Below are 144,179 nucleotides of genomic sequence, written 5' to 3'. Positions count from 1 at the left end.
CAAAGAACACTCATTATTAAAAATATTTGTTTCGATTTTCGTAGTGCCCTTTTCTGGTCATTGTATAATGGTGTGACACTTTGGTCCCGCCCATATCAACTGAGCATTGTTTGAATGTCACAGCTTATCTAAATATTGTGGCTGACCACACACACTCCTGTATGGCCACAAATGAACAATTTAAAATGGTTAGTTCCAGCATGATGTGCCATGATTTTAAAGGACAGGACATCTCAAACTTATTCTATGATTATGACAGAGTTCATTGTTATGGAAGATTGCTGTGTAAATGTACAGCTGACAGGTCTTACAAAGATTGATTGGTATTACAAAGAATTCTGAGAGCAAAGGGCTAAAAATCTCGACTCTCCTAACTAGAGATGCATGAGTACGGATACTAGTATCGGGTATTTGCCCGATACCGCGCTCATTAACTCGTACTCATACTCGCAAACGAGGCTCCGATACTAAACATCCGATACCTTGTACCTAGTGCACATTTTCAACCTGTGGGGCGCGAGTGCCTGACCGGGGGCGTGACATTACGAGATTTTTTTACTTCTAAAACTAAAGCAATTCATTTTTCACCCACAGGAGACAGATTGAATTATTCTCACTGACCACGCTCACACGCACGTTTAATGTTATTTAGTTCCGTTTGACAAAAAAAAAAAAAAACTTACAATAGAGCTAACAGTGAAGATAATCGGTTACAAAAGCAGCGACCGCTGTTATAGGACGTGTTTGTGTTCAATACTCTGTTCACATTGTCGATACAAGTGATTCAGGAGTCGACTCATTTTAAGCGCAGCGTAAGTTTCTTTTCTCAGTCATCTGTCCGTGTTTACTGTTATAATGAATGATGCGGTTGTAAATAAACACCAAATACTACAGAACATTTTGTGTGACTCGCTTACATTATAAAGCTCAGGCTTAATTATACTGGTTATTACCACAGAGCGGGGGCCGACTCAGAGTCGTTTACGATTTACCGAGGTGAACCACGAATGTATGTGCTGATAGAATCGGCTCAGATGGGATCGGACTGTATTATCCTTTTTAAAGTAAATATTTCAATCAGCAGAATCGCATCGCATGTATGATGTGCACAATGTTAATTACGTGCGTTTATTAATGAACGTTAACGTTAGCTTGTCAGAAGCTTTCTCAATGATGGCTGTGTTTTTTTTTTTTTTTTTTTTTTTTTTTTTTTTTTTTTTTTTTTTTTTTTTTTTTTTTTTTTTTTTTTACACAATTAGTGATGGCAACCCAAGCAACTGTTCCACTGCACTATTTTACACTAAAAACTACACTATTCCATAATGCTCCAGATTGCATCATTCTAAATAGGTATCGGTATCGGCGAGTACAAAAATACATGTACTCGTACTCTGTTGGGAAAAAATGGTATCGATGCATCCCTACTCCTAACAAAATGCCAAAAATGCATGTGTATATACAATGAAATGTATTTTGCTTAAATGAACGTATTTTGGATTCCATTGTTTTGGCATCTCAATATTCAGTTAAAGCTTTTTTATGACTAGTACTTTTTAAGCCTTGTACTTTAAAACTGTCGAACTCTCAGTAGCATCGTCTGGCTTTTGAAATTAAATGTCAAATGTTCCTGTGTGTGTTTGGTCACTTGCTATTTGCACCAACAGTAATAGTTGTGTGAGATTGCCCCAGGCCCACAATGTCACTATGACTTTCAAGGAAATTTTTTTTTTTCTTGTTTCCTTTTCCCCCCTTAAAGCAATAAATCAATCCAAACATGCTGGTATTTTGCTGCGCTGTAATGTCATTGATTCAAACACTACCGTTTTGAATGAACTCTGAAAATGTAATTAAACTTTAGGGATGTCGATCATTGAAACCGTGGAGAGCACTGATGGTAATGGATTCATGGCCAGGTTGAATAGTATGCACAGGTCGAACAGTATTCACAGAAAGGCTGCAGTCTTATGGATACCAACATAATGTATAGTTATCATATTCCTACATATTGTCGGCTGGGAAAACATGAAGCTGGAGCATTTTTCTTTTCATGAGATGCATCTAATAAATAGTATCTTAGGAACATTATTAGCAAATTTAACACAAATCAGAATATGTAATGGCTTGTATAAGTGCTATTTTATTGGGATGTAATATTTTCTGTAGATTAACTGTTGGTCCGTCCGTATGTTGCAAGATATTTTGACAATATGAATTAAGGATGGGTACTGTTGGTATGGTAGTGGACTGGATCAAAGGTCCATGTCTATTTTTAAATCAACTCAAGTGCTGCTACATCACCCAATTGCTGCACCCCACTATTTACGGAGGAAGCACTTCTGTAAGTAATTTCAGTGTGGAATGGTAGCTCAGTGTTTAAGGTACTGGAATAGTAATTAAATGGTTGCTGGTTCAATCTCCAAATTGTCAGTGTTGGGCACTTGAGCAAGGCCCTTAACTCTAGCTTGTAATGCTGTAAATGTAAGTAGAGTAGAACCTCTAAACTCTAGGCAAGGCTGAATCCTTCAGCAAGGATATACAGAAATATGTTACCACTAAAACAACATATGCTGCTTGTTTTAGCATTTAACATGTTATTCAGGAATGTCTATGCTAATTTCAACGTTAGAAAGTGTGGATGCTAGACTGGCAGTCCAGACGTGTCTCTAGTTAAAGACCCTTGTCTCTTATTGCAGACTTGAATACCTCAAAAGTTTTAAAAGTTCATCAGTCTGTGTTTTCAGTCCCCAAACAACTTTTAAGTTATAAGCAAAGCTCCTGATTTAATGGTGGTAAATGTGCCTGTCCTAACTTTTCTGATATTTGTTGAACACATCAAATTTGAAAGTTTACAGTGTACAGCAACAACTATTGTCTATGGTAATACAGGTCATAGACAATTTACAAATGACTGCTTTTTTATTTTAATTATATTTAACGTGATGTTCAAACTTTTTCGAAATCGATGTTTGTACATTATGAAAATTCAGAAGTGGAAGCCTTACCACAGAACATTACTTCTAATTTTCCTGTTTTACACATGGCTGGCCAAATCTCCACAATCTGCTAACTGAACCAAGAGAATGCAGAAAATGAAGTCCTCATAATTTAGCTAATTAACTTTTTACCAGTCTATCCCCCTCATAACTCACGTTCAATTATTCTCCTCTTTGCTTTTTCTTTTTGTGGCTGTCGATTTGCTTAGTCAGAATTGATCTAAATCCACAGCAGTGTGAAATTCCTCCTATAATCCTTTTTTGGATCGTTCGGCTGTGACGTATTTTTCACGCTATTTGAGCATTGCATGCTCCCATTTTTATCACTGTATTATTTTGGGGTTTGGCTGTCCTATTCATGGAGGATTAGTTCAGTGTACTTGAAAACTATTGTGTGTGTTTGATGTTTTATTATTTATTGATTTATTATTTTTTGCTTAATGTTAAACCTTGTCTCTGAGCTTTATTGTCTCTGTTCTTGCAGAATGTCCTGAAGTGGAGGCAGCGATGGATGTAAGTTCAGCCGAGCCCCTGGACTCTGAGATCCTCTATGATTGTGTCATATGTGGCCAGAGTGGCCCGTCCACTGAGGACAGGCCTTGTGGATTGGTGGTGCTACTACAGGCTTCATCAGGTAAACAAACACATATGCACACCATTTTTGTTCCCACTTGATTTAGTTTTTTACTGTTTAAAGAGGCTATAATTGTTAAAACTGGAAAGTTTAATGAAAAATGTAATGAGATTAAACTAGATTATGTATATTAAACTAGGTTTTATATATATATATATATATATATATATAACCTAGTTTAATATACATAATCTAGTTTAATCTCATTACATTTTTCATTAAACTTTCCAGTTTTAACTATATATATATATATATATATATATACACCCGATCAGCCATAACATTAAAACCACCTCCTTGTTTCACATTCACTGTCCATTTTATCAGCTCCACTTACCATATAGAAGCACTTTGTAGATCTACAATTACTGACTGTAGTCCGTCTGTTTCTCTACATACTTTTTTAGCCTGCTTTCACCATGTTCTTCAATGGTCAGGGCCACCACAGAGTAGGTATTATTTAGGTGGTGGATCATTCTCAGCACTGCAGTGACACTGACGTGGTGGTGGTGTGTTAGTGTGTGTTGTGCTGGTATGAGTGGATCAGACACAGCAGCGCTGCTGGACTTTTTAAATACCGTGTCCACTCACTGTCCACTCTATTAGACACTCCTACCTAGTTGGTCCACCTTGTAGATGTAATGTCAGAGACGATCGCTCATCTATTGCTGCTGTTTGAGTTGGTCATCTTCTAGACCTTCATCAGTGGACACAGGACGCTGCCCACAGGGCGCTGTTTGCTGGATATATTTTTGGTTGGTGGACTATTCTTAGTCCAGCAGGGACAGTGAGGTGTTTAAAAACTCCAGCAGCGCTGCTGTCTTATCCACTCATATCACAACACACACTAACACACCACCACCATGTCATTGTCTCACTGCATTGCTGAGAATGATCCACCACCCAAATAATACCTGCTCTGTAGTGGTCCTGGGAGTCCTGACCATTGAAGAACAGATTGAAATGGGGCTAACAAAGCATGCAGAGAAACAGATGGACTACAGTCAGTAATTGTAGAACTACAAAGTGCTCCTATTAAGTGGAGCTGAAAAATTGACTGTAAAAACAAGGAGGGGGTTTTAATGTTATGGCTGGTTGGTGTATATAATAACAATAATATAACTAATAATAATAATATAAGCATGATTGCTGTTGTAAGTTCATTATGCAACATGTCGCAAACTTTATTAAAAAGCTTACATTAAAAAAGTTTAAAAAAGTTCTATATATTAAATGCACTCATAATGTAATGAATAAAATATTCCTCTTAAGTTAAGCATTTCATTAACAAATTGTGTTTGCTTATAAATGTGCTTTTTATATAATTAACAATTGTGTGTATGTGTGCATATCAATGTGTATGTATATGTGTGTGTATTCATGCGTTCATTTTGCTGAATATTTGCCCCCCTACTAAATTTAGCCTGTGGCCTGACGGGTTTCCATCCACAGGTTGAGCGTTTTATAGTCGGCCTGTAATCTTTAGCTGTTCACAGCTCAGTGTTATTACACTATTAAATAGCCCTATTTATTCTCAGCACCTGAGCCTCAGTTTGCTGCACCACTTCTTTTAACAATGCTGCTTAGCTGCCGTTTTAATTGCTTCATTCATCATTTGTGTTGATCCTTAAACAGACGCCAGCTTCTGTAGAGTCGTTTCTACCATACTGCTGTGGACATATGATCTCATTCAGTGTCATGAAAACAAATAGCATGTTTAACTGCTCATTACCAGGCACTGATATGTATGACACGGTGTATGTGAAATGCAAAGCTTCAAGGTCAGACATTGTCCTCTCATACACTGTCAATGCATAAAACTGTCCATGAAGTGAGAATGGCTGCTCTCATTCTAGATATCATTGTAAATAATATTTTTATGATTGTACCTGTAAATAAGTACATCTTTTATTAACATTATGTAGAAGGACGTGCCTGTATGAATATGCCGTTGCTCTTCAGACTTCAGGCTGACGGGTGTTACGGTTTTGACAGTGACATGTTACTTTATTACAGTATGCAAATGATACTAGATGTTTCATAAATAAAAAGATGACAGTTCATTAGCATACCCTTGTCATTGATGAAGGCGCTGTGTTTGTGTTTCAGTGTTGGGGCACCGGTGCTGTAATGACGAAGCAAAGTGGCTCCCGACGAGTGATGAGGAAAAGATCTTTCCAGAAGACACGTGCGGAGCGACAAACGATGTCAGGCTATCACTTATGCAGCGGTACTTTAAAGAGGTATGTGATAAGAGTTCTTTCCTTAGGACAAAACACTCACATGTTAGAAGCACGTACACACACTTTTTCACACTGGGCATGAAAATGTTTTGTCTCCTGCTCCAGCAACAGCAGTATATTGTTGTTTTCAATACCACCATTTTATTCAGGTCCAATTTTTAAGATAAAAATCTTTTTTTATTTTGCACATCACCAAGTTTTATAACAATTCTTTATGCTTTATTGAATAAAAAGCAACAAAACTTAGCAGTAATGAACAACAGTAAGATGAACATAATCGATTCATCATTGTTTGATTCATGCTTTTGGTTTAAAAGGTTATTTAACCTCCAACAGCTGACAGTTGGTCAGTTCAGACCACTGATTTAAGACTCATCTTCATGCACCCTCAGTGCGAATGGACCAGCTCTGTGTACGAATTAATTCACCCACTGCTGTTCTAATCCAAACAGAATTTTTTTCATGTATTTGTATTATTAAAATAATGAACAAAAGAAGTAGTTATTATTAAAATCACTAACAGATGTTGTTTAGTGTCAGTGTGGCGTCTGCATAGTAAACTCTGTACATGTGGATCTGTTTGTAACTTTACAAAACTGATGGGCATCACGGTAGTCCAAAAGTGAATATTAGTCATCACTTTCTTAATGGGAGTTATGGCATTCTTGACTCCCCTGTTAATCACAGTGGCACTTACCAGTCTCAGGTGTTTGTGAACTCATGCTCTCATAATGGGCAAGACAATATGAAATAAACCTTTCTTTCCTAACAATTAAAAATGTGTATATTTCAGTACATCACTACCATTTATGAATGGCATAGCCAGTACACATTTATTTTTCTCCTTTCAACATTTTACTAAATGCATGAGGTTGTAGTGGATATGTCTTGTATCCTTGTTGTTCTTTGCTTGTCAGGGCTCTAGACTAACTTTTTGCACTGGTGCGCCTAACTTTTTTTCTTAGGTGCACCAGCACAAAAGTTAGGTGCACCCAAATTTTCGACCGCATCGCATTTAACACCGCAGTTTTACAGGTTCACTTTTTTTTTTTTAAATCACTGTCCACACAGGCAATATTGACTTGTAAATAACTAACAATCTGGTCAACATGGCCTTGTCTGATGATCTGTTTGCTACTGCCTGCCACTGAAAGGCAGTGGGGAGAGGGGGACACTCGGGCAGTGCATTTATCGCGGCATGTAATGTGTTTTATAGATGCATTGGGCTTTTTCAGCCTTTCAATTCGAAATGTATTAGAACCAGTCACAAATATACTATTGCCGGCCATGGTCTTCCCATGCTCTTTACAGTTAATATACTGTAGTAATTATACAGTTAATACAGTTAATTATAGTATTATAGACTAATTATAGCACACTTATAAAAATTATAAAAATAATAAGAGTAAATGTGTATGTATGTGTGTGTGTATATTTAAAATGATATGTATATGTTTGTGTGTGTGTGTGTGTGTGTGTGTGTGTGTGTGTGTATGGGGCTCTAGAGTGTTAGTGTAATCTTAAATGCAGTGCATTATATTATCTGCTTTACTGTATCTTTTACACAGATTCCCAAAATCGCTTGCGGTGCACTCACTGTGTATTTTGACTACATGTATTGTAATATATTTTGGTCTTTTAGTTATTTTTATATTTTACTTAACGAAAATATTGTCGTGTTTTTACTTTCACTATCGCCACACTTTACCGCTAGCATTAGCCCCTTGCTACTGTAGAGGGTCGGCTCACCTAGCCGCTGTCCGGTGGGGATGCTGCGGGTCTTTTGCTGTGCGGTGGTGGAGGTGTGGGAATAAAGGCACACGACAGGGTCGAGTCACTTTAACTGTTTAGTCAAGACCAGAGCCGTAGATAGAGAGAGTTGCGACACTCCTTGATCTCGCCGCTACGCGGTCACGTGGTTCATGTAACCCTCAATAGTTCCAAACAAACCCGGCGCTGTCATGTTCTCAAATGGGACCGGCAGCAGTAAATGAAATATTAAACGGCAAATAATAAACATTTGTACAATTTCTGGGTATTTTCAACTGCGTTTACATTTACTGCATCTGCTTTAATGTCAATTTGGTATATAAAGTGGAAGATTGATGTTTATAATGACTTGTTAATAGGTCGTTCTTGTTAACACACAGTACATTATAATAGCATACATTACATAATGCGATATCATTAAGTAGTAGAGACAATATACAGTATAGACATTAAAGTTTTTTGTTTTGTTTTTTGCATAAACTAATCTCCCTTCACTTTCCTGAGGATTCATAATAATAATCATTTTGGCTAAACACTAAGTCATGTGCTGGATTCATAAGGTTTACCTGCACTGAATGAACAGATTGATAAACACATTACCGTACCAAAAACATTATAGTGCAGGTACATGAAAAAGCATTCATTCATCTCTTATTTCATGAGTGATTAATAATTGATTCCTACATGTAATACATTAATGAATTCATTATGAATATGCACTAGTTCATTTTGTCTAATGTAAGTGGTGGACAAGGTACACAAACCATTTAGTTGAGTTAAAGTAGAGATATCCAAGGTAACATATTACTCCAGTAAAAGTAGTAGTAAAAGTAAAAATACTCTTTACCTCCACTAAAGTACTAAACTAAATTTACCTTCAAATGTACTTAAGTATGAAAGTAAAAGTATAATGATTTATTGTGGTTCTAATGTTTTATGATCATTTCTGTAACAAGACTCTTGATTAATCAACTCATTTTAGGTGAAAAGACTCGTGTGTCATTAATTAAGCTTAACTGACTAAGCTAAATTGGGTTATACCTATTAATTAAGATAAACATGTAACATTTAGTGCTGAGCAAATGCTAAACAATAACAGTATTAAGTATATTAATGACATTAAATTCATAATTTTTTTAAAACAAAGCAACATACAGCTAAAAATGTTTGATAAGTAGTGGAAATGAATGGGGCTCTATGGGTTGTTTGGAACTATACAGAGCTCCACAACCCGGAAGCTGCGCAGAAAAAATGTCCCGCCCCCTTTCCAACGGTTCCCTATGGGAGTGTCGCCACTCTGTTCTCTCTACCGCTCTGGTCAAGACTTAAGTGAGCGTTACAACACTTTACACCGCCGAGCTCCAGAACCCGAACTTCCATTCTGGAACATCCGGCGAGTCTCATATACAAAACTAAACTAACTGCAGAACATCCGCACGTGTATAAACCTGGTGCTGCATTCTGATTGGCTGAGCTGAATGTCGCTCACATATCACCGCTACAATAATGTCCCGCCCTTCGCTATCTCTGATTGGTTTAGACCATGTTATTGGCCTAATGTGTGTCTGGTTTTTTTTCCCCTCGGACGCCTGGTCGCACCGGTGCGACCTGAGATTTTTTTTAGTCGCACCATTGAGAAATTAGGTCGCATGTGCGACCAAATTGGTCGCACTCTAGAGCCCTGCTTGTTTTTCCTCAGCGTTAAGCATTCTATGCTCTTTCTTCCCAGAGTTCCTGTCTGCAGTCAGTGTCCATTGGCTGGGATGGTGGTGTATATGTGCAGACCTGTGGTCACACTTTGCACATAGACTGCCACAAGTCCTATATGGAGTCTTTACGGGTAAGTTAAAATAAGAAATATTAGCATTGTGTAGAGTACCAATGCCACTATCCGTTTTGTAGAATTTAATAAACATACTATTGTATATACTCTGCCTGCAATAACTAATTGAGACACTCTAATAAGCTAGCCCACCACCACTTAGATCCAGGTTCAGATCTGAATGCTGCTATCAGCTGGCTGGCGTCTACACAAACAGGATTAGCTGTTTCTGAGGTGGGGATGGTTTCCCTAACGTTTTAAAGTTTCCCTGCCTTGTATTCCGCCCATTGTTTTTCTGTGGAACCAGACCTGCTGTGATCCTGAACAGAATAAAATGGTTGATGAAAATGAAAGGGGGAAAAAGGCCTCACTAATCGGCACAATCGACTGTTTAAACAGTTGGCACTGAATTTCATTATCGATTAGTCTGTCTTTTTTGTTTATTCTGACTAAGTGATTGCTAATAAATCGTCTTGGCCATGCTAGTGTAAATCCTTTCCAAGGTTCAGTCCTATTTTTATGTGCGCTACATTTTGTACAACAGTTATTGCTTTCCACACTATGTTTATATTGAATTTGTCTTGGTGGCTGATGGCAATAGAACAAACAAGTTTTACTGAGTCATTTAGATCGAAAACCTGAGGGTAAAGCATGTCACATGATTGGAATAAGAAGTTAAAGGAGCAGAGTCAGATTGTTACAAAACAACACATCAGCTAAACCAATATACTTGTAATAGTGCTGCTTTGTGATATAGCTTGTGGTATAGTAATCATTTGTGTTTATATTCTGTATTTATCCTTTATTCTCCATCAGAAAATACTTTTGGCTGGTATTTTGGCCAGAAATCTGTGAGAACTCGATGGGTGAACATGGTCTGATATGAATATTTAATCTATCTGATGAGCATTCGCCCACTTCCAAACAGCACTCGTGCCGTGAAGCCAAATATTTTTGGCTTTATTTTATTTAAGTTTTGTATACTTTATGATGGTGTGTGTTAAATGTGAAATGCATTTAGAAGCATTAGAATCCAGTCTTTAATTGAAGTAAATTTCTTCCCAAGAAAAAAATTTCACAGTTATCAGCATTCCTACATTTAATACTCTGTACAGCCTCTGTTTGCCTGTAAAACAGCACTTAGTTCATTTCATTTTATTCAGAGGGGAAAAATCATCCTGCAGTATACATATATATTATTGCTGGTTGAGTATTTCCTCAGAATAAGTTTACTTCAGTTAAAAGTTGAGTTTAACTTCGGCCGCTCAGGTGGCGCAGCGGTAAAAACACACGCTGGAACCAGAGCTGGGATCTCGAATACATCGTGTCGAATCTCAGCTCTGCCTGCCGGCTAAGGCCGAGCGGTCACATGAACAACGATGGGGCCTGTTGTTCAGAAATGGGCGGGACTAAGCCGAATTGGGTCTCTCTCCCATGACTGGTGCAATTACGACTTCTGCTAACTGATTGATGGCGCCTGCACAGAGATGAGAAAAGAGTGCTCTCAGGGTGTGTCTCTCCGTACACAACGCTGAGCTGCACTGCACTCGTCAAAGTGTAGGTGATGAGATGCATACGGCATGCTGCCCATGTGCTGGAGGGGGCGTGGGTTAGTTTCGTTCTCCTCAATCAGAGCAGGGATCGGCATTGGTGGAGAGGAAGCATGATGCAATCGGGCAATTGGACGCGCTAAAAAAAGGGGGAGGGGGGAGAATTTTTTCATTCGCATACATTACATTCATGTGTATGTACATACATACAGAGCTGGATAGTATAAATAAGGACACTTTTTATGTATGTAGTTATTTTTATATATACATAAATTCCAAAAACGTCAATATAATATAATGCAATATAATATATATTAAATATATTAAATAATAAAACGAATAATTTAAAAAATAAACAACAAATTATCTGAATAATTGTTTGTTTCAGTGTGCAGCGGTACCTTGTAACTCAACGTACCCTAAACTAAAAATATTTGAAACTTGACTCCCTTTGTTGAGAAATTTGTACCCTTAAACTCAACATTTCCCTTAAACTGAATGTGTTCAGTTTGTTTTTTAAAAGTTTATTTATTTAATTTAAAATTAACAATGAACAGTCGTTTTGTTTAGCGCTCGGCTTGAGTGGTGTGGCAAAACGTCATCAAAGTGCGAATATGAGACCAAACTGAATTTGTGTGGAATAACCGTCAAATCCACTCTGAAAGCTTCACAGGTATCTGTGTTTATCTGGATTTTCCTCCCGTTTCACTTTTAAACCTGTGTTACAGCTCGAGGTTGTGAGAGATTGTAAGAATCAGCTTTTTATTTTAGTGTTTTTATATTATATTTGTGTTATTTTCAGTGTGTAAGTGTCAAATCCAACCCCATTATTTTACATTAGCCTACAATATATGCAGTTCCACGGGACCATGGAACACATTAACGGGTTTCCTCATACATCCTTAGAGGAAAAAATACCTTGAAACTCGATACCTTTTTAAACTCCACGCCACTCCAAGAACCAATTGACGTTGAGTTTCAAGGTACCACTGTATATGGATTGAAGCTTTTTGTGTGTATTAGATGTCTATTTTAACTATTTCTGTGCTATTCCCAATGCAGCATGTATGTGTATCCCACAGAGTCAACAGCTCCTTGTAACAACTATACCTGTATGTTATATACAGGTCAGCTCGAAAAAGTGATCTTCTGAAACTTGACGTACTTTATCACTCTGCCATTCGGTTTGCGATAAATGCTCCATATAAAACACATCACTGTACCCTTTATTCTACTGTGAACTGGCCATCTTTACACACTCGTCGTGCTATTCATTGGTTTATGCTCATATACAAAACCCTGCTTGGTTTGTCTCCTCCCTATTTGTGTCATTTATTGGAAACCTCATCTTCAGTTTATTATACTCGCGCTGCTCATCGTATTTCACTGAAGGTTCCTAAAACGAACACCATTTTTGGTCAGTCATCATTTCAAGTGGCTGCAGCCATAGACTGGAACAAACTGCAAGAAACTCTAAGGCTGGATACATTTAATTCTAATTCTAATTTAAAAAACAAATTACAGATATCTTAAGAGATACATGCAGCTGTATGACAAATTGATTCTTCTTTTGTACTGTTGCTGGGTGATTCGACTGTGTTATTGTATTGTGATCATTGTTGTTTGTTTCAATGTCTTATGTACATTTGTTTGTATGATTGTTCCTCAAGAGGCTTTGCCTTTTGCCAGGCCGCCATTGTAAATAAGAAGCAGTTCTTAATGACTTGCCTGGTTAAATAAAGGTTAAATAAATAAATACAAAAAACACTTAATTGACTAAATAGGATTTACCTAACCAGTTCTGCTATTCCAGGCTCTTGGTGTGCTCTTATATACTCAGGCTTTAGTGTGTTTGTCATGGCTGACATGGTTACACTCAGCATTCATCATCACACACTGTCCCTGTCACCAACTCTTGAGGCACTGATCCATCATTCTCCAAAACAGCCTAAAGAATATTTGACTTTTAAATGAACTCTAGTGGCTTTCTGGGCATTAATTAAAGTGTTTTTTAAAGAATTAGGACTAGAAGTGGGGTTATGCTCTCAGTAGTGGATTTTGTTTCATTGTAAAAATAAAGCAGACTGTGTTTTGTAAGTGAACAGGGCTAGAGGTTGTGTGAGAGATTTGTAGTCGGTACACATTTATTCCAGAGTGAGAAAGTGTACATGTGTGAATGCTTTTCAGTGATCTGACACATCATTAGTACTTCATCCATCAAACTGACACATCTCAAATTGATATTTTAGAGGTGCTCTCTCCATCACTCACTCCTGTGACACGTACATTATTGTGGACAATACGGCAGCACTTTCTGCTTTAATATGGTTTAATATAAGCAGACAGAGGAAGATGGACACCAGGAGACAAGAAGTGGTTTATAAATGCATTCTGTAATGAACCCGAGGATGAGAAGCTGGGCAGTAAATACATTTAGTATTAATGCATTCATTTATTTACATTCATTAAAAAATAGATCTACGAAAAGTGTGCAGGCCACATCTTTTCCCCTGCCAAAGAAGCCATATCGCATTTGTAGACGGACACTGCTCTCTGTAGATCATCCATTAGTGCAGGTGTCTCAATCAGACAGCAGAGGTCGCAGTTATACAGCAGGAATAAAACCTCATTGATCCCTTCTCCCTCAGGCACAGCCAATTGCGAACAAATGTGGTTTATTGTGGTTTACTGTGCTGTTATTTTTGGTCCCCAGGTTGGGCCCTTCTGTGAGTTTGCATGTTCTCCCCATGTCTGCGTGGGTTTCCTCTGGGTGCTTCGGTTTCCTCCCACAGTCCAAAAACTTGCAGCCAGGCTAATTGGAGACACTGAATTGTCCTATAGGTACCTAGCCGCTAGGATGCATAAACCAGTGCATTGTAGTGCTGGTCCCAAGCCCAGATAAATAGGGGGGGTTGTGTCAGGAAGGGCATCCGACGTAAAAACTGTGCCAAATCAGTAATGCGGATCACGATCCGCCGGGGACCCCTAACGGGAGCAGCCGAGGAAATAGAGGCTGTGCTGTTATTTTTGGTGATCTGGAGCAGGTTAGCAGTGGAGAGTAGGTTGCCATGCTGAGTGAGGTGGTAAGATGAGGTGACACTCTACAGCCAGAGTTGGTGAAGTAGTTTGTAGTAGTAGTATGAAGTAGTATGATGTATATTTATTGACTGAATGTTTGTCTCTGTCAGAATGACCAGGTGTTGCAGGGTTTCTCGGTGGATAAGGGCGAGTTTACATGCCCACTGTGTCGCCAGTTCGCCAACAGTGTTCTTCCTTGCAAGCCCGGGCGGGGTACCGAGGCGGGTGCCTGCCACATTCCCAGCAACAAGAAACTCGCCACACTGGTGAAGGAGGTGGAGGAGCTACAGGATCAGCTAGGCATCTTCCCAGTAAGCACCAGTGTAAGACAGACATTTCTTTCAGTAGTACTCATTAGATCTTCCATCCTCACCATTCTGTGGAATAACATGGATTTGTGAGTGTGTACACTGACTCTCATTTAACTCCTATGATTGTCTCAGTGGTTTAACATCTAACTGTCATCATTTATTCATTCACCACATTTTATGTTTCATTTTTTCCCAGTGTGTTAAATTTAGTAACATTTTAACTAGTTAGTTCACATTTAAAAGAAGCAGAAGTTTGTTCATTTAATGTAAAATTAACAACAATACATTAATTTTACTGGGATGTCTAAACTTTTTGGTATTTGCAGTTATATTTTGTAATATTTGATTTTGGCTGGCGCAGACGTTTATGTGCTAGCCAACAACTGCAGACACCCAGGTTTGAGTCTCTGACTTAGTTAAAGCTTAAGAGACACAACTAGCTGTGTTTAAGGACGTGAATGGGTGGCTCGGTGGGTAGCACTGTCACCTCACAGCAAGAAGGTCCTGGGTTCGATTCCCAGGTGGAGCGGTCCAGGTCCTTTCTGTGTGTAGTTTGCATGTGCTCCCCGTGTCTCTGGGTTTCTTCTGGGAGCTCTGGTTTCCTCCCACATTCCAGAAACATGCAAGTGAGGTGAACTGGAGACACAAAATTGTCCATGACTGTGTTTGACTTGTGTAATTAGTACCTACCTGTCATGAATGTAACATGACATTCAAATTGTAATATAATAAAGTTAATTAAATGAGGACATGAAGGCTCAATATGCTGTCACCTCCTTGCTGCTGCAAATAGCAGTGCCAATGTATGGTTGAGGCATCAGAATGAGAATCCAAGGAATTCTAAAAATGACTCAAATGGGAGAAAAACAATTAAACTTTCATGCACTAATTCCAGCTTCTCATACACGTCTTTTAGGTCAGTGCTAATTTGAAAATCACTCTCTTTCAGACTGAGTCTAACCTTACTAAAGAGATGGAGTCTGTGATTAAGGACATAAAGAATGCCACACAGAAGAAGTACATGGACTACGGGAAGAACCCTGGCTCACCTGATAATGACTTTCTCTTCATGTACTCAGTGGCCCGGTGAGCATGAACATCAGTACATTTACATTACATTTTGGGAATTTAGCAGATGCATTTATCCAAAGCGACTTACATTACAGTTACAATATACAGTCTGAGCAATTGAGGGTTAAGGGCCTTGCCCAAGGGCCCAACAGCAGCAACCTGGCAGTGGTGGGGCTTGAACCAGCGACCTTCTAACCTCTAGGCTACAGTGTGGTACATGCACATTTATACAGTTGCACAGATGTGCATATTCATTTATTCTCTAAAACAGGGTTTTTACAAACTCACTCTGCTCTACTTTGTACAATCTGGTCCCACTGTGGTTTACAAGATGTAACATAAAGTCTCCACAAGGAGGCATTCATGTAAAGGTTTATTTTGTATTTATGTGCCCACCTAAGGGTCACGAATAGGGAAGTAACAAAGCACCACAAGACAGTTAAAAATCGGTTATTCATTTAAGATGAATCAATATTCACTTTATACAGCATGTATTTATGTAAGGATACTTTCTTTATTTGAATTATTCATTTATTTATTTAATGTGGGATTTGTTTTAAGATTTCATTTCAGTTTTTTTACACAATAAGCATTATTTGGCATAGTTTGTACCTACCTAAGAAATAAAAGGGCATTCATTATTAAGATAAATAAAAGATAAGCACAAATGCAGTATTTTATTTTTTTTTTTAAAGAGAAATAATAAAAAGAAACTTTGTCATAATTTGTCTTCAACTTTATTTTGTTTTAAAAAATCGGGAAAATTTTGAGCTACATTGCCATGACAACTTGTGGAAATCGGTATATGCCTAGAAATTCTATCACCACAATTAAAAGAGGAAGAATTTATATACCCTATATACCCTGACATGCAACATCAGCATAAGGCTGATTTTTTTATTCAACTACTTCTGTATAAAGGAGTTGGCCCAGCGGATCTGGTCCACATACCAGAATTGGCACAATTTTTATGCCAGATACACTCAATGATGCAACCAGCCAGTAGGGATGTAACGATACACTCTACCCACGATGCGGTGCGATTCATGATACTGGGTTCACGATACGATTTTTTTCCCAATTTTTTTTTTTCTTTTTAACAAAATAAAATTGAAGACAAATTATGACGTTTTCTTTCATTATTGCTTTTTAAAAAATTAAATACTGTATTTGTGCTTATCTTTTATTTATCTAAATAATGAATGTCCTTTTATTTCTGAGGTAGGTACAAACTATGCAAAACAATGCTGCACATTTTCCTGTTTGTGTAAAGTAAAAAAAAAAATACAAATGGCTGGGAAATTCCGAACTTGGCAACCCTGTAGTGACGTCAACCAGGCGAGGTTAATAGCACCAGTGCTCTCTGCTGTTTAAAGTGAACATCAATTCATTATACATGTAAATGGATTTGAATCGTTACACATGTGAATAGATTTTTAACTGTCTTGTGGTGCATCGTTACATTCCTACTAGCCAGGCTTGGGACTGGCATTGGTTTACATTTTAGATTGCAATTTCTGGAATCGCTCATCCTGACTTAAATCCAGCTCTTTATGATGCATTTATCAATAAAAATGTCAGCATTTTTATTTTCTATTCCTTGTATAATCTGATCTGTCGTAAGCAGAATTATCTATTTTTCACACGTCCTTTTTCTCCCTAAGTAATACAAAGCCTATTAGTTAGTGTGCTTCCCTACCTTCCTCCATCTGTTCTCGTCTTCAGTTTGTGTCGCCTTTTTCTGATTGGCTGAACACGATGGAAAATTCCTTCATTGCATGCTCACCCTTTTATCTGTGGCAGGCAGGAGAACTTGCCTGTCTGCATTGTCTGTAGGAAATTGCTTCTTCAATTTTCTTTTTTTTTCTTTGTTTTCATGTTTTTAGCAGCCATGGTGTATTTGTCTTTGTATGGCTGTCCTGTTCAGTTAGACATGGGTAATTCATGAAGTGAGAAATAATCATGTGTGATATGAAATGTACAGAATGGGGAGCAGCTATTGAGCCACTTTTGCTTTTGTTATTTAATATATTTGTAGTGGATATTTCCATAATATCTTTAGACTTTTTGTATACACATAAATCCTTTTTTTGCATTTTAAAGTACAAACATGTTAAGAAAAATAATAGTATGGAAAATGTTTCTAGATGTCAGGTGATGGGCGGCATGGTGGGTAGCACTGTCGCCTCACAGCAAGAAGGTTTGATTCCCAGTTGGAGCGGTCCAGGTCTTTTCTGTGTGGAGTTTGCATGTTCTCCCAGTGTCTGCGTTGGTTTCCTCCCATTGTCCAAAAACAAGTGAGGTGAATTGGAGATACAAAATTGTCCATGACTGTGTTTGACATTAAAGACGCGAACTGATGAATCTTGTGTAAGCAGTAACTAACTGTTCTGTCATGAATGTAACCAGTGTGGAAAACATGACATTAAAATCCTAATAAATAAATGGTGTCAGGTGATAGTATTTTATATTTATTGTAAAAGCTGTACACATCTCCATAATTACTGTATGACATATGACTTGATTCATATTGATGTCCCAGTTGAATCACACTTTCACTGAGCTTCCCATTTCCCCTAGATTACTGTCCACTACATAATGACTAAAACATCATTTACTGTTAATCTGTCTTGTTCCTTCTCTGTCAGAACAAATCTGGAGTTGGAGTTGGTTCATCGTAGTGGAAATCTATGCAGTGGTGGGGCAAGTGCTGCAGCCAAACGCTCCTGTCTTAGTGAGTGACCTCACATACACCCTTTCAGAACACTAGTCCTATTACAACTGTTTTTTTTTTTTATAAGTGATATTTAATCTTCTACAATAATTTGTATCTATATAAATATACATTATATGACCAAATGTATGTGGTCACTCCAAGTTATTGAATTTAGGTGTTTCAGATATGTGCATTGCTAACAGATTTAATTAACCACTTGTATACAAACCCTATTTTCAGACAAGTTGGAACATTTTGTACATTTTGAACCTGTGACTTGTTAATTCTCTTGAACCTTAACTGATGGAATTCCAAAGAAAAGATTTGCTACATATTTACTGCCAACATGAATATTTTGAATATTTTATCAATAATTTTTACAATACGCAGGTGAATTGTTAACAGGTGAGTATTAGGATCGCGTTTAAAATGAGGATTCAGGGAATCTGGAGAAATTTCAGTCTGTGCGCGGCAAGGCTCGTAAACCAGTGTTGAATGTGTGTGACCTTCAGCCCTCAGACAGCATTGTGATTAAATATAGCCACATGGTCTCAGAAGTACTTTGGAAAACTGTTATTAGCAAGAAGTCATAATCTGTTATACTTATAGTATATCTGTTATACTAAACAGGTGCATAAATGCCCATGCCATAGGTGACCAAAGGCACCATTGACGCTGGGGCGTACATTGGGATTTTAAGAGGCATATCCGTACATCGAGGTGGCATCTTTTCCCAGGAATTAGTGCAACAGGACAGTGCCAGGCCACATTCTGCACACGTTACAACAGTGTTGCTTTGTAGACACAGTATGTGTGCTTGACTGGCCTACCTGCAGTCTGGATCTCTCCTGTTGAAAAGATATGACACATCATGAAGAAATGAATTAGACAACGGCAACAAAGTCAAGTCAAATTTATTTGTATAGCGCTTTTTACAATGAACATTCTCTTAAAGCAACTTTATAGAATCCAGGACCGACAGACCAAAAACACTTTTTAAGCAAGCCGAGGGCGACGGTGGCAAGGAAAAACTCCCTTAAAAATTGCAGTAAGAAACCTTGAGAGAAACCAGACTCAGCAAGGACCTCCATCCTCCTTGGGGTTGCCTGGAGGATAATTTAAATGAATTGTTGAGCAAAATTTGTATCAGGCAAGAATGGGCAAAAAATCCCTTCCAACTCTTTCAGAAATGGGGTTTGTTCAATAAAGTATCTGCTTCCAACTTTTAATGCCCACATTTTCCAACATACTAATGCGCATAGTTTTGAAATAGAAGGTGCCACAAGCTTAAATTTAGGTGTCCATTTACTTTTGGTCATATAGTGTGTAATGTTTTTTGAGCAGGATATTTTATCATAGTTTTTGACTATTAATTGTATTTGTGCATTATTATGCCACATTTGTTTAAAGTTGGCATTTAATCATGAAAGTAAAAACAGACAAATGACTGTGTCCATGACTGTGTATTGACAGCTAATATTTCAGAACTGCGTAATGTGGGCAGAACATATTTTATAAGGGGACTTTATTTAGGCATTTACTACATCAATTCATCATCTAAAACACCAAGGTATCAGCACCCTTTACTCCCTTTCAGAATGTGCAGTGTTTTGTGGTCACACTAAACACCTGAAAGCTTCTGTTAAACTAGCTAACATAACATGCTATGTAACTGTACCAGTAAAGACTGATTACTGTTTATTGACACCCATACAGACAAGCTGATTGTCTCCTACTGGAGCTTTGTTCAGAATAACTGGTGTATGTGTCCTTGAGCTCTCATAAAAAGTTCTGTCACTCTCGAATGGAGCTGAAAAGATTTTACACTCCAGCTCCTCCATTCACTGAGCAACATTAACAGTAGATTCACAAGTGCACTGAGGCAAAGCATTATTCTTCTCATTTCTCGATCAGCGTACTAGCAGACAAGCAAAATTTCTGTTCAAATGATCATGGGAAGCAGGAAAAGTTTAGCTTTCCTCAACTTTATGCAAATGAAGATTGAATTTCGTGAGCCGGTAGATTCACTGTATCTGAAGGGAGGTTAAATCATGTGACGTGCCTGGCTGAGCTGCTTACTGAAACCTGAAGTCGGAGCAGTACAGGATTTGTCTCTTTGCACTCAGTGGATTAGACAAGAAAAAATTACCTTCTTGAAAGTATGCTCCTGCCCCACCCCCATCTTCCAATCTAGTCATTTCCAGTTCCAGATTGTGAATCAGCTGCTGCTTGCACAACCCTGATCTGATCAAGGAGAGTCAATCACCACACACTATTTCTGAACTGTTCGTTCTGTGGTCGCTTCTTGCCAGCTGCCAGCGTTGGCTTCTTAGACAGAGCCATATTGTGTATGGAGAGCCACGCTAGGCTCGATGTAACCTGTAGTGGAAAGGTTAGATTTTATGCTTAATATAATCTGAATTAGTATTATTATTGTTTAGGAAGTATGGCTGGAGTGGAAAGTACAGAGATAAGCAACATGTCTGTCTTAAGCCATTGCAAGATGTTGTATGCAGATGAGGAACAACAGTTACCACAAAATGTTTTACACCAAGCTTTAGAGGAAGTGCTGAAATTGTAATGTGACTAGAGCAGTATAAAGGGAGACCCACAGTTCTGTTCTTTGTTCTTCCAAGAACCCACAATCGTGCCAATAAATAGTTCAATCCATTCAACTTAACCATTTGCAACCCTAGTCTTACCCTAGGCCAATATGTTCTTCTAAACAAATCAGGCATAAATATCTAACTCGTGCACACACACACTCATGCACAAACACTGTATTTGATGTATGGCTCGACGACTGGGTGCTAGTAAACCCATAAGCACAGGTGGCTGAATGAGCCTGATCAATATCAGGGAAAAAGATTAATGGAGTCACTGTTTCAGTTGTCAGTGTCCAGATCCTAGATGACAGTGATTTTTAGAGAAGAAAAATCAAATAAATAAATGAATTTATATCACATAGGGTTGTAGAAGCTTGTGACTGAGGTGACGTGCATATTTTAGGCTTTTGTTTCTGAATTTTACATTGCTGATGAGTAGAATTACTTTCTAGGTGTATTTAAGTGTTTTGCTGCTCCATATTTCTTTTCTATTATAACTAAATTAATACATAGGTATATTAAGTAAATAAGGAAAATGTGGAACCGAGTCAGTTCCTTAATGTATTTAAAATATGTACAGGCAGCAAAGCAGAGCTTGTGCAAGTTCAATACACTCCGCACAAGCTCTGCTTAGCTGCCTGTAGATGGCACTGTTGCTCCACTCGAGACCCTTTATCCACAGAAAACTGGTTGTTTGTTGCCCTCAGAGTGGGTAATGAACTATTTGCCAGCTACAGCAAGTAGATAAATGATCCCCCAGTGTGATTTTAATATTTTTAAAAGCAAGTGAAAGTAGGAACACGAGGGAAATGATGTTATGGGATGAATTTAATATTTCTTTTGTTAATAAACATAGTGATAATGGTGGTAATTGATACACTTTGGTTTTTGTTTGGTTATGCCCTGCTTGAATGGCTCTTAATTAATAAATTGTATTTCTCCATATTGAAACAGTAAGGGGAAATAGAGAAACAGAGTTATGAGTTATACTTCTGTTACATAAATTCACCTTCACATTTATACAAACTGTGTTTATAAGCATAAAGAATGTATGATTGTCTTCATGTTTGGGGCATCACTGTGGGGAAAAAAAAGTATTTAGACCCTTTAATTAATACTTTGTTGGAGCCCCAGCTTCTTCCAGCCTTCTTAGATATTTCTCTTCAATCTTTGCCCACCTGCATTTGGGCAGTTTATCCCATCATTCATAGCAGATCCTCTCAAGCTTCAGTGTGGACTGCAGTTGTCTTTGAACTGCTGTCTTTAGATCTTGTCACAGATATTTGATGGCATTTGTTGTTAAAATGTGATCTGTTCATTTCGAACCTTAGCTCTGCTATCTGGCAGGCTGGGCGCCTACATGAACAACAATTGGCTGTTGTTTATACAGGGTGGGAGCCGGATAGGGACTCTTCATAACTGATGCTATTATGACCTCTGCTGGCCGATTGATGGCGCCTGCACAGAGACTGGGGATAATGTGTTGATCAGGTTGAGACTCTTCGTCCACAACACTGATCCACATATGAACCCGTCTCGTGCAGGTGAAAAGATGCAGTCACCTACTGCACACGTGTCGGAGGGTGTGTGTGACGGTCTCGGCTCTCCTCAACCAGGGTGGAGATCAACAGCAGTAGAGAGGAAGCAAGGTGCAATTGGGTAATCGAATATGCTAAAGTCAGGAGAAAAAGAGGTGAAAATCCATAAACAAAATTACTCAATTCCTGTCTTTGCCATTGTGAAGCAGCCGCATAGCATGATGCTTCCACCACTTAATTAGGGATGGTGCTAACCAGTTAACACACCTGACATGGTGCTTGCTGTTTTCCCCAAAGAGTTCAGTTTTTCTCATCAGAGCAGAAAATCTCTTTCCTGCAGAGATGGTTGTCCATCCAAAATGTTCTCCCATCCCTCCACTTGACATTAATGGTTCCTTTATGAGTCACACTTGGGTTCCTTTTTTTACCTTCTTGCCCAAATGCTCAGTTTGGCTGTACATCCAACTTTAGGAAGGTTAAGGTAGACACCCTCCCTGCCAATAGGTGGTGGAGTAGCGTGATTTACCGCCACCCGAGCGTTCCTTTCTGGCACATTAGTTAAGATTTATAGTGGTCTCAAAGTAGCCACTTCTTGTAGCAGATTTTATTAGGTACATGAGGTTGAAATGGCTTTCCGTATATCTTTGCACTCTTTTGCTCCATGTCTGAATCCTTCCACAGACTAGACAGCTGCTGTGTGAATTTCTGTACTGCTTTGTGTCCTCACTATTTAATGCATATTTTTTTGTTGTGTGTTTCAGATCAGCTGTTCCATGTATTGGCCATGCACATGCGCCTGTACAGCATTGATTCAGCTTACAATCCCTGGACTCGACTGACACAGATCGCCCAGAACAGAGAGTCAGAGTAAGAACACACACACACACACACACACACACACACGCACACGCACTCATATTGCATTTAGCCTGCCCTTGCCATCAAACTTAATGGTGCCATCTCCTCTGGGCTCCTGGAAATAGAGCTCCAGAAAAGAGAGCCCCATAATGGTTGCCATGGATACCAATAATTGCTGCATCTGGCAAATTATGGGGTGCTTTGTTGCATATAGAAGCAAGACTGTGTAAGACTTATTTAGACTTTTCTTTCAGCTTTTCTGCACTTGCCATCACTTTATTTTATCAGATCCAAGTCAGTCAGGAGCTGCTTTGTTTGCATAGCGCATATCCTGCGTTTAATGTTGCCTGACTTAATAGCTTCTTATAAAAGTGCCATGGTCATTTGTAGGAGAATTTTTAATTGTGCAGAAGTTACAGTTTAGTGACTTTCCTCTCCCACTTACGGCACTTAAACACCTATTAGATTAAAGAAGTGCTCAATTCTCGCCTCTTGTAGCTCTCCCCGGCTCTATATTAACTGCTCTTCCTCAGCAGGGCATTATGGCTTGCTCTGTCTCTCTCTCTCTTTCCTTTTTTGCTCTTTCTGATTACCAGAGAAAGACAGTTTGCACTTGTAAGAGAGCTCTTAGGCAGGCAGTGTTCACAGGGGAGTCATTCAGTGTTAAAAATACCTTGTTAGAGGTATTAAAGGAAAGCAGAGTCATTATCTTTTTTAGAACACATCAGCGTGTTATTTAAATGGCTTTAAATAGGTTTTTTGGTACAGTGGTACCTTGAAACGCAACGACAATTGGTTCTGGCGTTGAATTTTAAAGGCATTGAGTTTCAAGGTGTTTTTTTTCCTCTATGGGGAAACCTGTTAATACGTTCCATGGTCCCGTAGACTTGCATACATTTTAGGCATCTGTAAAGTAATGGGGTTGTTTTTGACACCTATACACTGAATAACACAAATATAATAAAAAAAACACTGAAATAAAAAGCTGCTTCTTACAATTTCTCAGGACCCCGAGCTGTAACACAAGTTTAAAAGTGAAACAGTGAGGAACATCCAGATAAACACAGATACATGTGGAGCTTTCAGAGTGAATCTGACGGTTATTCCACACAAATGCAGTTTCGTCTCATATTCACACTTTGATGACGTACACCGATCAGCCATAACATTAAAACCACCTCCTTGTTTCTACACTCACTGTCCATTTGATCAGCTCCGCTTACCATATAGAAGCACTTTGTAGTTCTACAATTACTGACTGTAGTCCATCTGCTTCTCTGCATGTTTTGTTAGCCCCCTTTCATTCTGTTCTACAATGGTCAGGACCCCGACAGGGCCACCACAGAGCAGGTATTATTTAGGTGGTGGGTCATTCTCAGCACTGCAGTGACACTGACATGGTGGTGGTGTGTTAGTGTGTGTTGTGCTGGTATGAGTGGATCAGACACAGCAGCGCTACTGGAGTTTTTAAATACCGTGTCCATTCACTGTCCACTCTATTAGACACTCCTACCTAGTTGATCCACCTTGTAGATGTAAAGTCAGAGACAAACGCTCATCTATTGCTGCTGTTTGAGTTGGGCATCTTTGAGATCTTCATCAGTGGTCACAGGGTGCTGTTGGCTGGATAAATTTTGGGTGGTGGACTACTCAATCCAGCAGTGACAGTGAGGTGTTTAAAAACTCCAGCAGCGCTGCTGCATCTTATCTACTCATACCAGCACAACACACACTAACACACCACCACCATGTCAGGTTTACTGCAGTTCTGAGAATGATCCACCACCTAAATAATATCTACTCTGTAGTGGTCCTGGGAAAGTCCTGACCATTGAAGAACAGCATGAAAGGGGGCTAACAAAACATGCAGAGAAAGAGATGGACTACAGTTAGTAATTGTAGCGCTACAAAGTGCTCCTATATGGTAAGTGGAGCTGATAAAATGGACAGTGAGTGTAGAAACAAGGAGGTGGTTTTAATGTTATGGCTTATCGGTGTATTATCGCACTCCTCAAGCCGAGTGCTGAACAAAGCAACTGTTCATTGTTAATTTGAAATTAAATAAATATTTTTTTTTTTAAACAAACTGAACACATTAAGTTTAAGGGAAATGAGTTTAGAGGTACACATTTCTCTATGAAGAGCGTTAAGTTTCAAAGATTTTGAGTTTAGGGGACGTTGAGTTACAAGATACCACTACTGTCAAAGATGGGCATCCTGCGCCTCCCTCACTTCAGAAGAATTAGACAGTGGGATGCTGTGGTTTAACCTTTTTGTATCTATCCTCAAACACAGCTGGACAATACAGTATCACACTAAATAAAAAAAAAAAGCATTATTTCTGTCACTGAATTAATGGATGTTCTCCACCATAACGCTTATCTGAAAGTAGCTAAATGATTGCCTGCATTATGTGAGAGATTCAGCTTTCTAGCTGAATCTGTCTGTACCATTAATCTGCAGCTGCGAGAACGCGTTTAACAGCCCACACCAGAGCTGCTGTAGTCTTTTAAAATTTACTTTCACCTCACAAGATGCACTGTAAAGAGGGGTTTCCCAGTAAAGGATCTTCATCTGTAGTCTGCTGTGTCATCTGAAAAACAGTGGAGTACAGAAATGGTGATTGGTTGGTTTTAGTCCATTTACAATCAATGCTGTACTTTTCTTTATGGCCGAAAGTATGTGGGCACCCCTCTTAATTATTTAGGGCAGGTGTTTTACCCAAATACATGGTAACAGGTTTATAAACTCAATTATATAACATAAATTATGTGCTTCCAACTTGTTGGTAATAGCTTTGGGTAGAATCCGTTTCTGTTTAAGCATGACTGTGCTCTCATGCATAAAGCCATTTCCATAGAGGCATGGTTTGATATCTCGGTCTGGAAGAACTCCGGTGGCTTACACAGAGCCTTGACATCAGCCTTTTTCAACACCTTTAGGGCGGCACAGTGGCTCGGTGGGTAGCACTGTCACCTCACAGCAAGAAGGTCCTGGGTTTGATCCCCAGGCGGGGTGGTCTGGGTCCTTTCTGTGTGGAGTTTGCATGTTCTTCCTGTGTCTGTGTGGGTTTCCTCCAGGAGCTCTGGTTTCCTCCCACAGTCCAAAGACATGCAAGTGAGGTGAAGTGAATATACTAAAATTGTCCCTGATGGTGTTTGACATTAAACATGTGAACTGATGAATCTTGAGTAATGAGTAACTACCGTTTCTGTCAGAATATAACCAAAGTGTGTAAAACATGACGTTAAAATCCTAATAAATAAGTCAATTTAGCCAAAATTCTTAGTAACAGGTTTATAAACCCCATTATATAACATAAATGATGTGCTTCCAACTTGTTGGTAATAGCTTTGGGTAGAATCTGTTTTTGTTTTAGCATGACTATGCCCTCATGCCTAAAGCCATTACCATAAAGGCTTGGTTTGATACCTTGGTCTGGAAGAACTCTGGTGGCTTACACAGAGCCTTGACATCAGCCTTTTTTGAACACCTTTGAGGTGAATTGGAACACCGATTGTGAGCCGCCGAACTTCTTCAGCATCAATCAATCTCAAAGACACACTTGGAAAGCCTTTTAAGAAGCACAAAGACCCCTTAAAGCTGTTCCAAAGAGACCGCTTTATAGTTTATAATGCTTATGGTTTTGGACCAAGATCTGTAGCAATCTCATCTCATGTTCAGTTGTCCACATACTTTTGGCCATATAAAGTCAATGGCAATATGCAGCCTTAGTAAAAATCAGTAAAAGTGAATGTGTCAGCACTAACATTAGCACTACTCATTAGACACGACAATGTAGTACTTAGGATAGTTTTTTTTATTTGTATATTTTTTAATTACATAGTAGTCACTTGCATTTTGCCACTTTAACAGTCTCTACTCATCTAAAAAGACTTTTCACTATGCATTCATTTAGGATTTGCTTTAATTTAGGGACAATATTGTTATTGATGATGTCAGTCACATGTTGATGGACAATCTGGCTCATCTTAAGGTGTTGTATGGTGTCGGAGCCAGGGCTTCTTGGCGGCCAGTCAATTTTATATTGAAACTGGAAAGTTCTTTCACAAACTGTTGCCTCAAAGAAGGAAAAAAGGAACATCCTTGTATGCTTATTTATTGGTGAATAGGGCAGCACAGTGGGTAGCACTGTTACCTCACAGCAAGAAGCTCATGGGTTTGATTCCCAGGTGGAGCTGTCTGGGTCCATTCTGTGTGGAGTTTGCATGTTCTCCCCATGTTTGTGTGGGTTTCCTTCCACAGTCCAAAGATATGCAAGTGAGGTGAGGTGATACAAAATTGTGTGTGACTGTGTTTTACATTAAAGACTTGAACTGATGAATCATGTAATGAGTAATTACCTGTCCTGTTATAAATGTAACCAAAGTGTGTAAAACATGATGCTCAATTCTTAACAAATAAATACATTTATTGGCCAATAAATAAAGATTCTGATTCTGCTGTAGCACTTCATTCATAAAATAAAAACCTAACAAGTAGCTTTTCACCTGGCGCATTTTGTTAATGCAGTCTAGGATAGTGGTGTAGTATGCAAGACACTTTAGAGGAACTGTCAATAAGCACCATCTTTACATACTTGAATAGAGGTCCAAACATGCATAAAATTACCTAATTAGCATAATTACATACCAGCTTGTCTTCATTTGCAGATATGAGGATGAGGAGCGCCAGGAAGTACCCATGCTGTTCAGAGATGTCCCTTCTCTACTCATCATCTTTGTGCTTACAATGCCTCAGCCACTACGCAAAGGTACCAGATATGCTTTACTCACAGTGTCAGTATCAGCTTTAACCTTGTTCTAAAAGCTATCTTATCTGCTTCTGTCCACCCTCTTTATTTAAACGTTTCTGTGTGTTCTGATCACAAATGCTTCCTCAGTTCAGGCAGTTTACATTTACATTTTCGGCATTTAGCAGACGCTTTTATCCAAAGCTACGTGCAATATACACTGATTAGCCATAACATTAAAACCACCTCCTTGTTTCTACACTCACTGTCCGTTTTATCAGCTCCATATAGAAACACTTTGTAGTTCTACAATTACTGACTGTAGTCCATCTATTTCTCTACATACTTTATTAGCCTGCTTTTACTCTGTTCTTCAATGGTCAGGACCCCAACAGGACCACCACAGAGCAGGTATTATTTAGGTGGCGGATGATTCTCAGCACTGCAGTGACAATGACATGGTGGAGGTGTGTTAGTGTGTGTTGTGCTGGTATGAGTGGATCAGACACAGCCGCGCTGCTGGAGTTTTTAAATACCGTGTCCACTCACTGTCCGCTCTATTAGACACTCCTACCTAGTTGGTTCACCTTGTAGATGTAAAGTCAGAGACGATCGCTCATCTATTGCTGCTGTTTGAGTTCTAGATCTTCATCAGTGATCACAAGACAGGAGTGTAGAAACAACGAGGTGGTTTTAATGTTCTGGCTGATCAGTGTACAGTCTGAGCAATTGAGGTTTAGGAGCCTTGCTCAAGGGCCCCAAAGTGGCAAACTGGCCGTGGTGGGGTTTGAACCAGCAACCTTATGGCTTACTTCTCCAGTACTTTAACGGCTTGGCTACAATTGCAGTTTACAAACATGTTATCTTTTCTTGCTATTAGATTGTCATCATATGCCAATATCACTGGTTTTTGAGGCATGGTGAAATTGTGTAGTGATATTTAAATTGTTATATATCGCAAATCCTTTTGAATATCCCATAATTAACATATTTATGTAATGCTTTTTATAATGGACGTGATGTTAATGTTACACTGAGTCAAGAAAAATGTTACATTAAAATACAAGCCCCCCTTTTATGCTCACAAGCATGTTTTCAATGTTTCTTTATTATTCGTGTCCATTTAAATGGTCAATGTTTTTTTTTTTAAAGATTTCTCTTTGGAAAAAAAAAAGCTCCTAAGTGCCTTCTTGCTTATCTAAGTGTGAAGTTGCATCAATTCTAAAAGCACTCTGGCACTCATGCCACAGAGCTTCAATTATTGCTCAAATGAAAATGACCATGCAGACAATGGCAGAGGCGTTCATGAGCAGAAGTAAGTGCTCTGACTTGTATTTTGTACAGTACAGTAAAAAAAGGTATTTTAACTCCTTCTAATGTCCAAAAATGTTGCATATTTGGTACACTGTATAATCTTAGATCCTTATACAAGTATAAGACTGCAAAAGCATTTTCTATGTGGGTATTTAATTGATTCAAAAACAAACACTATGTAACACCTATATCACTTATAAAAAAAATAATTAAAAACTCAATAACTGGTGGTGACTTTTAGCAGCTACTACTATAACTAAATGCTTTCGATAAATGGAGATCAGTATTTTACATTGCTGTGAAACAATTTTGACCTTCGTTTCTTTTCAAAAAATGCAACGGCTGTTTAGCGTAAAACTGCCTGTTTAACGCCCTGCCTAGGCATCTCAATGATGTTCAAGTGAAGACTTAGTCCACTCCAAACTGTAGAGATGTTCATTTTAAAGGTGCTACAACCCAGTGCTTGTGCTTTATATTACAGTTTATCCTGGGTGTGTGTTGTGGTGGAAAACTTTTAATAAAATACCTCAAAGACTGGATTCTGAGTATTCTTGTCTGCACTGACTAGTGCAATAAGAAGGAAAGAAAATAATCACCCTCTATACTCCTATCAGTTACCTCCCATCGTTAACAGATTTCTCAGCTAGAACATAGGAACTGGTCTAAACCTGCTAGTACTGGGTTTGGCAGTAATACAGTGTAATTGACGCACTTCTTGTCAGTTACGCCACTTTCCAGTAGCATTTCATTGTAGCAGTATTCTTGAAATACTGGAATAAGCATAAGCATATCTACACAGTAGTAATTGATTATGTATTAATACTTCTAGTGTAAATTAACTTGATTTCTCCCACAGTGTAGTCTAATAAACCTAATAATTAATTGAAATTGGTTAACTGTTTAAGTAACTAAGGGGGAATTAACTTTTTCCACTCAAGGTCTGAAGGGTTTAATTCGAATACAATTAAGTGTGACATTTGCAAAAAATTGAAAAAATCAGGAGTGGGAGCAAACCCTTTCATGTTACTGGATGTGTGGGGCGTGTAACCCCTTCCTGCACTGACTGTCCAGCACTAAAGTTTGGTAAAGGTGTTGGTTCCTTATTGATCAGTGCCAAAGTAATCATCATGACTTCACTCGATGAGAAATGGAAAATTGATTTTAACACATCACAATAGGACATGCGTGTGAAGAAAGTCTTTTAGTAAAGCTATAGGGAGAAATGGTTTGAGCTGTTACTAGGTGTGTAGACTCACATCTGTGTGTGAGCTGTCAGTACGATCCTCAGGAGAGTGGCACAATAATGAAGCTTCATTGTGCTCCTGTCTGATTTCTAGAGAAATCGTCAATGCATAGGCACAACCTTTATTACCCTGTTTCATACATACATTCGTAATGTCACTCAGTATTACCTTACACATTGTTTAGTGACATGACATTTTGACATGTTATTGATTTGTGTTATTGTTTTAGAATCGTAACAATAGATCTCATGGTTTTGCCTGGGCTCTTTAGAATCTTCTGGATGTTTATCAGATTATTACTTTATCTTAACAAAACAATTTTACCAACAAGATTTTCATACACGTTTAATATACAGTGTATTGCATCATTTTATTGCAAAGACTCCTAGTACAAGTTTGGAGCCCCTGTGGTTTTATTTAACCAGATAAGATTTCATGTTCATGATACACAGCAAAACCTCTTTCCTAGAGACTAAGGCTGTACTGCTTACCTTGCCATTGCGCTTTCATGAGTGGCATGCACTGTGCAGCATTACCACATTGACACACGGTTGTTACTTCTTGCCGCTGCGCCCCAGAGTTCAAGCTGATTGAACTTTCACCCAGTTTAAGAACAATTGTTTATATGACATGGTGAGAATAAGTTTCTCTTCACCATGTCTGTGCTTTGCGTTTTACTTTCACAAAACCCTGAACTGTTGTAACATTCTAAGTAAAAATGAAGCATGCCGACTAGTCATTCGCTCCATGACTTGCCGGTGCACTCTCAGTGCCAGTCCAAGGAGGGATAAGTCAGGAAAAGCATCCAGCAGACAAACTGTGCTAATTTAGAATAATGTGCTGTGACGAGACCTCAATTTTGCTATTAAGAAATCTTTGCTGTAACGTTTTTGTCAGGGCTGTGTAGAGTGATACTTTGCAATGTGCTAATTCAGGCAACTGATTTACTACTGAACTCCAATCCTGATTCTTTTATATCATTTTCATTACCCGATTTATTGGGTCACGGTGGGTTTGGTTCACCCAGAAATGATGGCGCCAATCCATTGCAGGGCTTCTGCAAGACACCATGAAATAGCCAGTGATCCAGTTGTGGTGCCAATCACCTGGCCAGTCGATAGCACCGCTTCGATTCGGGGTCGAAGTGTATTAGACTCTGATGCCACCTGAGTGCCCAATAATGACACTTCACATGCTACATGATATCATTAACAACTTTTATGGTACACAATATATTATGTAGTTTTGTTGAGGTTTTGCTAACTATGAAGAAGTACATGTTTATTAATTTTTTTCCCATACAAAAAAAGTCAAGGTAAAATAAAATATATATTATTTATTTGTTAAGATGTTATTTAAGTAGGTACCCGTTACAGCACTGACACCTGACAATATGCTGAAAAGTATATCATGATATTGACAGGATATAGCAATATCATCTTATCAAACAGCCTACTTACACTTTTTTGAATAATTCAAGATGATGAATAATATATAGTGGTTGGTCTTTTCTCTTTTGATAAGTTAGAACTATGTGTCTTTGCAGAACACTTCACAACTCTAGTGAAGGTACTGTACACTCTACAGTACACTCAAGCCCTGGCAGCTCTGTCTGTCAAATTCAGCCCTGAAGAGCGACTCGCCTGGATCAACACCGGGGCAGCCAAGAAGGTATGATCAGTCAGAACAGTAACATACTCCTTTTAACCACAATCAGTAAACAAGTGCACTTCAGTTTTTTTTTTAATGATTAAAGGAAAGCTTATAGGAATCCACTTTAAATCTACTCTCCAAGTCTTCGACTTCTGTCCAATATTAAGAGTTAAAGTGATAGTGTTAAGGTCACCTGACTGAATAAATAACAAAGAATTATTTGAAGCAAGCAAAACAAGGGCAATAGTTAAATAAAAGCATTTTTGACGAACAGTACGACATTAATAGACACTCAGATTGTGTGCTGTAACTGAGAGCTTACTGCATCTGTCTCTAAGCCGTTTAAGGCAATTTAATGCACAGTGTTCATCATCATTAAAGTCTCATCATTATCTGTAGGGATTGGTGCGTTAGTTCTCCACTCTATTAAATTCTGATTGAAGAAAGGGTGAGCATGAAAAATAAATAGACAAACATAAATGAGGAGATGGTGATTGTCCTTATTGCTCTTGTAATTCTGTTATTCAGATACAGTTCTTTTCTAAAATTGGCTTAAATACTTCTAAATTTATTGATTATGTAGGTAATGATATTCCCAATAATTTATAGGAACATTTTTATAAAAGGAAATAAGATAGGAATCAAGTTAGCTAGCAAGCAAGATGTGAGTGGATTATCATACAGCCCAATTCCAAATAAATTGAGACAGTAGAAAAAAGTTAAAAATATTACAAACAGCAATGATTTGTAAAGTCATCTGATCTGTATGCAATAAAAAGAAATATACTCTATATAAAATATACATTGCTTCAACTAAATTTGATATTGTTTTGGGGTTTTTGTCTTGTCGTGTTTTGGGTTTTTCTATGGCTTTTAATAATGTTATGAACTGTGGATGCACAAAACATTTCCTGTTGATAATTAAAATTGACTTCTTTTTTTATCATTGACATTATTTAAGTGTTTAATAGTTTTCTGCTCAACATGGGAGTCCAGACTTTTATAACCATGGCTCAAATAAAATGTGATGCCATCGGCATGCACATGCATAACAGTATGTGTGCTGCCCGCATCTGTTCCCAGTTCAGTGCTGCTTATGGGTTAATCATTTTAATGTCTCTGTTGAATAATACTTCATTTTAACACTCCCTTTATGCACAGGCTGTGCCAACCGCTGATAAATCGTGGGAAGTGCTCCTCAGTCATGTCATTAATGAACTCACCAAGGCAAGAGGAGCCTATGATAACAGCCATAATGAGACAATGGTAAGACCATTTTTTTTACTTACGGTTGTGACTATCATATTTTAAATGATGTAGGAAATTATGTCCTGTCCTGTAAAAAGAAAATAACAGATGAAGCAAAGAGATTCCCAATGTCCATAATTTTTTTTTATACCGGGACAGTTTGTAGGAGTTATTTGGCTTGTACAGTGAACACTTGGTGTTTTGCTTTGTCATTACTAAACAGTTTGATTTCTCTGTTGTTTCTTTTACTGTTGTTTTGCTGTTCTGTATGCTGTATTTTGTTCATGTCAGATCAAATCAAGCAGTCACTGTTATGATCACTGTACATACTTCCCCAGCATGATCACATTTCATCAGGCACACTGATTTAGACTAAACTTTACACTAGATCTACTGCTTTAAATTTAAACAGATATTCTGAGGCCATGATGTTTGCTAATTTATATAATGCTAATAAGTGTGTAGAACATTTTTAAATTATTAATAGTGTTATTAATACTGTTACACTAAGTTATATATTAAGTATATAAATTGGTGACTATTGCCTAGAACCTAGATGTCTATTGACTAGAACCTCAGAAATGCTCAGATCCTGGTGGTTATAAGGTTACAGAGAATGGTGCCTTTAAAAATTCATCTAGTGAGCGGCAGTTCTGCAGAGTCACCTAAATGATAAAATAGGTCAGAGGAGAATGGGCAGACTAATATGGGCAGGACGGTAACGGTAACTTAAATAATCACTTTTTACGACTGTGGTGGGTAGAAAAGCTAGAGGCGGATAGGTCTCAACAGCAGTTCACATTAGGTTTTACGTTACACATTAGGTCTGCCAAGAACAAAAATCATGTGACTCAAAATCACAAAGGAACACCTTGTGAAATGCATGCTGCTATTTGAAATGCAAATAGGGTTTTACCCAGGATGAGTATGCAGTTCCTAGTCCAGTAATGATAGTGTATTGACTACATCACAGTGTGTGCCAGTACGGAGCACTCTTATTTGGTTGTATGTTTCTGAATTAAAAGGTACGAGTAAAAAGCCATGCTTTGTATTTGTAGTGGTGACTGTGTCAGGTGGTTTTAAGTCTATTTTTGGTCAATACCCCACCTCATTCTTTCATTCACCTCACTCTCAGTGATGAATGTCACCATGGCTGATGTAGCAACATTTTGGCTTTTGTTCTCTCCCAACTTTCTCTTTCACTATCCATCAGATCTTTATCAGCAGGTCATTAATCAGACGGTATTATTTCTTTCTCACCTTATCTCTGTGCAGTTGAGTTCTAGTGTGTGGTCTCCTCAGTCAATAGAGTTTACTCTGCAGCAATTCTGTCTGCCCTTCATGCGCCTCTCCTGCCTTCTTCAACACCATCTCTATGGGGACAACCTGCCTGGCTGCCTGGTATTTACACACACTCTTACACACACACACACACACACACACACACACACACACACACACACACACACACACACACACACCACACACCTTGTTACTTTGAATTACGACTTTTTATAATAATAATAAGCAAAGCACTGTCGCCTCACAGCAAGAAGGTCCTGGGTTTAATCTCTAGGTGGGGCAGTCTGGGTCCTTTCTGTGTGGAGTTTGCATGTTCTCCCCGTGTCTGCATGGGTTTACTCCGGGTGCTCCGGTTTCCTCCCACAGTCCAAAGACATGCAAGTGAGGTGAATTGGAGATACAAAATTGTCCATGACCGTGTTTGATATAAACTTGTGAACTGATGAATCTTGTGTAATGAGTAACTACCGTTCCTGTCATGAATGTAACCAAAAGTGTAAAACATAACGTTACAATCCTAATAAACAAACCAACAAACAATAATGAGCAAAAATATTGGTATCCTAAACTTTTGCTGCAATGACTGTGATCAAACATTTTTTGTCATTCTAAATCAGATGTCCTTACTTCTTTACTGGTGATTTGACCCACTCTTTTATAGCAAACTGTTTAACAGAATTTAGAACAGGTCTCCTAGCAGGCTGCTTTAGAAATTTCCAATATCCATATGCGAGTGCTTTTTAATTTGTGTTTTCTGATGCTGGGCTGTACAAAATAGTTATTGCGCCTGTAATAGAAAAAACTGTGGTGAGACTGTAAAATAAATTAAACAATACGCGTGGACTGGATTGAAGAAGATTTATTAAATAAGACACGGCCGTGGGTTCTTTACAGCTGGTATGCAAGCTAAAATAAAGAACCCCAGACAGACTTGTGAATTAGCTTTTATACCCCTCCTCTCACTTTTCAGTTTCACTACCCCTTACTTTATTGTTTTATTACCCCTCACTTCACTATTCAGACAAAAGGGGTTTGGGCTTTTGAAGTCCCCATATTGTCTTAAAAGTCTCCACCCAGATACCGATTAACCCCATTTGCTTCCCCTGATACTGCTTAACAATAGCTGCTTATCTCTGTAGTCTAAACTCAAGTTTCTACCCCAGCACAATATAACAAAAGATCAAACAACCAGCTTTTACGACACAAATTTATCAAAACCATTGTTTCTTGAGTATGTGATTTACTAAAAGATGTTCCTGTGACCATATTATAATATTATTGCACAGACAATGACTGGCAAAAATACAAAACAGAAAACTTAGTGTAGTTATCTACACTAGATGTAGAATAGGCCATTCCAGATTGACACACCAACACTTATTCCTAGAAAAGACCCCAGAATTTGTGAAGAATGTCAGACACCTATTACCATAAAACGTGTCCTAAATGAATGCCGTAAGTACAGCTGGAAAAGACAAAGACTATATGTGCCCAATACATCAAAAGAAACTCTCACACAAATATATACGGAAATAATCATCAAATCCCTTAATAATAAAATGTTAAAAACATATAGAATACAAGACCAATAAAGCTACCATAAAACACTGATTCCTTCCATTAATATCATTAATGTGACCTGCTCACAATTAAAATATACTTTTTCACATTGCCGTGTAAACCAGGCTCACTAAAGCTACATATCTTTTGTGTTTTTCAGCTGGAGGAGGAGTTCTCATTGTTGGCAGGCTGTTTGGGTTTGTGTTCCGCTTCGTTCCAGCCCAGTGGCTCCACAGACAGTGCAATGTGCTTGGACTGGAACATCAGTGCGTTTGAGCTCATTTCCCAGTGGTGCTCAGAGCTCATCAGTCTGGCAGACACACCCTCACAGCAAGCTATGGTCAGCTTCATGTACTCTGCTAGCATTTTATGCTAAACATGGACTTGATGCTTATGTCTGCTTTACTGAATATAAGGGTTTTAATCAATGTGGGTTTTATTTGCAGTCGTTGTTGGTGCAGGACCCTAAATGGTCTGCTCCTCGTCTGCTGCAGCTGCCCGACAACTACAACACCATCTTCCAGTACTACCACAGGAAGCCCTGCTCTGTGTGCAATAAGACACCCAAGGACCCTGCACTGTGCCTTGTGTGTGGAGCCTTCGTCTGCCTCAAGGGTCTATGCTGCAAACAGCAGGGTGTCTGCGAGTGTGTGCTGGTGAGTCTGTTACTCCCTAGTCTAACACAGCATTCAAAACTGGGGTTGTATGAGCAGTGTTTAATCAGTGTGCAACTGTCAGACCTGCTGCATGTCTGTATCACACTTAGAAACTGAACAGCATTGTAAACCGTCTGAATACAGCTTGAACAGAAAAATAATTCTAATAGGCTTGCTAAAGAGAGCTGAAAAAAAGCAAGATAAAAAGTAATAATATAGGTTTTAGACGCAACCAGCGTAGTCCACACTACACAACGCAATATCCGACGTTGCATCTCTCTTAGCGCGCATTCAGGTGAGAAGCGGCAAAACTGTGAGCAAATCGCAAATGTTTTAATTCAATAAGTCAGATTTGTTTGTACTGCCCGAGTCGCTTTTACTGCATCATATCAAACAGTTCGTCTTATTGGTGGCGCTTTGAAAAGGTCAGCAGCAAACTGGGTTCAATCAGGTGAACTCGGTTGAGCCCAACACGGAAAAAATGTGCAGTGCATGCCGCTTAGTGAAGTGCAGCGGCAAGCTAAGCAGCAGTGCCTCACTTCATAGGAAACAACAGCACTGCAAGCGCAGAAACGGTTTTGACGCTTCTCATGTAAATGTGCCCTTAGTCACAAACACATAGCATCCACTTACTAATATACTGTAGACTGTTGTTTAATAAAACAAAATAGGCTTATTACAGTAAAATTGTGGACTCATACAGATATTTATTGTACAATTTGAGTAGGAGTTTACGATATATATCATAACCAATGCTAACAGTATAAAGAGGGTGTATGCAGTGATTCAGTATTAAATATGGTTTGTGCTGTAATCTTGGAGTGGGGGAAAACATTCACTAACAGTACTAATGACCCATGAAGAATAAGGCTAGGGACGTACCTGATGTGAAAATGCAAATGCTTCCAGCGTTACTGGGTTTATAAATACACTGCTCAGGGTTGACTGGCTCCTGGTATTGTACTTGTATGGTGGAGCGCTTACACAGTTTCAAGTGCCCCAGACATGCTCAGTCATTTAGAGTGTAAAACCTGTTGATGTCTGGAGTTAGCAACTGAATACATGATAAGTAAGAAGCTAAGTGAAGTTGCATAATGCCAACATCTATGAATATGCCATATGGTTCATGCATTCAGTCCAGTCTAGGATAATGCTGTATTTGCTCTGTATCAAATGATGTATACAAAATAATTAGCATTGTTATGTCTGTTGTAACAGCATTCTCAGCACTGTGGCGCTGCAACAGGAATCTTTTTGCTTATAAACGCCTCTGTCATAATCATTATCCGTGGACATCGATTCTGTCTGTGGGGGTCTGTTTACCTAGATGCACATGGAGAGGAGGACAGAGACCTACGGTATGATTTCTATTTTACTGCCTTTTAAAAACACATTGACAAGTAAGAGTTTCAAAATGAATTAATAAACTACGTAGTTTCATGCACGCTGATTGGTTGAGGGCGAGTTCGATCTCAGCACTTGCGTGTATTCAGACTGGTGACCTTTTGCCAGATAGTTCATTGCTTATAAAACTGGCAGCATCACCACCTCAAGTGGTTGGTTACCATGATTTAACTGATGGCAAAAAATACCATGGCAGTACAGCATACTTTACTGGCTAGTTTTTACAGAGTGTTAGAAGAAAACAATTTAATCACCGCTTAGTTTTTACCAGAAATCAGACGCCCACTTTGCGTCATCAACATTGATACCAGCTCTAATTGAAAATTAATGACAGCTGGTTGCTTTGCTGTCTTTGTGGTCTGTACTAGGCGTTTTAACTGACAGCATTAACAAAACCTTTATTTTCGTCATTTACACTGACTAGGCATAACATTATGACCACTGACCGGTGAAGTGAATAACACTGATTATCTCTTCATCACGCCACCTGTTAGTGGGTGGGATATATTATGCAGCAAGTGAACATTTTATCCTCAAAGTTGATGTGTTAGAAGCAGGAAAAATGGGCAAGCGGAAGGATTTGAGCAAGTTTGACAAGGGCCAAATTGTGATGGCTAGACGACTGGGTCAGAGCATCTCCAAAACTGCAGCTCTTATGGGGTGTTCCTGGTCTGCAGTGGTCAGTATCTTTCAAAAGGGGTCCAAGGAAGAAACAGTGGTAAACTGGTGACGGGGTCATGGGCGGCCAAGGCACACTGATGCATGTGGGGAGCGAAGGCTGGACTGTGTGGTCTGATCCAACAGACGAGCTACTGTAGCTCAAATTGCTGAAGAAGTTAATGCTGGTTCTGATAGAAAGGTGTCAGAATACACAGTGCATCACAGTTTGTTGCAAAAGGGGAACCAACACAATATTAGGAAGGTGGTCATAAAGTTATGCTTGATCGGTGTATTTGTTAATTGATTAATCATGATTTTGATACACTGGCAGGAAACAATGAAAAAAGGATTAGTGAATAATGTGTTATGTATTAATTTTGTAATGAAAGTTGAAATACACAATGTTATTCAGTTTATTTTTCACGGTGAAAATCACTGTGAAATGTTGGTTATGTTTTTGTGTAGTCGGGGCAAACCTCTGTTCCTGTGCGAGGAGAGGTACCAGGTGCTGGAGCAGCAGTGGGTGTCACACACCTTCGACCACATTAACAAACGCTGGGGTCCCCACTACAACGGACTATAATGCAAAAACCCAAAAGGCGGAGGAGCCTGATGACACTGGGGTAGTGGTGCCAGCCTCTGTATCTCTTTTTGATATATGCTATAATGTAAGATAAAAAAAGGTGTGAGTGAATTGCTGCTACAGCCTTGGTTATGTGAAGTTTAATTGTACAATCATGCCTAATGACTAACAGTGTGTGTGTTTTAAAGTGATTTTAGGGGGTCATGAAAGCACAAATCAGCGCAAATCATGAGTGCATTTAGCTGATTGCTGTTGAAAGAATGGGGTAACTTGGTCGCACTTCTCAGAAACATGTTGCTACAGATGCACTGAACTGGAGAAACTCTCCAGACAGCTTTTGTTTTTGGAGTGCTCAGTATAGGAAATCCTGACTAGTACTTGGTGGATAACGCGGTATATATCCGCATGAGTAGATGTCTTTGGCTTTGACAAAACTAGATTTGGTTTTTGATCCATTGCAATATCTTGATGGAGAAACCAAACAGGCTGAGGAGAGCATATCCGAAATGATTAACAACCGTGATCAAAACCCCACTCGTGCAATGAGTTATGTTTATCATCCTATATCATCATATCTCAGTTCAGCTCAGACCTTTGAATTCTGGCGTTGGATAAATGTAGTGTGTAAATGAAACTGGGTAGAAAGGTGTTCTACCATGGAAATCATTACTGATGGTAAACCAGTAATACCCATCAAGGTCTGGTTGCATTCATCCTCAGGAATTTTTTTCTGTAGTTAATAAGCATTTTTTGTTTTTTAAAGTATTTAATTAAATGTTACCATTGTTGCTATGTAAATTATAACATTGTAAAGGTTATTTTATTTTTTCCCCGAATAGCCCAAGGCTCTGTGGTGATGCTTTTCATTACCTTGCTGGCATCAGTGCCGCAGATATTTTACAGCAGTTGCAAGTGTCATTTTTACACAACTTCTAGCCTAACTTTAATGAACTGTACAAAACTGCCAGTGAAATATATTTCACCTAGTGTAATGAAGTTTTGGGAGCCATCCTAAGTTGCTGTATCCGCCCCAAATGATCAAGGGTATTCTTTCTAAAAAAAAAAAAAAAAAAAAGCCCTCATGTCAGAATTGCATTTATTACATAACCATGTCCTTTTTTGTGCTAAAACAAGTGTTTTACATTCAAGTTGAATGTGAAATCTTTAAATCTCTTTTTCAAACCTGTCTGATATAGTTTTATGCAAAAATCTGGACACCGCTTGTCAAATTCCATGTTTTAAACCTCAGCTCTGCCATCCGGCTGGGCTGGGCGGCTACATGAACAACGATTGGCTGTTGTTCACAGGGTGGGATGAGCCGGACCAGGATTCCTCATAACTGGTGCAGTTACAACATCTGCTGGCTGATTGATGGCGCCTGCGTGGAGTTGATGAATAATGCTGATCAGGGTGTGGTGCTCTGTACACAAAGCTGATCTGCATATAAACTCGCTTCGTGCGGGTGAAAGATGAAGTCGGTACTGCACACGTGTCGGAGGGGGCGTGTGTCAGTTGCGAAGCACCTCAGTCAGCAGTGGAGGGTTGTATCGGTAGAGGTAAAGCATAATGCAATCAGGGTAATTGGATACGACTAGATTAGGGGAGAAAATGGGGGGGGGGGGGGGGGGGGGGTAGAGAAAAAGAAAAAGAAAATCCATGTTTTGTTGATTTTGATAAGTAAATACATGTTCCATTAAATTTATCATTGAAAAATGCCCCTCCCCTCACCCCCCACACCCACCCCAATATGGTTAATTTAGCAAATAAAGTGAAGTAGTGCACCAATATATTAGGTGCCCTATTTAGGTTACCTATGCATGGTGTTGAATTATTTTCACTATGAATTGGACCAAGAGTGTCCAAACATTTGCATAAGACTGTATATATTTAGGTAAATATGGTGCATTTTGTGCCTGATTAGATTTAATACTAGAGTAATTGGATTGCCTCAGTAGATGTGGAGTTCTTTGTAAGGCCTTGGTCAATGACCAAAACATTTTTCACTAATTGTTTTTTTCAGTTTTAAGTAAGGTCAGCTCAAAGGCATATATGTTCTACTTTCAGATTGTTCTCATTTGTCTTTAATAAATATGTAAAATAATAATAATAATACCTATATTTATTATAACATGAATTTGTAATATGTGCATAAAGAAAAGATTTACATTAATCAAGCATTTTAAAATCCTATTAGTGGTTTTACATGCTTCTGTTATCTAAGTCTAAGAACCAGAGTCAAATCCCAAACTGCTTACTGTTGCACATGATACGAAGTGTAATCTGTTCCAGACTTTAAAATAGATATATGAGTTTCTCACACCGTATTTGGATTTTTTTCCTCTCACTTTATTGTATCCCTTTATACAAAGTCTTTATTCTAAGCCCGTGTCTGGAACCAGCAGTTAGCATCCAAAAGCATGATTTGTTTGCGTTATGAGCTTAATATGTATTGATCATTAATGCTGCACTCACACAGTTGCTGAATGGAAATTTTTCAGACCCTTAAATGAGTTCTTTTTGCATGCTGCTGTTTTCTCCTCTCTGCATTTTTTTTCTCTTTATCAGCCCAAACTTCGTATAGTCAGACAGTTTTGCCAAGAGTAATGGGTTTATATTGTACTGGAAAGCTGCATTTTGTTCTTTGTGTGGTGTGTGTGAGTGACACAGGCAGAGACATACAGTACATTACTGTAGGTGCTGATTCAAATCTTCAGATTACTAATCAGAAAGGGTGACCGACATTTAACACAAAATGTAACATGTGAATAAAATATACAGATACTCTGATTTTCCTGTGTTGATTTATTGTAAAGGCATGATTTTAGGTTTTTCAACTCCTTAATGAGTTTTCATTACTAATAACAAATTTTTTGAATAAATAATAAATGTTTGTATGTGTCTTATGAGAGTAAAGGGCCATTTTTGAGTGTGGAATTTATTTTATTAACGGACTGATTAATGGTCTGATAATATTTATTTATTTGGATCTTAATGTTGTGTTTTACCTACTTTGGTTACATTCATGACAGGACAGGTAGTTACTGGTTACACAAGATTCATCAGTTCAAGTCTTTTAATGTCAAACAAACACAGTTGTGGACAATTTTGTATCTACAATTCACCCTACTTGCATGTCTTTGGTGAATTGTAGATACAAAGTGGGAGGAAACTGGAGCACCCAAAGGAAGTCCACGCAGACACGGAGAACATGCAAGCTCCACACAGAAAGGACCTGGGCTGCTGCACCTGGGAATCGAACCTAGTGGTCTGATCATAATAAGTGTTTATGTACACACTCTCTTAACTACATTTTTTTATTAGTTTACTCACTCTCACACACTTTCTTAATCGCTTGTCCAAATTAGGGTCACCGAGGGGTGCTGGAGCCTATCCCAGCTTTTCAATGGGCGCAAGGCACATAGTAACACCCTGGATGGGGCGCCCATCCATCACAGGGCAGACACACATACACCCATTCACATATAGGGCCCTTTATTAGTTTAGTGATTTATTATATTATCTGATATTCTTGGAAATGCAGCATTAAACAGCATACAGTGCCCATCATAATGTCTGGGATAGACACACTTTTCTCTTGATAATGCCCCTCTTCTCCACCCTTTTTTGGAGAAAAGTAACAGTTTTATGTTTCGTTGGTTAATGCTGAAATAACAATATGAATTCTGATAACCTTGTTCTTTATTAAGTACACTAGAAATTAAAATATTGTCTTTTAGCTGTTTGGTGTGGGTGGCATGGTGGCTCAGTGGGTAGTACTGTTGCCTCACAGGTCCTGGGTTCGATCTCCAAGCGGGGTGGTCCGGGTCCTTTCTGTATGGAGTTAATTGGAGAAACTGAATTACCCTATAGGTGAATGGATGTGGGTGTGTATGTGTGTCTGCCCTGCGATGGACTGGTGCCCTGTCTAGGGTGTTACTGTGTGCCTTGCGCCCATTGAAAAGCTGGGATAGGCTCCAGCATCCCCCCCCCCCTTTCACTTGGAAGAAAGTGCAATACTAAACATGTTGTGGCATACTGTGTGTTATTTGAGGGTGATTGTGTGTCTGAGAGGTGGAGTTTTTTTTTTGGTCTGTGAGCTGGGTTTCATTAGTAATGTAATGCTTGTGTGTTATTTATTTTTGTTCAGTTGTTGTCTTGTTTGTGTGTGGTATGACTTGCTTTGGGCAGGGTTGAATAGTTTCTTTGACCTGACATGACCTGACCTCAACCACATGGTGTGCCTGGCTTATGAAGGTTTTCTCTTGGCAGTGATGGATAGCCCAGCATTAGACACTTACCCTGTGAGCTATATGCCCACCACAATTGCAGCATCAACAGCAGCTGTTGCTACAGTCAGCGAGGAAGAAGAAGCCCACATGGCAGCCTGAAACTGGATTGCGCTTCTACAGCAGAGGCAGGCAGTAAGGGCAGTAACGAAAGCTGTCTGTCATAGCTGTAAACAACCTGGCTATTTTATGGTACAATGCCCATCGGACGGAGTGCTCCACTGGCACTCAGATGGCAGGAAAAACTAATCACTGGGCATAGGGGAGGATATGGCCATCGCGATGCCCTGGTTGACACCTAGTAAACACCAGCTCATTAATCAGCCTGGTGCAGCCAGGAGTACTTTGACACATTAAAGCAGCGTCTGTGTATTGCGCCGATCTTTGCACTTCCCTGGATGTATAAGCCGTTCATCTTGGATACAGACGCCAGTGATCAAGTAAATGGGGTGGTACTAAGCCAGACTGATTGAGAGCAAGTGCTTACGGATGAGCTAATACTGTAATCGGACTAGTGATTAGCAGCCAAAAAGGCCTGTCTGGTGACTCGGTGATGCGGAGGATACTGGCACTGCATAACTAAGTGCTCCACAGAAAGTGGAGTTCACCGATAGGGGTATAACACACTGGGCTATTCATAATCCTGGTAGCAGCAGGTTTTGGTGGCTTTATATGGAGCAGTGTGTATTGGGCACTTTGGTATCACCAAAACATAGCAGAAACTTGTTGAAAGTTCTTTTAGGGGTGGGGGGAGAACCTAATAGGACTAAATCATCATGGACATCATCCTGGTTCTTCTGGTTTTGGCTTCTTGGGAAATTCCACAGTGATCAGGAATTACACATAAAGCTTGTGTGCACACATGAACCTAGTAATGTGTTGCAGCGTTACCAAATGATCTGATAATAAATCCTACATAAAGCTCTGATTTCTAAACCTCATGTTTCATTTCACAAGTCCAACTACACCGATCAGCCATAACATTAAAACCACCTCCTTGTTTCTACACTTGCTGTCCATTTCATCAGCTCCACTTACCATATAGAAGCACTTTGTAGTTCTACAATTACTGACTGTAGTCCATCTGTTTCTTGGCATGCTTTGTTAGCCCCCTTTCATGCTGTTCTTCAATGGTCGGGACTCTCCCAGGACCACCACAGAGCAGGTATTATTTGGGTGTTGAATCATTCTCAGCACTGCAGTGACACTGACATGGTGGTGGTGTGTTAGTGTGTGTTGTGCTGGTATGAGTGGATTATAGTGGAGAATAGTCCACCAACCAAAAATATATCCAGCTAACAGCACCCCGTAGGCAGCATCCTGTGACCACTGATGAAGGTCTAGAAGAGACCAACTCAAACAGCAGCAATAGATGAGCGATCGCCTCTGACTTTACGTCTACAAGGTGAATCATCTAGGTAGGAGTGTCTAATAGAGTGGACAGTGAGTGGACATGGTATTCAAAAACTCCAGCAGCACTGCTGTGTCTGATCCACTCATACCAGCACAACAGACACTAACACACCACCACCATGTCATTGTCACTGCAGTGCTGAGAATGACCCACCACCTAAATAATACCTGCTCTGTGGGGGTCCTGACCATTGAAGAACAGGTGAAAGCAGGCTAAAAAGATATGTAGAGAAATAGATGGCCTACAGTCAGTAATTGTAGAACTTCAAAGTGCTTTTATATGGTAAGTGGAGCTGATAAAATGGACAGTGAGTGTAGAAACAAGGAGGTGGTTTTAATGTTATGGCTGATCAGTGTATATTAAACGTGTGATTATTAAATCATCGAAAGTAGTGTATGTGTGTGTCGGTGTGTATGTGTGTGCGCTGCTGTTGCTAATGCTGCTGTGGGACGATACTGTAGTAACGGCTGTTCGCTTCCTCTCAGCACTGCAGCATCTTCTCACATTGCACTTAATTATTAAGCTGATGACTGAAAAGCCTAAGAAATCACTTCTACTTATGTTAGGATCTGACTATGGCAGGTGAGTTTGCTCTACAAAAATGAAGCTTGGCCTTATAAACTTCCGAGTGATCAAATTGAAGATGTTGTGAGAGGGTAAGTGTTGTGTTTGTGTAGCCTGTACTGAACCAACCTGGAAAGCAATACTGGTTCCGAAAATAAATACGTACCCCAGGTGTTTGGCTACAGTTAAGTCTCAGGTGAGCTTCTTAAAGTTTACATTGTTTAATGTGTTTAAATCACTTCTGCTTCTTACAGGAAATGTGAATAAAAGACCTGAAGAGGTTAAGAATGGGTAAGGAGTTCATTACACTTTTAAACATCAGCAAAACTTGCACATTTAACTTCACTAAAGGAGAAACTAAATTTTTATATGCTTAAAGTGAATGCATTTGATTAATATTTCATTCATAGTTATGTGGGATTTTCTTAACACATGATGGCGGAAATTTACTGACCCAGTTTTAAAGTTGGAATAGTGGGAAAAATGTGGAAAAAACAGAAAGCAATGCTTTTCAAATTCTTTTCGATCTGTATCTAATTAAAACATGGTACGACTAATCAATGTACTATTTTTTAAGCTCTATTTAATAGCTTGAAGACTTATTTTTAAAAAATAGGCAGAAAATTGAAACACCAATTGTGTTTGGTGAAGTGAATTTTTTGTCCCTTTTTGCTTCTTTTAACAAATCAGCTGCTCCATTTTTTATTTATTTTTTTTCTCCCGATTTAGCACACTCAATTTTGTCTTCCGCTGCTGAAAGATACCAGATTGCATCTGAGGAGAGCACGTGTACAGCCCTCCTCTTCTCGCCCCTGCATTCTGCACGGGCGTCTCTTTTGCCAATCAGGGTCCTTACACAGCGTATGAAGACCCACCCATCCACACATAGTCCCGCCCCCACCCTGCAGATACGGTGGCCAATTAGTATCTGCTGCAGGCACTGCCAATTATGCCCGCTAGATGGCGCCCAGCTGACCGGTGGCAACACAGAGTTTCAAACCGAGGAGTTCAGAAACTTGGTGCTGGTGTGCTAGCGGAATATCCCGCTGCGCCACCTGGGTGTCTGCTCCTATTTTCTTGTTTTGCACTTTATAGTGTTCACAATAGGCAACCCATCTGGTCTGCAGTCAGGCCAGTCTAGCATGTTAACTCTTACTTCAAAGACACAATGTTATAACACATGCAAAATGTGGCTTGTCATAGTTTCACTGAAACAAGCAGAGATGTCCCTAAAATGTTGAATTGCAGTATATGTTGCTCCACAATGTTTATGAACCTTTTAGCATTATTAATGCCATATCTCCACAGAAGTGTAAGTTACCCATGCCTTCTGCACTAACACATCCACATACCGTGATAGACAGGCTACTGGTCTACTGCATTGGTAACAAGTGAGATGGTCATTTAACTCTTTGACTTGATGAATACAACATCCATTATTTCCAGCAACACTTAAAAAAGGTGGACTTTGTAACTTAGTCATTACACTACATAGCTGTTCTTTGTTTTGTTTTCAAATACCTTAAAGACAGGTATCTTTACGAGTATTATCTTTATGAGTTATTAATTGTGGTATTTCACTCTGGTGAGACTATATATGTTTTAGTTTTACGTGCTTGGGGTTTGGTTGCTGAAGGGTTAGACCTATGTGAATGTGTGTATGTATTTTTATTCCATGTCTAGGGGGCTGAATAACTCTGAGGGACCAGAGAGTTCAGAGTTTTACCATCTTCACGGCAGGATATGGTAAGAAATTAATTCAGTGTAATTAATACAGTATTATTACATTCTTGACAGTACAGAAGTCCAGCAGTAGCATGTCTTTTTAGTTAAGTTTTTTAAGGTGCAACTTTCAAATGAGAATTGCCAAAAATAAAGATTAAACAGTTGACTAATAGTCAATTGATAACACATTTTATTATGATACAAATTTTACATTCTCCTACTTAATATGTCAAAATTGCTGTAAAGTCTGAAAACCCAAAAAGCCATGTGGTTTATTATTATTATTATTATTTTTTTTTAAGCTGCTTTTCTGCCCATCATGTGCTACCAGCCTTGTGGTGAACCGAGTGCTGTAAGTCAATGTGAAATAAAAACTTCCAACAAGACATGCAAGTGAGGTGAATTGGAGAAACAAAATTGTCCATGACTGTGTTCGATATAACCTTGTGTGAACTGATGAATCTTGTGTAACGAGTAACTACCATTCCTGTCATGAATGTAATCAAAAGTGTAAAACGACGTTAAAATCCAAATAAACAAACAATGATCTGTCAACGATGCATGTGAAACTGTGTTTTAAATCAGCTTTAGAATTATAGTTCAGTGTTAAGTGTTCAGTGAGGGCTTCAGGAATTGTGTTTCCATGACCAACCAGCTGCTCATAAGTCTAGGATTGTTATGCAGATTGTCAGTTGTCTGTTCCAGTGATTTAGAGGTTGATTCTGAAGCAGGAGGAACACTGATGAACTGTTCTGACACTTTCTGACAGATATCTGAGGCTGCTTTTTACATTTTCGAAAGAATAGTGGTTGCTACAGAAGCAAAAGAGGACCAATATTAAAACAATACCCATGGTTTTGGATATGTTGTGTTTTAACCTCAACTGTGAGTAAATCAGGCTTGGCAGACAGATTCTTATGTTGTACTTACTCAGAGAAGCAAGTTGACCTGGCAGATTAATGTGAACCCAGATATCGCTCCCTAGATACGTATGTGTCTCAGTTTCTTCCCCTCTCTCTGTACCTCCTGCTTTCTAGTATCAGCTTTCCTATTCATTCATTTCCAGACTGTTCTTTTTGGCTTGACTGTGCATGTTTTCAAGTTGCTCCTTGCATCTGCCCTACCATACAGCTTCTCTTTATGTTTTTTTCTATATTATTATTTATATACCTTTTTCCACTTTATTTATGCTATGTTTATATGTACCTTTTGTTAATGCTTGGTCTGTAGTTGTGTAGCGTGACACTTGTAGCAGCCGAAGTAAATCAATCGTGTTTATTACCTTTAAAAATGATTTAATTGCAGTGGGCAGTCTACATTTCTTTAAATCAAGTTTTTTGTAGTAGTGTAGTGTAGTCATTAGAATGATGTGAATGTTTCTGTTATTGGGTTTATACCAAGATGTTAAAAACTAATGTTGATGCCTGACCAAAAGACAACAATGGCAAACATTTGACAAAAGACAAAAAGGCTTACATTTTTAAGGAACCTTCCAAAAATGAGATAGTAGCTCTAATGACCTTTGTATAAGGTTGTAAATTATTAAATATGAAACAATCACCATCAATATCAATAAGAATTTATTTTAACATTTAGCATTTAGCAGATGCAGTTATTCAAAGTGATGTACATATACACTGATCAGCCATAACATTAAAACCACCTCCTTGTTTTTACACTTACTGTCCATTTTATCAGCTCCACTTACCATATAGAAGCACTTTGTAGTACTACAATTACTGACTGTAGTCCATCTGTTACTCTGCATGCTTAGTTGCTTTGTTCCCTTTTATGCTGTTCTTCAATGGTCAGGACCCCCACAGGACCACCACAGAGCAGGTATTATTTAGGTGGTGGATCATTCTCAGCACTGCAGTAACAATGTCATGATGGTGGTGTGTTAGTGTGTGTTGTGCTGGTATGAGTGGACAAGACACAGCAGCGCTGCTGGAGTGTTTAAATACCGTGTCCACTCACTGTCCACTCTATTAAACACTCCTACCTAGTTGGTCTACTTTGTAGATGTAAAGTCAGAGACGATCGCTCATCTATTGCTGTTTGAGTTGGTCATCTTCTAGACCTTCATCAGTGGTCACATGACGCTGCCCATGGGGTGCTGTTGGCTGGATATTTTTGGTTGGTTGGCTATTCTTAGTCCAGCAGTGACAGTGAGGTGTTTAAAAATCCATCAGCACTGAAGTGTCCTATCCACTCATACCAGCACAACACACCCTAACACACCACCACCATGTCAGTGTCACTGCAGTGCTGAGAATCATCCATCACCTAAATAATACCTGCTTTGTAGTGGTCCTGTGGGGGACCTGACCATTGGAGAACAACTTGAAAGGGGGCTAACAAAGCATGCAGAGAAACAGATGGACTACAGTCAGTAATTGTAGCACTACAAAGTGATTCTATATGGTAAGTGGAGCTGATAAAATGGACAGTGAATGTGGAAACAAAGAGGTGGACACATTTAGAGCAATTAAGCCTTAAGGGCCTTGCTCATGGGCCCAACTTAATGGTGGTGGTGGAGCTTGAACCGGCAACCTTTTAAATACTTGACCAAGTACTTAATCACTGAGCTACCGGCAAATAGTGCCCACTAAAGCAAACAAACTGTGAACAGGCATGTAAAATATGTATATAAATGACATTAAAAATAACCTATTATTCTTTTAATTCACACCATTTGGCCATTTTGTTCATTATAATAATTAGTGAAGTCATTTTTAAACTATGCTGTACTAATGAATGATTTATATTTAATGAAAATAAGGTTTAATTCTGAGTGAGGGCTTATTGTGAATGAAGAGAAAAAGAGTTTACCTAGGATGCACATAGGTACTTTCTACCTGTTCTTCATTCACCATGCTTATTCCCACTGGGATGAGCCCATAGCAACGTGGCTTTTGTTTATCAGCGGAGCGGAGCTGGGCTGGGTTCAGTTGCTAAGCTTTCCCCAGCATGTATAAAAGTTACACCTTTATAAAGTTTTTACTGCTGATTTTTAAAGAAAGAGCACAGATGTACCAGCAGTTTAGGACATATAAGGTACATGCCTAAAACATTTTAACAGAATTAACACACTTTGATTGACTTAGCTTAACATAAATTATCCAATTTTGGGTAAACAAATGGATGGACTTTTAGCACTTTTAGCATAATTTTAATGTCTAACTAGATCAGGTGTTTTTCCCCCCAGGAATATCATGCGTACATCATATTAATATGATGATATCAATTAGTTGTGTTTATTTATTCAGATTTTTAAATAGTGTTTTACACACTTTGGTTACATTCATGACAGAACAGGTAGTTACTTATTACACAAGATTCATCATTTTACACATTTTTAATGTCAAACACAGTCATGAACAATTTAGTGTCTCCAGTTAACCTGACTGCATGTCTTTGGGCTGTGGGAGGAAACCGGAACTCCCAGAGGAAGCCCACACAGACACGGGCAGAACTTGCAAACTCCATCCAGAAAGGACCCGAACCCCACTACCCCACCAGGACCTTCTTGCTGTGAGGCGACAGTGCTACCCACTGAGCAAGCATGCTGCCCAGATGTGTTTAACTTTTTGTTGTCATGACCAGTGGCGTAACTAGGAGCTCATGGGCCCCAGTGCAAAAAAAAAAAGTTTTGGCCCCCCTCAACAAATTTCATGTATATATAATAATTAAAGGTACTCACTCACTTTTAATATTTTACTTAACGAAAATATTGTAATATAATAATAACGATCTGGTGAGTGCAGCCAGTAGGGGGGGGAGTGCGGTGGGGGGTTTAGTTCTTGTCGTGGAGTGCCAATTTTATATTTCATACACTTGGTTTTGTCTGTACAGTGTATGTCTAGATAAAATATTGTTGAAATGTGTTCATATATATATCACAATCTTAAAACAATTTTGTTATATCTTTTAACCTTGTTCAAAATATTAAAAATATTTGAATAAAGTAAAAAAAAGATCGAGGGTAACCTGAATGTATCATAGTAAGCCTCTCTATGACTGGTTACTTCTCGCTTCTGAATATTTAAAACAAGATCACATTTCACATTACAACTTAATGAACTATTCATGAAAGCTGATTAGCATGATTTAGGCAAATTTGTACCTTAGATATACAACCACACACAAACACACAGACACGTTACAACGTGCTAGAACAGCATCTAATAGAATTAAGGTATGTTCTTTATCTTTCTCTATCTTTCTCTATCTTTCTGTTTTAATTGTATATTAAGTAAATGTAATCCTTAAGGTGATTGATGGAACAGTTTATGTTTTCTTGTATGATAAGAGTATAATTACACAAGACCTTGTATGCTTTTTTTAAGTATCAGCATTATTGTTTAACTATTTGTGTATAGAAGGGTTTAGGAAGTTGAAGATTAGTACATTCTGAATACAATAAATAAGCTGTAGACACATTATCATTTATTAACAATGTATTGGTATTGTGATGTGTAAGAATTCTTATTATTTAGACTACAGCTAAAGCAGGCTGTGCAGTGATAAATATGATGTACTATAGTGCTGCATAATAAATAATCAGCATTGTAATTGGAGGCATTTATCAGAATGATTCAGCTGATTTAGATACAATATAGTAAATTAATATAAAAATAATATTAATAATAATGTTCATGTTTTCACTGCAGAATTGACTGACCAAACCTTAATTATTTATTTATGTATCACATGTATACTATTTTTTAAATGTATTTAATATTATTTAAGTTTTAAGCTTTTTAAATTCATATATTTATTGTCAATAAACTGCTTTAACCTGGTCAGGGCTGCAGTGGCTCCGGCAAACCCTTAAAACCTGGAAACAAGCGTGAGGCAGTTATACACTCTGGACAGGATGGCACAGTGGCTAAGTGGGTAGCACTGTCACCTCACATCAAGAAGGTTCTGGGTTCGATCCCCAGATGGGGCGGTCCGGGTCCTTTCTGTGTGAAGTTTGCATGTTCTTCCCCCACAGTCCAAAGACATACAAAATTGTCCATAACTGTGTTTGATATAACCTTCTGTAATGAGTAACTACCGTTTCCTGTCATGAATGTAACCAAAGTGTAAAACATGATGTTAAAATCCTAATAAACAAACAAACACAGAAGGACAAAGTACTTACTAATACCTATGGCCAATTTATAATAGCCAGTCTACCTATTGGCACTTTTTTTGTAGGTGAGGATTAAACCCAGGTCTTGAGAACTTGTAACGCTGTGCCACCACATGCCACCTGCTTTCCAAACTTTTAAAAAGGCAACATAAAAAGTACGACATAGCTGTTTAACTGTGACCAATCATGTTACAGCAAATATTTCTAAACAGCTCTTATGCACTAACATTAATTTTGCACTGTTGGGATTTTTAATACTGTTTTTACTGTCATAGGAACACATTCTTTCATGTATATGTTAATCTTCCTTAGTCTTTTATCAGTAAATATGTGTGATCACAGGACACTTCGGTTATGTATTTTTATTACATAGCACTATTAGCACTATTATCTTTCCAGCATTATTAGTGAGGTGTTTAAAATCCCAAAAACACTGCTGCACCGGTTACTCATACCATAACAACACACTACCATTTTATTACCATGTTCATCACTGCAGTGCTAAGAATGGTCCACCACCTAAACAGCATGTGGCTAGTGGGGGGCATATGGGTGTATTCTTTGATTGATAAATAAGGTACAGCTTTGGGCTAAATTTCATCTGTGTGGTGGGTATAGCTTATAAGATAAGTGATGAATGGAAGTACCAGATGGATATACTTCATGAAGTGCTTAATGGGTGCACTTTTAAGCCCTAATATCACATACTATAAGACAAGGCCATGTTGTAGAACTATGTCAATACGTTTTACTGTTGTCATAATGTCTTGTTTCCTTAAGAAACACATATTAGTGTTTAAAGGTAAAATGTTTTGTTGTTAGGATTCAGAGACCATGAGCAGTGTTATGCGGACTGGTGAAAGTTAATATGGGCATATCGGATGATGCATGACACTGCGCTCACACAGCTAGTGCAGGCAACATGACCCTACTGTAACAACAATAGTGTGGGAGAAATGTTGAATAAATGAGCGTATAAACCCTGTAATAAAATCATATAGTGCCAAAAATGTCACTAAAATGCAGTAAATCCAACAATTATACAGTATTAACCAGTGTTGTGCCAGTTCACAGCTTTTCTGAACTAGTTCAAGTTCAGTTCATACATGCTCAAAGTGAACAGTTCACGTTCAAAGTTCACAATTTTAATTCTGAACTAGTTCAAAGTTCAGTTCATTTTACTTTTTTCGTGAGATATTCAAATAAATACTTTTTTTCACACTACAAGCTAGAAATCACTATACGTTCTTTGAAACTGCTCATTGTAGACATTTGCTCATGACACTGCAATTGTGGGTTTCTTACCAGGTGATGAAACTTGCAGCAGTACAGACAAGGTAGACCAGTTCTATACTTAGTGCAATGAAATCTACCAGCATTTAATTAAAAAAAGAATATATAATATGAAATATGTATATATTATTTGATATATATGATATTATATATACATATGTGTGTGTATGAAATGAAACTCTTGAATGAAGGTAATGAAGGCAAAACTCAAAGGCACAAAAAACTTTATTTTTAAGGAAACTGCGATGCATTGCGCACACAATGTCAAAACCATTTCTGTCTGGTGATACATGATTTAAGCGGCACCAGCGAGAATACAGGAGGGAGGAACTTTCTCTCGTTGCGTTTCAAAAGAGAAAACAGATGTCACTCAGTTTTCAATGGAAAACAAATTCCAACGTTCATTTACAGTGATGTCTGCCGTTCATGACACATAATGTGAACTAATTCACATTCAAGTTCTTTATTAAAAATGTGTTGCGTTCAGTTCAACGTTCACGAAAAAATGAGCGTGTTCAATGAACGCGTTCTTTTGAACTCGTTCACGCACAACACTGGTATTAACACTATTAAAAAGTAAACTTCAGCTATTAAAAATACATTAAAAATAAATGGCAACTTGAATGGAACACACAAACAAATACTAAACTACACAAGATTCACCCCAACATCCGAAATAAACCAAAAATACATTATGGAAATTGTACAGACCAAGTTATCTACACATTTACATTTTCAGCATTTAGCAGACGCTTTTCTCCAAAGCGACTTACACAATGAGCTGAACACGATGAGCAATTGAGGGTTAAGGGCCTTGCTCAGGGACCCAACAGTGGCAACTTGGTGGTGGCGGGGCTTGAACCGGCAACCTTCTGTTTACTGTTTACCTTCTGTTTACTAGTCCAGTACCTTAACCACTGAGCTATCACTGCCCTACACTAGATGTAGAATAGGCCCTTCCAGATTGACACATAAACACTTAATACTAGGAGAAGACCCCAGACTTTGGGCATTCATTCAGGATATTCTTTTAGTGATGGGTGTCTGACATTCTTCACAAAGTATAACAGAGGAAGACTTTCTATGCCCAATACATTAAGAGAAACTCTCACCCCGGATAATACAGAAATAATTCTCAAACTCCATCCTGGCCAGCTCAAGCGGTATTCTTGATTTGTGTGTGTACACATACACAGATTAAATCACGGAGTTAGTTTCTTGTCAGGTTTGCAATTTCTTTACCAAGTGACATCACCAGTCTAACATAAAACATCACTTACAGAGGCCACTTTGTAGGGTTAGCCAGTGGTGCACTCTGGTGCAGACCAAGTTATTTACACTAGATGTAGAATAGACCATTCCAGATTGACACACCAACACTTAATACTAGGAGAAGACCCCAGATTTTGGGCATTCAGTCAGGATATGCTTTTAGTGATGGGTGTCTGACAGTCTTCACAAAGTATAACAGAGAAAGACAAATACTCTATATGCCCAATACATCTCTCATCCAAGATAATACAGAAATAATTCTTTAAAAGCTCCTTAAGAATATAAAAGACACAGATTCCTGCCATGAATATCATAAATGTGACATGATTTTATTAAAACAAACAAATGTAAGTGCTGAAAGGCTACTTACTGATCTATGTATGCACTAAAACACATGTTTTGTATTTAGCAAGTTTAATTGTGGTGGTTTTTTTCCACCTCAGTTTTAAACCTTTTACAATACTGTATTTAATGGCTTGTGGGCTGAGGACAGACTGTGTTTTCAGCATTGTCTGTGGTGAGCTAATAAATGTTTGTTTCCAGCTAAAAATGGATCCATTAGAGACATCATTCAGGTTGGACTGCACTTACAGAGTCCCTCCCAGCAAATAAATGAGAGCTATGAAATATCCATCTACCAGTGCAAAACACCAGCCATCACTCAGTCTACCCTCAAGTGTGATTCATAACTCTTTCTGCCTGACTCGCTGAGCGTGCACCATTTACCTTCTCCACTTCAGCCTGCATCCTAAATGAATGTGCCTGGATTGCAGGATCACGTACCAACACACATACATCATGCAACTCTGACCATGTAGCTTTGAAATGCGCAGTAAACAGCTCCTCCAACTCTATACATTCTTAAATGTGGAAGTGGTTTATCTGACATCACATTTTATATTGAGCTTCTCACTTAAAATGCAATGTCGTGTCAGCATGGCTTAAACTTTGTAGATCAACCACTTTCTTTAGCCGCTTGTCTAGCTATAGTATCCACCTAGCACTTTAACTAGCCACACAAGTATTATTGCTTATCATTGCTTAATCATTGCTTATGAAACACAGTGACTAATTACTTCAAGAACCACACACGGGTCCGTAGACTGCTGCAAATTAAGAATTATTCCAGTCCTTGAGTGTAGATATAGCATTGCCTCCTCAATGGATCCTGGCCAGCTCAAGCAGTATTCTTGTGTGTACACATACACAGATGAAATCACAGAGTTAGTTTCTTGTTGGGTTTGCAATTACTTTACCAAGTGATGTTACCAGTCTAACACAAATCATCACTTCCAGAGGCCACTATGTAGGGTTAGCCAGTAGTGCACTCTGTGGCTAACCCTAACCACCTCTTTAACATTTTTAGTCTTGCTAACCTGGATGTTGGCTTTTCTTTCATAAGCTTGCATGAGCCACTTGCTAAATGTTTGCTACCTATTATTAAAGCATCTGTTTTTTGTAAGTATCATTACAGTATTTTTGTTGTTTCAGCACTGTTTTAGATTCTTTATTGCTGCTCTTTCACTCTTTTTGGTTTTAAACATCTTCCGACAGCACAGCAGGTAGTGTAGGTGCCTTAAACCACTAGATTCTCAAGGACTTGGGTGTAAACCAAACCTTTATTCTCTGTCTGTGAGATGTTTGGCAGGTTTTTTACCCATGTCTACAACAGGTACTCCAGTTTTCTCCTGCTATAGAAGGATGATCCAGCAAAGTCTTCCTCTATGCAAGCAAATCTGAGTCATGGCTCACCGCTTTGACTGAGAGTTTCACCATCTATTGTTCATAATATTGTGAAAAGATTCAGGCAGTCCATAGGAATCTCAGTCTGTGTAGACCAAGGCTGAAAACTACTGTTATGTGCATGATTAAACATTTATTTTTACACAGAAAAACTGCCAGGTGCTCTGGTCCCAAGCTCATCTCAGATGGACTGAAAGACAGCGTAAGAATGTGCTGAGTTCAGCCTGTTGTCAGGAAAAGCGAATGTCAAAATACCTGTGAGAAAGACGAAAAGTCCAATCATGACTGTAAAAAAACCAAATCTGTCATTGTATAGGGGTGCATCAAAGCATAAGCGTGAAGGTACCATTGACGAACAGGTGTATATTCTGATTTTAGAGAAACATATGCTGCCACCAAGGTGAAATGTTTTCACAGGAAGTCCTTGGTTACTGCTGCAGGACAATGTCCTCATTTTTCATGCACTACAACAGTGTATAGACACAGAGTGTGCATGCTTTACTGACCCATTCTTCCTGCAAACACGTCTTAAGATGTGCAACAGTACGGGGTCGTCACTGTCGAATTTTCTGTTCCAAAATTCTCCACACATTCTCTATTGGGGACAGGTCAGGACTGCAGGCGGGCCAGTCCAGTACCCGTACCCTCTTTTTCCGCAGTCATGCCTTTGTCATGTGTGCAGCGTGTGGTTTTGCATTGTCTTGTTGAAAAATGCATGGACATCCCTGGAAAAGACGACGTCTTGAAGGCAACATATGTTGCTCTAAGATCTCAATGTACTTTTCTGCATTAATGCTGCATCACAGAAGTGTAAATGACCTTTACCAAGGTCCTTTTCGTCTTTGGCCTGAAATTGCCCCTGTCCCAACTTTTTTTGGAATGTGTTCCAGGCCTAAAATGCAGGAATGGATGTATTTGGGGATTTGGGGTTGTAAAATGTGATGTTATGCAGTGGTAAATGCTTTTGTCCCAACTTTCTGCAGAATGTTGCAGACATTCAATTATAAATTAGATTACAATAACGAAATTCAGATAATTGGTATCCAGGGGTTGGGGGTGGCCAAGCCCAGGTGATGGATTGGTGCCATGTCCAGGGTGTTTCTGCCTTGTACCTAGTGTTTTCTGGTGGGTTCAGTGAAAACATTCTGGGGTTTTTTCAGTTAATTTTACATAAAACCCAAACTTTTTAGGAAACCAGGTTTGTAAAATGACCTGCCAATTCAAAGTGTTTGTTAAATGAACAGAGAATCCACCAGTGCATGATTGACATGATTTTACTCGGTTGACTAATGGCCTGTCAGTGAGTGACATATTTGACTGTCTCAAGTCATGTGGAGCTAATTCCTGCACCCACTCTGATCCCTTTCTTGGCAAAGCTCTGTCTCATTTGGCACTTGCTTTGACAATTGGTCTGTTAATCATTACCTCTGGACCAGGACATGCTCTGGTTCCTACAGGCACTATGTTCATTCAGTGATGTGGTTCTGAATGGCCCCTCTGGGACATCATTATGGGAAAAAGTTTCATCTTTAGTCTGCATGCTGGGAAGAATGAGAGTGTAGATTGTAAGTAAATCCTGTTCTTAGGTATAGGTAAACTGTCTTTAATCCAATCGTGTTGAGTGGATTACTGTGCAGAAATGGTCAAGTCCTCTGTGTCCAATCTGGACGTTCCCTGTGTTTCTGTATGTCCCTGTCCATTCTCTCTTGGGTGATGTGCTTGGTTTTGCTTCAGTAGTCTGCTATGATTACCCTATATATTTCAGTAGTGTTTTTGAACTGAAGTAATGAGTGGATGCAAGATTTTATTTTCCTTGTGAGTATGTGTTGCTTTCATACTATCTGCATTTTTCTGTAGATTTAGGTATATAGATCGTGTCAGCTGGCAACTCCAATTAAACTGAATTACAAAGTAGTTGTGTTGCTTCATGCAATGTTGTATACCTTGTATTTAGTGAGAGCAAAAAAGAGAGTGTGTGTAGCTGTTTGAATTTGGTGCTTGTTATTTGCAAGTAGTTTCTTAACAGCAGGGCTGCACAAAATCCTTCATTATGAAATCTTAATGTTATGTTTGTCATTGTACATCATATATTTTCTAAAGAGATCATATAGAAAAGATCACTCATGCTTAAACATTTAAATGGAATCTTACATGTCTACTCTATGCTTCCTCGTCTCTCTCACATAAATGATATTAAATCGGTTTTGGTCTGTTTATTTGAGATAAATGTAATGATCCAGCTAAACAACGGTATAAAAACTAAAGCACTTTCTACTGTTAGAAGTGTTTTTACACTCAGACTGAATATATTGTTCTATTTCTCTCTGCTAGCTTAATTATTTCAAATAATTAATTATTTCACAATTATAATTATTGTTATAAATCATAACAGTTGTTTAAATTTAGGGACATCCTTTTAAATAAAAGTTTTAATGTCTTAATAATGGTTGGACTGATAGTTTAAGCTGTGCTGTGATTCTAAATGTTTGCTTTGTTCAGGAGGTCATTGTATGGGTTGTATCCCTATAAGGTTAGCATGATTAGGCTAGAGGGGCTTGCTGACCCCTCTCAGGACTGGGACATTAAGGAGACCATTGGGGAGGGAACCTATGGCAAGGTCTACAAAGTCACCAACAAAAAGGATGGAAGTCAAGCAGCTGTGAAAGTGCTTGATCCTGTTAATGTAAGTGTTTGTTATTTTCTCACTATGTGTACACCATGTCTGTAAGGAAGTAAAGTTTCTCCACTGCACCTGTTAATCAATACTGACATCATACTGACATGCACTAATTATTTTAGCTTAGCAGCATGTGTAAATTGTCAGGGTGAATGTTGAAAATTTCACCTGACTTTATCCAAAATCGATGACTATATCTTCAACACTTTCACAATCACTGACCAAATCATTGGGCATAATTGGGCAAAAGAAAATAGGTATACTTCACTGTCCAGCTAAGAGTCCAGTCCAGAGAAAGCAGTGGCTTCTTATCCTGTTGTCTTATGCCTGTCAAACTCTGTCTCTGGCTCCCTCGATCCTTACTGAGGTGCTGTCTAGATTTAGTGAGTGTCAATAATGTTTTTCAGCACTGTGTTAGCAGTGTCTGAACCTCTGTAACCCAGTGAGGAACTGGAAATAACCATCACATTACACACTGCTCACAGAGACACGCTAAGCCATTTTTACATCTTGGCTTGCTGTTTATTAACCACATATACTGGAGAAATGTCAATTTTCTAAAACCTCTTCAATTATAATATGCTAGTCTGAAATTTGGATTGATAAGTCTAGTGTTTCAGGCCATAAGTGGAGACTTTCTGTTACATTGGTTCTTCAAGGTTGGTAAGTTTAAACCCTCTGGTTTGGATCTTTGTGGAGAGGGATTAAGACTACAACAAGATAATGACCCAAAAACATTAACAACTAATAAAAATGAAGTAAAATAATAATAATAATAATATTCTGGTGTCACATTACATTTTTATTTCTATATCAATTTATGCAACACCATGTTACTGTGTCAGTTCAGTGGTGCTTTATCAATATAATGACTAATACAACAAACCAAAATGTCATTTTAAAAATCATAGCAAAAATTTATTTGTGTTCTTACTGTAGGATGTTGATGAAGAGATTGAGGCTGAGTATAACATCCTGCGCTCACTTTCCAACCACCCTAATGTGGTGAAGTTCTTTGGCATGTTCTACAAGGCTGACAAGGTCAATGGAGGGCAGTTGTGGTTGGTTCTGGAGGTCATCATCTTTTTTGCTTGGCTTGTATATGAAATGTTCCACTTAGATGTTTTTTGTTTTTGGATAATAGCCCAGGACAGTTGTATAAATTAAATTTAAATAAATAATATGCTTTCAACTTTGTAGAAACAATTTAAGGAAGGTTTTTTTTCAGTTTCATCTTGACTGTGTGCAAAACACATTTCACAAAGACATGGTTTGAACAGCTGGTTGTGAAATAAATCTAGTGACCTGCACAGAGACCTAACGTCAAACACCACCCCTTTGGCGCCCAGGTGGCACAGCAGGATATTCCACTAGCACACCAGCACCGAGTTTCTGAAGTCCTCGGTTCGAAACTCGGTGTTGCCACCAGTCGGCTGGGCGCCATCTAGTGGGCATAATTGTCAGTGCCTGCAGCAGATACTAATTGGCCACCGTATCAGCAGGGTGAGGGCCGGACTATGTGTGGGTGGGTGGGTGTTCATACGCTGTGTAAGGGCCCTGATTGGCGGAATGCAGAATGCAGGGGCGAGAAGAGGAGGGCTGTGCATGTGTCGGAAGAGGCGTGTACAGTGACGTGCTCTCCTTGGATGCAATCTGGTATCTCTCAGCAGCGGAAGACAAAATTAAGTGTGCTAAATCGGGAGGAAAATGCATAAAAAACAAACACCACCCTTTTGTTGACCACCTGGAATGAATCGTAACATGGATTATGAGCCGGGCATTCTCGTCCAACGTCAGTGCCTCATGTTTTTCACAGCTAATTCCACAATGTTGTGTAATGCCTTCCCAAAAGAGTAGAGGTTGTTTAAGGCATGAGTGGTGGGGCGGAAACTCTGTATTAATAAGCACAAATTTCATGGTCAGGTGTCTGCATACTTTTGGCCAAATAGTATATAAAAATCAGTAATCTCACTTCATAAAAGTGTCTGTGTGTCTGCATGCTGTACTTCAGCTCATTATAATTAATAAAGCAGAAATGAATACAGAGTCACTGATTGTTTTATTCTCTCTCAGTTGTGTAATGGGGGTTCAGTAACGGAGCTGATAAAGGGATTGCTGATGAGGGGGAAACGTCTGGAGGAACCAGTCATCTCCTACATTCTCTGTGGTGCTCTGCTGGTGAGATATAAACAAACACCACACACTCAATGCACTGCTTCAAGTGAATCATTTAACTACGCAGATCTCCACGCAGATGTGGGTGCAAGCCGTGGCTGACCTAGCAATCTGCCATGAGCATGGTGCTAATTTGGGATACAAAAGTAGGGAAAAAAACATTAGCTCATGCTGTTAAATCCACCCCATCCCATCAACACAAAAAGCTTGACAGGCTCATAAATCTTTCCTCTTTTTTTGCTTGCCCCAAGTGTAATTTAAAGTCAGTCAGGCAGCATATTTGTGTTCATTTAGCTTATTTGGCTGAGCAATTAAATATAAGGAGCTGGTTGTGTAAGTAACCAGAATGAATCACTTTTTCCACATCTGCATGTTAAAAACCTTAGTTTTTGAATAAATACAATTATTTTAATATAAAATGCCTTTATTTGTCATATATACATATACACATGTACAATACAACTAAATTCTTTCTTTGCATTGTGTTCTTGTTTGGAAGACTGGGTCAGAGCGCAGGGTCAGCCATTGTATAGCGCCCCTGGAGCAGAGAGGGTTAAGGACCTTACTCAAGGCCCCAGAAGTGACTGCATGGCAGAGCTGGAATTCAAACTCTCAACCTTTCAGTTGATATTCCAAAGCTCTACCACTGTCTTGCCACTATACATTCTTTTTATCCTCAAGTGTCCATTGTGTGATTTAATAATTGTCTTTTATTTGCCAGTTTGAGCTCATTTAGTGCAACAAATATTTGTTTATGTTTGTCTATTAGGATTTTAATGTCATGTTTTACACTTTGGTTACATTCATGACAGGACAGGTTACAGGTTACCCATGATTCATCAGTTTAAGTTCAATGTTAAACACCTTCATTTTCAAATTTCTATCTCCAGTCCAGTTCACTAAATATCAGTAAATTACATGTATTTAGACTGTGGGAGGAAGTCCGAGTACCTGGAGGAAACCCACAAAGACAAAGGGAAAATATGCAAACGGATCCAGACCGCTTCATTTAGGAATCAAACCCTGGACCTTCGTGCCGAGGGGCTACAAAGCTACCCATCAATCCACCGAGCCACCCAGTACATGAGCATTTAACAGTCTATAACAAAAAAAAATGCATGACTGTCTGATGTTCAAAATACTTTGACAATCATGTAAAACATTCTGGTCATTGCCTTTAACTGTCTGCTGTTTGTGCCTCATTTAAAGCCCTTTTCTATTTTACAATTCCTCCCATAATTCCTCTTTTTTCAACACAGGGACTGCAGCATCTGCACAACAACAGAATCATCCACCGTGACGTCAAGGGTAACAACATTCTGCTCACCACAGATGGAGGTGTCAAACTGGTGGATTTTGGTAATGTTGGCCCTGTTCACCTCTGTACTTAGAAAATTAGAGAGCTTCCAACATTGTGTTACTGTGCACATGGACAGAGTAGAAGAATGTCTGTAGAGGGTTAGACTGATGTACAGAGTGTTCTGCTATACCACACATCAGCCCACACAGTCCAAAAAATAATGTCACTGTAAATTAAAATATATATATAAAATATATAAAATAAATTTAATAAAGACCAGTTTTTTATTTAGTTCATTTAGTGTGGGGTGATGGTGCAGTGGGTAATGTGAGTACTTAAGATGTGGGACCTATCCTCATCTCAGATCACTGCCTACGTGGAGTTTGGCATGTTTGTGTCTGTGTAGGCTCCCTCCAGGCATTTGATTTTCTCCCACTTCTCAAAACAGACAGAAGGCAGACAGGCTGCTGAAAAATTGTCCCTGGGAGTAAATGAGTAATGGTTGGTGATGGCTGTGTCCTGTGTCTAGGCTGTACTGATGCCTTGTGTCCAGTGTTTCTAGGTGCCCAAGGTCAGGCTACAGTAGTTAATAAAAAAGAAAATGTATACATTTATAGATTATAGATATTAATATCTTAAAATTAATATATGAATAGATTTTACTTGATATTAGTAACAAATGTCAAGAATAAGGTTAAATTGGGTTATTTATTAGCTTAAAAATTAGAAACTGTATATAAATTAAAACATTTGGGTCATCTAGAGCTCTTGAATCTCTTTGCGCGTGTCCGGGGGGATTGTGATAGTCTGTGGCTCTCTTTCACCAGGGTGAGGGTATTCAGCAGCAGAGGAAGTTACAATTGGGAAATTGGATACAACTAGATTTGAAGGAAAAAAGAATCAAGCAAAAAAAATTGCATTAAATCTGAACTGTATTTTGAATCGTTTTACTTCGAATTTATTACTTATTATTTTGCATTAGGATAGGCAACAAAATGATTAACTGAAGTCATTTACTGAACAAATTTGTTTCATAATATACCAATTTAGATTTGATCTTAGGTTTTTGGTCATTTAAATAGTATTTGGGATATAAACAGAAGGTAGGTGTGGGTGCAGTGAGATATATGTGGGGTAAATGGCTTTGGCTTGCCTCAGGCATGTTGGTGTCTGTGTGCGGAGTGGGAAATGGAGCCCTGCTGGGAGACAAAGCTGTTCCAATTCATTACAGATGATGATGATGGTGGGATTGGTTCACTAGGTCAGAGCTCTGTGCTACATTTATTTATGTACCATCTTTTATAGACAAGAATATCTGTGTAGCTTTGTGTATTCCTAATTATTTTATATCAGTTTATTGAAAGCTTCTTGTTGATGTTATTTAGCTAGAATAGGGAGTTGCTCTCTTCAGCTTGTATTGTTTGGTTTATGTAAATGCTGTACAGGAGTGGGGGTAAATAGAAAAGCTAATTTAAATTGATAACAGTTTTCCCTGTGGAATCTCAGTGCAAGGTTGTAATCATAATATATACCTAGATATGCTTGTAATGCCTCCCCCAATATACTCATGTAAAAATTGTAAATAAACATAATCCACTCACTTGCTTTGTGTAATGTTAGGATCCGTCATTGTTCCCATCAGTTGTTGACATGACAGGAAAGTTTTAGAACCCAGCAGCAGATTTAGTCCCCCCATAAATGTTCAGTTCATGGCTACGGCCTTGTCTCAATGTCATTTTTAAATGAGCCCTGTGCTGTTTCTCTTGCAGGTGTGTCAGCTCAGCTGACGAGTGCCCGTTTACGCAGGAACACATCAGTAGGAACACCTTTCTGGATGGCTCCTGAGGTCTGCGTCCCTTTGTCCCCTTTATTCATTGTTCATTCAGCTGCTCAACTGCTCAGTTATAGACACATCTATCAATGCTGCTTTCACACAACCGTTCTTTTGCTCTTACCTTCTTCATTATTATTCTCTACTTTATGCCAAACTACAGGTTAATTAAGTATTGTTTAAGGTGGTACCGTTTGTATTTCATTTGAAATATATTACCCTCATCTGGTATCTGTGTGTGCGAGTCTGTGCACATGCACTCTTAAGTGTGTCTGTGTGTGAGCACGGTGGGGGTCGTCTGAAGGTTAATAGCTCAGAGTCGCTTTGCCCCTTCTTGTGTCATTCTGTAGTGAAGCGAGATGATTGGACTAGAGGAGGTCTGTCCTCCAGGCCAATTAGAATTCAGCCTGCCGGAGCAGCTCCATTATTGCTTGATTGGTCACAGTGGAGAACAGGACTGTGACTCCTCTAGCCTAAAAAAAACCATAGTGTTTTTTTTTATTTTTATTCTATTAGCAATGTTTTGCATTATTGAAAATTAGAAATTGTTTCTGCGAGCATCCTAGATGACTCACTTAATCCCACACAATTGAGGACAGCCTGTTCTCTTACTTACATGTTTTTGATTAGTGTAAGAAACCTGAGCACAGTGAGGGGAGTATTGAAGACCTCTGTTGCTTATTCAAGGGCAACACTCCCTTTTCCATCCACACACTCACTCATTAAATCTTTGCAAGACAGCAACCTAATAAAAATGATGAATATTAAGTGAATAGTAACAGTTCATTTTAATACTGGACATGTGATCAATTAAGTGCATTAGGCGGGCAGTATTCCTACCAAGTTCTTTAAGAATATCACTAATACTTATTTTCAGAGGTGCGTCCATATATGTTCAAACATAAAATACACTTCTGATTGGACATACCACATTTTAACAGTGGAAATGTAGGGATGTCTGATTCTACAGCTACCAATGAATGCTACCAAATTCACCAAATCTGTCAACCCTACATTAAGCATTCAACCACAAAAAGTAAATGTTATTCCTCTAAACAACTATTATTTAAAAGTGACGGGTTATTTATTAAGGAACTACTTACTTTGTTTAATTGTTTTAAATAAGTGCCTTTAAAAAAAGAGTAGCATTAGCATAAAGTCCTAAAAGATTAGACCACACATTGGCTTCTACAGACTGTTTAGATAATATGTGCTCGGGTGCCGCAGCAGTAAAATTATGCTGGCCCACTACTGCTGGGATCCAGGGATCGACTCCCCAGCAATGCTATCAACCTGCTGGGGTTGTACATAAAGAGAAAATTGGCTATGTCTGAGGATGTGTGATGGCTGTGCCCCCACAATGGATTGGCATCCTGTCTGGAGTGTGTTACTGCATTGCACCTAGTACGTCTAGAGAAATCAGACCCACTGCAGCCCTGACCAGGATATAGCAGTGGTATAGCATGAAAATGAAATGAAAAACTGTACTATTAGATAACTGAAGAAGTCTAGACTGGGTGAAAGTTTAGTGTATATTTTTTTTGTCCACAGGTGATTGCATGTGAACAGCAGCTTGACTACTCGTATGATGCCCGCTGTGATGTGTGGTCCCTGGGCATCACTGCAATCGAGCTGGCAGAGGGTGATCCACCACTGGCTGAAATGCATCCTGTAAAAGCGTTGTTTAAAATACCAAGGTGAGACAGCAGAGGGCACCATGCACCCACATACTAAGGGTTGGCGTTAGGGCATGCAAAGATGGGACCAAAGGGCCGGTGTGGCTTTAGGTTTTAAAACCAGCCAGACATGAGCTTCACATGATCCAAATGATCAGTCCTTCAATGACCAAAGTCGAATTATTAAACATCTGATTGAACAAGTAAAGTCAGGTGCTTGGTAGGTATAAAAATCTGCCCCCACACTGGCTTGTTGTGAACAGGATTGAGCACAGGGGGTCTCACAAGAGCAATAAGTCTTACTGAAAGGTGTGTGAATACTGACAGGGATCACATCAAATTTACCTTTAAAAATAAGAGTAGTGAACTGCAAATAGAAGAAATATGAAAAGCTATGGTCAAATTATATTAAGCTGCCATTTTCCCCCCCTCTTTTTTCCCCCCAATTTTTATCCCCCAGTCTAGTCGTGTCCAACTACCCTGAATGCGCCCTCCACACTGATCCGACCCCCCACCGCCGACTGAGACGCCTCACAACCGACACGCGCTCCCTCCGGTACGCACAGCCAGCACAGATAGTGCATTTTTCACCTGCACGAGTCGAGCCCACACACTTGACGGGCACCGTGTACGGAGGGCCACACCCCCATCAGCACCATTCCCCAGCCCCGTGCAGGCGCCACCAGCCAACCACCAACCAGCAGGGGCAGCAGTCGCACCAGCCACGAGGACCCATGATCCGACTTTCCCCACCCTCTAACCCTGAACAACAGCCAATCGTTGTTAATGCAGCCGCCCAGCCTAATCGGAAAGGCAGAGCTGAGATTCGATACGATGTCTTTGAAACCCCAACTCTGGTGAGCTAGCGTACTTTACCGCTGTGCCACCTGAGCAGCTAAGCTGCCATTTCTTATTATTAATGAGAATAAAATGTGCTTGGAATAAAGTTTTTAAAAGCATAAATATCACTGGAGTTTTTAGTGAAGAGTTTCTATCCTTAAAGAAATCTCACTGCAGTACATTTAGCTTGACATTTTTACGCTTTTTTCAGCATAATCAGAAAATCTGTTCTGACAAGTCACTCTGATTAACGACTGCTTTGATGGTGAAAGCATTTGACCTTCTGTCACCGGTACAATCGCACCATTATCTCTCACAATGCAGTGTGCCTGGGCCCACTGATTAGCATGTGTGATTAGCTTGCTTCTTTCTCATTGAGATGAGGCTAACATGTTGACTCCCTGCACAATGTTATCTGTCCCTCAACAGACCCCCAGGAGAGAAGGGCTCTCAGCCGCTAGCCTGCTGCTAACATTATGCATGCGTTTTTTGGCTGAACAACATCAAAACATTTGCACTGCTTAGCATTATAAATCGTATGGCTGATAAATAGCACTGATCTCAACGTCACCTGCAATAAAGCACAGGGTTTCAATCAAATATTTCTCTGAATATTCTTAAATAATATTAGTGAAATGATTAACCATGAACCATGGCCGTGGTGAACCACATCCTTGCTTGTAAAGACAAAGCCTTTGGTGGATCCTCCTTTTCTACTCAGTCTTGATGGCCTCACTTGTCAGCAGTTATATGGATAATTGTGGAATTATCCAAAACCGTGTTTCTTGTATTGAATAAAATGCCTTTATTTGTCATTTATGCATATGCCAGCTTGTTTGAAAGCGCAGGGTCAAGGGCTTCACTTGATAGCCCAAAGCTCTACCATTAGGTTAGCACTGTCTTTAAAGGGTGTCAGAAGTGGGATAACCTTGTATAATCTTAGTCCCTCTGCCTCTGTTTTGTCCACACACACACACACACACACACACACACACACACACACACACACACACACACACACACACACACACACACACACACACACATACACATACACATACATACATATACAGGGGTTGGACAAAATAACTGAAACACCTGTCATTTTAGTGTGGGAGGTTTCATGGCTAAATTGGACCAGTCTGGTGGCCAATCTTCATTAATTGCACATTGCACCAGTAAGAGCAGAGTGTGAAGGTTCAATTAGCAGGGTAAGAGCACAGTTTTGCTCAAAATATTGCAATGCACACAACATTATGGGTGACATACCAGAGTTCAAAAGAGGACAAATTGTTGGTGCACGTCTTGCTGGCGCATCTGTGACCAAGACAGCAAGTCTTTGTGATGTATCAAGAGCCACGGTATCCAGGGTAATGTCAGCATACCACCAAGAAGGACAAACCACATCCAACAGGATTAACTGTGGACGCAAGAGGAAGCTGTCTGAAAGGGATGTTCGGGTGCTAACCCGGATTGTATCCAAAAAACATAAAACCACGGCTGCCCAAATCACGGCAGAATTAAATGTGCACCTCAACTCTTCTGTTTCCACCAGAACTGTCCGTCGGGAGCTCCACAGGGTCAATATACACGGCCGGGCTGCTATAGCCAAACCTTTGGTCACTCGTGCCAATGCCAAACGTCGGTTTCAATGGTGCAAGGAGCGCAAATCTTGGGCTGTGGACAATGTGAAACATGTATTGTTCTCTGATGAGTCCACCTTTACTGTTTTCCCCACATCCGGGAGAGTTACGGTGTGGAGAAGCCCCAAAGAAGCGTACCACCCAGACTGTTGCATGCCCAGAGTGAAGCATGGGGGTGGATCAGTGATGGTTTGGGCTGCCATATCATGGCATTCCCTTGGCCCAACACTTGTGCTAGATGGGCGCGTCACTGCCAAGGACTACCGAACCATTCTGGAGGACCATGTGCATCCAATGGCGTTGCCGTGTATCAGGATGACAATGCACCAATACACACAGCAAGACTGGTGAAAGATTGGTTTGATGAACATGAAAGTGAAGTTGAACATCTCCCATGGCCTGCACAGTCACCAGATCTAAATATTATTGAGCCACTTTGGGGTGTTTTGGAGAAGCGAGTCAGGAAACGTTTTCCTCCACCAGCATCACGTAGTGACCTGGCCACTATCCTGCAAGAAGAATGGCTTAAAATCCCTCTGACCACTGTGCAGGACTTGTATATGTCATTTCCAAGACGAATTGACGCTGTATTGGCCGCAAAAGGAGGCCCTACACCATACTAATAAATTATTGTGGTCTAAAACCAGGTGTTTCAGTTATTTTGTCCAACCCCTGTATATTCTCGTTTTTTCCTCATGATATGAAAACAGATATTTGGACTGACCCACATAAATCAGAAGAATAGGGACCTTTAGCGGACAGACTGTGAATAAGCCTGCGTGTGTGTGTGTGCGCGTACGTGCATGCATGTGTCGCAATGAAGCGTGAAATGATTCTGTTAACATGTCATCAGTCTGCAGCCGCTCACACTCCCTTGTTGGGCTGGCCTCAGACACAGAGATTATGAGGGGGCGTGTGGGGACTTTAGTCTGTCAGTGAGAGATGTTCCACTTGTATTGAAGGACATCTGTGACTACAATGCTCCTACTCAAATCAAGGTTGAACTTTGTCTGAACATGATCTACTAGGTAGATACAGACCAGTTAAAGCAAGGTGTTGGGAGACCATGAATTACTAGAAGAGCATCGGAGCAACTTAAAACACCTTAATATTGAATAGCTGTCTCACTTCTGTAGAGATTTCAAACTCCTGAGTCCTAATCTACGCAGTGCTACCGACCTGACTGGTCATCCAAAAGACACAATTGGACGTGTCGGAGGGAGAAAGGTGAGGGAGTTAGTATAGGGTTTCTCCTGATGTAAAATGCAATCCTCTGGGCTGGTCTAGAAGAATTATTCATTTTTGAAGGACTGACTGTTCTTCCATCTTCAGTGTTAATGGTAGACATAAATGTCACAAGACCTGTGCTTATCATAGATAAAAATAATGGAGCAAATAAAAACCTGTAGATGTAAAAACCATTAAATGAAATAAAATAATAATTTTTTTCTTTCTGTGGCAGGCCTGTGATATTTAAATGTTATTTGCAGGCGCTCACATGAATTTTCTATGTTGTAATCTAACCACGCGTGACAATGAAATATTGAATCCTAGGTCGATTCGGATAAAGGAATCATATATCTAGAAGTGTATTTAATTCACGCACTTCACATTTTATTGTCGTTCATCCCCGCTTCTGCACAACCAACTCACCTTGCCATCCAATTGGTCTTTAATACGGTTAATAACAGTTGTGTTAAAGCAGAGGAAATAAAACATTCCGAAGCAAAAGCACTGAGAAAAGAATAGAACGCCTTTATTTGTCATATATACATATACAGGTGTACAGTACAACTAAATTATTTCTTCGCGTATCCGAGCTTGTTTTGGAAGCTGGGGTCAGAGCGCAGGGTCAGCCATTGTACGGCACCCCTAGAGCAGAGAGGGTTAAGGGCCTTGCTCAAGGACCCAACAATGGCTCCATGGCAGAGCTAGGATTCGAACTCTCAACCTTTCAGTTGATAGCCCAAAGCTCTACGCACTAGACTACCACTGTCCTGAGACAGAGGCTGGTGGTATTCCTTGGATGGAGTTTGTGGCTTGATAAAGAAATGAAGCATTACTGTGTATACTGTACATACTTTTACAAACCTACAAGTACATTTTCAGTTTACCACCAGTCAGTTTTCAAGGTCACCTATGTATAATATGGCAAAAAGTACCTGGTCACTTACCCTAAGCCACAAAAATTTCAAGTGTGTATGTGGGACTTTGAGCCAATTTAGTCAAAATGACATTTGGTGAGTTTCTCTTCACCAAATGTAATGTGGCTCATCTGCTGAATAAATTCGGCAGCGAGTCACGTTACGATTTGTGTCCTTCTGCTTAATTAACGCCTCATGAGCATTAATTTGCTCCAGGTGGAAGTTTCTCTATATATCACACTTTCTCCTTCTTAGTTTTGCCAGCTCCTCTGTCTAGCAAACCTGATTTTTTTTTTGAGACCTTGGTTCCAGGCTGCTTGGTCTGGTCTGATTTCTGTGTTGCAAAATTTTGAGTTTTATAATGGGACCAGTTTGGGAAAGCAGATGATTAATTATGAAAATGAGCAGATTGATTCTCTGGTCTGGTAAAAATTAAAACTGAACTCTTTGGGCTAAACAGCAAGCACAATATCTGGCAAAAACATACACTTTACATGGGGATAGTATGGGAATACTATGGGGATAGTAAAGCATAAAAGGCAATCTCAGAATAGCTCTACCAAAGACTTAAGCACCATCAGATTAGATTATCTGTGAACTGTCATTAGTGTTCGTTGTTTGAGATGATCTGCCATGATGAATGGGATAAACTGCCCAAATTCAGTTGTACAAAACTTGTAGAGATGTTTCCAAGAGGACTTGCTACAGAAGGAGCTTCTACAAAATACTGAATGTAGAATCTGCATACTGTAATTAAAGAGAATTCAGTTTTGGTTTTAATTATTAAAAAAAACTTTAAAACATGTTTTCACTTTGCCAATATGGGTGATTAAGTGTAAATTGATTGTAATGTGAAAACAGCAATTATATCCATTTAAAATCAAATCCATAAGACAAAGGAGGTCTGAATGCTTCCCTAATCCACTATATATTTTCTACTATACATCCACTATACATGTTATCGCGAACTTTGTACAGACTTTTTCTTTCTTGCTGCAGGAATGGAGGACTGACAGACTCTTTCCCAACCCCAACCAATGTCTCCACTCTTAGCTTAATCCCACTAATATGGCAGGACGGGCTGCAGCACGCGCCGACATATGGCTGCGAATCGCTGAATGGCTGCTTGTCGTAGTTGGTCACTTTCCCTATCCCCACATCCCTAACCTGTGGCTCGTTGTGTGACTATGTTATGTTCTTATGTTTACATGTGCTTGTGTGCTGTTAGGGGCTTTTTTTCGTGTTACCAGAGTGTGCTCCTCAGGGAGCACAATCTGGTTGCTGGTTTTTTTTATCTCCTACTCTCCCAATGTGTTACCATTTCTTGTCTAACGATGTGAATTTCCCCATTGTGGGACTAATAAAGGATTATCTTATCTTATCTTATCTTATCTTATATTTCATTTACATTTACATTTTCAGCATTTAGCAGACGCTTTTACCCAAAGCAACTTACAGTATACAATCTAAGCAATTGAGGGTTAAGGGCCTTGCTCAAGGGCCCAACAGTGCAACCTGACAGTGGTGGGGTTTAAACCAGCGACCTTCTGCTTACTAGTCCAGTACCCTAACCATTAGGCTACAGCTGCCCTAAAAGGTTCCCATAAAAGGTTATTGTAAAAAAAGTCTTAGTCTTATTTATAGTCAAACACTGTCCTGTTTCTGTCCTTCTAAGCAAATGCCTTAAAGCTATTTTTAGATTGTGGGCTGCTCAAGGCTTGAACCATGACTTTGACTGCTGTTCTCAGAAATAATCGCTAAGCAGACGTCCTGGTTGCTTGGTGGTTCAGAAAAATTGCAGGTCGTTTTGTATGTGGCAGATTGCTATCGACAAAATGTCTGGTGCTTTTGTCATCAGTCATAAGCCGTGCAGGGCTGCAATACACTGTTTCAGTTTTTTTGTGTGTCTGAATGTTTCATCCTACTAAAGTATATATGATTTCATCTTTTGTAAATATATTAAATAAACATGTTTTTTGTTTTCTATATGAAATTGAGGTTGGAGCAATATTGAGTTTGTGACCCTGACTTTTATTTGTACGTTTGGGCAGATTCTAACGTGTACAGTATTGATTCAGACTGTATGTGTGTTGAATAGGTGGAATGGCATTTTAGAGATGAACGAGGTGAATTTATAGCAGATAATGAGCAATGAAGGATCTCCATCTGTATATGTCTTTTTGTTGGTCTATAACATCGACACGACAAGCCCCTGCTTTCATCAGTAGATGATGCAAACCTGTATCACCAATGCAAGTCTTTTTTTAGGATTTTTTTTTTGCTAAACAAGAGCTGTAATTTACCTTTTATATGTTTGTCATTTGCATTTAGAACAGCCTTCACTTCTCTGGGAAGAGTTTTTACAGAGGTTCAGAGTGTGTCTGTTGAAAACTGTACCCATTCAGTTAAGGTCAGTCACTGATGGTAAAAAAGAGTTCCAGTTCATTCCCAAGGTGTTTAATAGGGTTGAGATCAGGGCTCTGTGCAGGCCACTGCAGTTCCTTTCCAACAAAATTGTCAAACCAGTTATTTGTCGACCCTGCTTTGTACAAAGGGTAACAGCCATGCTGGAAAAAAAGAATAACCATTCCCAAAGTGTTGCCACAAAACTGGAAGCATATAATTTACATAATTGAAACATACACTGATCAGCCATAAAATTAAAACCACCTCCTTGTTTCTACACTCACTGTCCATTTTATCAGCTCCACTTACCATATTGAAGCACTTTAAGATTCTCACTGTCCACTCTATTAGACACTCCTACCTAGTTGGTCCACCTTGTAGATGTAAAGTCAGAGATGATCTATTGCTGCTGTTTGAGTTGGTCATCTTCTAGACCTTCATCAGCGGTCACAGGACGCTGCCCATGGGGCGCTATTGGCTGGATATTTTTAGTTGTTGGACTATTCTCAGTCCAGCAGGGACAGTAAGGTGTTTAAATAACTCCATCAGCACTGCTGTGTCTGATCCACTCATACCAGCACAACACACACTAACACACCACCACCATGTCAGTGTCACAGTGCTGAGAATGATCCACCACCCCAATAATACCTACTCTGTAGCGGTCCTGGGAGAGTCCTGACAATTGAAAACAGCATGAAAGGGGGCAAACAAAGCATGCAGAGAAACAGATAGACTACAGTCAGTAATTGAAGAACTACAAAGTGCTTCTATATGGAAAGTGGAGCTTATAAAATGGATAGTGAGTGGAGAAACAAGGAGGTGGTTTTAATGTTATGGCTGATCAGTGTAATTTCTGTTAGCAAGTATAAGGCTGAAACACCTAAACTTAATCATTAACATGAATGTCCACATAAGTTATATGTTTTGTTTATTTTCCACTTATAAAAACATGTAAAAGGTATAGTGGTCCTTGTTATCCCAAGGAGAGTGCAAGTATAATCGATTGGTTTCTTAATCAAGGTATTTTGTATTGTGCCTAGTGTTGAGAAGCAACAACCCCACCACAACCCTGACCAGAATTATAAATTAATTAAAAAATAATTAAATGATTGTCCTGATATGTTGAGATCAGAGGACAGCTTTAATTCATATTCTATAGATATACATAATGACCATCAGCTGGTGTGTAAAATGTTTGTGAAGAGTGTGTGTGAGTACGTGTGAGTGTGTTTCTGTATCTCTAGCTTGTCATCCTCAGGGTAACTAAGCAGTGTTCAGAGCTTCGCTCCTGAAGGTGTCTGTGTTTGCCACCACACTATTTGACATGCATTTAGATGCTCTGCACCTTGATTAGAGCAAACTGCTTCTGTTTACATGCTGTATCACTAACAGACAGCGAGGGGAGAATCCTTGGTGCAATGTATGCTTCACAATAAGGATGCTGAGCAGTGCCGCCAGCCATGATGCCTCCGATTTATGTAGAAGCCGCTCAGCATGGCAGCTCAACATCAAGGCGAGAGCATCGCTGTGGGCACGCATTATAGTTTGTGTTGAAGGAGTCAGTTATTCTCCTTTGATCTGCTCTTCAGAGAGGACTGTCTGTCTGAATTTCTATCAAAGGACGGGGTGACTTAGAGCAGCCGAGAACGACAGATTACGGGTCGACAAAAGGAAAACACTGCTTAACAGGGTTACATTTCTATGCGCTTGGCTGCTTTGTTCTCACGTAGGTTATGATGAAAGACAGAGGATGTGTTTAAGCAGCGTGTCTTTTCTTAAACCTGCACAGCCCTGTGGTTTCTCTAGATCTTCAATCTGTGCTAAAGTAGGGTGATTATTGAATAAAAAGAATGGTAAAGAAGGGATTTGATCTCTAACTGTTAATTAAGCAATTAAATGATGAAATAGCATGTTCAATATGTCATTAAAAGGTCAGGTTTGTTTCAAGCAATGGCGATTCAATACTTTAACCTAGACTATTCCTTTACCCTGTAGTTTAATTATCTCTGCAACAGATTTACTATGAGTGTCACGCTCAAGACCACACTGGCATAGACCACACTTGCAGCGACTTGCTACCCAGTCATCATTGCCAAGGCATATACTTTTTATTTTTCAGAATACTAGTTCATGCTGTCATTTTATACTAGCGTTATTGACAGTTGTGTGGCATGCTCATTAACCAGTTCTCATTACCAGGGCTGATAATGCCAGTCTTCATCTTTCTGTTTACTTTCTGTATTGAGTTTACATAGAACCATGTTTACCAAGTTTGTTATGTACTGTATATTTTTGTCCCCTGGCATTTAAGTATGTATCTTGCTTTTTTTGTGCCATATACTGAGAACTGTCATGCTCAGTTGGCATGGTCATTGTCAATTTTCTTAGGTGTCATACTCAAAGACACACTGGCACTAAGTGACTTAAAACCCTGTCATCAAACCCAGGGCATTTACTGCCAGTCTTCAGGTTAAAAGTCAGTGCTTTTCAATTTTCAATTCTCGAGCATTTTAGCACTACAGCTTAGTTTACCATGTGTTACCATGACTTGCCTAGAGTGTCATGCTTAAGGACAATCTGTCAAGTAATGATTTATTTCCCAGAAGCCATCACTAGGGCTTGTTAGGCCAGTCTTTAAACAATCCGTTTCTGGCGTCGTTATGGTACCATGGTTTCTACAGAACGGTAATCAGCAGTAAAGTATGGTTATCATTATTTAAAAAAGGAAATTATGGTTTTCTTTAGTAACTCCAATGCATAGTAAATAATTAAGTAACCTGACGATGCTGGCTGTCTAGCACAAGAATCTGCCATGTTTTTGTTTAAGAAATGTAGGGCCCTCAGGTTGTGTCTGTAATGCGGTCGACAGGACTTATGTAAAGATAATTCTTGTTGCTTGTCCAAAGGCTAATAGTTAAGGACACATTGGCATTGAGCAGCTGACTACTCACACTTTGTACACTAGACTGGTACCTTTTCTGCCCCCGGGTGTTTGTCTCCTGATGAATGGGTTCATGCTCGTGTTGCTGACAGGAAAATTATTTGCTCATATAAACAGACCACACAGTAGAAGATGTTGCCTGACAGACACAGTAAACCTCGGCTCATTTGTCATCTTCTGGCAGACTGCTTCAGACTCGACCCACACCCAAAGTTGACCTCCTGTATTTTAGTATACTTTTACAGTGACTGCTTCCAGTTTGTACCCATTCTAATCCCAGTGTTTAAATCCATGTGTATATGAGTATCCACATATTGATTACATATTTAAATGCATTAGATAACCAAAAGTTTGTGAACACACCAATGTTTGAGTTCAGGTGTTTCACCACATCCATTGCCAACTAAATTTGTGGCAACATTTTGGGGAAAACAGACAGCATTGATTTTCCAATTTGAACTGCATTTAATTGAAAACAGATAAAATAGAAGTATGTATGTATATATGAAATATATATGTATAGCTGCAGCACAGTCCAGGATGTTTAAATAGGGGCATGTTTACCACTGTTACCTTTTTTAAACGGGGTTTTGTAATCATGTGGCCACGGGATACTTATTGTGCCCATTTTTGTGTGAAAAACAGGTCTGGACTGCAGGCCAGTGTATCACCTGCACTCTCTTACTACAAGGGCACACTGTTGTAACACATGCAGAATAAAGCTCAGCGTTGCCCTGCTGAAACAACCCAGGAACATCCTGAAAAAATTAGTGAAATTTCTGGATGTTGCATATGGCGTTATGTTGCATTATTTTCTTTTGGATGCTCCTTTGTGGTTGCCACAAAATTCTGGTCTGCATACCGGATTTGGCACAGTTTTGTGTCGAATGTGATGCCTGATTCAATCCTCCTTATTTTATTTGGGCTTGGGACCAGCACTGAGGGCACTGTGACAAGTGCACCTCCCAATAGCTAGGCTGTTCAGTCCACATACTTTTGGCCATGCAGTTTATCTAGTACAGTGTTATAATTCTGTAAAGCTGGCTTATGATCAGTTACAATGTCAATGTGTTCAGCGTTGTAAATAAAAATGTAATTAATATGTATATTTGTTTTGTGTGCAGAAACCCACCTCCAACACTTCGCCATTTAGATCAGTGGTGCAGAAGTTTCAGTCACTTCATTGCTCAGTGAGTAAACATATGTTTATGTTTTAAACCCCTACATAATATAGTTGATCTTAAAACCTACTTTTGGTCAGTATGACCTAATGTTGGGTAACAACATGATTTAACCATTGGAAAATTAACGCTACCTAGAGATTTGTCTTGCAACCATAGTGAAAACTAAGGAGCTGTCACAAAAGCTGAGAGAGGAGATCAGTTCATTGGAAATATTGTCAGGAAGTTCCAAACTTATGGTGCAACAGCAATTCTGACCATGGAAGAAAGATAATTTCATCCAGAGTCCTTAGGGACATCAGGACAGCTAAGGCAAAACCTCATGTTTCTGCAAAAGACTTATAACCTCATTATGGACCTGATGGGGCAAAAGTTTCACTGGCAATTATTAGAAGCAATTATATGCAGGTTATAATCATAACCAAAATCATCACCTAGCAATCAAGAGCTTTATGACTAGACTCCGAAATGCAAGCCACTCTTAACCAAGAAGCACAGAAAGGGTCGGATTTGGCTAGACCTGTGGAGCTCATGTTTTGTCAGCTTATATTTCAAAGTGGCTTCAAGATAACAGTGGTGCAAAGAAAGCTTCCATTAGGATGTGGTGCCTACATACTGTAGATGGTACTTATGTGGATGCCACTGCATGTATTGCAATAATTAATATTGTTTTAATTTACTATGTACATACAATATTAATGATACCAATGTGCTTTGATCTGTCTAACTTGTAAATCACCCTGAACTGAATCAACCGCCTAATGAAGAAATGTAGTTACTTAGATCATTTTGTCATCACAAATGCCAGCAGCTCTAGTTTCCCAATAGTGCAATTTGTTGTGGTGAATTTATTCCAATGTTATTAATATTCCTATATTCCTGCATCCAGACAAAGCACTTAACCTAACGCAAGCCATTTTATGCCTGAGCTACTTAACTGTCTTTATACTATATTGTGAGAAAGGGGAAGTGGGTATATTTCTGATAGGAAAAATATTCAGGGATAGCTTATGTCCATTACAGCCTCACCTGATATATGGTCCAATTATCGTCAGGGCTTGCAGATATTGAGAAATGGTAAATAAGAAAAGATCCAATAGATCTGTATGTCTCTCTCTTCTTTCTTTCTTTCTTTCTTTCTTTCTTTCTTTCTCTCTCTCTCTCTCTCTCTCTCTCTGTGTGTGTGTGTGAATTTCAAAATGGCAATTATGCCATTAATAGGTGTGGAGATCTTAAAAAAGGGCTTGTGTGCACAGCATGAAAGCAAAATTGACTCATTAATTTGTTTTAGTTGTGAGTTTGTCAGTGAGGCAGAACTATCAGTGAACCCTGATGAATTAAAGCAGAGACTGTGCCGTACTAATAACGTGTGCTACAGTGTGTGCTTAGGGTTCTAACACAGAGAAACACATGTAATGAATAATCAGATAACTAGCTAATTAGATTGTGGCTGGAATGTATCACCTGATTTATATGCAGTTAAGTTTAACAAAAAAAACATTGTCTAAGTAAGAAAGAAACAAAAACATAACATGAGCCAATAGGAAATCAAAACATTTGTTTTAATAGTGAATTTATATGCACTATTTACACTGTTTTTAGTTGTGAGGTAGCAATAATGCTATTAAAATGAAATAGATAATAGTTAACCAGTGTTGTTTACGTATATGTACACTATATAAATTTTGGGTTCTGGGAACCTGGGTTTGATTATAGCCTCTGCTCATTCTCTGTGAGGAATCTTATTGGTCTTCCTATGTTTGCTTAGGCTTCTCAATGTATGTTTTTTCGAGTAATTTATGCCTGACCCACCCGTTCTGGATAAAGTCACTGGTGTCAATTAATAAATAAATAAATTAATGTATATCTTTTTAACTGGAGAGCAACACAAGTGCCTGTATGTTTTAGCTCTTATTAAGTCTGCTTTTGATTAGCTTTACTGGTAAATATATTGCTTTAAATTTGAATATTTATTCACTGTGGCAAATAGCCCATGTTCTGCTTTCATTTTTGTGTAAATTGACCCGAAAGCAAGGCAATTTTATTTATTAGTCACATTTCACACACTAGGTAACAGTGCAAAGATTGAGGCTGTGTACCAAATCCCATTGTTTGTACTAAATGGCTAAACATAGTTACACTGTCGATAAATTTTAATATTAAGTTTACCTAGATAACAGTAGCATGTGGTATGGCAAGATGAGCTCTTTATTCTTTGCAGTGCTTTTGTACAGTAATAAAAATATTAATATACTTTTTATGGGAGTACCTTACTGAGCAAAGAGTAATTGTAGGCGCCAAGTTGGCGCAGTGAGATATTCCGTTACAGCACTCCAGTGCAGAGTTTCTGAACTCCTCGATTCGAAACTCGGTGTTGCCACCGGTCGGCTGGGTGCCATCTGGCGGGCATAATTGGCAGTGCCTGCAGCAGATACTATTTGGCCGCCGTATCTGCAGGGTGGGGGCTGAACTATGTGTGCGTGGGTGTCTTCATACGCTGTGTAAGGACCCTGATTGGCAGAAGAGACGCCTGTGCAGAAAGCAGGGGCGAGAAGAGGAGGGCTGTACACGTGTCGGAAGAGGCATGTACAGTGACGTGCTCTCCTTGGATGCAATCTGGTATCTCTCAGCAGCGGAAGACAAAATTGAGTGCACTAAATCGGGAGGAAAATGGGGAGAAAATGCATACAAAAAAAGAGTAATTGTTACTGAGTAAAGAGTAATTGTTACTGAGAAAAGAGTAATTGTTACTAAGTAAAGAGTAATTGTTAACTGTAAATACAGCTTATTATATCTTCTGTAATTTCATAGTGGTTCTTGGTAATATTTTTTTCATTTAAATGTATGTATAAGAATGTATGTATATAATGTACACACCTTTCTCTCTCTCTTGCTCGTTATGTATAAATAAGAGTGGAGCAGGCTGTTTATTGAACCCCTCCCTCTCTTAATTGGATGAGCATGTGTTGTTCCTGCAGTGTCAGTAACTGTACAGTGAAACAGCTTCCTCTCTCATATCAGCACTGCCCTGCTGTCAGAAGCGCAGCCATGCACAGCGCTAATGGAGAAACCTTTGGTGTAATGCCCTGATTCTAATGATTTCTACATCGGCTGTCTTCTGAACAGCGAAACCAATGGGCACACGCTGTGCATTTTAGGGTAGATTAGGGTGATGTGATTTAGATGTCAGTGGTTTGTTTTCTATCTTGCTCACGTTGTTACCCTGTGTCTGCCTATTGGCTGGGATTGAAATGTGCCTTGTGATATTATTGTACTACTACTATAAGATGCTGCTGTAGGAAAGAAAGGTGATGGATGCATAAACATGCTGGAGTCAATGACAATGTGGCCCTGTTTTCCTTTATATTATTAATTTGGCTTAATGATTCATTCTTTACCTGCTTTTAATGTTCATGTGAGGTTTAAGTATGAGGTAAAAAAAACCAATAAAATAGATACTGACATAATATATACAAAAATATATTATTACTGTAATAGTATTGTCACCACCCTGTGCCCTATTTATCAATCAAACAGGACCCCAGCTAAGCAGATTTTATTTGGGTTTTAAACCTTTCTCGGCACTGGAATTACACTAACGTGTGTTGTACTTTTATAAGTGTTGTTGGGATTTTTTAACACCCCAATCTCAAAACTGGGAGGGAATAGTGCTCTAACCAAAAATGTAAAACATTTATTATCCTGTGTATATATCTGTCTTGAATTGGGTGTTAAATGACTAATATTTCAAGGGAATGCAGGCAAATGTTAATGTTTCCCAAAATTTGACAACCCAATTAAACATATTTTGGATTTATGTGTTGATCAACACCAATCACTGCATCAGATTTATGCTTTCTTTTGCATAATCAGAGTGGCAGTGAGGTTATATGGGCTAATACACACAGGTAAATGAGTCAAAGTCTGTGTACTTATTGTATGTATTAATAGTAGGATGGTTAGTAGGTCAACATCTGTATAACAGGGACAGGGCTGGGACAGCTGATAAGACTGTTTGTAATGGTTTCTATGAGAGGTAAGCTTGGGTCTCAGCGTGCCCTGTAAGCCACTACTCGGCTTCAGTTCAGATCAGGGAGAGTCAACAGGAGGATGCACAGGTGATGTCTTACATGACTCAAATGTAATGTTGACCTGTATTGTATTTGCCTGACCTTGAGTATTTTTGATTGATCTTAACACCTAGTTATTTGTTTTTATTTCCCTTTTTCTGCCTTTGTGTTTCAGGTGTTTGATCAAAGATTTTGAGGTGCGTCCTTCAGTGACCCATCTGCTGGAACATCCATTTATTAAGCAGGCTCATGGCAAAGATGCTGCCCTTAGGAAACAACTTGCAGCTCTTTTACAGGAGCAGAATAATGCTGGCTGCAAGACCAGGACCAAAACAAAGTATGTGCTGTCTTCTCTACTGAAAGTGTTTTTAATTTATAATTATGAGAGAAATAGATTGACCAGTAAACATTTTAATGTGAATGGTGTAAACAGCAGTTATTTATCTATTTATTTAACTTTAAGGTCTTAACTAAAAAAAAACTAAAATAATAATATTAATAATAATAATAAGGCAACATTGTGGTGCAGCTGTTAGCGTTGGTTTCTTACATTTTCAGTCTGGAATTGAATTCTAGTCGGTCCACACTGATTTTTCTTGAGATACTTTTCTTACCTCCCAAAACATCCTGTTAAGTGGTAAGTTTAATGTCATATGAAAAAGATGCTCTTTCCAGGGCTTTCTTTTTTTATTAAACAAAGTCATACGATGCATCAAAGTGTAACTATTATCTGTATTTTAATAACAGTTTGGGATATTTATTTGATTTAAGTATTTTTCCAGAGCATAAATTTACTTTACTCTAAATGTACACATATAATGACAGTATGCAAATAAAATGTCATGTTTTAACTAATCAACTTTATACTTTTCTAAATATTCTAAATTTGATAGCTGTACCTTGTTCCAAAAAAGCTGTGACAAGGGCCTTTTACTACTGTGTTCGATTACAAAATTAGAAACCAGTATTAAATTATTTTGGCTTTATGTTTGAATACATTATTTTGTCAAAATACTAAATAGATTTTCTATACTAACTTTATTATACATCTTCAATGCTGCTGCTGAATTTGGGGCTGCTTCATATTGTGTTATATACTTTGTATATCCAGTAGGTGGCAGACTGCTATTTATTTCAGGGCCACTAGCTGCCTTAAACCTAGTTAAATGTAACAAGTGAATGGGCTGTGAGTCAGTTTGGAGTCTTTTGTTTTACATGAGACTCACTGTTAAGCGAATTGTAAGACTGTAAGTCAGAATAGTTTGTGGTGCAATATAAAAACATGTGAATCCCTTTTATCGTTTTAAAATTTTGGCTTTATTAGATGCTCATAGGCAATTCTAGGGCAATTCACTTGTGTTTAATGTAATTACTACTGAAGGCAGCATTAGCTTTTGTTAAAAACACCTTGAGTAGGTAGAACTGACCTTTTAAAATAAGAAACATGCCCAATTTCCCATATCACATTGACAGACACATCTGCTCTTATTTTTGCAGCTCTGAGAGAGAGAGAGATAGAATAGCAGTTAGAGAAAGAGCTTAATAAGATTACAAGCTGACAAAAGGAAATGATCTGCCCTCTCAGTTTAGATGCAGAAAGCAAAGAACAGATGATTATGTGAAAAGAGTCCATACACACGAGTTTGGTGTGAGTGAACTCCAATCCCCTGCAAAAAGCCCTGATCTTTCACTGAACTGATCTTTGAGATGAGTTGTTGATTGATTGTGAGCCAGTTTTTTTCACAACCAAAATGTAATTGTAAGTAAAGAGGCACAAACATTCACAGGTACACCTGAGATTTCTGTAAAAAGCCAAAGCGTAAGTCAAATCAAGTCAAGTCACCTTTATTTCTATAGCACATTTAAAAGACAACGTGTGTCAACCAAAGTGCTGTACATTAAAATCAGGTATAAATACCACTCAACTATGTAACAAATCATTAACATACATACAAAATAATATGCATACTCACCAACATATAAACATATAAATCAAATAAAACCACAAATGGACTCAAAAACCAAAGAAAACAAATGACTTTTTAAATTTAACTTAAATGCATCTATTGTGTGGGACTCCTTTATGAAAAGTGGAAGACTATTCCAGAGTCTTGGGGCAGCTACAGAAAAGGCCCTGTCACCCTTGAACCTCATTTGATGGTTAGAAGATCGTAGAGCTCGTGGAGTGGAGTGAACTCGGAGAAGGTCTGCGATATAAAAAAAAAAGCTTTTATAGCCCTAAGCGACTTGACCAAACTCATGATCAAGTGTCCACATACTTTTGCCAATAGAGTGTTTTTCACTGTTCCTCTGAAGCAATTGTTTCTCTTTTCTTTATGTTATCTTTTTTCCCCATATCCCTTAACCACAGTCTTTACATCCTTAAATGGGAGCTTATGGCCTTAGTGCTTTGTTCTGGATTACAAATGGACCAGCTGGTCTATTGTTATTCATGTCATAATTGTATAATGTTGTGTATTATGACCTATAGAGACATATCAAACCCCATACAACCCCCTAACTGACTTAACCATTCATCTGTATATTCAGTGAATTTATGGGCCGGCACAGTGCCTCAGTGGGTAACACTGTGGCCTCACAGCAAAAGGGTCCTGGGTTTGATCTCCAGGTGGAGCGGTCCAGGTCCTTTCTGTGTGGAGTTTGCATGTTCTCCCCGTGTCTGCGTGGGTTTCCTCCAGGTACCGGGAACTGATGAATCGTGTGTAATGAGTAACTACCGTTTCTGTCATTAATGTATCCAAAGTGTGTAAAAACATGACGTTAAAATCCTAATAAATAAATAAATCAGTGAATTTATGTATAAATGTTTTCATTTTTTAAGCAATTAATACTTATTCTAGAACATTTCTTCCCCAAAATAAAAACAATGTGAACCTCAAAATGAACACGGTGCTCTTTATTTGTTTGTTTATTAGGATTTTAATGTCATGTTTTACACTCTTTAAATACATTAATGACAGAAACAGTAGTTACTCATTACATAAGATTCATCAGTTCACAAGCTTATATCAAACAAAGTCATGGACAAATTAGAGTCACCAATTCACCTCACTTGCATGTCTTTGGACTGTGGGAGGAAACCGGAGCACCCAAAGAAACCCATGCAGACACGGGGAGAACATGCAAACTCCACACAGAAAGGACCTGGACCGCCCCAAATGGGTGATCGAACCCAGGACCTTCTTGCTGTGAGGCTTGCTGTGCTACCCACTTAGCCATCGTGCCTCCCCAATGCTCTTTAAGGAGCAATTATGTTCTAATAGTGTTTTATTACGTATGTTTACTTAACTGATGGTACCTAAACACACATCCTTAAAAGTACCACCCAAGTCTTTGTACTATAAAAAAAAGAGTACCTTTTGCTCATAAAATGAGTGCATTTTATATTGTTTATAGGCATGAGAGAATCAATACACGAAAAACACTGCTGATTGAGACCTTCCCGAATGATGACCTGGTGAACCTGGAGGTTTTAAATGAGGCAAGATTTGTTTTTTGATTCTAATGATGCTGTAATATACTGTAATGCATGTAACAACATTTGTTATAAAATGCTTTTGCTTTGCTTAATACAGGAAGTATTAATCACACATCTGCAGAAGCGCTATGAAGAACTGCAGATATACACCTATGTTGGAGATATTCTCATTGCTCTCAACCCCTTTCAGAGTCTGAACATTTATTCACCACAGGTATGCACATTCTGACACACCACACTAAAACACCGGTTACCTGTCCAGCTGTCAGCTAACTGTATTTTTTGTGAGCACACATTACATTATTTACATTCACTCACACCTAAAGCTAGTAGTTATGTTGTTAGAATTGTTAATTTCATTTTAAACATATCTACTGTTAAATACCTACAGTGTTTAACTCAATTATATCCAATTCAAACTGCATGCGCTAAATTGTCCCAAGGATTGGAGACACCGTGTCGAGTGTGTGTTCCTGCTTTTCTGCTGTAGTCTCGTTATCGTGATCCTGATCATGTAAATTGTTCAGTAAGGATAAATAAATCAGCTATGTGACAAAAACAAGGGGTGTTGAACACAGTTTATAAACTTTAACTCCAGACACTCTTTATTTAAAGGTGGCTGGTAAACTCTGAGCGCAGGGCAGGACTACCTTGAAGAGGGGGCTAATCCATCACAGGACTTTGGTCATCCCCACCACAGAGATTGATGTTGATGTAGACACCCAGTCGGCCGATAGCACCACTGGTGTTGAGCTAGAGTAATAAACCACTGCACCACCTGAGCGGCTACTTTTTTTCAGTGATCTTTCTGTTGTTTCTGTTTAGAAAGTTGGAATAGTGGGTACCATGATTGTAAATTGTTGGTTTGAAATTTTGATTAATTTATTTGGCAGTTGGTTTTATCCAAAGTGACTTCACTGACAGTCTCAGGTAGGATTAAGGGATCAACATTGACTGCTTTGCATTGGTGTGGATTGAATGCTTGACTTTGTAAGCAATAGTCCACCATATTAACTGCTGAGTCATCAAAAAGCAAAAGCTCTTTTAAATGCCACTTATAAAGCAGGCATTACCACTTTGCTCAGTGTTTAAATACAAAATAATATAGTAGATTTCAGCCAAGGGGAAGGACATAATTTCCAAATTCCAAATGGAACTTGTAGCCCACCTTAAATTAGGTCCTGTCTTTAAGGTACACTTGAAACTTTAAAATGGACTTTAAAATGTTATGCATGTTAAAATTGTTGTTTCTCTCTTTCTCTTGTACTATCCAGTTCTCAAAGCTGTACCATGGAGCAAAGCGCTTAGATAATCCCCCACACATCTTTGCAACTGCTGATGCAGCCTACCAAGGGATGGTGTCCTCCTGCAAGGACCAGGTACTTGTCCACACATACATGTTTTTCTTCTTGACCTACTGAACATGTCAAAAGCAGTTTCTGTATTACCCACAACCAGAATTTTGGATCATTAAATTAGTTTATTTTGCTTTCTGTGGTTTTAGTGTATAATCATTAGTGGGGAGAGTGGAGCAGGCAAAACAGAGAGTGCCCATCTCATCGTCCAGCATCTCACTTTTCTGGGAAAGGTAAGTTGGAGTATACTCTGCCCAGAGTTTTACTTTTTACAAACAGGTTTTCTTACTTTTTATATATTTTTGAAGTGAAATGAAATTAAAAAGGTCAGAGGTCTCGTGGAGCCAAATTTATAAATAAATTAAACCAAAAGTCTTGAGCTTAAACTTTGAAAAATACACAAATATATTCAACATGAAAATAAGTGTATGAAAAGGTTTTTTTTATTTAAATATAATTTTATTTATTATTTAATTTAAATATTTATTTTAATTTTTTATTTTTATTATTTTTTTATTAATTTTTATACTTGAGGTCTTATATTTTCAGTTGCAGATTTTATGTTTTCAGATCTGTAGCAAATCATGATGTTTGTGTAGCTGGCTGATAGCACATCTGAAACTCAAACCCTCATCTCAGTGGTGGTGGGCTAGTGTAATAGACCGCTCTGCCACCCAAGTGCCTTGAATAGATATTGACAACTACATTTGGACATAAAAATCAATTATTTAAATTCCTCTTGATACTAAAATCAACGTTGGTACATGTAATGTTTAACACAAGTTCCCTCTTTTTATTTTAATTCACAGGCAAATAATCGCACTCTTCGAGAAAAGATCCTGCAGGTGAACCCTCTGGTGGAGGCATTTGGTAATGCTTGCACAGCTATTAACGACAACTCCAGTCGTTTTGGAAAGTACCTGGAAATGAGGTTTACACCCACGGGTGCAGTCATGGGTGCTAAGATCTCAGAATACCTACTGGAGAAATCCAGAGTCATCAAGCAGGCCACGTGAGATTTTAGTTTACTGCTACACTTCTACCTAGAGCGTTTTCTAATCTTATTAGCTAAACAGTAGCTATTACACACTGATTCTAAACATTTCTGAGTTTTTCATTTGTTTTTTGTTTCTTTTCTTTGGCAGAGGGGAAAAGAACTTCCACATATTTTATTACATATACGCTGGTCTTTACCATCAAGACAGCCTTAAGAAATACAGATTGCCTGAGAAAACAGCACCCAGGTCAGGTTCTTTGATAGCATATCTGTTCATTTTTCTGCCATTCTGGTATAATTATATAAATTGCATTTATTGAATATGTATGTATGTACACTATATTGACAAAAGTATGGGATCCCCTTTTAATTTTTTAATTCACGTGTTTCAGCCACAACAATTACTAACAGGTGTAATAAATTAGTTATATAAAGAAAATCATACGTTTCCAACTTTGCAGTAACAGTGTAGAGAAGGCCTTTTCCTGTTCCAGCACTCTGTTCCTGTGCACAAGGTCTATAAATACATGAAGAAATGAAGAAAAGCTTGGTTTAAAGAAACTCCAGTGGCCTTATCTCAGTCCTACGGAATAGCTTTGGAATGAACTGGAACATTAATTGAAGCTTTCTTGACTAGGAATGTAACGATACACTCTACCCATGATGCAGTGCGATTCACGATACTGGGTTCATGATACATTTTTTTCCTGGTTTTTTAAACAAAATGAAATTGAAGACAAATTATGATTGTTTCCTTTTATTATTTCTCTTTAAAAAAATAAAATAAAATACTGTATTTGTGCTTATCTTTTATTTATCTAAATAATGAATGCCCTTTTTTTCTGAGGTAGGTACAAACTATGCAAAACAATGCTGCACGTTTCCCTTTTAGTATAAAAAAAAACTGAAATGAAATTTTAAAACAAATCTTACATTATATAAATAAATGAATAATACAAATAAAGAAATAAATTTGACTGGAAAATTCCAAACCTGGCAACCCTGTAATGACGTCAACCAGGCCCTCTGCTGTTTAAAGTGAATATCCATTCATTATACATGTAAACCGATTTGAATCGTTACACTTGTGAATCGATTTTTAACTGTCTTGTGGTGCATCGTTACATCCCTATTCTTAAATAATATCAGCACCCAGTCATACAAAGACTCTTTGGACTAAATGGGCACAAATTCCCACAGACATGCTTTTTGTAAGACAAGAACAGAAAACCTTCTTGGCACCTGGGCACAGTCATGCTGGAACAGGAGAGCAGCAAAATTGGAAGCATATGATTTCCTTTACATAACTGTTTTTTATATAACCTGGTAGCAATTGCTGTGACTGAAACAAATAAATTTGGTTAAAATTATAAGGGGTGTCCCAGTACATACATACATACTTCTTTATTACTTAATTATTCATATATTTGTTTTGTAGATATATTGACAGTGTGAATGGTAGAGTGATGCAGGACATTGTGACCAGCCAGCTGTATAAAGAACAGTTTAATGCAATTCAGGACTGCTTCCGCATTATAGGCTTTTCAGAAGAGGCAAGTATCTTTTAAATTAAAATGTAGCTTGACTGGCTTAATTCATGTGTCCTTCACAAAGACAAATCTGCCTGATTCCAGTCTTGCTGAAAGACCCTCAGATCAGCTCCAGGTGTAGGATTCTCCAGGATTAGGATTCTTCAGGTGTATGTCTAGCCATTAGATAACCAGGTGCTGGGCAAAGCTAAAAAATTGGACTCATCAGAGAAGATGACCACAGTCTGGCTCTACTTTGCTTCGCATTAATAAAGGGCTTTTTGTAGCTATGCACAACTTAAATAAATTTAATTAAAGCTAAATGCTTAGCTTAATGAACAACAGCCTTGCTTTTCTGGAGCATGTTTTGAACTTCCATTTGACCCTTGCTTTTACGTTCTACTTGACGTTATTTTTATGAGCCATCATCTTTAACATTTTAGGGAGGGATGCTTACTGCACACCTCTGCCTGTAAAACCAGAACTGAACCCTTCCTTTTCATTTTTTCCCCATTTTTATAGCATGATCAATAATTATTTTTTATTTTACTTTTGAGATAGTACTAGCACTGTTTTTGCTTAACTCTTCAGGTCCTATTGCAGAGGATAGTGATGATCACAGCAATGGTTTTATACCTTGATTTATACCTTGAGATTTGGTTCAGGTGATCATTTAATCAGTACTTCATTCTGTAAAATGAGATGTGCATGTGTAGCTGAATGAACTGGCTGCCATACAGATGCTGATTTAGGATGCTTATATGCTGTATATAATGACAAATGCCTACAAGCCTTGGCTTTCAAACAGCATCTAAAGACTAAAGTTGTCATTGTTAATGTCCAAGCGAGAAACAGATCATTGTTCTTTAATTAGAAGTTTGAAATTGTTTGTTCTTTTATGTCAATTCTTTATTTTAAATTCTATTTTTTTTCTCACAGGAAGTGAACTCTGTGTACAGAATCTTGGCTGCTATTTTAAACACCGGCAATATTGAGTTTACCTCCATCAGCTCTCAGCACCAGACAGATAAGAGTCAAGTGCCTAACTCAGAGGCCCTGGAGAATGGTGAGAGCTCAGAAATACATGCAGTGGTTTGTAAAAAGCTAATTTTGAAATGTATCACAAAATGATTTTGATTAGTCTGAAAATATGGGGTAGTGGATAGAGCTTTGGGCTATCAGTCAAAAGACTGAGGGTTCGAATCTTAGCTCTGCCACACAGTCATAGACCCTTGAGCAAGGCCTTTAATTCTCTTGACTTCAGGGTGCGGTACAATGGCTGACTCCAAAGAAGCTGGGATTTGTGGAAAACTTTGTACTCTACATGTGTATATTTATATTTGACAAATAAAGGCATTCTATTCTTTTTGTTTTATTCATAATCACCAATGTAAAGTGGTGTGCGCTGTATTGCTCAGTTAATGTTAATATGCTTTCCACTCTTTGTCCATGCAGCGGCTGCTCTGCTGTGTATAGAAGCAGAAGAGCTACAGGAGGCGCTGACCTCTCACTGTGTGGTAACACGTGGAGAGACCATAATCCGAACCAACACAGTCGACAAGGCTACTGATGTGAGGGATGCCATGTCTAAAGCCCTCTACGGACGACTTTTCAGTTGGATAGTAAACCGCATCAACTCCCTCCTTCAGCCCGATGTCAAGAGCTGGTATGACACGTCAAAATTATTTTTGCTGCAAATCATTTGATTAATAAAATAAATCAAATATTTACTTGCTTTAGTAAGTAATATTTACCAGCTTTAGTATCAGGGTTTTTTTGCTCTTGAACTGAACTAAATACAGTAAGTGTATGTAGTTAAATGTACGCTATAACAAATGTTAAACACTTCACATAAACTGTTGATGCATGCTCAATAATCCAGGTACACAAATCCACAAGGTTGAATCAGTTCATCTGGACACAAGTTTGTTGTAGAGATACGTTTCGCCACTCAATCCTAGTAAGGGTCTAGTAAGGAAGAATTATGGACTTCACATAAAGTGTAAGGAGATTTAACTAAATTGTTTGTAGCAAAGTAGTTTGTAATTTTTCATCATTACCAAAAAGCATAAATACTATTACCAATCATTACAAATAGGATCAGGATCTCATGTAAAACTATTGCTTTTTAACAACCTCTTTAAATACTCATCTACATGGCAGGTTGAGAAGGTCCTGGGTACGATCCCCAGGTGGGGCGGTCCAGGTCCTTTCTGTGTGGAGTTTGCATGTTCTCCCTGTGTCTGCGTGGGTTTCCACCGGGTGCTCCAGTTTCCTCACACAGTCCAAAGACATGCAAGTGAGGTGAATTGAAGATACTAAATTGACCATGACTGTGATCGATATAACCCTGTGAATTGATAAATCTTGTGTAACAAGTAACTACCGTTTCTGTCATGAATGTAACCAAAGAGTGTAAAACATGATGTTAAAATCCAAACAAACAAACAAACAAACAAACATAGTTTGACCCATCACACATGTACTGTCATATGACTTTTGCCCTGGCTTATTTATTACATGGTTATGTCAGTCATATGAACGTGGTACAGCACATATTTCCCAGTGATAAGTTTAAGTGTAGAGTCTCTCCATTTTAAAGGTGACCTCCAGTTCAGCCCAGACAAAGTGTAGAATTCTAATTGCCAGAGCAAAAGAAGAAATGCATGATGAATTGGTGCTTTTATAAATTTTTGATATGCTGTTATGTTGAGAAAATTATATTCAGATGATTAAAAAGACTTCAGAAGGAGAGTAAGAGGCAGTTCATTAATGTCTTTGGATATCTGAGTTTGGACATGCCAGATACTCCAGTGCCTCCATTCGGCTTCAATCAATTCAAATACACAAGTTTCAACTCCAATCGTCTGAATTTTTACCTTATTGTTATTAATAACCTCTACTGTAGCAGTAGGTGACCTTTGTGTGTTGGTGAGTTTCTGTGTGTTGCAGTCTTTAGGAGGCTAAAATGAAGTTGAGGTAAAAACTGAGTGAAAATATAGTGAGTACTTTTATCCTAAATGACAATGTCTGTTACTTTCCCTGTAGTGCTACAGAGAGCGGGATGTCTGTGGGCATTCTCGATATCTTCGGCTTTGAGAACTTTAAGAAGAACTCATTTGAGCAGCTGTGCATAAATATTGCCAACGAACAGATCCAGTTCTACTTTAACCAACACATATTTGCCCTTGAGCAGGTAAATGATCATCTGATGCACAAAAGCGAACTTGTTGAGACAGTGAAGGTTTTAATGGCTAAGCGTAGCTTGTTACATGACTTCAGCTCTTCAAAAGTCTTTGCTCGCAGTTGTCTGATTCGCCTCTTTATGAAGCGTCATACATTTTTAATAGGCAAATCTGGACAGGCCAGTCAAGCACACACACTCTGTGTCTACAAAGCCACTCTGTTGTAACGCTTGCAAAATGAGACATGGCATTGTTTTACTGAAAAAAAAAACCCTTCCTGGGAAAAGATGTGCCTTGTTGGCAGCATATGGCTGCGTCCATAATTGCATACTTAAACAGTACGTATTAAATTGGAGGCAGTGCACACTGCTCAGCCGGTAGAGCAGTACACTTTTTCAGTACGCAAGTGTGCAGTATGCATGCAACCTTGGACGTACTACGTCCGCCATCTTACCAACGTCACATGATGCATGCCATCACATCGCCACAGTTATAACAATTTTAAAATCAGAAAAAATTCATTCTGTCGTTCTCCACAAAGCCACTGATAAAGTTGAGGGTTATATGAAATCATTTTTTAATTTTTGTCATTTTTGTCTGTCTTACACTTACAAAACCGACTCTCTGCTTTCCACCATTCATCAGCTCCAGTGAAATTATGGGATAGATTATTGGTCCTGTAGTATGCAGTGTTTTCATACTCAAAAATGCCCGCCCATGCAGTAGGTCATCGGTGTACTTTTCGTGTACTGTTTAATGAATACTATATATTCGGACATACTACTGCTCTCGCGTACTGCTTTCACGTACTGTTGGAAGTATGTGAAGTATGTGATTTCAGATGCAGCTTATGTCTCTTTAAAATCCCAATATACTACTCCTCGTCAGGCGTGTATTCACACATATGCAGGTCACCCATACTGTGGTCACTGATACACCCCATATCATGACACATGTTGTCTTTTACACCTTGATAACAGTGTAGCACACTGAACTTGTCATCCAGTTTTTCCTAAAACTAGTCTAAATGTCTGACCATGACATGTTTCTAATGTCTTTCATCTATCTAAGTTGAACTTGGGCTCAGAGAACTTGTCATTTTTGCGTAGAATTTACATATGGCTTTTTCTTGGCATAATATACTTTCAGGTTGCATTTCTTAAAACAGTTGCAGACTGACAATGGTTTTCCGAAGTACTTTCAAGCCCATGTGGTTATATTTATTTTAGTAGCATGATTTTTTCATGCATTGCCATCTGAGGTCTTGAAGGTCATGCACATTCAACAGTGGTTTTCAACAAAGACTGATTTCTTTCCCTGTATTTACAGAATCTTTTCACAATATTATGTACAGTAGATTGGGAAAAACCTTAATTATTAGAAATATTCTATTTAAAAATCATTTTAAATGGCCGATCAGGTGGCGCAGCAGTAAAAACACACCCTGGAACACCAGAACTGGGTTGCTGTCAGGGTGTGTCTCTCCGTACACAGTGCTGATCCACATTGCACTCGTCAAAGTGTAGGTGACAAAATGCATACGGCTTATATATACAGTATGTATATATATATATATATATATATATATATATATATATATATATATATATATATATATATATATATATATATATATATATATATATATATATATTTTAAACTAATTGACAATTCTCTCACAAAGTTTGGCACTAAGTGGTGAGCCACAACCCATTTTTGCTTGCAAAGACTAAGTTCTTTTAGACCAAATCATGAAACCCTCACCTGTTACCAATTCACCTGCTTAATGTGTAATGTTTCAAAATACTGTAACTTTTCCTCTTATATTTTGCCCCGTCCCATCTTTGCAGGCATCAGTGTTAAATTTTGTTTATATTCACAAAATACAATCAAGTTAATAAAAATAAAAATATTTAAATAATGATCTAAATCCAGATTTTAGAAATGCTATAACCTGGTATAATGATCTTTTAAAGACAGGTTTCATCTATCATATTTAAAAAAATGAAATCAGTTTGATGTAATTATTTGCTGCTACTACTAAATGCACAGAATCGTGCAATAATTCAGTTAGTGACTGATAATGCCAAATGTATTGAGTGCTGTTTGCCGCTGTTGCTTATTATTTTGTCCATTAAGGCTGTGTGCATGTGCGTGTACGTGCAGGACGATGTGTTTGTATAAGCATTTGGACTGGAAGCCTGGCTGCATAATTTGCCTCATTACTATCAGCAGCATTAGTGAGTTTCATTCTAAAACAGAATGAGAAAAAAGTAATACATAGCATCTCCTTAATGATAAACAGCCATCATTGCTCCACCACAGCTCTGATTAAAGCACAAGGAAGAGTGCAAACCACCCACCACCATTTATGCCACAAAGAACTGAGGCTGTTCTAAGAGTGTAAGGGGGTGGGTGTGGGTGTGGGGGAGGGTTGGGTCATCTAGCCCAGTATTAGTATGGTGTTCCTAATAAAGTGTCGTAGTGCATGGAAATACAATGTGTATGAACATTGTGGTCAATTTATACACACACAATTCTGTGGTTTCTGAGGAAATATAACTTAACGGCAAGTATTGCAGGCGGATTTTGGATGGTTGACGAAGCCCTTCAATGCACTGGCATCCTGCTTTGCACCCATTGTTTCCTAGTGAAACCAGACCTGCTGCAACCCTGACCATGATAAAGTGGTTGATGAAAATTAAAAAAACAAAAAAGTATTGCACTAATTTGCTCTATTTCAAATATATTTTAACAGCATAGCATGGCGTTAATAGCATAGCATGAGATCTAGCATGCTATAATGAATTTTATTCTAATGCCTAAATTTTTTCACAAGCGTTTTGCACAAAAAAAGCATTTCTCCCAATGTAGTGTAGTCAGTTTGTCTTCTGCTGCTGGGGATCCCCGATTTTTTGCAGTTGAGGAGGGTATATTGCTGCTCACACCTCTGACGACCCGCGCGCAGCCCTTAACGGAACCCTTTTCCACCCATGCATTCTGCACAGGCGCCTCTATCCACCAATCAGGGTCCTTACACAACGTTTGAAGACCCCGCCCACATATAATGCGGTCATCCCTCCCTGCAGGCGCTGCCAGTTATGCTCGCTAGATGGCACCCAGCCAACCAGTGGCAAGGCCGAGCTCCGAACCGAGGAGATCAGAATCTCGGCGCTGGTGTGCTAGCTGAATATCCCGCTGTGAAAGCAAATTAGTCTCACAGCTAACATTGTGTATATTTTAGATGGAGTATCAGAGTGAGGGAATAGATGCCAGTCTGGTGGAGTATGAAGACAACAGGCCAATATTGGACATGTTTTTGCAGAAGCCAATGGGGCTGCTTTCACTGCTGGATGAGGAAAGCCGCTTCCCTCAAGCCACAGATCAAACCCTAGTTGGTAATACAGCTAGGTTTTACTGTTAACCTTTTTTATTCTGCCTCATATGAATGTTTAACTGAATTTATAAATACAATTATTGATGTCATAATATTACCAGTAAGCCATGTTCTTCTATCTCAAGACAAGTTTGAAGACAATCTACGGTACAAATACTTCTGGAGACCAAAGCGTGTGGAGTTGTGTTTTGGAATTCAGCATTATGCTGGACAGGTAATATGTGTTTACATGCGGTTTGTTTCAAATCAAATCAAGGTTTATTTGTCACATACATAGTCATACACAGTTCAACTGGCAGTGAAATGCTCTTGTGACTGCTCAGCCACAGTAGTTACAAAATAGACTAAATATATATTTATACAAAAAATTGTAATGTTTTAAAATGTAAAGAATGTAGAAAATTTGACAATTTAAAATTGAAATGAAGAATAGAACTTATCATTTAAAAAATAGAAGCAATTTAAAGTGAACCAAGTGTGCAAAAGTGACAAAGAAGTGCAGAAACTTAACATAGTACTGAACATATATTGTGCAACATAATGCTATAGAGATGTGATTACTATACAGAAATACAAATCTATATATACAAATCTTCATATACACATATATATAAAAACGGTATACACGCATATACTTATATACACATACATATATCTATATATATATACACACACATTTATATATACATTTATAATTTAGTCCTGATTGCTATTTTGTTTGTTGTTTTTTTCAAATTGGTCCCAGAACTAATAAATGTTGGGTTTTCTCCGGTAGGTGTTGTACGGTGTGAATGGATTTTTGGAGAAGAACAGAGACACTCTCCCTGCTGACATTGTAGTGGTTTTAAGAACATCTGAGAACAAACTACTGCAGCAGCTCTTCTCCAATCCTCTCACCAAAACTGGTGCGTCTCACAACAATATCCCACATACCACAAAAACAGTTAAGGGTGATTGTGTATTGTTTTTACATGACGAGTGTTACAAAAATTTGTCCTATAATATTTACATTCAAAAACATTCTTTATTATTTTGTTTGGTACTGTTGACACTGTTCTCATCTAGCCACTTTGGGTGACAGCCTGTATTAATATAGAGGAAAATATTGACTGAAAGTTATTACATGCTATTTGTTATATAATTTATTTTCTTAATTAAATTTTTAAGTACCTTATTAATCTGACGTACCTTACCTGGTCACTCATTCAGTCATTTATTCACCCATGTTATTAGGAAAAAGTCTCTTTACAGTAGTGAGTAAAGTTCAGTCACACTGCTGTTTTCATGTTAATGACTGTTTTTATTATGCCATCACAAATTGTCAAGCCGAAATTTCCACTTAAGAAGCCTTTTCTTCTCTTTTTTCTAGTCAATGGTCAGACAATCAATGTTTTACCCATTGTCAAATGCATCACAAAGCAGTTAAAACAGTGTTAATATATTCACCACATTCACAGCATCTCTGCATTATCCTCACACCTCTGTACTGCCTTTCAGGGGTCAGCAATGTCAACAGTCATCTCAGGGTCAGTGAAGTGCTAAGGAGGTCCAACACTTATGGGATTGTAAAACATTGCTGTGTGTAAAGTGCGAGTAAAGATAAAGGGATAATTGGGAAGTGTTATTAGTGACAAGTTGAGATAAGTATCTGTTACATCAATGGTTAAGGTCAGTTCTGGGTCAGCACTTCTTTAGACAGGTCACACAACTGACAAAAGCCTTGCATCAGTTTGTTTTGTGGATGTGTTTGATACCCTGTGTTCATCTGTTTTACACTTTCTTTCTCAGTTTTTGTTGTAAAACTATCAAAATCCTTATTTATCTTTAATGGCTGATATCTTGGTGGAGAAGTAGTACAATCAGGAAATATGAGGATGGAATATTAGATGAACTTGTTTTCTTTTTTACCAAGCTGCTTGTTTTACTTTCCCATTGTCCCGCCCGCTGCAATCCATCATGATTGAAACAAGACGTTGGGGATTCCCCCGTGATACGGTTCTCAGCTCTTATTTAAAACTCTTATAAAGCTCATTTAACTCATATTTTCTTATCATAGTGCTGCTTGTGAGCATATTAATAAACATAGACTAGATAGACAGATGGCTTTAGCTGCTGGATTCAAGTTTAGTTTAATTAAGTTTAGTGTTTAGTCTTTTTTTTGTTTTTAATGCAATGTATCTTTTTCTCCTGATTTTATCGCGTCCAATTTTTACCCAATTGCGTTATGCTTTCTCTCCACTGGTGCTGACCCCCGCCCCGATTGAGAAGAGTAAGACTGACACACGCCCCCTCCGACACATGTGCAGCAGCCGACTGCATCTTTTCACCTGCACGAGGCGAGTTCACATGCCGATCAGCTTTGTGCACAGAGTGTCACACCCTAATCATTGCATTATTCCTCGACTCTGTGCAGACGCCATCAACCAGCCAGCAGAGGTCATAATTCACTCAGTTATGAGGAGTCCCTATACGGCTTATCCTACCCTATGAACAACAGCCAATCATTGTTCATGCAGCTTCCCAGCCCAGCCGAAGGCCGAGCTGAGATTTGATACAATGTATTCAAAATCCCAGCTCTGGTGTGCTAGCGTGTTATACCGCTGTGCCACCTGAGCGGCCTAGTGTTTATTGTTTAACACCATGTCTGCCCTTGGGCCATGTTCATAGCAGGAAATGTTGTGATATGTCTTTTATAGGTCAACAAAAAGGAGGAAAGTCACTATTCTCTTTTATTTAGTGAAGTTGATCTCTGTTGTCTATGTGTTGCTTTAGTTTTGTATTGACAGAAATGTTAGGAATGTCTCTGCTTTTGTGTTGTTGAACAGTTTCTTAATGGTCTCTCCTGTTTAGGTCTGTTGTCTCTCGCAGTCATAAATAACACATTCTAGCATTAAGTGATTGTAATCTGTGTTTGGCCTGCTGCACAATATGGTGCAGCTTCATTTTTTTATCATTAGCGTAGTGTGTCCAGTATGACATCTTGTATACACCGCCTGCTGGATTCAAGTCAGGAAGGTTTATTGTCATTACATCCATGTACAAGTATACAGTGAGATAAAATGCTGTTTCTCCAGGACCATAATGCGACGTATAACAACGTACAGCACATAGAACAACAAAACAGTGCAGGCCCAGATGCTCAGGTATCCATGACCAGTCATCAAGATGGCGGCGCCCTGTTCGGCTGTGGCTGCATGGGCTCGCGACAGTTACGGATTTGTTAACCAAAATACGTCACATAGGATCTCAGAAACAGTAAAAATAGATAGTGTGTTAGTCAAGTCAAGTCAAGTCAGTGTTAGTATATGATCATCAGTAGTTGATACTTTTTACTTATATTTTTAATCCTGTGCTGCCACCTATCACATACTTTAAAATTTAAATCTGTGCTGCTATATAAATAATTGATATATTTTTATATCTAAATTCTGTGATACTATGTATCAATAATTTTCTCGCTTACTCTGTATATTCCGTGCGAGCCAATTGCAACGAAATTTCGTTCTGCGTACACTTGTGTATAATGAATGACAATAAAGTTTGTCTAAGTCTAAGAGTCTGTAAGCAGGGTGAGTGGGGTCATCTGTGATGCTAGTGGTTCTGCAGATGCAGTCATTATAACAGATGTCCTCAGTTTTTGGCGGTAAGATGCCCACAGTCTTTTCAGCTGTCTTCACTAGTGCTTTATGGTCAGAGACTTTGCAGTTCCAGAGCCAGATATTGATTCAAGGTGGTCAGGATGAACTCTATGGTCCCTCTGTAGAACATAGTAGAATGAAAGGAGTCAACGTTTTGGGCTTTGAATGTGCTGAAGTAATGTAGCATATTGTGGGGAATCTAAAGTGAGATTTACATTGATTTTTAATCTACATAGTCAAGGACTGAAGTGAAAACTGATATAGCATTCTTTAGTAATGACACCTAAGCACTTAAGCATGTTTAAATCATCCTCACAACTTTTACCCTTTTAAACTATCTTTGGGTTTGAGATTGGTCCATGTGGCATGGCTTTGTTAAAGGAAATGAGTTTTGTTTGCATGGACAAATTCCCTTAAGGCCCAGTACATCCGTGGTTCAGGCAGATCATCATGTTTGGGTTGGCTGTGTTCTAAACGGCTCTGAGGACGTGTTTATTTTTTAGTAGGACCTTTGTATAGCTTTCATTTAAACAGAGTTTGTTTCACTGGGACATACTTTGGGTTAGATTATGATAGGACTATACAGGCACACAAAAATACACAACAAATTACTGCTGTTTAAAGACTGACTACAGCTTACACTGTACCTCAGTTTAATCATACTGTGCACATGCGGGATCAGGTTAGTCTTGCATATGGTGGTAAACTTTTAAGGCAGTGGATTTAATTTGGTGTCTGCATTTTTTTTTAAATTAGAACAGTTTTTGTAATAAAGAGGCCAATATTTTAACAAGCATCAATAAATGTATGGTTAGAAGAAAATCCATTTTTCTGTTGAAGCGGATCATTTATTCTAAATAACTGATTTTAGAAACTTCTTAGCAATATGTGTGTCTAAAACACCTGTCATAAAACACGTTAGCGTACCAGAGGTGACATTTCGAACTCGTCGGTTCGAAACTCAGCTCTGCCATCCGGCTGGGCTGGGCAGCTATATGAACAACGATTGGCTTGTTGTTCATACAGGGTGGGAAGCCGCATAGGGACTTCATAACTGGTGCAATTACGACCTCTGCTGGCTGGTTGATGGTGCCTGCACAGAGTCGAGGGATAATGTGGACAGGGTGTGGCTCTCCGTACACAAAGCTGATCCGCATATGAACACGCCTCGTGCAGGTGAAAAGATGCAGTCGGCTACTGCACACGTGTCGGAGGGGGCGTGTGACAGTCTCGCTCTCCTGAATCAGCAGTGGGGATCAGCATCAGTAGAGAGGAAGCGTAATGCAGTTGGGTAATTGGATATGAGTAGATTGGGAGGGAAATTGGGGAAAAAAAGAAGGGGTATTCAGATTCTTTGTGTATCATCAAATAGACCCCCATTACACCAAATGTTACATTTTTGACTGGAGCCCTTATATTGCTCTGCCCCTGCCTCGCATCCCATTTATCAGTCCAAAGATTTTACCACTTAGGAGTCCCACTGATCAGATGATAATTGAATGGTGGATCATTCACAGCACAGCAATGACACTAACTTGGTAATGACATGGTATTGTGTGTTGTATTGGTATGAATGTATCAGGTGCAGCAGTGTTGTTAGTAATTCTAATTACTGTTAAAATACTCGCCTCTTTATTCGGAACACATAGCCTGTAAGCAATCAATGTAGCTGTACAGTTAGTCTAGAGCAATTTTTGGGGTACATGGAGGTGAGTGTGTTCGAAAACCAGACAGTATTTTACATCATCCTACAGGAGGCTGTTCAAAATCCTGGATGCCTTAATATGCTCACTAGTAAGGCATCTTAAAATTTCAACGCTATTTTGACTCGAGAACGAGTAAGCAATCCGATGCTGCCTTAGCGGTGGAGGCAATCCCAGCATTCAGTGCGGCACAACTTTTCTCACAGAAAAATAAAAAATATGGTGGACGGTCCGGAGAAACGAGTTATTTTCAAACGTAAATAAATTATTATTGATGTTTAATTTGTATAAACGTGCACAAGTGTTATTTATAAATTCGAGCTTGTCAGCTAATTTAACCATTTTCAGTACACGGAGGGAGATGTTGACATGCTAGCACATTGTGCTACCCCATCCCATTGGTTTGAATGGCATGAGGCTAACTGTGTTAGCTTAGTAAACGAAAACTGATGGAATCGCTGTCTAAATAGTGTGTTCGAATACCATGCCTTATAAGTCAATGACTTATTAGAATCCTCTCTACTTAGGCAGCTGCCTATGTAGGCAGTAAGACAAAAAGGCAGCTCACTAGGTTTTTTGAACACACCCAATGTGTGCATAGCAACAGATGGGCTAAAGTTCATCTGTATGATAGGTGTAGATTTTTAAAAAATCATTAAATAAATAAATAAAGTCTTGAGATAAATAAAGTGCTTGGTGAGTGTGCATTGTAAATAGAAAAAGTACTGCTATCATCTGCAGGTAGCTCAGCACTCTGAGCTTTTTTATTAGGCCTACTTGCTTAATATGGCAACCTGTACTTAATCCATTCAAAAAGCATATCTTTAACAAGAGAAAACTAGCCAGTTTATGTAGTTTAAGCCCAGTCTCATGCTCGTAACAGGTCTGCAGAATCTTTTGCTACTTTTCTGCTGCAATATGGAGAAATCAGTCACACTTTTGTCAGCCACCAGTGCATCTCTTGATAAAGTGAGTCTGTGTCAGGCATCCTAAGCCCATTACAGCATATGCTTGCTCTACTGATAGATCCGGCCTGACAGAAAACATGCTTTTTAAAATGCCTCTGGACTCGGAGCATGGGCTACAGTTGCAAAGGCATCTGGAAGAGGAGGGGAGGCACTGGAACAATCTCATTTGCCTGGGTGCTGACTTGGGTTTTGAAAATAGTTCATATTTATTGAAAAATGACGACAGGGCTTGAGAGGGATCAAGGCCATGAGTGATTGTGTAAGAGAAATCGAGAGTAGTACAGCAGCTCTTTTCGGCAGAAGTCAGCTTGTAAAGGTTGCTGTCTGACAACTTTGATTGTCCCCTGCGTCGACAGCTCGATCCCGGCCTTCTGAAGTACAAGGCGAGCACAGCCTCTGATGAAAGAGAGCAGAGAGGTGTCATATTGAACGAGGGATTGCTTTTTAATCCAGGGCACATTGACTATTCTTGTCAATAGAAATCCAATACAAGTGCCAGCTTGAGATTTTTTTTTCTATAGGAATCTTGCTGGGCTTAATTTTCAAAGTGAATGCACAGATGCCAAGGAAGCGTTTTTTACTGTCTCTCTCTCTTTCTTTCTTACTGTCTCTTCATGTCTTTGTGTTGGCAGCTTTTGCCAGGAGCAGCACACGTGAAGCAGAGATGATGTGTGTCATCCTCTTTCAGAGTTGTTCTTTAAGAGAGAGAATGTCCTAGTGGGGAAAAAAGCACATATAAACTTAGTAGTAGTTGTAGCCTAGCAGTTCTACTGGTCCAGTAATCAGTACTGGTCCAGTAATCAGTAGGTTGCCGGTCCTTGAGCAAGGCCCTTAAATGCTTAGGTTGTACAACTGTCACAACTGTAAGTCGATTTGGATCAAAGGTTCTGCTAAATGCTGAAAATGTAAATGTAAACCTGGTACTCTCTATAACCTCTATATAATTTCCCACCATCTTGACAGTTAACAGCTGTATTGATTATTTAATTTCAATATGTTTTGTTCTTGTTTTAAATGTTATTTGTGACCTGTACCATACTTGGCTTGTCATCCCTAAGACAACATACCTCACCAGACGCATTAATAAATGTATACATAACATCAGGTTTGTAGTATAGTGCATTATGAAAGTATTCAGACCCCCTGTGCACACGGTGTTGTTAATTAGGTTTTTGGATATAATTGCCATTTTACCCAGCAATCTACACTTCATTATCCATATTGATAAGTTGAAAACATGTTTTTCTTTTTAAAAAGATGAATGTCACTGACCGGGAATCCATAGCATGATGCCAACGTCACCATGTTCACTATGAGGATCGTTTTAGCCAGGTCATGTGGAGTTCCGGGCGGCACAGTGGCTAAGTGGGTAGCACTGTCGCCTCACAGGTGCAGTGTGAGGTGGGGTGGGGTGGTGCGGGTCTTTTCTGTGTGGAGTTTGCTTGTTTCCTCCGGGTGGCCCGGTTTCCTCCCACAGTCCAAAAACATGCAAGTGAGGTGAATTGGAGATACAAAATAGTCCATGACTGTGTTCAATATAACCTTGTGAACTGATGAACCGTGTGTAATGAGTAACTACCGTTCCTGTCATGAATGTAACTAAAGTGTAAAACATGACGTTAAAATCCTAATAAACAAACAATCATGTGGAGTTCCTGTTTTTCCCAAACATAGTGTTTGCTGTCTTACACCAAAGAGTTCCATTTATGTCTCATCAGACCAGAGAATCCTTTTGCTCATGTTGTCATATGCTTGCCATGTCTTTCCATGCCACCATAAAGACCTGATTCATGAAATGCATCAGAAATCATTTTCCATTCATGAATCCATTTTACCATTTTAAAATTGTCATACTCCTTGGACTTCATGGTTTGTTTGTTTTTTTGCCCTGACAATGCAGTACAAATTGTGCCCGCCTTTTACAAAAAAACAACAACAACCTGGGCAGCTCTAGCAGAACTTAAATTTTAAATTAGTGTTGTTATAATGGTTTAATCCTACAACTGTGGCACTTTGTTGGAAGACACTGAGTTGTTTAGTTTTATACTATCTGCTTGCTTTATGCACCTATTAGTAGGGAGTGTAGATAAAATAGCCCTATCTGCTTGTTAAAATGGGTTTATGGGGGTACTCCAGTGGCACTACATTCTAATAACGCTATAAAGTCTTAAGTTTGAATCTTACTGGTGTTACCTGTCTGGCCAATTGCTCAGCAAACATAATTGGTCATACCTTGAGAAAAGGGATGCTGGATGGGCAATCACCTTTATAATACTGCCACAGTAACTTGTACTGTCTAGCTAAGGCGCCAGAAAAATGCATAGTACATGCTGGGACCTTTGATCACATGGTATATGTCAGTGCACTCGGAAATATACACATATTTTTTTATGTGACAGGTGGTTGTGGGTTAGTTCTGTTTTGTTCTTGTAGTAAACATCTTCATCTACCTGTGTGTGCCTATGAAATGTGCAAAAACAAAATGACATGCTGCATGCTGCATGTATTTATATATAAATTCTGCCCTCCGTTCCTTTTCAAGAAAATGGCCTGTGATCCTATTGTACCAAGTAGGCATCTTTTCCAGGGACTTGACCAGTGTCCTCTCAATGGCCAGCAAATAGCTGTCAATCAAAACGGGATTCAGCCTTTCGACTGATCCTCCAATCATCTTGCAGAAGCTCCGCGTCCAGACCCGCCCACAGCTCCATTCACCCCAGAGACGCTCAGCGTCCGGGGCCGGGACAAAATCGTGGCATTTATCCAATGACCGGCAAGTTTCGAAGCAATGAAAAAAACTGTTCCATGCAGTTCCGTTGAAGTGAATAGACGCTCAGCTCCTACGGGCAAATGCATTAACGCTATGGGAATGTATGAGAAGTTAACAAAATCGAGTCAGACGATTTGTGATAAGTAGCTGATTCTGAACAAACTCGTCTTCGAGATGAACGTGTTCTAACGCATTTGTAGTCAATGAAATGTTAACACAACTGTACATATTTGACCATTTAATTTTTGACATTTTAGGGGAAGCTGAGCTTCCCTTGCAGTCTTGGAGAAATCGCCACTGGTTTTCATATATACTTATACACATGTAAAGTACAATAAATTATTTTTCCACATACCCCAGCTTGTTTGGCAGCTTGGGGTCAGAGTGCAAGGTCAGCCATTGTACTTTGCCCCTGGAGCAGACAGGGTTAAGGACCTTGTTCAAGTGCTCAACAGTGGCTGCAAAGCAGAGCCTGGATTTGAACTGACAATCTTTCGACTGATAGCCCAAAGCTCTGCACTAGGCTACCACTGTCCCAAGGTTTGGTGTTTATGCACCAAAACAGCACAGTTATACAGTACACATGATAATAGTAGCTATTTAGTGCATTTGCCTTTGATACATTGAGTCACATTTAGCTTTTTTAATTTACAATATTTGTTTAGAATATATGTGCACTTTCATCCTTTACTACTGTGTGTTTACTACCGGCTGCCTTGGACAGCTGAGAACCTCCTACTGCTTTGTTAAACCATGAAAGCTCTGTGCTTTCTGATGTTCATTTCAGGCTGTTCTCTCACACACTTCTGAGAAGGCAGAATGCAACCTTCAGCCTGAGTAGCAGCTTAAGCTCTTTGGACTTAAAAGTGAAGTTTAAGTTGACGTTGACTTGAGAACTGCTGACATGAGTGACTCGACTACAATACTGTAATGGAAGAAACCTGGATCTATTATAAAATCTGTCTGTGTTCATTTTATGTTTCCTTTTCTAAAATCTGTACCCTTGCATTAAATGGCATCTACCGTGTTTGCTTTGTAAAGTATACAGTGCTACCAGCCCAAATTCCTTAAAACTCCACGTATACATATAAGCACCCAGACTCTTTGGGTTAGTACCGCTTTCCATTTTTGCGGTGGGTATTTTTCTAAAGGTGTGTGGCACATCTGTGCTGCTATTGTTTATTCATGCTGTGGAGCCTTTGAAACGTGTTAAAATGCTTTCCACTCATTATAAAACTCCTGCCACCCATGGATTAGCACTTTGATGTCACCAATCCTGCTTCAAAGGCTGCTTTCAGTACCATTAATCAGAGTTTAGCCTCTGAAGACACAGCCAGAAAAAACATTTGGACATCTTGCGCAGAAACTTTGGAAACCTTCAGACTGTTGTACATATGCTACAGTGGGACTCGGTATCCTGTAGAACATTGTATTCAGTGTTAATGCATGTGTATGTATGATGAGGGTTAAAAAGAATAATGTTATGCTTTAGGGTTTCCTGTATCTAATGTATGTATAAATATATCCAGTGTGCATAATTCATTTACATTATTTTTAAGTTATCAAACGTAATGTGTAAATTTTCCTGTTGCTCCTGTCAAATTTTACTGTTGCTACATATAAGGATGAGCCATAACATTAAAACCAACCAACCAATATGCTATCAAATCAGCTCTAACCCATCGAGACATGGACTCCACACCACAATACATTTGAAGAAGTCCTGGGGTATTTGGTTCCAGGATTTTACCAGCAGGTCCTTCCACTTCTATACATTGTAAAGTAAATTGTCCTGAAAGTGTATCCTGGTGCCTGCTTATCCAGGGGTAAATTACACACATGCCCAGCTGTCCTTATGATTTTGAAGAAAACAGGAATCATCTCACCAGACAACTTTCTTCTATTGCTCCGTTGTCCAGTTCTGATGCTTGCATGCCTATTTTTGGTGCTTTCAACAGTGGACAGTCCATTTTCTTGAAAATGATGAGAGCGCAGCTCCCCTGGGTGAAGTTTTATCCAAAAAGATCCACAATTTTGTCCAAAGGTCCACAAAGATTATGTTGCCTTACACCAAGAGGATCATACAGGTCTGAAGGTTTGATCCCTACAGTAAGTTTGGCTCTGTTATCCTGCTAGATGCACTCTGCAGAAATGGTTTGGTTCCAGTGTTATCCTTTTAAGAAAATGTCACTATAAGTCAATACAAAGTTTTTTTGTCAGTGTGATTGAACACCTAACAGAACATTTAGAACACCACCGCTATTCAGAGTGAAGAAATGGTGTAGTATTCCTCCATTACAGAGACAGCTGTACCAAAAGCATTCTAGTGGCCCTACACCTTACTTGAACATTTAGATTTTTTTCAATAATCTGTCACCATCTAGATTATTGGTTGTTAATATGTGCTGGTCTGTAATTACGTTTTAGGTAACCTGGCCACATCCAGAGCCAGAGTCACTGCAGCCTCACGATCTCTACCTCCTCAGCTCAGCACAGGATGCAGCAAGGTATTTAAAATCAAATCATTTACATTTTACATTTATATTATGTACACCATGTACATTTACCATGTTTTCTGAGATATGCTACATGACTACTCTATACAAAAGTACATGAACTCCATTTCTAATTGGTGAGTTTGGTTATTTCAGCCACACCAATTGCTAACAGGTGCAGAAAGTCAAATATGCAACTGCGCAATCTCCATAGTTCATAGTTTAAACTGGTCATACTAAAGAGCTCTGTGACATAATAATAATTCTCTATCATATAGTAACATTACAGACAGTTTGCTTCCAGCTTTTCAGGGCAGTTCGGGGAATTCATGTTTCTGGTTTAGTATGGAAAGGCCTTTGTCCAGAGTTGCAGAGTTTGGTGTGAAATAACTTGACTGGCTTGCACAGAGACCTTAATCTCACCCGTAAATGAAAGAAAATCCATCCAGTCATTTTTTTTCTAAATCTAATTGGACAACCTTGAATTGGAGAGTGGAAGCTGGTGTAGCAGCAAGTGGTTACTGGTTTGATTTTTAGAGGTCCATATACAGTATGTTTGACTATTGAGTGTACTCAATGTTATTTCTTTATTTAATTTAAAACATTTATTTGTTATAACATTCTGCGAATGGTGTGATGTTTTCAACAAACAACTTAGCCTACTGTACTTTTTGTACTGCATTGTGACATTATTTCTAACACAATTTCTTTTTATTACAACTTTACCTACCTGCACCTTTCACCTGTCTTTTCTCTCTTTCATCTTTGTTTCCAAATGACTGCCCTACTCTCAGTCTCTTAAATATTGGTCAAAGGTAAGACTTTATATCTATTCAGAGCCTCCTAAATTTGCCTGCACTCTGCTTTTCTTTTCTTAGTTTCTGTGTGTGTATGTGTGTGTTTATTACAGATCTAGGTATACATAGGTTGTTGGTATATGTCTGTAACCTTTGTTAGCTAGTCTGCACTCTATTTCTTGAAATAACAATCAAAACTAAACTCCTTAATTTTATTATTTTTTATTATTATTACTGTTATTATTATAACTTAAAATACACATACCAAATCCCATTTTATTAATATGCTTATTGTTATTACTGCTATTATGTATATAGTACTATGTACATAGATATAATTCCATATATGTAAATAGCTATAGTTTTAATTATATATTAATATTACTCATAGAATATGTAACTTTACTGATATTCTCTGTTTTGTTGCACAATGCTACTATTTGCACTTCTGGTAGATGCTAACTGCATTTTGTTGCCTTGCAATAAAATGCAGCAATGACAATAAAGTTGAATCTATCTATCTATCTATCTATCTATCTATCTATCTATCTATCTATCTATCTATCTATCTATCTATCTATCTATCTGTCTATCTATCTATCTGTCTATCTGTCTATCTGTCTATCTGTCTATCTATCTATCTATCTATCTATCTATCTATCTATCTATCTATCTATCTATCTATCTATCTAATTTACTCAAAGCTGTCATTAGATCATTTAGCCCTGGGACTTATCTTATATGATGTACAGGTATATAATTCATTCTTTTTTGTGGTTTTGGTGCATAAAACTTCAGGTCTGCGTTCCAGAGATTAGGAAGTCCTTTCATTTTTTCAACCAACTTTGTAGCTTTTAGCCCAGCTACCATCATTTATGAGAGCGTGTTCACTTTTGCTTTAATAAATATTGTAGTATTCTTTGTAGTATACTTTACAAACAGCTACAGTGACAGATGAAAAGCTTTACTGAAAGTTACAAGCAAAGCCAGAAGTGGGACAGATGTAGAAGAGAGAGCTTGTTAAAGCATTCATACAGAAACATGCCTTTTTTCCCTTTTATCTCTCACTGACACGTTGGACATTGCCAGCTGTCAATTACAGAATGTAGGTCCTCTGAGAAAAATTCAGGGCACACCTTTCTCCCCTGCTCAGATAAAATAAAGTATTAAGATATGCACTTTGCTGTATAGATCTACCATCAAATATTTATCAGATCATTAAATTTGATGAGTCCAGAAGCAAAGATGGCTGTTAGGAAGATCATATTGTGTTCTTGTTAAAACACTGTTAAAAGCAGCAGCTCCAAACAGATGACCAGGTTCATTATGGAAAGGACCCTGAAGTATTAATGCTACCTTAGGAAGCCTGAACTGCTCCCACGCATATGCTGTTGTTTTTAAATGTTTATTCCCCTGCAAGGTACAGACTATGAGGACAGTATTAATGTAATCTCGATTTAATAGCAGACACCACTCTTTTATGGGACATTTGCAGTTCCAGAGGGGAGACAGATTTAGCCATGTGTTAAACACATCCACGTACAGTACATAAAATTATTCTGATATTGGACCTTTGTGGATTTTGAATGCATGGGAATAAAAACCACATCTATTTTAATCAGCTTTAAATGTTTAAATTTGGGCTATAAGGTTTTGTATAGTCTCTTTTATTGCCAGTACCTTCAGCAAGTCACAAAAATTACAATCATCAATTTATATACATACATACAAATACATACAAATTATATTTTATAGATTCCTTGGGACATTTTTTACTGTTATATTTGGCTATATAGTACAATCATGTAAAACACGAAAGAAAAAAAATAAATGAAATTATTAAGACACTAGCATCCATGATCTGTAGCATCCATAGCAATTACTCCCCTGACCTCGAGCTTCAAAGACTCCTCAATTATCTAGTGTTTCAATAGGGAGTTCCATCTGCATTAAATCTCTATCTTAAGGCCGTAGCCATGAACTAAACATGGAAGGGTGGTTCCTGTCATTCTAAAACAAGGTCATGTCAACAACTGATGGGAACACTGACAGATCCTAACATTATGCAAAGCTATTGAGTGGAATATGTTTATTTATCATTATATCAGTTTATACCAGTAGATGGGGGCATTTTTAGCATATCTGAATATTGGAAATGTACCCTTTCCCAGTGTATATTGTGATTACGGCCTTGCTCTATCTGCAAATAGGAATATTAATAGGTTATTCAATAGAACAGTTTGGTAATATGGTTTGGGCACACTTGACAATGAATCAATACAAAGTCACTTGATCAATATTATGAAACAGTTTTGTTTTAGTGGGAGTGGTGTATTTCAGAAGATGTAGGCTTCACAACAAAAGCTGTAAAATATATTAAATATCTTTTTTTTTTTTTATGTGTTTTGTGGCTTTACATAGTCTCACAGACTCAGAGAAACTATGCCAATGTATGTGGCACTGTAAAGCAATATAAAGTTGTATAATAAAGTGTGTGGTAATAATTTTAGGTGGACACCATGGAGATAATGAGACATCCGGAGGAGACTACTAACATGAGAAGACAGACAGTAGCGTCCTACTTCAGAGTGAGTTTTAGGCCATTATAACATGTTTTCATTTTCCAAATCAGGGCTTTCCAACTCCAGCTTTGCAGACCCACTGTTTTATAGACTTTTAACTCATGAAAAGTTTTGAAATTATCTTACAGGCTAGATTAGGTGGGTCAAAAGCAAAGAAGACAAAGAAAACACAGGCAAAAATTCTAAATGACAAACAATTTTTCAGCTTTACCAGCATTATAAATACGATGATATGCCAATTTAAATAATTATGTGATTTGGAAATGCTTTGTCATCTTCTATTATGTGAAGTTTTAAATGTGCTTGGCTGTGCTTGGCTTGAAGTAAATTAAATAAAGCGTTCCTGACCTGAGCATTTCTTCTTAAGGGTATTCATATTAAATATAAAAAAATATTTAGCTTAATCAACCTTTCAAAAGGTCATTTTTGCCATACTGCAGAGCCCAGCACAATACTAAGAGAAACTCAGCATCATTGTAGTTTTGACAAATCTTTCCCATATGTATTGCTTACTCTGTTATATAATGTAAATTGTGGCTGATTGTATGTTCTCCAGTATTCTCTGATGGATCTGCTGTCCAAGATGGTATCAGGGACGCCTCACTTTGTACGATGCATTAAGCCTAACGATGATAGGCAGGCATTGCAATTTTGTACAGAGCGTGTGTTGGTGCAGCTGCGCTACACTGGCATTCTAGAGACCGTCAATATCCGGCGCCAGGGCTTTTCTCACCGCATCATTTTTGAGGACTTTGTTAAGAGGTAAAGCACTGAGCCACTCAGAAACACCCAAACAACAATGCCACATCACACAAAACAGGATAGAGTAAGTGGAACAGATTCAGTAATGTGGAGTAATTATTGGGATAACATTGCATGGTGGCGTAGTGGGTTGCACTGTCGCCTCATAGCAAGAAGGTCCTGGGTTTGATCCCCCGGTGGGGCAGTCTGGGTCCTTTCTGTGTGAAGTTTACATGTTCTCCCCATGTGGGTTTCCTCCGGGTGTTCCAGGTTTCCTCACACAGTCCAAAAACATGCAGGTGAATTGAAGATGCAAAACTTGTGAACTGACCAATCTTGTGTAACGAGTAACTACCTGCCCTATCATGAATGTAACCAAGTGTGTAAAACATGACGTTAAAATCCTAATAAATAAATAAATTTAACCTATTTAACCTGCTGTAGCGCATTGTGGGATATTTGTAAACCAAACATATTTTATACAACAGTTGAAGCTCAAAGCTCACATGTACGTAATTGCAGTCTTAGGATTTAAGTGGTTTTGTAGCTGTGAATGAATGACTTAAACACATACTTCTTTATAATGTCCAGATGATCAGATGTAATCCAAGAGGTTACTTTGCAAGAAAGTAGCCCAGATGCAGGATATTTAAAGACTAATTCTGCAAGGGAGAAATACCTGCAAATAGTTAAACAGCTCAAGAGTTGTTTATTACCAGGTAAAGAGTCGTAATAAGGAATCATCTTAAATAAATCAGAAGTAGATTACTCAGTTATGATTACAGTAAATGGGCACAAATTGCCACAGACACACAACAAAATCTTCTGGAAAGCCTATGCAGAAGAGCACAGGCTGGTATAGCTGCAAAGAGAAGTGGAAGGCAATGCCCATAAATTTAAAATAGGATTTCTGACAAACCTATGATCAAGTGTTGACATACTTTTGACCATATGATGAAGTTTTCATTACTGCAAAGTCGTAACCATTTACATCATCCTCAGTTTTAGATTAGTGTATTTTTAGCCATTTGCTATTCTGAAAAGTTGGACTCTTAACTGTAATTAACCAAAGCTTGTAAGCAGCGTGTATGGAGTCCTCTGTCCTCTTAACTCCTGTTAGTCTATTACTAGGTTAGATATATTAAAATTGTACTTGGTTAGTGTATGTGTTTGCCCTGTGATGGACTGGTGACCTCTCCATTGTGTTTCCTATCTTTTGCCCAGTGAATGCAACCCACTGCAACCGTAAATAGGATAAAGCGGTGGTAAAACAGGCAATTAATTAATTTATTTTATTTACTAAAAGTTCAGGGGTGCTTTAATTGAATGGACTGACTTTTTTGAGAAAACTAAATTGACTTTAGGTTACAATCTCTGTTCTCACTGTTTATCTCATTTAACTTCCTCACTCGGTCCAAAGAGAGAACTGGCATTTGGGTCATCACTTTTACATTAGCATCTCACACAGTTTTACTTTCCTCAAAACAAACTCCAGCTGCTTTTCCTTCTATTTCTTGTCATCTTTTAGATCAGAGGACTGTCCTGGTTAAACATTCCCCCTGGGCTCGCACTGTCTTTCACGGTCCTTTATCATTTGTGATCATTTATTTCAACATTTATTGGATTTAGTTTTACTTCAACCATAGCTGTGGATGAACGGCTATGATACAAACTAGCTTTAATTTGGATGACCTTATCAAAGCTTCCTCTGAAGTCATGAAGGAGTCTTTTTGTGTCCTCCATCAAAGAAATAACAGGTATCAACATGCATTAATATGAAAGGCCATGGGCAGTATTGAATCAAAGAGATATTTCCTTCTGGAAACACAATAGTTGTTATCTTCCTTACTGAAGCGGCCAAACACACAGGATCAGCACGCTCTTAAAAGCCTTGATGTCTCTAAACAAGAGGACCTGCTGGGGCTCCTGCTGCCCGAGTCAATGACAAGATGACACGGTGTGCAAGAGTTAACAAGGGTTAACGTCCTCAGCTTTGAATTTTATAGACTTCTGATAACAGATATACTCTGATTTCTGGATGTGGTACGTGTCTCTATTTTCATAATGCAGCCAGGGCCTGATTGTGCCAATAAGGGGTCCTGAACAATATTGTGCACTTTATTTTGATTATCCTTGCAATCTGATACACCTCCACATACCAATTTTGACCACAAAATTTGAACTTCTGTTAAATTATAACAGTGGGTAGCACTGTCGCCTCACAGCAAGAAGGTCCTGGGTTCGATCCCCAGATGGGGCGGCCGGGTCCTTTCTGTGTGGAGTTTGCATGTTCTCCCCGTGTCTGCGTGGGATTACTCCGGGTGCTCCGGTTTCCTCCCACAATCCAAAGACATGCAAGTGAGGTAAATTGGAGACACTAAATTGTCCATGACTCTGTTCGATATAACTTTGTGTGAGCTGATGAACCTTGTGTAAAGAGTAACTGCAGATCCTGTCATGAATGTGGCCAAGGTGTAAAACATGACGTGAAAATCCTAATAAACAAACAAACTGTTAAATTATAACAAGAAAGAAGCATAAAAGCTATTGTGCAACCAGTAAACCAGGTAAAAAAATTACTTATCTTATAATTCTAATAATCCCAAATAATTCTAACTTATTGAACAACATTTTAATGTGTTGCATGTCACAAATAAATACTCTGTTCCTTACATATTATTATATAAATCAGTCTCATAAGTAATAATGATTGTCTGTAAACAGGGCTAGTTTGACTGCATTCATTAATAAAAATCCACAGAGAGCACTGAACAGATCCCATGAAGTACATTATAGATTATCGCTAGTCAGAAAGCAACTCTGTGTCTCAAGAACCTCTGTTAAAACTGTCAAGTAAAAAGTACATAGAACATGTGTCTTGTTTTACCCAATGTTTTCCGGGTGGTGCCATACTTACCTCAGCCTTTACCATCAACAGTAGTTAGTTAAAATAGATGCATAAATAAATAGATTGGTCTACATCATGTTCATTAATCATGCTAAATTAAATATGCCAAATACACCGACTTGGCATAACTTTATGACCACTGACAGGTGAAGTAAATAACACTGATTATCTCTTCATCACGGCACCTGTTAGTGGTGGGATATATTAGGCAGCATGTGAACATGATATCCTTAAAGTTGATGTTAGAAGCAGGAAAAATGGGCAAGTGTAAGGATTTGAGTGAGTTTAACAGTGGCCAAATTGTGATGGCCACTGATGACGACTGGGTCAGAGCATCTCCAAAACTGCAGCTCTTGTGTGGTGTTCCCGGTCTGCAGTGGTCAGTATCTATCAAAAGTGGTCCAAGGAAGGAACAGTGGTAAATCGGCGACAGGGTCATGGGTGGCCAAGGCTCATTGAAGAAGAAGAAGATATACTTTACTTGTCATATATACAGTGTATCACAAAAGTGAGTACACCCCTCACATTTCTGCAGATATTTAAGTATATCTTTTCATGGGACAACACTGACAAAATGACACTTTGACACAATGAAAAGTAGTCTGTGTGCAGCTTATATAACAGTGTAAATTTATTATTCCCTCAAAATAACTCAATATACAGCCATTAATGTCTAAACCACCGGCAACAAAAGTGAGTACACCCCTAAGAGACTACACCCCTAAATGTCCAAATTGAGCACTGCTTGTCATTTTCCCTCCAAAATGTCATGTGACTTGTTAGTGTTACTAGGTCTCAGGTGTGCATAGGGAGCAGGTGTGTTCAATTTAGTAGTACAGCTCTCACACTCTCTAATACTGGTCACTGAAAGTTCCAACATGGCACCTCATGGCAAAGAACTCTCTGAGGATCTTAAAAGACGAATTGTTGCGCTACATGAAGATGGCCAAGGCTACAAGAAGATTGCCAACACCCTGAAACTGAGCTGCAGCACAGTGGCCAAGATCATCCAGCGTTTTAAAAGAGCAGGGTCCACTCAGAACAGACCTCGCGTTGGTCGTCCAAAGAAGCTGAGTGCACGTGCTCAGCGTCACATCCAACTGCTGTCTTTGAAAGATAGGCGCAGGAGTGCTGTCAGCATTGCTACAGAGATTGAAAAGGTGGGGGGTCAGCCTGTCAGTGCTCAGACCATACGCCGCACACTACATCAAATTGGTCTGCATGGCTGTCACCCCAGAAGGAAGCCTCTTCTGAAGTCTCTACACAAGAAAGCCCGCAAACAGTTTGCTGAAGACATGTCAACAAAGGACATGGATTACTGGAACCATGTCCTATGGTCTGATGAGACCAAGATTAATTTGTTTGGTTCAGATGGTCTCAAGCATGTGTGGCGGCAATCAGGTGAGGAGTACAAAGATAAGTGTGTCATGCCTACAGTCAAGCATGGTGGTGGGAATGCCATGGTCTGGGGCTGCATGAGTGCAGCAGGTGTTGGGGAGTTACATTTCATTGAGGGACACATGAACTCCAATATGTACTGTGAAATACTGAAGCAGAGCATGATCCCCTCCCTCCGGAAACTGGGTCGCAGGGCAGTGTTCCAGCATGATAATGACCCCAAACACACCTCTAAGACGACCACTGCTTTATTGAAGAGGCTGAGGGTAAAGGTGATGGACTGGCCAAGCATGTCTCCAGACCTAAACCCAATAGAACATCTTTGGGGCATCCTCAAGCGGAAGGTGGAGGAGCGCAAAGTCTCGAATATCCGCCAGCTCCGTGATGTCGTCATGGAGGAGTGGAAAAGCATTCCAGTGGCAACCTGTGAAGCTCTGGTAAACTCCATGCCCAGGAGAGTTAAGGCAGTTCTGGGAAATAATGGTGGCCACACAAAATATTGACACTTCAGGAACTTTCACTAAGGGGTGTACTCACTTTTGTTGCCGGTGGTTTAGACATTAATGGCTGTATATTGAGTTATTTTGAGGGAAGAATAAATTTACATTGTTATATAAGCTGCACACAGACTACTTTTCATTGTGTCAAAGTGTCATTTTGTCAGTGTTGTCCCATGAAAAGATATACTTAAATATCTGCAGAAATGTGAGGGGTGTACTCACTTTTGTGATACACTGTACATATACAGATGTACAGTACAATGAAATTCTTTCTTCGCATATCCCAACTTGTTTGGAAGCTGGGGTCAGAGAGCAGCGTCAGCCATTGTATGGCGCCCCTGGAGCAGACAGGGTTAAGGGCCTTGCTCAAGGTCCCAACAGTGGCTGCATAGCAGAGCCTGCATTTGAACCACCAATCATCCGGTTAATAGCCAAAAGCTTTACTCACTAGGCTACCACTGTCCCTGATGCACGTGGGGAGCGAAGGCTGGCCCATGTGGTCTGATCCAACAGACGAGCTACTGTAGCTCAAATTGCTGAAGAAGTTCATGCTGGTTCTGATAGAAAGGTGTCAGAATGCACAGTGCATCACAGTTTGTTGCGTATGGGGCAAAACAGGGGGACCAACACAATATTAGGAAGGTGGTCATAATGTTATGCCTGATCGGTGTATATTCATTCAAATTCAAATCCAAAACACGATACAGTGTGCAAAAAGTCAAGGGGTCTGAATACTTTCAAAACCCACTATATGTGAAATGTCACTGTATTATGGTTGTGTGGGCCAGTGTGATTCGACCTTGTGCCCATAAGCTAGAAGAGCAAGGTCTGCCTCTGATACATTTTAAATAATATAATCCCTTTTTTGTGTTTGCCCTAATACAACATGTTTTACTGTTGCATTGTGCAGTAAATGGAATGACTACTCTCCTCCTAATCTCCTCAGGTACTACTACCTGGCTTTTCGTGCTCATCAAATGCCAGAATGTAGTAAAGAAAATGCTGTCATCATCCTTCAGAAAGCCAAACTGGAACACTGGGGACTCGGCAAAACCAAGGTACAGTTTTCATTCACTGAATAGAGTGAAGAGATACCTGTTCCACACAACAGAGAGCCGTTTTTCTGCCCCATCTAGTGCATACAAAACAAACTCGGCTCTTTGATTTTCCTACTCTGTCTTTTATTTTTATCTCTCTCTCTCTCTCTCTCTCTCTCTCTCTCTCTCTCTCTCTCTCTCTCTCTCTCGCTCTCTCTCTCTTCTTTCTCTCTCTTCTTTCTCTCTCTCTTCTTTCTCTCTCTCTTCTTTCTCTCTCTCCCTCTCTCATGAGTTAAATCCCTCAGCAGAAAGGCTTGTTTTCTATGTCTCTAATTGCCCAGATGGTTGGCATCTGCAACTTTGAAAAGCAGAAATAAGAAGTTCAAAGCATGCTCTTCCCCATAAGCCTCTTGATTGCTAACATTGTCTGTGTTTTTTGAGAGGTGAAGGTACCCTCTGTCTGCTCATGAATGTTTATTGTGTGTGTGTGTGCGTGCTCCTTCGTGATACAGGTGTTTCTGAAGTACTATCACGTGGAACAGTTGAATCTGTTATTAAGGGATGTGATGGCACGGGTGGTGGTAATCCAGGCTTACACTAAAGGCTGGTTAGGGGCACGGAGGTACCGCAGAGAGAAAGAGAAACGGGCCACCAGGGCAACCCTCATCCAGTCAGGTACTGTACAGCTACACTGGGATATTACTGGATACCTTAAATAATAATACTTCTTTTTGCTTTCTAACATACAATAAACTTTAAATATCTTTTATCTGTATATCACTCACTCACTTTCTTAACCGCTTATCCAATTAGGGTCGCGAGGGGGGTGGTGGTGGTGCTGAAGTCTATCCTAGCTTTTTAATGGGCGCAAGGCACACAGTAACACCCTGGACGGGGTACCAGTCCATTGCAGGGCAGACACACACACACACATATTCACCTATAGGGCAATTCAGTGTCTCCAATTAACCTGACTGCATGTTTTTGGACTGTGGGAGGAAACCGGAGGTCCCGGAGGAAACCCACGCAGACAAGGGGAGAACATGCAAACTCTGCACAGAAAGGACCTGGACCGTCCCACTTGGGGATCAAACCCCGGACCTTCTTGCTGTGAGGGGACAGTGCTACCCACCGAGCCACCGTGCCGCCCTTATCTGTATATCTTGTTTTAATAAGTTACACACACTTTATTCTTTCCTTTTGTATTTTTTACTTTTTGTGGTTATAGTCATTCATTTATTCATTGTCTGTTGAATCTTGGTCCAGATTGCGGTGGGTCTGATTCAATTCACAAAAGGCAGGAAACACTCTGGACAACACACACACACACACACAAATTCAAAGGTAGCTTTATTGACGTGACAAATAGTGACATTTGTATTGCCAAAGCTTAGTTACAGTTTTAGGAAAAAGAAGAAAAGAGAAAGAAAAAAATAATAAAAATAATACATGATACACAGATCAGCCATAACATTATTACCACCTCCTTGTTTCTACACTCACTGCCCATTTTATCAGTTCCACTTACCATATCAGAATCAGAATATAGTCAGCATTACTGACTGTAGTCCATCTGTTTCTCTGCATGCTTTGTTAGCTCCTGTTCATGCTGTTGTTCAATGGTCAGGATCCCCACAGAACCACCACAGAGCAGGTGTTATTTGGGTGGTGGATCATTCTTAGCACTGCAGTGACACTGGCATGGTGATGGTGTGTTAGAGCGATCGTCTCTGACTTTAGATCTACAAGGTGAACCAACTAGGTAGGAGTGTCTAATAGAGTGGACAGTGAGTGTCACTGCAGTGCTGAGAATGATCCACCACCTAAATAATACCTGCTCTGTAGTGATCCTGTGGGGGCGCTGACCATTGAAGAACAGGATGAAAGCAGGCTAAAACAGTATGTAGAGAAACAGATGGACTACAGTCAGTAATTGTAGAACTACAAAGTGCTTCTATATGCTAAGTGGAGCTGATAAAATGGACAGTGAGTGTAGAAACAAGGAGGTGGTCATAATGTTATGGCTGATCAGTGTATACAAAATAGTGTATACAGTGAACACACAGACATATACTTTGGGCAATTGCAGTAGCCCTAAAATCGATGCCCTTTGCATTTATTTAAAAGTTTATGTCTTTTTTTCTTTTTGCATTTCTTTGTTTCTTAAATGTTCTTGGGTTTTTTTAAATGTTATTTTACTTTTTTTACTGTATTTTTATTGTGCATTTTAATCATTTTTTATTTTTCTGTCTTTGCTCTTTCGTTCTTTCTTTCTTTTTTTCCGTCTGTCTGCCTGTCTGTCTTTCACTTGGTTTTTCTCTTTGTTTCTGTCTTTATAGTGTGGCGGAGTTATCTGGCACGTCGGCATGTGAAGCGAATGAAGCGGCAGCGAGAACGAGCTGCGGTGCAGATTCAGTCAGGTACTGATCTCAGTAGTCAAAGTTTACCCACAAATCTCCCAGCAGCTTTCTTCTGCTTCCTAAATACACATGACTGATTAGATATTTCATTCATCTGTTTATGTGCATTTGTTAAACTGGGGTATTTCCACAAAGTAGCCTTATTTTCAATAAATAACCCCACAGAGATGATGAATTAATAATGTTTATAGAAGAAAAGTCTGGGCCAGAGCATTTGTTCCCCATGTTTCTGTACAGTGGTGCATATTGAGATCCTTTCTTTTCTTTCATCTCTTTCCCAGTGTAGGCAGTAGAGGAGAGAAGAGGGGGACATGGGGGAGAAGAAAGGGGGTTTATCCCTTTCTGTTTCCTTGCCACTTCCTCTCTCAAATTCCCGGCCTATTACAGGCCTCTCACATACCAGAAACAACATGCCTTTTTATACTGTCAACCTTTTTATCTGAAATGTAAATGAATTCTTAGTTGCCGTGGCCTGGAGGAGATCAAAGCAGGCTTATTAACCTTCTTGGGGTGCACCCTCCCTCTCTCCACTCCTCCTTTGAGGATGGGGGAGGCAGGAGAGAGGGAGGGACAGGGAGGAGAAATGCCATTGTTAAACTCTCCTCTCTTCAAGTGCAGCTCACCTCCTTTTTGGCACAGAGGCTATCAAGGCATATTTTTCTCTTTTTCTTTTTGTTTCCTTCCCTCACACTGGTCTTCTGTCACAATCACTAATAACTTTACCCATGTGGTCACTATTAAACCACCTAACAATAGTCCAGATGTACAGATTTCTTGCTCTAAGACAAAGCCGTGTGTTCTCACTGACATGATCCCTGTATGATCCTATTTGTGCTTGTTATAAGTCTTTGTGGGGGGTGAAGTGTTTCTAAGTCAGGGGCCTGAACATCCTGCTACTTCAACATGCTCACAGTGCTGTGTGCAGTGTTTAAGCTGCTTTAAATTAATGACCACCCAAATATGTACTTCTGTATTTTTTCACATTTTGCGGAATGAGTCTGCCATTATATTAATAAATTAATAAATAATAAACTGGTGGATTAGTCATGTTTACTGTTAAAGACCTGCAGGGATCCCAAATGGCCCAAAAAAAGAATCTGCCCTATTATCTGGAGATACTGTTCATTTAAAGCCTAATGATGCTTAAACCATTCATGGTCCAACGAGCACACTTGGCTCTTTTCCATTGGAAAGATGGACATCTCGTTATTGATCAGAATGGCACTAGTTTCTAAAGTTTATGTAGACAAATTAGAAAAGTTAGAATCCCTTTCCTGCTGTGAAAGATTGGTGGCTGGCTGTACACCTATGTACAACAATGAAGCATGAGTTAGCTTTTACCCTAGACTCTTAACTGTCCATTTACATTTACATTTACATTTTTGGCATTTAGCAGACGCCTTTATCCAAAGTGATTTACATTACAGTATACAGTCTGAGCAATTGAGGGTTAAGGGCCCTGCTCAAGGGTCCAACAGCAGCCAGTTATAGGTTTGGCTGGCCTGCACTAAATTGACTGAAATGTACCTTTTTGAATAGGTTAGGGCTGTACATGCTCTAAATAACTTCATTACTAAGTCATAAGTCATGCTATAATAAAAGGCCAGGTATTTAAAAAGGTAATAAAAGGCCAGTAATTTAATAACAATAAATGATTTGTTGTTATTTACACTTTTACATACCAGATTGTTTAATCATGTGTGTATGAATGTCACTGACTAGAACTGACATTTTGTTTTAGCATACCGAGGACACAGAGTCCGCAAAAACTACAGTCTTAAGCGCTCTTCATCCTCCGCCTCATCTCCTGGGTATGTGTAAATCTCTTTGTAGGACTGTTTTGTGCGTGTGTTCTCTTTTGCGTCTTAATTTTTTTTAATCCACCTTCAAAGTATGCATTTGTTTTTTAACAGTAGGGTTTATACAGCTACTTAATGTTTAGTGTTTTTTGATGTCCACATGTGCTTAATTACTTTCTTTATCAGTGAGGCTGTAGTTTAAGACAAAAAAGCACATTTTTGTGTTCGTGTGTGTGTGCGCATGTTTGCAGGAAAAATGAGTAGTAGGTTTTACTATGTATAGGTATGTGTGTAAGGAAAATGGACATTTATCACAAATTCCAAATAAAAGTAAAGTCACTGAGCATTTATTTTCAGGAAATGGCAACTGGTAAAACATAATGTGTTTTCAGACCTTGAATAATGCAAAGAAAGCAAGGTTATGCTGCCTTTTTTTGGAGGTCACTTTATATAATCAAGTGGTTATTTTATGTATTTTTTTTTTTTTTTTTTTTTTTATAATTAGCATGTGCAATTGCCCGATTGCGTCATGCTTTATCTCCACCAGTACCGATCCCCGCTCTGATTGAGGAGAACGAAGCGAACCCACGCCCCCTCCGACATGTGGGCAGCAGCCGTATGCATTTTGTCCCCTACACTTTGACAAGTGCAATGCGGATCAGCACTGTGTACACAGACACACACCATCACAGCACTCTTTTTTTCAGTTCTCCCAGACTGTAGCTTTGTTTTTCTTAATGGCTGCTGCTTGATCTTGTTCTTGTAATTCACAATCTATGAAATTTTATGGAAGAAAACAATGTGATGCTTGCATGTGTACCACTACCAGTGAAGCCAGAAAGGAACCCGTTTTTTTAAAAAGGATTTCTTTTACATCTTTGTCTTAGTCAACAGTTACCTTTAAGACAAACTCATATATAAAAATAAGTATTTTCTTTTAACTACTTATTTTTAATTATGAAATCCTCTTGATCCAGACTTGTGTAACAGAATTGTGTGTGTGTGAACGTGAGTGTTTTTTCTGAAGAAAATTCAGTGAGCTTGTTTACATCCTAATTCTCAGTGGTGAAACTTGAAATCTCAAACTTTGCTATTCTGTTTAATCATTTTTAATCATTTTTGAGGATCCATATAGATTTACTTTGACATGAACTGCCTATTTTCCTTCTGGAGGATTCATTAGCTGGTGTGCACACTGATGAGTGAACCTAGGGTTTGTTTGTGCTAGAGTTCTTAACAGAACAAACCTTGATCTGATGTTCTGTGTGCTCAAGTTAATTATTATATGTGGGTTTGTATCCTTACATAATGATCTTGGGTACTGATGTATGCATCGATGCATAAGCTACACAGTGAATAAAAGTACTTACTGTATACACCGATCAGCCATAACATTAAAACCACCTCCCTGTTTCTACACTCACTGTCCATTTTATCAGCTTTACTTACCATATAGAAGCACTTTGTAGTTCTACAATTACTGACTGTAGTCCATCTGTTTCTCTACATACTTTTTAGCCTGCTTTCACCCTGTTCATCATTGGTCAGGACCCGATTATTTGGGTGGTGGATCATTCTAAGCACTGCAGTGACACTGACATGGTGGTGGTGTGTTAGTGTGTGTTGTGTTGGTATGAGAGGATAAGACACCGCAATGCTGAGTTTTTAAACACCTCACTGTCACTGCTGGACTGAGAATAGTTGATATAGATGAGCGATCGTCTCTGACTTTACATCTACAAGGCAGGAGTGTATAATAGAGTGGACAGTGAGTGGACATGGTTTTTAAAAAACTCCAGCAGTGCTGCTGTGTCTGATCCACTCATACCAGCACAACACACACTAACACACCACCACCATGTCAGTGTCACTGCAGTGCTGACAATGATCCACCACCTAAATAATACCTGCTCTGTAGTGGTCCTGTGGGGGTCCTGATCATTGAAGAACAGGATGAAACCAGGCTAAAAATGTATGTAGAGAAATAGAGGGACTACAGTCAGTAATTGTAGAACTACAAAGTGCTCCTATATGGTAAGTGGAGCTGATAAAATGGACAGTGAGTGTAGAAACAAGGAGGTGGTCATAATGTTATGGCTGATCAGTGTATACAAAATAGTGTATACAGTGAACACACAGACATATACTTTGGGCAATTGCAGTAGCCCTAAAATCGATGCCCTTTGCAGTCTTTTTTTCCTTTTGCATTTCTTTGTTTCTTAAATGTTCTGGGGTTTTTTTAATGTTATTTTACTTTTTTTACTGTATTTTTATTGTGCATTTTAATCATTTTTTATTTTTCTGTGGTTTTAATGTTATGGCTGATTGGTGTATAATATACTGTACTGTCTTCAGTTCTCTGTAAGTAATTACATTTTTATTCTGTCCTCAGGAAAAACAGGTTTCAAAGAAGACACTCTGACAGTCCCATCCATAATGCCAAGGTTAGAAATGAATACTTTACTACTGCAACCTTTTTCATGTATAATTATGGTGATATATGTATAGTTATACTTGTAAGAGTCTTGGCAGTCTTGGGATTTTAATAATTTTCTTTTTTGTCACTAAATTATTGGTACACACTTTTTATTCAGAAAAAAATAATAATTGTGATTGCTTTTATTTATTTATTTATTTATTATTATTTTAAAGTCATGTTTTACACTTTGGTTACATTCATGACATTTATGATAGTTACTCATTACACAAGATTCATTAGTTCACAAGTTTAATGTCAAACACAGTCAATCTTTAATTTACCTCACTTGCATGTCTTTGGATTGTGGGAGGAAACCAGAGCTCCCGGAGAAAACCCATGCAGACATGGAGAGAACATGCAAACTCCACACAGGAAGGACTCAGACCGCCCCACCTGGCGATCGAACCCAGGACCTTCTGCTGTGAGGCAACAGTGCTAACCACTGAACCACCGTACCACCTGTGATTTCTTTAATAAAATGAATTTGGGTTTTATAAAATATATTGGATTAAAATATACACAGAGTGCCGCTCAGGTGGCGCGGCGGTAAAAACACACGCTGGAACCAGAGCTGGGATCTCGAATACATCGTATCAAATTTCAGCTCTGCCTGCCGACTAGGCTGAGCAGCCACATGAACAACGATTGGCCTGTTGTTCAGATATGGGCGAGACTAAGCCGGATGGGGTCTCTCTCTCATGACTGGTGCAATTACGACCTCTGCTGGCTGATTGATGCGCCTGCACAGAGATGAGAAAAGAGTGCTCTCAGGGTGTGTCTCAAAGTGTAGGAGATAAGATGCTTATGGCATGCTGCCCACGTTGTGATTCTCCTCAATCAGAGCAGGGATCAGCATTGCTGGAGAGGAAGCATGACGCAATCGGACAATTGGACGCACTAAAAGCGAGAAAAAGGGGCGAGAATGCATAAACAAAATAATAATTAAAAAAAATTTATACACAAAGCATTTTATTTAATCAGAAAAGAGACCCTTGTGGGCCTGTAGCTTCTTTAATGTTAGCCTCTATTTTTCTCGATGAGTCACTGACCCATTCCAGCAATGTTTGCAAGAATTCACAGCTGTTAGAAATTTTCTCAATTTGGAGAAAGGTTCTATTTAAGTCACATTTTACTACAACATGGATGTTATCAAGCCTGGGTGTGTCTAGTCTTATTAATCCCAAATATGAATTAATTGGTCAGTTGGTGTTGGATAACCATGTTGTCATTGTCATATTACATTTTGTCTGAAGATGGGAAAACAATAAAAAACAGATTGGCAAAATTAATTTGTCTATGAACTGTATCCCCAATTTCAGGCATAGCCAATTCCCCATTGCTCTAGCAACTGCTACATGCCCAACACCCAACGAGAAAGGCCTTAGGCTAGCGTATACCTCCCCTGACGTGTGCAGTGTGAAAAAAATTGTCACATGTAGAACATTCTCTTTATTCCTCGGCTAGTTTTGCCAGTACTAGAACTAGACAGCAGGCATGGCTGGGCCCTCACACTTAGGCAGTTGTGTCTGTAGAGCACCTTGTACAGGTTAGTGGGCTAGTGCATTAAACCGTTGCACCTTGCACAATTGATAAAACAACCCGTAGAGTGTTTGCCAATACACATTCAGTAAATTAAATAGAAAAGAGGGAACTTTGTCTTTTATTTTGTATTTGTGTGTGTGTGTGTGTGTGTGTGTGTGTGTGTGTGTGTGTGTGTGTGTGTGTGTTGGGGGGTAAGAAGATGGGAGGTACAGGGAAGAAGTGAATCAAAAGGCTGGAAATCCGTGCTAGATAGTAAATGCTAGCTTCTCCCTGAGGTGGTTTGTCTTTGCGCTTCTTTCTCTACAGATGTTAGGGTCCTTTTTTAGTAAAGACCTGAGGTTCTTTGCTAGCACTTTGATATCCTGCTCGAATTCAATATGTGAAATAGAGGAGCCACTCTGTGACTTGGAGCACATTGCCTGGCTTTGAAGTCTGATCCAATTTTTGCTGCTCACCATTTGATGTTGAAAGGATGAGATGAAGAAAACGTACAGTTTTTGCCAGTAACTCTGCTGAGCATATGTAAGATTAAAAAAGCAAAATCCTTTGGAGGATGTACTTAGAAATGTTAAGCAGATTAATACTTTCCTATGGCTTTTTATTCAAAGATAAAAATTAAATATGGGAGGAAGTCTTAAAGAACTGCTTTCGTATTTTCAGCATTACAATTAAGCAACCGCCACGGCAAGCGCTTCTTACAGAGGAGGAGAGCATGCATTAAAAAATTCCAGTCCTTCTGAATAAGCAATTACCACAGTAAAACACACAGCTAATGGGTGCTAATAAAAATCTCGGCCAGAACACTCAACTCTAAATAGGTCTGCAATTAATGTACTGACCCTGCTTCCTTTTACTCTCTTTCTTTCTTGTTGCAGTTTTTTCTAACATTATAGATGTGTTTGTGTCATCATAAATTCTTGTTTTAGTTGATGTAAGGTGACCTTGAGTGTCATGAAAGGCGCCAATAAATAAAATGTATTATTATTATTATTATTAAATGTGTTTGCCTATCAACCATGTGATTATTTCTCATCTTTTTTAAGGTTATCTCTGTCAGTGATGATGGACTGACAGAGAGTGACAGTAAAGAGAAAAGCTCAGCTGAAGCGTCTGTAGTGAACACTAGCAGAGAGCGAGCTACACATCACAGACAAGGTGACACACACACACACACACACACATAATACACAGACAAGACAGATGTTATTACTCTGCTTTTACAATCACATGTTAGTCAGAATTTGTCCCTTGTTGCTGTGCACCAGCAATTTTTTTTTTTCATTTTTTAATTAGAAACAGTCGTAGCCCCTTTGGCCTAAAATCATTTCATTATTACGGTGTGGTGGTGGCACAGTGGGTATTATTGGTTTCTCAGAGTTCTGGGTCAATGAGGAATTAGGTCTGCTTTTCCCACATCTAAGTAGGTTTTCTCTAGTTGCTCTGTTTTTTGTCCAAAAACATGGCAATAAGTGGATTGGATTCTCTATGTTGCTTCCAGGTTTAAGTGAGCATGTGCCTAGTGGTTACAGGGTCAGCATTGGATTAAAATAAACAATAACTGTATATTTTGTTAAAAATGTATTTTATTGTATTAAAACTAGACCACAATTGCAAGTCATTGTTTTATTTATGTCCTTTAAACACTGTTAAAAATAAGTTATCACACAATGGATGTGGGTAACTTGACTCTTGAAAGTGGCTTTTGTTGTTAAGGTGTTATGCTGCTTTAGAAGTGCGTCTAAGAAAAGCAAGCAACTAATATCAGAAAGTCAAAAGATTTTATCGTGGGTCCCAAACAGAATGTAAATTAAATGATATAGTGCTATTGCTGTACTACTACACTGATCTGATCAGCCATAACATTAAAACCACCTCCTTGTTTCTACACTCACTGTCCATTTTATCAGCTCCACTTACCATATAGAAGCACTTTGTAGTTCTACAATTACTGACTGTAGTCCATCTATTTCTCTACATACTTTTTTAACCTGCTTTCACCCTGTTCTTCAATGGTCAGGACCCCCACAGGACTACAACAGAGCAGGTATTATTTAGGTGGTGGATGATTCTCAGCACTGCAGTGACACTAACATGGTGGTGGTGTGTTAGTGTGTGTTGTGCTGGTATGAGTGGATCAGACGCAGCAGCGCTGCTGGAGTTTTTAAATACCGTGTCCACTCACTGTCCACTCTATTAGGCACTCCTACCTAGTTGGTCCACCTTGTAGATGTAAAGTCAGAGACGATCGCTCATCTATTGCTGCTGTGTGAGTTGGTCATCTTCTAGACCTTCATCAGTGGTTGCAGGACGCTGCCTGCGGGGCGCTGTCGGCTGGTGATTTTTGGTTGGTGGACTATTCTCAGTCCAGCACTGACAGTGAGGTGTTTAAAACCTCCAGCAGCGCTGCTGTGTCTGATCCACTCATACCAGCACAACACACACTAAGCACTAACACTACAAAGTGCTCCTATATGGTAAGTGAAGCCGATAAAATGGACAATGTGTGCAGAAACAAGGAGGTGGTTTTAATTTTATGGCTGATCGGTGTATTTTTTTATGTTTTTATTTGTTTTACTAGTTTTTACAGAAACTGTTGTCTGTTGGACACCTGCACAAATGGAAGCATAAATACTCCTGTATCTCATTTATAACACTCTCTCTGTCTTTCTCTCTGTCAGTCTCAGCCTGTCTCTCTCTCTCTCGCGCTCTCTCTGTTTCCTGTCCTCTGTTCCATGCCTTTAATAACAAACATAAGCAGAAGTTAAAATGAACACCAGTCCCCCATATAGTTTGTGAATATTTTGACACATGTAACTTCATGTACTGTCCACTTTGATGGGTGACTTTACAATGCTGATCATTAAAGTATTCTGATTCTGATTAAACCAAAGTAAGTGTATAAGTATTATCTCCTCTGGCATCTTCTGACTTTCTGATTATTGACCCACTCTGTCAAAAGATCATATTTTGATATTATCCGGACAAGCAAAACAGAGCAGAGAGGGTATTATATACAAAACTAATCAAGGAGGACAATAAGGAACAGCTAAAGGAAGGGGTGGATACTGAAAGGTGGTGGGATGACAAGAAAAACACTGAGTCCATGTGTTACGACACCAGAGGGGACTGAACCTCGTACACACCCACTCGGATTTGCTGAACATATGTTTGTTTTTGTTTGACCCTGGGCTATGATTCACATTAATGAGAGCTTCCTGGGAGGCATGTATGAGTGTGTGTGTGTGTGGATGGCGTGAAGAGGAAGGACTGGTGTCGTCTAGTGATGGTTGCAGGGGAGATGCTGGTCCATCATTAGTATGATTAGAGAGAGAGAGAGGGGGCTGGATTGAGATTAGCAATGTGCTGGGGATTATGGGATTATGTATGATAATGTTGCACAGCTACAGCTCTGCAGTGGGCGCAGGATTACTGTCAGCGCGCCACGGTGCACCTCACTTAGATAGTGGTTAATTCAGTAAGATGCAGAGCAGGTGACCCCCTTCCTGGTTTCTGTCTGTCTCTCACACTTGTCTGACATGCTCGCTGTCTCTCTCACCGTGTGCTGTTTCTGAACAGTATTTGAGTCCTGAATATGTGTTTACGGTGTGCTGCTTTTCTGTGTTAGGTTCATTAGACACTTTTACACATTTTAAGCATTTAAGGTATGACTTATCACATCTACCCATCCATCAATGTTAAGTGACCACCACAGGGTTACCACTGACCAGATTTTATTAATTATTAAGGTAATTAACTATTATTAGCATAGTTGTGACCCAGGTGGTTTAGTATTATAGTAGTGAGTGTAGTGCCAATAAGAGTATTTCAGTTACAGCAATGTTGTCTTTATAGACTTGGCTTTGTGCACAGGGATACAGTCATTTTGGAACAAGACCAGCCTTGTCCTAGACTGCTGCGAAAAAGATGAAAAAATGTAAATTATTTTATGTAACTAATTTTATACACCGGTTAACAATGGGTATGGCCAGAATGAACTCAATTGTGTGTGTCAATATACACCGATCAGCCATAACATTAAAACCACCTCCTGGTTTCTACACACACTGTTAATTTTATCAGCTCCACTTAAGATATAGAAGCACTGACTGTAGTCCATCTATTTCTCTACATACGTACCTTTTTAGCCTGCATTCAACCTGTTCTTCAATGGTCAGGACCCCCACAGGACCACCACAGAGTAGGTATTATTTAGGTGGTGGATGATTCGCAGCACTGCAGTGACACTGACATGGTGGTGGTTTGTTAGTGTGTGTTGTGCTGGTACGAGTGGATCAGACACAGCAGCACTGCTGTCTATTGCTGCTGTTTGAGTTGACGTTGAGTAGACCAGCTGCCTACGGGGAGCTGTTGGCTGGATATATTTTTGGTTGGTGGACTATTCTCAGTCCAGCAGGGACAGTGAGGTGTTTAAAAACTCCATCAGCGCTGCTGTGTCTTATCCACTCATGTCATCACAACACACAAATAATACCTGCTCCTGACCATTGAAGAACAACATGAACGGGAACTAACAAAGCATGCAGAGAAACAGATGGACTACGGTCAGTAATTGTAGAACTACAAAGTGCTTCTCTATGGTAAGTGGATTGATTGATTGAGTACTTTATTTATCCCCGAAGGGAAAGCTGATAAAATGGACAGTGAGTGTAGAAACAAGGAGGTGGTTTTAATGTTATGGCTGATCTGTGTATTTTACTGTAATAAAGTGAATAATTAGTTGCTTTGTATGTTTTACCATGTAGTTCTGTATAATTTAGGCTTTAATGTGGGCATCTGACTGGCCTTTGGTACACCGCCTCTAGTAAAAAAAGCTGTTAGGTAAAATGAGATTGTTAAATATTATCAAGAATTATCTAAATTTAAAGTCTTCATGTATTAAGTGCTTTGCCACTGCATACACAGCCCTGAGCTGGCACATTGATCAGTAGCCCAAATCCAGTGTAAATACACACACCAGTGGGTAGTTGTGTGTGAGTGTGTACACATGAAAAAGCCCAAGGCTTGGCTCTTGTTTAAGCTTTCTTAGGATAACATGCAGTACATAGTATTGTTGGTATACTGTTTCTCAGACAAAGCTAATACTTCTAACACATCAAGAGTAGCTGCTCTGGGCACTGCTGTTTGATTGAGTAGTAAAGCTTTGATTCTGGTAGATGAGTGTGCATCGTTGTGTGTGCATACATCGTATGTACGTCAAGGAAAATCCAGGGAGCCTGCAGAGCCAGATGTTAGACGCTTGGATCTCTTCATGTTTCCCATCCTGCTGTTGTTGCCCCTGGAGATACACCAACCACACTCACACATGAAATCTCTCACTAACCTCAACAAATTAAAAGTGCTTTAGGTCACTGCCAGAGACCCAGAACCACTTTTCCTGTGTTTGGTGGGCATTAGGAAAAGATCTTTAGATCTCTGTGCATGTTGGCTGTTACAGCATTGTAGCTGGAAGGCAGACACATTGGGAGGAAGTTCAGAAGTTGGTCTGTCGATTGTATTTACATTTTATAGTAATATTAGATAATAATAGTAAGAAGAAGAAGAAAATGATAATAATTACAATAATAATTTTCAATAATTTTCATTTTATAATAATAATAATAAAAAGAAGAAAAATTATATAGCATTATATTAAAAGATATTGTTTAAATTTGGGATACATACCTATTTTGTCCACTTCTGATCCCATAACTGATATCTGATCAATATTGTTTTATTAAGGTGATGGTTAAAACAAACATGGAACATCCAGCTATTTGACTAGCTACATGTAGCTAGGAACTCAATACACCTGTGCACACACGCTTGTCACCCATGCTCTGTCTGTTTGCAAAGTGTGAAGCAAAATACTTCTGGGAATGTATTCTGTAACACAGAATTGATCAGCTCAGCATCAGTGCATACCAAACCACCTGAGCTCCCCATATCCACACATGCAGTTTTCTCCTAATCTCTTATATTAATACCTAATTAAAACTTCACTCTGCCAGGCATGTAAATACTCACACACATACACACCGGCAGAGATATGATCAGAGCCCTCGCTCATATTCGACTCTGCTTCTGTCTAGTAAACAGAATCAGGCTTTGTGATTTATGAAGGATGAATGTCTTATGTTAACATGCTTTTTCAAGCATGTGCTTGTGGTAAACATGCATTTTAAGTGTGATATGGCAATAACAGTAGTACGGACAGTACAGTGAAGAGAGAAAATGAATCTGCTTGTCTGAAGTGTGCAAAAAGAAGGCTGATAAAAAAAAACCTATGTATGAAAGATAATGAGAGGGAGCTGTTTGAGAACATTTTGTGCAGTTTGGGAATGCGTGAACAGAGGCTTGCTTTGAACCACACATGATTTATATTTAGGTATTTTGCAAAGTGACATCATAATGAATCATGAATTGAAAGTACACGTTTATGTTTTCCTTTATTATTTATTATTTTCATAAATTGACATTGATATTGACATTGGACACAGAAACCTTTAAAAAAACTACAAACCTCATATTTAGAACTTTAGCTGGTTTTTGAAATGCAACATCTGATCAGAAAGCGATTTATAAATCCACCTGTATTTTGATAGGTAAATAAAGTACAAAGACAATATATTTTATGTTTTATGCTATTAAGTTGTGCATATTTTTAAAAAAGTTGCAAGTTAAGATTCAGAATCTAAAACAGGTGATATGATCATGCTTGAGTATCAAAGATGTTTTCAGTAAAGGCTTAGCCCTTTTTGAACACGGATGGATTGAGGTTGACCACTTAACAAAAATGCTTTAGCAAATATTGCATCTGGTTAAGAAAAGCATTCCTTAATAAGTGATTGCAAGTATTTTAGGTGTTTTACCTCCTGTAGTGCATAATACCATCAAAAATTACAGGGAATTTAAAGAAATCTTTGTGCAGCAAGGGCAAAGGCAAAAAAACTATCATAAATGCCTCTCAGAAAGGCGCTGGGTTGGGAAAGTTGGTCTTTTTTGTTTTGTTTCAAAATTTAGAAGCCACAGTCTGCCATGTATGGGGGTGTGTTAGTGACCATGGCAATTATAACTTGCACATGTGTGTGCACTATTAATGGTCATTTTTACATATTTTGTAACAACATACAGTTGCAATCAGAAATATTCGAGCACCACACCCCAGAGAAAATAATGATTTATTACTCTATAATTACTTTTTTTGCAGAGCTAGATTTAAATTAATTCTTTATCATTTAAATAATCAGTAAATAAGCAAAGATAATGAATGGTGTTGTATTTTAGAGCAGGAGGATCTTTTCATAATATTGTCATGTCAAACTGATTCACATAATATCCCCCACATAATATCACTGGTCTTAAAACCTATTGCTAGTCTGCCTGACCATTAAACCATTGGAAACTCAAAAACAACATTAAATTTGCTTCAGCTGTGATGTGTTATAGAAACACCAAACAAAGATGTCTTTAAGAAGTGTTGCAACCATGGTGGAAAATTTTGTGCTGCCACAAAAGCAGAGAGAAGTGATCATTTTATTACATCAGAAAGGCAATGGGTATAAAAGAGTTTCCCAGACCTTGACCATTCTTACAGACACATTTACAGTATTGTTCAGAAATTCCAAACTTATGGTGCAGCAGTAAACCTGGCTGGCCTTGGGAGATAGCCCATTATTTTATTCAAAGATCTTAGCAATCTCATCAGGACAACAAAGGAAAAGTCGTATGTTACTACAAAAGAAAAGAATGAATGGGTAAAGATTTTAGAAGAGAGGTGTCAGAAGCTTGTTAGCACTTTGCAAAATCAAATTACAGGTTATTAATGATCCGGCAAGTACTTGGGCTGTAGTACACATTGAGTGGAATGTCAAAAAAACTGGATGTTTTCTATTTAAACTCAAAATTATGTCAAAATATATTACCAAATTTCTTACTCTGTTTACGGAGACTCCATTTATTTCTATATGCATCATCATAATACCTTTGAAATTGAGAGATATTGAGTCTTTTTTAATATATTTTTAAGTGGGCCTTCATGTGTATTTTAACTTGAGAACATTAAGCATTTTTAAAACAGCAGGTTTACAGCAGTGTATTACCTACATGAAAGAATAATGACAACAACAGTGAATTAATGTCATTATTATCTAATAATTGTTAGGTACAGTATTACTGAGGTTAAATACCTACCAATATGTAGGTTAGATAGTTTAATTTGTTTCAGTGACATCAAGTCTCTTTACAGCTAAGCTGTCATCTTTAAGCCACATCTGGAGCTCATTTTGACACATTTCTGACAGCTGATACACCCACTCTGTGTTTTACAAAAATGGTCCCTCCCTCTCTTTCCCTCAAACCATTACTTACTTTCTTCACGCACTGCTGGTTATTGTTATACATTTGCTCTCCAGCTGTACCTGTCTGCATCACCTGTTTTTAACATTTAAAACCCTGTGAATGTATGTTTTATAAAGTACATCACACTTCAGGAAGTCAAACACTAGATTGGACAGGAGAGTCGGCCTGCTTGTAGGAATATATATAAAAAAAAAGTTGGCCCCAACTGCCTTAATCTTAATCATTTTAAGTCATGATGAGTGCAAAATGGATTTTGTTTTTGTTACAGCTTAGTATTGGACTGTCTTAAATATGACTGTACATGATGTGAGTACATACACTGATCAGGCATAACATTAAAATCAGCTCCTGGTTTCTACACTCACTGTCCATTTTATCAGCTCCACTTACCATATAGAAGCACTTTGTAGTTCTACAATTACTGACTGTAGTCCATCTGTCTGCATGCTTTGTTAGCCCCCTTTCTTGCTGTTTTTCAATGGTCAGGACTCTCCCAGGACCACCACAGAGCAGGCATTATTTAGGTGTTGGATCATTCTCAGCACTGCAGTAACACTGACATGGTGGTGGTGTGTTAGTGTGTGTTGTGCTATTATGAGTGGATCAGACACAGCAGCGCTGATGGAGTTTTTAAACACCTCACTGTCAGTGCTGGACTGAGAATAGTCCACCAACCAAGAATATCCAGCCAACAGCGCTCCATGGGCAGCGTCCTGTGACCACTGATGAAGGTCTAGAAGATGACCAACTCCAACAGCAGCAATAGATGAGCGATCGTCTCTGACTTTACATCTACAAGGTGGACCAACTAGGTAGGAGTGTCTAATAGAGTGGACAGTGAGTGGACACATTATTTAAAAACTTCAGCAGCGCTGCTGTGTCTGATCCACTCGTACCAGCACAACACACACTAACACACCACCACCATGTCAGTGTCACTGCAGTGCTGAGAATGATCCACCACCTAAATAATACCTGCTCTGTGGTGGTCCTGTGGGGGCTCTGACCATTAAGGAACAGGGTGAAAGCAGGCTAAAAAGGTATGTAGAGAAACAGATGGACTACAGTCAGTAATTGTAGAACTACAAAGTGCTTCTATATGGTAAGTGGATCTGATAAAATGGACAGTGTGTGTAAAAACCAGGAGGTGGTTTTAATGTTATGGCTGATCGGTGTATATGGGACTGTATTGTGTAGTAATCGAGAACTCTGCTAAATAAACTGTGATACACTGTTATACTGTGATAAACACTAAAACACTAATAACATGACTTTTAAATCTATTAAACAAAACAGTAAATGTTTCAGTGATTTTAGCCCACCCTTTCCCTCACAAAAATGATCGGTACAATATAGGATTTGTAACAGTTTAACAGTTTAACTGTGCTCTAGTCTCTCACAATCCAGAGGGAATTATATACATTTATAACTGTGAATTTCATGTGGATAATTAAGGCATGAAGCTTAGTCTGTACCAAGTGTCCTAAATCAAGGCATTGCTCATAAATCACTAAAAACCAGGCACAAATTTTTTCTCACCAGTCTGGCTTTATTTGATGTTTGTCTAGAGTAATGCCCAAGTTTGAGTCTATAGTCTGGGTATGTTTGTGTGTGTGGGTGAGTGTGTGTGTGTGTTCTGGTTTCTGGTTTCTGGTCTGGTCTGCACATGCCTCATTTAGACATCAAAGGCTGTGTGCTGATGATTTTCCCTTATAATCCACAATGCCTCTTGGTGCTTCAGCTTCCACATCTGAACAAATAAAACCCCAGCGGTCTTGCATGGCTCAAGGCGCATCAGGTGATCACAACGCATGATCACAGGACAGAATCAATATGCAACCCTTGTTTACATGCTAAACCTGCTTTTAGCATCTCTTTCATGTAGTTTCTGAGGAGCTTCAGACTTCCAAGGGACTGTGTTTGAGATGCATCAAAAAGTGCATCATGAAAATCGTTCTTTTAAATATGAAAGCTTTACCTATCTTTACGAATTCTACTAGATACAAACATTTGTTGCATTTAAGACATCCTGAATAACAAACTTAGCTATTCAGTGTTTTTGTAACTTGTTTTAATTATTATTTCTTACTGTCTTCTAGACTAATTATTAGAGCATAAATAAATAATATTAGGGCATCTGAATCCTCATCCCCATCCTAATTTGAATGCACACAGTCATAGATCCAGACTCTGAGTACCAGGCCATGATTGTTGAATTGTTGAATTGTAGAATTTCTTTAGAACTATATTATTCACACATTGCTATAATTTGCAAACTCCTAAGGTTATAACTCTTAGATTTTACCCTGTTTGCATCCTGACACATACAGGTAACATACACTTGTATAAGTGTATGTAACAGTTTGTAATCGGCATACACTGTCCACATTAAAGGTTTGTTGCTCATCACATGAACAAAAAAAAGAGTAGGAGGGTTATTTTCTGCACAGCAGTCTCATGATGATGTCAAACTTAGTTGACTATAGACAGTGAAACCAGCAACTTGTTATTTAGTATTGACCTGTATTGGTGATCCTTAAAGTACATCTGAAGACGAAGATCTGGACAAAATTGCTACCAAACTAGCCCTATTAATATAGGTACAGGAATCGTCAACCATTGTAACCTAAATTCATTATCTAAGTTGATGTGTTTACACTTACTTCCCAAAATTGAATGGACACCTGATGAGCTTGTTGGACATCATATTCCTAAACCATGGGCATTAATATGGAGTTGCCCCCCTTTGTGTCTCTAACAGTTTATTCTCCTCTGAAAAGCCTTTTCCAAGTTTTGGTGATTGTCTGTGGGAAGTTGTGCCTATTCAGACATAACAGCATTTAAGAGATAAGTCACTTGGGTGGTGAGAAGAACCGGATTGCAATCACTGTTCCAATTCATTGGCTTTAAGTTCCAGATACTGTGCGGGCACCTGGATTTCCTTTACACCAAACTTGTCAAACCTGGCTTAATGGACTTTGCTTCATTCACAGTAGCACGGTCATGCTGAAACAGAAAGAAGCCTTGACTGAACTGTTGTCACAAAGTGAAAATACATTATCTTATGAATACACCGCTTACATATGGTTGTGTCTTAACTCAATAATTAGAAGGGGTGTCTATATAAAATCCTCTAAAGTTTATAAAGCCTGACACTGTTGCATTATATACACCAGTTCATGCATCTGTTTCCTGCTCACAGGGAAGAAACAGGGCAAATTGCACTTTCCAGGGTTCAGACTCAGAATCTTTGAATTATATGGCCAACATTTTATTCCACATGTACAATATGATTTAGTATTTAGTGTCTTGGTGATTCGTACTTGACTGACAGTTAGCCAGGTAGAATCATGTAAGAATGTTAAGGTGCTGGGTCTCCACACAATCAACCGCATTAGCTCTGGGTCAAGCTGTTTAAATGTGTGTGTATCTGTCTGTCAGCAGAATCCCCTCAAATACAGTGTATCACAATACCATGCTCAGTATCTTAAACTGTTTTCCTCCCTAAACCCTCCCTCCAGCTCCTCCTCTTCTCCCATTCAGACCTTCCATCATTCTGCCCTAAAGCCAGCATTGTCCTCTTTCATCATCCACTTGTCCTTTGGCTTTGAGCAGTACAATACAGACATACATTTATTCATGTTTAAGTGATTCATATCCACTGTTAGTATTTCACATGAAGACGTCAAATTCCATTTTATCTCTCATGACACTGATAACACTGATTTGGCCCTTTGTCCTGAGAAGGGTTATGGTTGTGGGACCAGAGCCTACTCACAAACACATGACACAAAGTGGTTGTTAACAGCACACACAAACTCACACAGGTAGAGAGGGGAACAATATGTCAAATACGTAACCACTTAATCAAACTCGATACTATCTGTAACAATACAATGCATGTTACAAAAATGACTCATTTCTTAAAATACAAAATAATAATGATTAAGTCACCTATTAACTCACACTTAGAGACAATCTCAGTCCATCCACTGGCATGTTTTGGAGGGTGGGATGAACGACAGTGCGCAAAGGAAACCCTTTAAGATCAAACAGTGACTGCTCCACAAGCCTGCTAAGTCACTGTAATGCCAATTTAAATACTAAATAAATATAATGTTTTAGTTTAATGTATGAAGTTTTATAAAGTTTTACATCTCAAAAACTCATAAACCAGCACTTGAAAACGTTGAAGAGCACTTATGTTCTGGCATTATATACTGCCCAGGATAAGAGAACAGTACCATAAATAAAGATTTCTCACTTCTAGTGACATAAGTAAAATCCAAGTAGAAGAGAAATTACATTGAATAAAAACTAATAGAATGGGGAGGAGAACCACCCACGTTTGAAGTAGAAGAATTGAGATGGTACAATGCCTGTTCAAGTACTCAAGTTCAATGTACTTAAACAAGTTCTGCAGTAGCTGTGAGTTATTGAACAAGAGTTACACTTCAGCAGGATCTGACACTACGATGAACAGATGAAGCCTGTCTTTGCTAAAGCAATGGCTCCGAGATAAAACAGGAACATGCATTAAATATAAATGCTGCCTTGTAAAGGTGTCCTGGATTTTAGTTTTGCTTTTGAGGATCAAAAATATCATGTGTGAACATGAGATGAAACACGAACGCTGTGGAGCGAGTTTCCATGCTGTACTGACACAGTGTTTGATCTACAATAATGGTGAAACTACAACATGTAAACTAGAGCTCCCAGAATATCAACAATGTATTGAAACAAACTACTGGTTTGAAGTGTGCACAATCAATGTGTGCATCAAGTTTAATCTGTATGTATAGATTTTTGAAAAAATCATGTTTTCTTTTTAAAACATAAACTTTTCATCTTTATATTTTGTAAATATATATTTTTATTTTTATTTTTGATTGATCCTGTATGATTTTCTCTGTTAGTTCATACATTCATACTGTAAAGAATATAATGAAGTATCAGTCAACTAACTAGTATAACTAGCCACTCATGCATTTCTGTAGTCCAGTTCACATAAGTATTTGTCCCTTGGCAAAATCACCTGCTCAGCATTTTCATACATGCCATGGAGTATAGTGGAAAGTTCACTGATCATTTGTATCAGTGAACCTGGAATCACTGGAATTTATTTCCACACTCATTAATGTAGGTTTTTCTTAATATTTATTATAGGCATTTAAAATTAATACAAATCCGCCAACAAACCTTCATCTTTTTATACTGACCTGATACACAGACCAGACGTAACATTATGACCACTGACAAATGTAGTGAATAACACTGATTATCTCTTCATCAAGGCACCTGTTAGTGGGTGGGATATATTAGCCAGCAAGTGAACAATTTCTTCTCAAAGCTGATGTGTTAGAAGCAGGAAAAATGAGTTTGCGAGTTTGACAAGGGCCAAATTGAGATGGCTAGACGACCATCACAAAACTGCAGCTCTTGTGGGGTGTTCCCAGTCTGCAGTGGTCAGTATCTATCAAAAGTGGTCCAATGAAGGAACAGTGGTAAACCAGCGACAGATTCATGGTCGGCCAAGGCTTATTGATGCGCGTGGGGAGCGAAGACTGGCCCGTGTGGTCTGATCCAACAGAGTTACTGTAGCTCAAATTGCTGAAGAAGTTACTGCTGGTTCTGATAGAAAGGGGTCAGACTCCATGCCTTGATGGGTCAGGGCTGTTTTGGCAGCAAAAGGGGGGGACCAACACAATATTGGGAAGGTGGTCATAATGTTATGCCTGATCTGTGTATATAGCCCATATAAATCGACCTGCCAATTTATTGAGCAATTTTAAACATATTCTTATTGGTGATTTAGCATAATAAAGCAGTAAATAATCAAATTAGAATATTTTATCTTTAGAATATAGTTTAGTTAGAATAAATATTTTATTCTAGGATTTTTAATTTGGCTTAAGTTGTAGAGATTTTTTTTAAATCGTGGTACATAAAGGGCATGTGCTATTAATAAATGCTCTTAATACTGTTAACATGCAGTAAGGTTATGTTTTGGTTCCTTTAGTAAGAATATATGTCTCATGTGTATATGTTTTGACTGGGAGTGTTTTGTCTGCGTGTTGTGATGTTTTGAACCTTGTGGGTTTTCAACTTTTGTTGCAATGTGGCTTAATGTGATTTCAGTGAAAGAGCACAGTGGGAGATGTGTCTCTCTCATAATTCATCATGACTCAGTGCATGTGTGTTTGTGGTGTTTCCTTTAGGTCCGGCAGCAAAGTTGCTGCAGCGCAACCCTCGGCGTCGAGGCCAGCAGCCCAAACTCTTGAACAGCCCGGAGGACAGCCTTTACTACAACCAGCTGAACGTGAGTTCAAAGCCAGAATAAAGCTCTTTGTCCGACTTTGTTTGCAGATGATAATAGAGTTAAATGTACCTGTGCCAGAGAGCCGTGAGCCACCCGGGCCTTCCCCCCTGAACCAGCAGCTTCCCCACGCTCACACACTGTTGTCTCCAGCATGAGCTTCTGCTCTTTATCTGTTGCTTTCATGTGAGGATGTCTGCCTTCACGGTGAATAATTGATGTGGTTTATCAAAGCCAAGCAAGATGCATGCTTCATCAGCCTCACCCCAGCACTCTTTGATCAAAAAAATTATGCTGTGACTTCTGATATTATCAGCATCTGTTTGCATTCAACGCAAAAATCACTTTGAATTAAAAATTAATGATTCTTGCTCATTCATTCATTTGCTCGTCTTTTCTGACTCTTTGCTTGCTTGCTTGTGTGTGTGTGTGTCTGTGTGTGTATGTGTGTGTGTGTGTGTGTTCTCTCAACAGAAAACTCTAGATTACCAGGGGAGCAAAAGGAAGCCCAGAAAACTTGGGTAAATAGTTGCATTCCTACTTTCTTGTTTCTGCCATATCTATTCAGACCAGGTCCTGGGTGAAAACAAAAATTTTGTTTGCAGCTAATGTAAATTGAGAGCTTAAAATAAGAGGCTTTAAAATAGCTCAGTTTTTATTATTCTTAGGGGGGAAGAAAAATGGTACACAAATGCAAATTCTAGTTGTTCAATACACTGTGTGCTTACTCTCTTGCTTACTTTCTGACCCAGGCTCATCCGTTCTTTCATTTTATGGAACATTTTACTACAAATTGCTTAATAAAGGAAAATTAATAGTTTCAATGGGAAGTGTAGGGGAGAGCTGGCTAATTATCAGATATAACTCTGTTTTTAAATCTCTTTATTTAACATATTTATCCTTGTCTTTGCATTCACCTCCTTGCACATCTTAGGCAGATTAAGCTTCTGGATGGAGAGGATGAGTATTATAAATTGTTGCTGACAGTAGACTCTGTCCCTAAGGAAGACCTCTCTTCTGTTTCTCCTCCACCTCCCCCCATGCTCAGCCGGAGTTGACCATAAAAGAGTGCTACTGCACGGTCTGACCCAAGCACCTGGCTAGACCTTCACAGGTACATACACATACTCACTGCAGTCCTAAAACAGTGGGCATTAGCAGGCACCAATCACTTGATATCTAATCATCATATGTAATGTTGAATGTTATGCATCCTGTCTTATTAACTAAGCTCATGTTCCAAATTAACCAACTGGGAATTGTGTAAGCCATGATATGAAAAATGCCCCCTGGAAAAACTGAGCCAATTGACCACACATGCACTCGCCTACTTGTAAAAAATATGGCAGATTACTCATCTGATTATCCATCTTGTTGCCATATGTTTGACCAGACCAGAGCCTATAATCTTTGAACCACTGAACTAACAAATTGGCCTCAGCATTTTATACATGCCACAGACCACAGTAGGCTGTTAGCTGTTTAATTATATCATGCAGTACACCAGTTTGAAATCATCTCTGCTCATTATATTCTCTCTCGTTTATTTAGGCTTTTCCTTTGATTTGTTGCCCGCCTGTTTACACTTATAGCTTAAATATTAATACATTTAAAAATTCACTGTATAAATTAACCAACAATTTGCCATCTCTCCATAATTCCTTCATATCAGCCAAAATTTCCTTTGCTTGGCTAGTATACTTGTTTGTAATATACACTAACAATCACATCACTTTTTTATTTATACTTTATAAAACAATAACATAAACACTATATCTTGCCTTGTTAACAACTTTGCAAACTCTTAATTTTAACCAGCAATTCTATAATTTGACAAACCTGTTATTTACAGATCAACTGTTATCTATTCACACTTTAGAGCTTATTTATTAGCAAATAGTAAATACTTTTTTTAGTATAAGGTTTTAGTATGTTTTTGGTACACCACACTATGACAATTATATTAAGTTTTAAATAAATGCTAAATATTTGAGGACAAATATTTGGAAACCATGAAATATGTAATATCCAAAACTGAGCTGTGTATTAATTTTGATGTCAATATGCTAGTGATATCATTAAATGTGAATGAACCTATCATAATTACAGTGCTGTGACATATTTGCCACCCTCCTGAATTCTTCTATTTTTGCATATTTGGCACTCTAAATAGGTTAAATCCCAATAAAAATGTAATTATAAGAGAGTACACCCCATATGAGGACAGATGTTAGGTTTTACACCCTTCCCTGTACATCATTTTGTACATCACTGTACATCTTTTTTTTTTAATTGTGGACTCATCTGACTACGTATAGCATGTGTTGCCACTGTCTTTCGGTACTGGACAATTATATAAAATACTAAAAATCTGAATGACTGACCCAAACCTAATGAAAGTTTTGGCGTGTCCTAGTTTAAGGTGACAAGGCCAGCATTCAAAAACTCTGGGTGCAAGGTATGAATATATCCTGGGCTGAGTCATTCCATTAGAAGTCAAAACACAATAGTGTGTTTAGTTGTTTACTCATATCCTTGTCAATTTAGAGGAGCCAAAATAACTTTCATATGTTTGAGATATGGAAGAAAACTGTACCCAGGGAAACCCACACAGACAAAGTGTAAAAATGTACCAAAACTCTTCACAGACAGTGACTGTAGGTGAGGTTTAAATTCAGGTATGTAGGACTTTTGCTATCATGCGGCACTCATTCTACCAGCTTTACCACCATGCCATCAATGTTATATTATACGTTGTTTAAAGAACAGAAGTCATGTATTATTATATATGTAATGATGAGAAAGATGGCAATCTTTTTTCACAGCTTTATAGATTTTTAGAGCTTTTTGTGCTACTTTTTACCAATTAGATTCTAGCTTATTAATTGTAGTGATAAGGATGGCACAGTGACTCAGTGGGCAGCACTGTCGCCTTACAGCAAGACGGTCCTGGGTTCGATCCCCAGGCAGTGCAGTCTGGGTCCTTTCTGTGCGGAGTTTGCATGTTCTCCCCGTGTCTGTGTGGGTTTTCTCCGGGAGCTCCAGTTTCCTCCTAATGTCCAAAAAACATGCAGTCAGGTTAATTGGAGACACTGAATTGCCCTATAGGTGAATGGGTGTATGTATGTGTGTGTGTGGGCGTTACTGTGTGCCTTGTGTCCATTGAAAAGCTGGGATAGGCTCCAGCAGCTATCTTAATTGGATAAGCGGTTAAGAAAGTGATTGAGTGAGTAATTGTAGTGATACACATAGATATGATTAGGTTTGTTTAATTAAAAAAATAATAATTAAATAGCTAAAATAATTACATTTATATTTTTAAAAGCATAGTCAGCTGTTTTAAGTAAAATTCATTTTCAGACAAGCAGAACAAAGACTGGGCTCTGAAACAAACCAAATTTAATTCTGGATGTTCTCTTGTTTTTTCATCATGTTTTTCTCAAGATATTTTTTGGTTTCTAGTCTGGAACCCACTTTGCTTTGATATTCATGACAAATCGTGTGGATGTTAAATAAACAGGCTACATAGAGAAGTTCATGACAAAGCACATTTGATTAAATAGATGCTTCCTCTGGTGCTCTGAGATTTAGTATTCACACAGAACACTGGTGCTTATTTTTAAACCAGAGTAAACACAGATATTGGGAACTGAATTTACAGCATGACTTTGTGTAAGGTCCAGCTTATGTCTTTCCTGATCAGCAAAACAGATCGACAGAAATACACACACTCCCACATGCACCCAAACACTTCAACTTCAAACTTCAAGATAAACTCTATTGTGATGTCCTTAAACGGCCGACCAGCTTAGATGAGACAAATCAGACGGGTGTAATGTGTAAAGCAAAGAAAATAAGTGAATCTAGATCAGGGC

At 38.8% G+C, this 144,179-nt stretch overlaps 2 protein-coding genes across 5 annotated transcripts in view; both read left to right on the top strand.

Moving 5' to 3' along the window:
- ubr3 (ubiquitin protein ligase E3 component n-recognin 3) overlaps positions 1-41,196 on the top strand; it is a 71,486-nt gene extending 30,290 nt beyond the window's left edge. For 2 of the 4 annotated variants that reach the window (XM_063005483.1, XM_063005480.1), the window contains 15 exons: positions 3,478-3,627; positions 5,737-5,870; positions 9,370-9,480; positions 14,201-14,401; positions 15,351-15,487; positions 18,121-18,206; positions 23,094-23,199; positions 27,864-27,964; positions 32,048-32,172; positions 33,316-33,420; positions 34,678-34,803; positions 36,425-36,604; positions 36,711-36,920; positions 38,139-38,278; positions 39,450-41,196. In XM_063005483.1, the coding sequence (XP_062861553.1) occupies positions 3,478-3,627; positions 5,737-5,870; positions 9,370-9,480; positions 14,201-14,401; positions 15,351-15,487; positions 18,121-18,206; positions 23,094-23,199; positions 27,864-27,964; positions 32,048-32,172; positions 33,316-33,420; positions 34,678-34,803; positions 36,425-36,604; positions 36,711-36,920; positions 38,139-38,278; positions 39,450-39,567 (2,030 nt within the window). In that variant the 3' untranslated portion in view covers positions 39,568-41,196. Of the gene's footprint in view, positions 1-3,477; positions 3,628-5,736; positions 5,871-9,369; positions 9,481-14,200; positions 14,414-15,350; positions 15,488-18,120; positions 18,207-23,093; positions 23,200-27,863; positions 27,965-32,047; positions 32,173-33,315; positions 33,421-34,677; positions 34,804-36,424; positions 36,605-36,710; positions 36,921-38,138; positions 38,279-39,449 lie in introns of all 4 variants that reach the window. The other 2 variants (XM_063005482.1, XM_063005479.1) reach the window with 1 other exon arrangement.
- A 4,646-nt stretch (positions 41,197-45,842) lies between these two features.
- On the top strand, positions 45,843-141,362 carry myo3b (myosin IIIB). Its single transcript, XM_063006671.1, has 38 exons — positions 45,843-45,849; positions 46,086-46,122; positions 47,515-47,577; positions 59,504-59,687; positions 60,621-60,755; positions 61,755-61,859; positions 63,116-63,215; positions 64,926-65,002; positions 66,539-66,684; positions 77,765-77,830; positions 82,067-82,228; positions 85,309-85,393; positions 85,488-85,604; positions 86,665-86,769; positions 86,895-86,978; positions 87,555-87,757; positions 87,891-87,989; positions 89,181-89,295; positions 90,211-90,337; positions 90,727-90,937; positions 92,320-92,467; positions 95,701-95,854; positions 95,979-96,067; positions 96,629-96,758; positions 107,360-107,439; positions 108,222-108,242; positions 110,735-110,812; positions 111,363-111,568; positions 117,300-117,411; positions 117,903-118,065; positions 119,730-119,810; positions 121,552-121,621; positions 124,002-124,053; positions 126,674-126,785; positions 140,207-140,307; positions 140,779-140,825; positions 140,938-140,955; positions 141,239-141,362. The coding sequence occupies exons 1-38, from the start codon at positions 45,843-45,845 to the stop codon at positions 141,360-141,362; spliced, it is 4,014 nt and encodes a 1,337-aa protein (XP_062862741.1).
- Positions 141,363-144,179: the final 2,817 nt, after the last annotated feature.

Source organism: Trichomycterus rosablanca, chromosome 12 (assembly GCF_030014385.1).
Source record: "Trichomycterus rosablanca isolate fTriRos1 chromosome 12, fTriRos1.hap1, whole genome shotgun sequence".
Classification (NCBI taxonomy): domain Eukaryota; kingdom Metazoa; phylum Chordata; class Actinopteri; order Siluriformes; family Trichomycteridae; genus Trichomycterus; species Trichomycterus rosablanca.
The sequence above is the reverse complement of the archived record's forward strand: the minus strand, read 5'-3'. Positions and strand labels throughout refer to the sequence as shown.

What these genes read in the sequence shown, in the direction of transcription:
- myo3b (XM_063006671.1), top strand. An exon ending in TGAACATTTATTCACCACAG is followed by an intron (nt 85,605 to 86,664) that starts GTATGCACATTC and finishes TGTACTATCCAG; the next exon opens with TTCTCAAAGCTGTACCATGG. An exon ending in CAATCCTCTCACCAAAACTG is followed by an intron (nt 96,759 to 107,359) that starts GTGCGTCTCACA and finishes ATTACGTTTTAG; the next exon opens with GTAACCTGGCCACATCCAGA.